Source organism: Hirundo rustica, chromosome 10 (assembly GCF_015227805.2).
Source record: "Hirundo rustica isolate bHirRus1 chromosome 10, bHirRus1.pri.v3, whole genome shotgun sequence".
NCBI classification, from domain to species: Eukaryota; Metazoa; Chordata; class Aves; order Passeriformes; family Hirundinidae; genus Hirundo; species Hirundo rustica.
This window is the reverse complement of record NC_053459.1, coordinates 14,157,575-14,287,930: the sequence shown is the minus strand read 5'-3', so window position 1 is coordinate 14,287,930 and position 130,356 is coordinate 14,157,575. Positions and strand designations below refer to the sequence as shown.

General features: G+C 43.8%; 1 protein-coding gene across 1 annotated transcript; it reads right to left on the bottom strand.

The window, feature by feature from the left end:
• Positions 1-11,810: 11,810 nt before the first annotated feature.
• On the bottom strand, positions 11,811-71,599 carry MB21D2 (Mab-21 domain containing 2). The gene is made up of 2 exons (XM_040074726.2): positions 71,396-71,599; positions 11,811-15,479 (listed from the first exon to the last, which is right to left on the bottom strand). Exons 1-2 carry the CDS (start codon positions 71,400-71,402, stop codon positions 14,215-14,217), a joined length of 1,272 nt encoding a protein of 423 aa, XP_039930660.2. The 5' UTR covers positions 71,403-71,599; the 3' UTR covers positions 11,811-14,214.
• Positions 71,600-130,356: the final 58,757 nt, after the last annotated feature.

Sequence of the window (130,356 nt, the reverse complement as noted above, 5' to 3'; positions counted from 1 at the left end):
AAGAATCTGCTTAGCTACTAGAGCCAAGTTCATTCAGTACATGAAGAAAGCTGCCTGTTTATTTTCCATTTAGCAGTTCTTATTCCCGTGTGCACAAGTTTAGGTGTTTCTCATAATAATTTCTGGTTGGAGGAGCTAAATAAACTGGGTACCAGTTCCTCTGTAGGACCTGGTGCTCCAGGTGTCAGGAAACTAAATCCCTGCCTTTTGGCCCAAATTCAGTAACAAACACACAGCCTCTGTTTTAGGCACTACTACTAACACGTGCCCAGGCAGCTTCTTTCCCAGACCACCGTGGGAGAGCCTTTGCCAGAGATGGGATCAGGACATGGATTGTTTCACTCAGCTCTCCTGTAGCAGTAGGCAAGGAGTCCTGCCTCAGCTGAAACCATCTGTTCCTCTTACTGGACTGGATCATTCCCTTTACCATCCCAGTTCTTTTAAGCTGACATCACATAACAGCTACCTCACATGCACTTTGTGAGAATTCAAAGAAAGCAAATGCATGGATCTCTGTAGCCCCCAAACTATTTGATAACCAACTTCACTTACAAACTGTGAGAAATACTAGGAGACTCCCATTGCCATGCCAGTGATAACAGAGCAGAACCACATTTATTTGTTTAAATGCATCAGGGATATTTCCACAAACAAGGAGTTCCAAGCACTACAGATGCACGAGGGGGCAATAACCCATTATTTCTGCCTGAGCCTGGCCTTGCAATCCCTATCCTGATTAAATTACTGAGGGTAGGATTATCAGCAGGATAATCAGATGCAGTGTCTAATCTGGATAACTCAGTATTACTGGGCCTCACAACACAGGATTTCACTGACCACCCAGCCAGGGCATTCCAGAGCATTACATCTCATTTTCACCACTTAAAGGATTCAAACACCATAGAGAATTGTACAGAGAGGAAAGCTACGGAACATAATCACAATTTCAGTCAAATGCAGTAGTGTTTGCGTAACTGCTGTATTTCCAAGAACTCCCAAAACCAGCACAAGGGGGATTTCAGAGAAATCACTTATCTGAACAACACACTGTGTATTTACGGGCTTCAGAATCTACACCTTTGGGTTTTCAATAAAGCCTCAAGTTCTCAACCCATCTGTTAGAAGCAGCTACGTGAAGCTTCATCTGTCTCAAAGGAATGGCACTGTCCAAATAGCCTTTTTTGGTCTGGATGCCTCCCTCAACCCTCCTCCAAGCTTTCCATTTTCTTGGCTTTAGCTTTGCCAAATAACTTAAGTGCTTGTAGGCAGCCATGAAACTTCCTGAGAGGGAGATCCCGAGGATAGAGACAAGTTCTGGAAATAAGAATTGTCTTATACTTGGAGGATTTCAATATCACAATTGTCAAAATTTCTTGCTTATCACATGCATGTAATTGCTCACCCCCAGTCTGGCTTCCCCTCAGCCAAGACTTTCCTCCCCATGGTTCTACAAGCTTCTCATTCTGAAACAGAAGGTAGGACCTCGGTGATGTTCTGAAGAAAAGACCCAGCTGTGAGAATCTGAACTTGCTTAGCTCTCATAGCACAGCAAGCAGGGTTCAGTAACAAAATGGCCTGGACAGGGCACAAAGACGAAACCGAACCTGATCTTTCACCTAGTCCTCCATTGTTCACAGACAGCATGAGAGGGTATTTTAAAATCTCTTCTGATGATCTGTACAGCCGGAACTCCTGTTCTGTTCAAAAAATGAAACACTTAGAAGCTTTCATCACCGTATCAAAGTCCCTAGTGGCCCCTGCCTGCCCTCCTATGAAGAGTTTGATCTCCTTTTAGGAAGAAGATAAGGCTGTCCTTGAGCAAAACTGCTTTTCAGTGAAGTATTGTGCTGTTTTTGTGAGAACATCAGACACCTCCAGGTGTCTCTCAAATATGCATCCCTCAATAGTTGCAGCTCAGATTTTTTGCCAGGCAGCTCACAGAAAATAGACCGTATGCATCGGACTTGTGTTTGAAGGGCACATTAGAAACGTGCTTCATGGAAGAGATGTCCAGATTACATTTCTGATGCTGCATAACTGTGTGCATCCATCTTATCTCCAGTTACAAGGGCAAATAGGAAAAAGAGGACTGGGAGGGAAGAAGTTGAGCTGAGAACAGATTAAAAGGTTGCTAGCTGCCTTCAGTTCATACTCACTGCCAAAAGCAAGGTCATGAAATACTATCTCCCTGCATTGTTAAAAATCTCAAAGGTAAAAGGATACTATAATTTCAAGAATAAAAATGGCTGCATGAAACAACCTTATCTCCCATAAGGGATGATGACTTTTTACCCAGGGTAACTACATCCTACAGCAAATACAAAAATGCCCAAGATCTAGAGCATCACTGCTGATTTAGCTCATCACCACACAGAAATCAACAGCCCTCATTCACTAAGCATCAGGGATAGGAAACAGGAACAGCAACTGGCTGAGTCAGACACCAAGAAGGGAGCACATTTATGGTGAGAAATTTCATCATGCACTTCTACCCACCAGGTAAAACAAGAGTAGATAAAGAAACATCCTTCCCATTCGGTGTTCACATTCAACCAGAGGCTGGAATACAGAAAAGAGAAACTCCCATCCTACCACCTGTAATGGAAAATGTTGGGAAAAGGCAGTGGTCAGAGGCTCATAGGAGGGAGAGCAGAGGCAAAAGAAGGTGGTGACTTTTTTTTCATACTCTGTGATTACAGTTCTGAAATTGAGAACTCTGACTTCTGCCCACTTCCACTGATGTACTACTACTCAGGCTATGCAAAGAGCAACAATGGACCCACCGCCTGTCTGGGAGACCTGCCTGAAATTCTTACTGCAGGGCCAACAGAATGAGCCTCTCGGGCACTCAGTGGATTTGTTTCTTTGGAGTTTTGTTTGCATTTTTAACAAGTCACCCATTGAGAAATTTCCTTTGGCTCCACACCCTCAAGATAAGTCACATGAGGGTTTCACTAAGAAATAAGACAGCAGCTGCTCTCATCTCCATGTCCAGAATCAGCTGAGACAGTATAACCAGACCCAGAAGTGCTAGAGCAACAGGATAGGAATTGTGGTCTAAACATTTCTACAGAACAGGACTTTGCTTTCCCAGGCAATTCTTTTATTTCTTTAAGAAAAGTAGAGAAATGAGGTAGTTTAGCACATGTGAGGAATCACAGCCTTTAAAATACAAGCCAACATCAGGCTGCATTGCACAGTTTCTGCTTTTAAAAATCTGAAGGCTTCAAGGAGTGATTAAGGTCTCTGATAATACAGCCTGGGACACTTGTGCATTACCATTGAAAAGTACACCTGTGCTCTGCTGAGGACTCTCACATTGGTTGGGTCAATGAAGTCATTCCTGCAAGCATTTCAGGCACAGGTAATCCAAATTCAACCTGCAGGCAGCATACTCCTCAAGTAAGGAAATAACCAAGCTACTGAATTACCTTGATCAAGAAATCTTAGGACCCAGCTGGGCAAAGTCTAGGCTTCACAGCAGATGCCCTGCAAGGCAAGCAGCCCCTCACCCCAAGCACGCATCTCGAGCAGAAACAGGGCTCACAGACACACCTGCACCCAAACTGCACTGAGTGACCTTCTGCAGCACAAACGCAAAGCACATGGACCACAACATTTTGCAGGCTCCCTCAACTCACACTGTCAAAGAATGCATCTTCACAGCAATTTGAAACATAAGCCAAGGGAACACTTCACCTTCTCTCCATGACCTCACAAGGATGTACAACCACTTATAAGCACCTGCTAATGTCCAACTTACTAGTGATAGCAGCAAACAAAGCTGACTCTGCCAGGATATATTCTTTCTTTCCAGACTGACCTCACAATTCCCCACACAGGGAATTCTGCAGGCTGAGCAGTGTTACCACACAGGGAACCAACAACTTCAGACAACTCAAGCCCAGCAGGCTTTTCAAGGCTTCTTGCCTTCAAGATCAAGCAACTCTCTCCTGCTCAGCTCTCCTCAAACCAGACTTCTCCAGAGAGCAGATCTGGAAGGCAGTCACACTAACTTCTTTTGTTTCCTTTATCCTTTCCTAGGGAAAGAGCAGGCAGCAGGACAGTTCTGCTTCAAATTCCCAGAACATCGCCTCAGGCTCTCTAGGCACCCCAGCTCCTGGCATACACAAGCAAACCCTGGCCTTTCATCTCGCTCAGCTCACAAGGTTGCTCACAGCTTTGCTGTAACCTCTAGATAACAGGAAATGCAGAAGTAAGAAAGACAAGCACATACTTCCACCAAAATGAGAGTTCACCTTTTCCACCATTTCACAGCTCAAGATCTATCCCCTTTATGACCACAGGGTCTGCCTGAAGCTCAGGGGCCAGACTCAGGACACAGAGCTGTTTTTTTACATTGTGCACAAATTCACACCACTACTGCATAAAACCTCACTTACTTCTCCTTCCATCACTGACTGCAGCCGCCGGCCAGCCACCTTCACAGCACAGAGACTTCCCCTTAAAGGGCCTTCCTAATGCCCCTCAGGGTTCTTTATAACCTTGCTAATGACTGCTGGTGCCCCTCACCTGGGCTGCTGCTGAGCAATCAGTGCCCTGTGTTGGGACCAGCTCCAGGTGAAGGGTGATCCTTCTCAGGCACAGCCATGGCCAGGTGTGCCAGGAAGGTCAGGGCTGCCCTGCAGAAAGAAATAAGAAAACTAAGGTTTTTTTCTCCTAATCCACTTTTCTGTGTGTGACAGAGGGAGAAGGAGGTCAGTGCCTCAACTGCTCCATCTTACAGATGGAATAAAGTGGTGATCCCAGACCCTCAGGGCCTGCCTGTCATAACAGTGGTCTCCCTCCATGTGTCACTTATGTGTTCAGAGCAGATGAATTGGTTTTCAGCATGAGCACATTCCAGGTCCAGCCACTGGCACTCCTGAGGACTGCAGCTCCAGTTAAGCTGATGTGAGCAGCAGGCTCTTGGCTTCACTAGCAGTCAGGTCCAGCTCCAGGCTGAGGGGCTGGTTAGTGGCTGGCAATTCTGAGTGCAGCATTGAGGAGTGTAGGAGCTACACAGGATTATGTAACAGCCTTGCACTAGTTCTGCCTAGAGCTGAGTCAGGGACATGTACCTTCTTTGGTCAGAACCAAGATAGGAACTGGAAAGCACTAAGCAGATGAGGGGGCAGAACCCTGTGAACTGTGTCCTGATAGGCTTGGAGATAGCCCAGGATAGCTCATCTGTCCTCAAGTGTGTGAGCAACAGACATTTGTCCCAAAAAAAAGAGGTTTTTTTAATTTTCTTAATTTTGGCTGCTACTACCTTCTGCAGATTCAGAAGTTCTCCTTTTTTTCCCCCATAAGATACACAAACCACAAAAAATAGGGGAAATATTTGGGATTATTTAGGAAATAGATGAGTCAGTCCTGTTTCTTTGCTTGTTTGAGCAGGTGGGCTCTCTGGTGAGAGGTAGGGTTTGCATAAGGAACATTAAAGCTGCACTTAACAGTTTCAGTTCCTGCATTTGCACTATCGATTGGCACCATTCAAGCCCAGCTTTAATGCCTGACAGCAGACATAAGCTATGAGACAGCTATGTCCCTACTGGGAGCAATGATATATTATCACTCTCTTTAAATGAACCTGGAGAAGTACTATATATATTTAACAGAAAGTCCTGTCTCTGACTGCAAAGGAATTTCAGGGGTTGCAGAAGTGCAAACCAACATAGCATCTCTGTGACTAGACTGAAAATCAGGTCCTAAAAGTGAGTTATGCATACAGGAGATTATTTTACAAACACATTCATTAATTCATGTTGCTATTCTGTCCTCATGCCCCTCTCTTCATCTTTTGAATTCAAGCTGGCAAATGGGGACCTTTGCTGAAGTGCTGCATGTAAAATTGACAACAGCAGGTATCTGGCCCATCATCATCCTGACCTCAAAATAAAGCCTTTTCCTGCCAGATGTGTGAAGGGACAAGACTATGGGCAGATGAGAAGAGAGGGTTATTTCCAGTAAGAACTGTGAGGCTGCAACTCTGCCATGAGACATTACCTGCCTTTGCTAGCAGAGTGGATGTTTCCCATCTGGCAAATGCCATGCAGCTGAGAGATACCCGAGCTGGCTCTGAAAGAGTTCTTCTCAGAAATGGGAGCTGCTGGTGGTCTCATTAGTGCCATGGAAGGAGAGAGCAGGTCAGTACAGGGCTGCCTTCCCTGGGAGAGCCGGGCTGGTCCCATGTGGGGCTGTGCTGTTCAATGTCCCCAGGAAAAGACCCAGGTGTTGTCTCTAAGCCAAGCACAGAGGGCTGGGAGGGGAGGCAGACACAGCCCATCCCCTCCTGGCCTTCCATGGCCCTTGGCTCCCACACAGAGCTCCTTGGGCTCACAGGGTGCCTTGTCGAGGGAAGTGCTCAGTGAGGGAGCGGTAACTATTGAAGGAGAAACGGCATTTGGATCTTCAGGGCCTTTTTGCAGTCAGACCAGAGGCGTACATGTGGTTACACTGGGCCCTTTTAATTTTAATTTGAGACAAAATTATCAAAGTAAGAAACACTTCACTGTTCAGGAGAACTTTTAAGACATTGATACAGCAAGAAATTGAAAGACTAAGAGTTCAGTGTGCAGCCACACACAAACCACAGCTGTGCTTGGTGCTCAGTGGAGCAGTCACACATGGGTTTGTGTTTGTCTCCAAAACTGCATCTTTCCAAAATTATCACAGCTGTGTTGCCAGACCAAAACCCCTTCCAAGCAGAGCACAACAAAATAAGGTTCCTTGTGAGGTGGCAGCTGGGCAGGAAATCCAAGCCTAACACAATATTAAAACATCATGTGAAGCTCCTTTTCACTCTTGTCTCTGCTCTGTGGAAGGGCTGTGCACAATGTACTGCTTCTTAGGTGTTTGGGGGTTTTTCCTCCCCCTTTTTCTCTTGAGCTATTATTCAGAAGTAGCTTTCAAACTGAAGCACTGACTGTATTCAGTCAGTTTCACAACGAAGCACAGCACTGCAATCACAGGAGCCAGTGCGCAGGGACTGCTCCCACAGCCTGCAGCCTCACTCCACCCCTCCGCACAGCCACACTGCTGAGTTTCCACCTGCTCAACGAGCTGGAAGGTAACAGGCTGGAGGGTTTGCTCAGTTTCCTCCATATTTGGCTTTTCCTTGGGAGAGCGTGATTTCTGTGCGTGCTGGATCAGTATGCCCTGGCAGCTTGGGCAGCCCTGCGTATCAGAACAGCAACCAGTGCCTCTGAATTATTTACTCCAACTCACATGAACTTGCATTTCTCTTCCTTTTCAGCCCAGTCACCGTGGTGTGTGCTGTTCCACGAGTAAGCTGGAGAGACAGATGACACAGACGATGAAGTCGCACGAGGTGATCATAACAGAACATGACAAGGCGTTTATGCAGCTCCATTCAGCACCATTTAAAGCATTTAATTTCATTAGAGTTAATTACTACGTAACAGAACACCTCTGAAGAGTTTATTTAAAGATGGAGAGGGGAATGGGGCAGGCTGGGTGCAGTGACAAGACAGACCAGAGGAAAGGGTTAAGACATTTCTTTCCATATCTCCTGCTGCGCTGGGTTTGATATTCTGCCTTCAGTGGATTTTGATGTGTAAAGAGCCATGCCTTGGGGAAAAAACAACTGAGGAACTTGTGTGCCACTGACCTGGCAACACAGGCATCGGTGGATTTAGTCACAATAGGGTGGTGGGACCCAGAACAGCTGAGTTCCATTTCTAGAATCTCCTTTAACTGGTGGGCTTGTACTCTTTTCTAGAAACCTCTGTAATGACTTCCCACCATTGTTCCATCCATTTTAATCAGTAGCAGAGTTGATGCTAGTGCAACCAACTCAATTGTTCCACAAGATAACATCTGTATGTGCCCACAGCAGTTCAGGGGTTAAGTACAACACTTGCCAACCCCAGTTTTGCCACCACTGATTAACAAAATAATCTAATGAATATAGCCCTGTGCACCTCAAGCAAGATCAGCAAGAACCATTAGCAAATAGAGGACACCTCTTGGAGAAGCTAAATGAAGGTTGCAGCTTGGACTTTTTTCATTACTGCTCTTTTGCCTGCTATTGGGTGTTAAAAAGTGTGGGTCTGGAGGTGGACAAGATGAGCTCTGGAGCCTAAACATCAAAACTCCCAGAGACAGTTCTGGTCTCCATCCCTCATGGTGGCAGGAGGCAGAAGAACCACAGCAGCTGTGGCTGCTACATGACACACTCAAGCTCTGAGACACTAGGGTGCCTCTGTGGTGGCACAAGTCATGGAGACTGCTCCTGGTCGAGTCATGGTGCTGAAAAGGTTAGACTTTGCAGTGGCCTCCCTGCAGGAAGGATTATCATCTCTGTGGTCTTTCAGATCAGACAAGTGGAGTTATCTTTTCATGTGTCGGCTGTAGGGAGCCTGGCCAGCCATCATCGGTGTACACAGACCCAGCCTGTACCCTTCAAACATAACCAAAGTCTGTTCTGAGAGCACAGACTTCAGTCAGGAGCACACTTACTCTGCAAGGGATGCTGAAGGTTGAAGACTGGTTTGCACAGAAGCACCTTGGCATTTATTCTGTGATCAGCTGCAGCCCGCAAAAGTGGCAATTAATATACTGTGTGCGTAAGCCTTGGCACACAGGAGGAAGGAGAAGGACACAATAGGTCACCAGCCCTTCATGAAAAATACCCATTCCTTTCTTTGAACAGTGCTGAACAAATCATAAAACCCTCTCCCATCCTGTCAATGTCATGGTAGGGCATGGGCAATAGAAGCCCTGGAGACAAAGCCATTAATGAGTGCAGAGCCCAATGTCCTAGGCCAAAGCTATGATTTGTAACCTCTGAAGTGGACGAAAGCAGCTCATCTCACTCCACCTCCCCAAAATAAAGCTAAAACAAAGGAGTCAGGGGGGTTGAGAAGCAGGGAGAAAAGTGGCTTTTTGGGCTCAATTTTCACTTTGCACTGGAGCTTGCTTGACTTCAGAATCACGTACTATGTCTTCTGTGTTCTTGGCAAGACCTCAGTCAGGTCTTTCATACTGGTATTCCTAACACACAAAACTGAGGGAAAGACAGGGCTGAGTCAGTTTGAAGAGAGCCTGATGCCCCCGATATGCACCCACATCTCTGCCTGGTGAATCAGGCTGTCTGGAGACTGAATGAGTGTGTTCCTCTACCACAGAAGGCCAATAAGATAAAAATAACCCCCCAAAGCCTACATTCAGCCTGGAAGCACAGTGCTGAGCCAGGGACAATGATAATAGGAAAACACAATAGTTCCTCAGAGCAGTCCTAAAATAATAGATTATAAATGGCAAAAGGGGAGGAGAAGGGAGTTAGGGCTATTTTATCACTATTCCAAAAGCATTTAGAGGAAATAAATTTGGATTCACTTGACAGTTCTTGAAAGCCAAAATGTGCTAAATATAATGCTGAATGTACCTAAACCCAAAACATGTCAGCAAGAGTCCCTTGGCCAGGGTGTTCTTTTCCCTGCCTCTCCCCTGGTTTAGCCTTTGCCCCATGATGGTTATTTGCCTTTCTGGAGAGCTTAATCAGGAGCTATTAGAGACAGAGCTCTCTAAGCTGTATAATGTTGAAAGTCCATTAGCTCACCCCAAGCAAGGCTGGCAGGAGGGAGATGGTGAACTTGCTGAAGTTGAACAAGCTACTTGCATGCTGAATATTTCTAATCACTCAGCAATGCCAGGAGAATGTGAACATTATTACAATCAGCTGCCCAGTGACCTTTTGAACACGCTCACTTTAATACAAGACAAAGTGGCAAAATGCATCCAGCACTGAACCCACAGAAAGGGACAGATGGATGTTTTTAAGCAATCCTAGGCACTCACTATTAACACCTTTAAAAAAAATTTTCATGAGAAATAATCATTAGCAAAGTCTCTCTCCCTTTCCCTCTGCCACAGTCACTTGCATTGTGCATGGCCATGTGTATCATGCATGGGTTAACAAAATATGATAAATGTCTGCTTACTTTTGGTCTGACCACAATCAGCTTTAATCCAGAAAAGTACACATGCTTTGTTTTAAGCATATTTTCAAGTCTCCCAATGGAATTTATTGTGACTGCCACCTTTCAGTGCCTGTTTCAGTCAATTTTTAGCAGACACAAGCCTGTCCCACAGCCCTCCATGAGGAGACCAAGCAGTGGAAGAGCACAGAGCTCACGTGTCCAGCCCAGAACCACTACAGCTGCCAAAAGAAGGTTGCTGTCCACTGCAACGAGGCAATCAGGGAAAGTCCAAGAATCTAGACCAAAATTAGTGCTACTTGTCACAATGACAACAGAGAAGACAGACTACTGTAAACCAGCTCTTTCAGAGGCCTTTGAGAATTGGCTTCTAATTTGGGCAGCGCATGGTTAAAGTCCGCTGGTGTTTTGCTGCAAAGAGTGACTCTGATGCCCAGTTGTAGTTTTCTGGTTAGAGCACCACATGTCTCCAGGCTAAAGTATTGGAATATGTGCAGAAACCCATTTATCACAGCATGACAAGAGTGACTGAGCCTTCACACAGCATGCCTGAAGGAGCAGAGACTGCAGGCTTATACAAAGCTCTTGGTCCCTTGCTCCCTTCTGCCTTGAGTTCTCCCAACACAGCACAGAGAGTAACCTCCATTAGCTGGTGGTTCTATCACCTCTGCAGCAGCTCAGGTATCCCTCTGAAGAAGTAACAGCTCGTTCAGAATCTTCTAGAACTTACAACAACTGGAACCAGTCAAATTAGCTTCTTCTCCCACTGTCACACTGGTGAGAAACTCTATGGAAAGGGCAAAGGCAAAAGCATGTTCCAAAAGTAGGACCAGAGCCAGGATGCCCAAGGAAGATCACAGTGGGAAGTGAAGTGGAGCCTCTTGAGGAGCACTTTTCCTTCCTCCCCACCTTTCTGATGCCTCAAAGCCAGACCCTCTTGCCTGGGACTTCCTCCCCTTTAACCCTGTAGGAGTCAGCAACTCACCGACTCACAAAGGATTCATCCTACATGCCACCAGCCCCTCACAAACTCTCCCAGTCCTTTTGCAACATCACTCAGGACAGGGAGAGGCCAGCAGAAAGGTGGCTAATGGGCAAAAGGAAAAGAAAAAAAGGAATCTTATCTGCCATAGCAGTGGGTGCAGAACTGAAGCTCCCGTGGAGACACTGGCTCACAGCAGTTATTTGTCCCTTCTTGACATCAGCAGGGAAGTTGCCTACATTGCTAATTTAAAGCAAGTTCCCTCTTATTCCAGTGTTTGTCAGATTGGCCAAGTCTCTAACCCCATGGGGCTGAGTGATCTAAAATGCTTGTGTGAATGACTTTCAAGAACTCCCTAATAGGAAAAGCACCACGGTTTCATTGAAACTTACAGAGAGAAATAAAGAGTAAAAGGTCATTGGTATCTAAACCCACTGACTACTCTGAAATCCCACATAGAGACCTCTGCACTTCACAAGTCTGTGCCAGCATATACTCAAAGACAAGAGGGGACAATAGAAAAGGAAGAAAATAGTCCTTTGTGTTCTCTGATACACAAAACACTTGTCACCTCTCTGGGCTGGCAGCCTGCTTCATTAAGTTAACTATAGCACGTGGAGAGGAGCAAATACTAAACAGATACAAATCTACTGCAGATCAGGATTCTGTCGCCCTGGCAGACAGATGATCCAGGTAGAGGACATAACATTCTCACAAACCCACCTGGAAAACTGCTTTTCAGTCCAGTAAAATGTCAAGCCTCCATTCCCCCACCCAAAACAAACAAACAAACAAACAAACAAACAACAAAAAAAAAACCACACCAAAACCCAACACACAGAAGGCAGGAAGAACAAGGTGGATACTTTTCAAAATGTTTTTTTAATTAAAACCAAAAAAAGGAGCACACACCAGAGCTTGACATGGGCTCGTCAAACTGCTGGTCACCAGGACGTTAACTGGCACGAGGAAGGCTGTGTTCTGCATATCTCAGGAGCAGTGGCACAGACACTGGGACTCCTGCGAGAGTGCTCTGCCTGCTAGGCTACTGCTGCTTTGTGCTGAGCAGATTTCTCGTGTAGTGATGGGAAACTTCATCCTGCAGCCCAGACTCTTCTTTCAACAAACAGAAGTCACACAGACTGGGGAAGAAACCATTCAACAAATCTGCATTTTCCAAGCACTTCTGGAGAGGATTCCCCATTGTTTCTCCTGCCTCCCCCATGCAGGTTATAAACAGGTTTATATGGAGACTCATCTTTGGCAATAGCCACACAGGTAGAACCCGGTTCTGCTTCTGCTGAAGTCAATCCATGTCCTTCCCCAGACCAAACTGCAGCTGCACCAGGGCTCATAATCAAGAGCCAATTGTGCTTTAAGGTTAAATCCTCATCCACTCCATCAGGCCAGCAACTTCTGAGAGCTTCTTGTAAGTGTGTACCAGTAAATTCAGGCAAATGTGAACATCTTGGCTATTGCAATGGGGTGAAGTTTTCAATTGTACCCAAGAGATGGAGGAGCTTAAGTTTCGTTTTAAGACATGACTTGGGCACTAGATCAGGTATTGAAACCTCCTTGCCATCTAATAAAGCAGTTGCCAAAGCTGTTGGTGTGCTGCTCCACCAGCCTGGTTTCTTTACCACAAAGGCTGGGCTGAAAAAGTGACACATTTTTCATACACAATTTTCATCAGTTAGAATTTACTAGATATGCACCTCATTTGTCTGTCAAATATTTAAAAAATACTTCAACCTGCTCTAATAATCACATTTTAACACATGCATCAAGTTTGGATCAGAACAGCATCTCTGGGATAATCAGTAAGCCCAAATTGCTGATTTAAGGCCTAAATATCAGTCACTGGCCAGCCAGCCACAATAAGTCACTCTATCCTCGAACTCTTGGAATTATTTTTGGCTCAGACTAACCCTTGTTACCATACATCTTACCCTACACACAGAAGAAAAGTGTATGTGTTTTTCAAGGCTACTGTTGCACCACAAGTTTACATACAAACACAACTTTTGCAAACATGAGACCCAGAGTAAGATCTCCCATATGCCAGGGTGAGTCAGAAAGTTCTCAGGAGTCCAGGGAATGATAACTGCCAGAAAGGATCAGGCCTTATACATGCATTAGAGAAGCAAGGTAGCTCCTTTGCTCGAGGTCTGGCTGATTCACTTTGCACATACCACTGCTTTAGCATTACATCCTTATCTAATGGTAAACCTGTTTCAACAACATGCAATACATATTAATGCAATATGCACTGCAACGCACAATACGCATCCAAAGAAATATGCCAATGCAAAACTCTGACTGCTCACACATAGCTGGGCTAACAAGGAAGTCTTTTACAAAAGACAGTCAAGAAATCACCTGAAACCATGAGACCTGAGGGGTCTCAAGCAATCAGCAATATTGAGACATAATAACAGATGCTAATTCATGAAAGAAACACAAACAGTGGGACTGAGGTAATGGCAGAGATTTCATTAGTGCAATTACATTTAAAATGGTATGTTCTTTAATAGAATTTAAATAAGGCTTTGAATAATTACACACACTAAAACTAACATTCCATAACCTTATTCCGCATGGAAAAGCAGCAGAAACAACCCTCTGGACTGTACAAGGTTCAATTAATGAACAATTACATTCAAAAAGTAGATCAAAACAGAAACAACTCTTCCCCCAAAAAGCTGCATCATCATCATCTTTAAAGTCAGCTTTCTCCCCTAGTATCAGAAATGTGAAGAACAGATGAACTGGGCTTCAGCCCAGTAGATTTGGCCTCGTCAAATTAACAGCAGTGCTTTCCAACCCAGTCTCTCCTCATTTCTTTAGGGTGATGGAAGCTCATGGAAAAAGAAGTGAATTTCTGAAGCAACGGAAGGTGAATTGTCCTTCTTCTGGCCCAATAACGTACATAAACTATGGAAGCCTGGGAAAAAAACCCTACATTACACTGTGGCTTGTGTTTACGATGCATGTCCTCCTTTAGAAACTACTCACAGACAATGGGGCAGGGTGGGTGGAAAAAAAACCCAAAGCAGCATATGAAATAGTAATATACTGTTCTGAAATCTGCACTGTCCTGCAGAACCAGGATTTATAATTTATTTGGATTGTTCTCAACAGATCCAATCTATGCCAGATATGTAAAAACCAAGCGACTAAGTCATCAAGGAAAACCAAATGAAAAAACCTGCACACTGTAAGAGTTTTAAAAAACAAAACAAAATCCCAAGAAACACTGACGAAAGCTCAGAAAAATTTATCATCAATTCTGAAGTGGGGCCTTGTGACATCATCTGGATTAATGAAGACAGAGATGGACTTCCCAGGGTTCTCAGTCACTAGCTGTTGCAACTTTTTGGCTAATCGGTCATCAGGCTGGTTGGGGTCCCCTCCATCCGACTGTGGGGAGGGGATGCTGGTGGTGCTGCCCCGCCGCTGGAGCTCCAGGGTGAGCCTGTTGGCTGCTTTGACGTGTTCGATGGCAGTTCGGAGGTGCTCGGCAGGGTCGGAGCGCACCGAGGACAGCTTCCGCGCGTGGAGCATGACGGTGTCTTCGGAGAGGTGCTCCAGCATATTGCACTGCGGGATGAAGTAGTTTGGGCACATCTTGTTGACCAAGCAGTGCTGGAGATCATCAATGAGACCCAGGAGGAAGTGGGCTGCGTAATCCTCCTGGGCCAGGTAACTGGCTGGCAGCCTGTCACAAGCCCACAGCATCATGCTCCGCAGGTGATACGGACTAATGGCTTTGGGGCGGGACAGCAGTTTGATGATGATGGCTTTGCAGGCCTGGTAGGCTTGCATGAGGCTGCTGGAGATGCACTTTTTCAGCTGCACTTCACTCCTGGCAAACGACAGCCTCCATTCATTGTCCTTCTTCCCCTTGTAGGAACACGCAGGCACTAAATAAAACCCACTTATGACTTCCTCCTCTGTGATCTTCCCATCCCAGAAGTGGTTCTCCATCAGCCAGCTCTGTGCCACAGCTGGCCAGCCTTTGAAGGACACCACAGGGACAATGTCATAGAGCATGCGGCTGCTGCCCACTCCCAAAATAATGGATATGATAGTCCCATTCTTTTCTACCTTCTCCACCTTTGGCATCCCTCGTTGGGGCTTTTTCTGGATCTCAGAGAGGACAATGCTAATGGATTCATAGAACCAGTCTGCCACTTTTGTTGGGGAGAAGAAGTAATTGGTAGCTCCATTGATATGGTCCACGATGGTGCAGCAGTCCTTCCATTTGCTGATGGTTCCTTCGTCGAAGAGGCGCAGGCTCAGCCAGGAGTGGCACAGGGCCGAGTGGCGCATGTCCAGCGTGACCGGCTGGTTGCGGTCGTGCAGCTTCAGCGCGGGCACCAGCAGGGTGAAGTCCATGTCATAGTCTGTGCCCCGGGCATAAACATTCAGCTCATCCAGGTCTATGTCCACCACACCTTCCCGCACGCCGCCTGACAGCAGCAGATACTCGTTGGCTACAGGCAGCTTCTGGTCGAGTTTCTGAACCATGCCTGAAAAAGACAGAAAGAGAAGTCCTTTTAAAGAAGGGAAACAGATCCAGGATTAAAACCCAGTCCATGCCCAGCAAGGGGAAAAAAAAAAGGAAGGGGTATCTTTCACTTTTGGTGTGGCAAAAATATACATCAGGCCCAGCACTCAGACAACCTTTGGTCTCCCCTGACCCAGGGCAGGGCCTTCCCTGCATGCCTGGGAATATGTGAAGTCCATCCTAAAGATCACACTGCAAGCAATGGAAAAAAGCAGAAGCTTCTGGTGAAACACAGCAAAGCTACTCCTGGCACTAAATTTAACTTTTCAAACACCTTCTAAACCAGTTTCTCACCATATTGACATTCATTTCCATGATATCCAAATGTTTCACCAACACTCCATAGAGAAAAGAGAATATTAATTGACTTGCTGTTCTTATTTTCTCTCTGGTGTAGAAAAAAGCTGGACCAGCATCAGGGAGTTGGTTTGTTAATGAGTGAACGAATAGCTACAAATGTTAGTTCGAGCAGGTCTGATTTTACAATCTGCTTTACATTTACTGATGAACAAAGCAACATGAACAAAAGAAATGCATCCTTCTTGTATGGGTGAATGGAGCAGTTTAAATAATCAGGCAATTAGAGAAGCCAGCTCTGAAACTGGTTCTTCAAGCTGCAATGACATAAAATATCTGATCAGCTCCCCAGAACACAGACAGGAAGACAGATTTTTATTTTCAGCACCAAAACCAGACATGACATTCACCCTGCAGTGCTCATACCAATTGTACAAAGCCAGCTTTTCACCAGGAATTCTACATATACACCCCACTATACTGTGTCCACAGAACATGAGCAGCAGACTGAGAAGAGCCTCTACACAGAAGCTGAGGTATTAGCACTTCATTCAGTGTTCAGATTAGGCTTAAAATTGAGCTCTGCACTTCAACTGCTCTGCAGCCTGTTCCTGCTTTCTGGGCTTTTTCACTGCTGGTGTTCCTCTTGTGGTTAAATGCTTTTGGTTGCTTCCCAGCCTCAATTCAGCCACCACACCTCAGCCATGAGGGAACAAAGGCCTGTACAAATTCAGAGATGCTGAAGCTGTTATAAGCACTGCAAAAGGGATAGATATTTACCCCTTACAAGTACAAATGCACTAGCTTCTACTGGAATGCATTATTGACTCCAGCTTCTGAAAGGCAATATGGTTTTTTTACGTCAAGAATGGTCAAATGGACAACTTTCATTAAAAGGAAGACAGTCTTAGAGAGACAGCAGTGGGAATAACTAGCCAGAGGCACAACAGAATGAGCCAGAAAGCTGCCAGTCATTCTGTCAGCCCAGAATTCACAGGCAGACACTGTAAGGAAACATTAGGAATGTTTACTGAAACACAAATGATCAGCACTACAGTCTGAGCACCCATCCTGTCATAGTCCCAGTGACTGCAGAGCCTTTCCTGAGGCAGTGCATCCCTGTAGGATCACAGACACTGCCTGTACTGAATGGGTCACCCTAGCAGAGAGCAGCAGCAGCATCCCAAGGCACTGAGGGCTGCACTAGGCTGAGTGGCACCGCAGTGCTTTCAGAGAGACTCACCTGTCCTTTCCTGCGTGCCAGGACAGCAACAAGGAGATGTTATCTTCATGTATATAGGTAAGCCATGACCAGAACAAAATCTAAAGCTCTGTGGACACTGATTCTTTGGAAAAGCCAAGGAGATTGTAGGAAAAGGCCGCTGTTTGAAGCAGAATGTCTTGGGGCAATATTCAGTCTACCTGAAACCCCCCATGTGAAATTCCTTGTTAAATACACTTTACCTGTTTCATTCCTTCCAGGAGCACTGGACCCAGTCCATTTTGCTGCACTGAGCTGGGATGATTTTCCTGCCAGGCAAGCAAAGACATAACCCCTTCCATTTCATGCAGCTGCAGGGGCTGCAATAGAAGGAAATAGCTCTAAAGGAGTACTAAGAAACTCTTCCTGCTAAATCCTGAGCTAATCCCATTCTGCGATCTTGCCACACGCTGCCCTGTTCATCCTCAAAGGGTAATAACGAAGAAAAGCTTCTGTCAACCTCAAAAACATTTTCTGAGGCTTAGACACACAGTCAGCTGTTACCCTGATCCGTAGAGCAGCAAAGTCTTGCACAGGCCTCTCCATCCCAGAGGCCAAATAAGTAGCAGTCACTCTTTTGCTGTACCCAGAAGGGGTTTTCTAATGGGTACCTGAATTGTTGTGACTTCTGCAGACACTACTGACACACTTCCTCTGAATCCTGTCCCTGAGCCAGTGCAAGCAGCCTGAGTGCTTTACACCTGTCCTGTAAGTTGAGTCTGATACCCACGAAGAAGAGTCTGGATCAATCACATCATAGGGACAGGGAGCAATTATTCTTTTTCCCAAAGATTAAAGTACTACCGGCCCTTACTGTGGGGCAGCACAGCTATTCATGATATGAAGAGTTCTGATGGCCCATCTCGCCTCTACACTCACCCAAAATTTCCCGCTCAGGACGGTGATCTGCAGCATCTGCCATGCAGACCTGCAGATGTTCCTGACACAGGCAGACAGAATGTAACTATCCAACAGATGAAAATCTTCAAACCTACTGGATTCAATAAAAGATGCATTTTTCTAAACATTTTTAAACTTGAAGGAAGAAAAATGCTCTGCAGTGGGCCCTTTGCACCAAAATTTCTATCCCAGAGCCTTTGACTGAAAATCACAATTTTTCTAAAGAGATTCCCCACTATGGAATCTGATGTTGGATGAGTTGTTCTCCTTGGCCTGAAGAGAGCCTTTATCCTTACATGGGAGCAATAGAGTTGATAGTCTAACCCCATTCAACCAGCAAGTGGAACTCAAACCCTGCCTTCTGTACACTGTCAATGAGTTACTTATTTACCTCTCCAGATCCCTAGGCCTATCAACAGAAGAGAAATATTGAAAAATAGTAAGGAAATGGTTACAGGAAGTGATCTAATATATCATCAATATCTCTCTACCTGGATGACTGCAGTTTGATTAAACCCTTGAGCTCTGCTTGGCACAGAATTTCCCCTTCGAGTCCCAAACCAGCAACATCTGCAGCTCTGCCACAGAACAAGAGAAGGAATTTTTGCTAACAGATCACAGCAGCATTGCTGATCCAACTGAAGTGGTGGAGCAGGGAGTTGAGATAAGGTCCCCTTGAGGAAAGTATATTTAGAATAGGCATAGAGTGTTCTATAAATAGTTGAGTTGGCCAAATTCAGGATTACCTAAGGCTTGAGGAGTTTGCAGTGTCTTCAAACTGCCCCCCTTGTTCACAAATCAATTTAAAATGTGAAGGGCTTTCAAGGAATCCCATCAGCTGACAGTGTGTGGCACACACTACCTTGTCACAAAGCTTTCTTCCCAAGTTTCTACAGCCCATGCATGTACAACAGAAGTAGGCACTCCAGTCCAGCAAGTAAGTGCATGTAAGTGCAAATGCAAAGAAAAATACCAAGACTGGTACTCAACCCAAATACTTAGTAGCACAAGTGAGCCATTTGAGCTCTGCTCTTTTCATCTCAGTCCCAGGACCATCTGGGAGGAAGAGGCAACAGGAGTTACAGAAAAACTAGTGAAATTTATAGAACCCTTGTGGAGTTGTCTGTAAAGACCAAACCAGAATTTGAAGGGTCAAACACACAAAAATAATTTTAGCTGAAGGACCAGCTCTCATGGTATCAAAGTAGGTTCACCGCTACTTAAGAATCCTCTTGCTGCTACTATGAAAAACACATGATTCACAGTAGTACCTTGTGTGACACTGAAAAAGTTGTTTGACAAAGCTAAGTGAGAGACTGGTGTACAGTTACCACTTCTTTCTAAAGCACCTCAAAAGAGTCCTGTTTTTATAGACATGTAACTAAATTAAGATCTTCCCAAGCCATTAAATTTGGCATTCTAACAGGTAGGGATGCCTGCAAGCATGAGAAGGCAAGGATTGTAAGAATCAGGAGCACCACCTGTAGGCCAGGCTTGCTGGTTGGTTTACTAAACACGAATCCAGAGGAGCACAGGTGAACAAGTGAGTTCTACCAACAGAACTTCATTCCTTTGTTGTTTCTTCAGTGTCAGGAAAAAGGGGATTTATTTCTACTTCAAGAACTAAGATACCACTAAGATACAAAGAGAATAAAAACAGAGAAAAGAGATTTTATTTTATATAATACCTACATTTGGGACACATCCTTGAATGAACTGTCACTGATGCAGATGACAACAGAGACTATTTTTTCCATTAACAACAACAACAACAAAAAGGCAACACACAAATGGTTTCCATCCATTACAGAATTTCAGATGAATTGATTTCATAACCATTGCAGTGTGTGCTAGGATCCACTGCTATTTCATGACTTGCTTTGTGTAAATAAGGAGGAACACACAGATTTTATCTTTGAAGAAATTGATCACAAGAAAAATATAATGTAAAGACTTCTTTCTAACATATGCATTTCCTAATTTGGGGTTCCTTCTTGAAGTCTTTCTTTCTGATGCTTTAGATGTGCAACCACGGCCGCCAAAAGGAAGCACAGGCAAAACAAGATGCTGTTTGGTTAGTCTGACTTCATCTCATCAAACTGAATGGGGTGATGTTCAGAGCACTGAATTCAGGGAAGCTTCTGCTGCAGGGGAACTAGAGAGAGGTCAAACAGAAAGGTTCCACAGAGGAGAATCAGCAGAGCCTTGCACACAGAAGAAGGCTATCACAGGAATTCTTCTGGGAGCCAAGCCAGACCCAGGCACTAACTGGTGTATGTCCCCCTCGAGTTCCCTGGCAGCCTAGGGAGAAGATAGATAGAAGGGATCTTCCTTATATATGTGATCTGTTCTACAGGGAAAGCTAAGGACCACTCACATGTCCCACTGCCTCCCTCTTTTCTACTGCTTAATCCTTCCTCAGGACCCAACATAATCAAGACTCTTGATTTTTCCTCTCAGGTTCATCCTGTTTGATGCATAACCTTGAGAATGCCTTTTTTCTTCTATATGAAACCAATTGCATCCTGTAAGTCCCAAGACCTAAGGAAGTCTGACTTCCTGGACAATCAGACTGTGGTTGGAATTGCTCAGACAGCACTAACCACGCACTAGATGATATTAGCAGAAAACTAATTTGTAAGCTTAGGATTTCTCATGCTGGCCAGGCAATTCTTACCCTCGACTGCTACAAGAAATACATGAAAGTCCAGGCTAGTCAAAAATACAAAGAGCTTTTGTCATTTTTTGTAACGACACTAGACAGGGACTCTGAGGTTCCTTGACAATTCTGCTGCAAACAGCAGATCCTGCAGTATAGAAATGCTGCTCCAAAGAAAGATTTCTGCAGAGGTCTCCCAGCTATGCCTGAACAATGTGTGTTGAATTTCAGAAGCTTCTTTAAGACAGGATGGGAGGCCACTCCGATGCATCTGGACTGCGCAGATTCTTCTGTTTCCCTTGGTAATTGCAAATCTATTTATGAGCAGCACAAGTTTTTGTTACGCAGGAGAACTGGAAGAGTCAGCTCTTTAGGAGAGTCTTCAGTTACAAAGCACATTTTGAGAGGACTGTTGGCGGAAGCAGGCAGGGGGTGGGAGAAGAGTGGGGAGACTGAACCATGTGATACCAGCTTAGTGAAATATGGGATGCAAGCGAAGGAAGCTGCTCCTTGCAGACTGATACACCAGTGTCCCACTGATTCTGCTCCTTTTAGAAATCTTGTGACACGGTGACAGAACACACTGCAGAGAGACAGCACCCCCTCGTAAAATAAATCAGCTTCTTTCTCCAAAGTCTTCTTTAAAAACAATATTAAAAGTAGCGTCCCAGTTTTTTTCCAGTTTTCATGCGTCCTGGTGGAAGCCACCCACCTCGCTGAAATCCTGTTTGGCAATGGAAAGGGGTGCTTCATGGTGCAAGCAGGAAAAATTAAAAGAACCCAGATTTAAAGGGTGAGCCTGTACAGTGAAGAGTGGTGCTGTCATAAACATCTAAATCCACTCTGGCACCAAAACCAGCAGCAGTGTTTCTGTAGTGATCTGCTTGGCTAAACCAGTTAGGGCTCAGAGACCACAACAGCAGGACCAGGTTTCTCCCAGAGCTGGAACCAGCATTTTCAGAGGAGCCCTTGCATTGCTGTGCACCTCTGCTCTGGACAGGAAAAATTCAAGAGTCAGTTCCAAACTGATGCTGGGCTTCCAGTATGCCAGTCTGCTTATTCAGGAGTCTTATCTCCAGAGTCAGAGTAGCCAAACTAAGATAGGAGTGATGAAAGGTGAAAGCCTACATAGAATATGAAGTGCAAGTCAAAAAGGTGCTCTAGAGTCTGAAAAATGTGGGTGATGAGGTCTGAGAGTAGCTGACAAGCAGAACAGAAGGAAAAGGGGACAGAGAGGATAGCTGTAAGAACAACTTGCTGCTGCACCCCAGTTGACACTGCACGCTGTGTTCATATGGTGTCCATAATTTCAAATGTGCATAAGACATGAAATTCCCTTTGAAAATGGCACAAGATGCCATCTATCCTGGAACTGCAATCCCAGAGAAAAAAACATGCCAGGGGACAGATTGTTTTAACAGTTCCACCCTCTGGGACTGAGAGTGCACATTTGGCAAGAGCTACACAGAGTCTAGATGGGCCATTTCTGCTCACACCCCTATGGGGCACTGCTAAGTATTTGGCAAGATGTCACACAGGGAGAGACTCACCAGAATTCCTCTCTTGGATCTGCTTACAAGGTAACAGCAGTGGGCACAAACCAGGTTGAGCATCTTGAGTGCAAACATGCAGCTTGCAGGAGAGGCTGTTCTGCCCTTGTTTTTCCTAGTCCCTTCACTATTACTGAGATCTTTACAAGAGCACAACCACCTCAGTGTGGCACATAGCATTTCCATCTACTGTAACATCCTGGCACAGGCAACTGCTGCTGAGGGCTTTCAGGGAAAGAGCATTACGAGTGAGGAAAGTACAGCATAATAATTTTCCCTCTGCAATCTCCAAGCATTCTCTGGCTTTGCTATTTCCTAAACAAGAGGCAGTATTTGCAGCTTTGTCTTTAATTGCACTTATCTGCTTGGAATGTCTCTCATTGCTTTGTAAATCAGTTATATTTTTGTTCTAGTCAGTGCCTTGCAGCACTGTGTTCCACAAAGCACATGTGTCAAAAGGATTTCCTTTTGTTAGCTTGCTAGGAAATGAAAAAATCACCTAACCATGGCACCTTCCATAGATCACTGAAGATCTTACATAGCTTCATCAGTCATCTTTCTTCCACATTGAAAAGGACAACTTATTCAAACTTTGTTTAGCTGACTCCTGACGTGCAATTGTGTGGGCCCTGGTATTGCTACACTCAAGTGAAATGAGATGGTCAACACTGCATGACACATGAAAAGGTGAATTCTGGGTGAACGCCTTCACAGTCCTCTGGGAAATACCTCAGCAGCCTTGCTTGTTAAATCAGCCCCACTCCACTGCAGGTTTGCTCAATGTAACCGAGTCCTCCTCCCCAAAATCCAATTTCACCTTCAGGATGTTCCCCTTGCAAAAGCCAACAACAATCCCATCACTTTACAAGGGGTGCTGCTGACATGGCAAAAGAACTGTGGAAGTAGGACAGGGTAAGGTTTTGGACACTGCACAGGAGAACAAAGTCCCCAGCCTCCCTCAGGCTCTCATCCCAATCTGACGAGTCAGCGCCAGGTGCCTCACAGAAAACACGTGGCAGCTCTCCACTGATGAGCAAAGCCATTCCCTTCCAGACCTGGGAACACACTCTCCTCTCACTCCAGTCAGCCACAGGGGCACAAGTCCATATCTGGCAGAACTTGACTCCGAGGTTTCAAAAGCACTTTGGGCTCCTCTGGGATGGTTTTGTGTTCTCAGTCACTGTCTGGTATCGTTTGCCCATCCTGAAAGGGCCAAGTTGCCACACCACTTTATGTTCTGGTGCCAGTGGGCTGTGTACAGAGGAATACCACCACACTCTCACATCCTCTAAATAACCTAAGAGCCTTCACTGTAAATGCACTTTGAGCTGTTCTACCAAGCCTCCTGCTTACAGTTATCCAACACACCAGAAATTCTCCCCCCAGCTGCTAAGTTACCAGCTTGCTTTTTGCTCCTTTAGTAGCTGTTTTCTACCAAGATAAGTCACAGCCAAGACAAATCACAGCACCATTTGTTATGAACTGGGCCTGAGCTAAGACAGCCCATCCTCAGGACCTGCCTTTTCAGTAATAACAGCTCTACCTTGCTGCAGAGCAGCAGATTTGTCCTTGACTCAACAATTCTTCACTAAATCATCCAGAAAAGGTAAGCTTACATGTGGAGCACACACGGTGACTAACAGCCATCAAGGAGTTGATGAATAACCACATCTGTAATTCATGTCCTTGGTTTTTCCTTAAAATCCACCAAATCTGGCTCTGGGGTCAATGACATGATCAGAATGGCATCTCTTTCAATTGCTTTCATTCTCTTAATCTACCAATAACAAAATCTATTTAGGTTTATACAAAGGGAGAGGTCAGAAAAAGAGGGACTGAAGGATGATTCCAGGAAACCAGCCAAGCACCAAAAGAGTGCGGGAAATCCTGAGTTCTCTGAGTACAGAAGGAAAGCACATGTCTTCAGAAGCCTTTATGAGGCACACAGTGGAGAAAATTACATTAACTCAATCATCTCTCCAGCCCTTAGAATTCACTGGACTCCCTCTGTACAGACCTGATCTGGCCCCTTTGACAAATATGGGATCCAAACACTGGGAGAAGACAAGACAGGCCAAATATGGCTGAGACAATGAATGCCAGAAGCACAATATCATTTTTCTCTTCCACGTGAGCATGGATTGGACTAGCAAGATGAGGCAAGGAATGCAGATTCTTGTCAGAGCATGCTGAAACCAAAAAGGCTTAAACAATACAGCTGTGTCTGGGATCAGGAAGCTAAGAGCAAGCTTTCCTGCAGGCTTAACCAACTTCTCACCCACCACTGAGAATATGGCCAAAGCCATGTGCAGCTGGATCAAGTCATCTAGAGAAGATGCTTTTGCCAAAGCCCTATGCATGAAAACTGCTGGTTGGCTTTGACCTTCATGCAAAATTCCTCTTCATTCACATCACCAGGAGAAGTTGATACAGGCCAAATTTGTTGTTAGCAGAAAACAGAGGAGCTCTCCTGAGGTAAACGGAAATTTCTAGAGAAATGCTCTTAAATGGGAGAAATGCTCACTTTCCATGAGAGGAAAGGAGAGGAAAACCTAAGTTCTCCAAACTTGCCTGCCCGTGTCCATTGCTCCGACCATCCTGCTCCATCTTCATCTTGCAGAGGTCATGCTTGACAGCATACAAAAGCCAGCAGAAATTTCTAACCAAAATCTCATATTTTACAGCCATTGTTTTGCAGCTGAGCACTGTCATCTGTCAAAGAGCACAGCAGGAAGTACTGTGTGGAATCAACCTCCATCAAGCACCAAGCCCACAGCCCCAGCAGCTGTCAAGGATCTCTTATCCCTGCCAGGAAGCATGGAACTGAACAATCAGAGTAAAAGAGAAAGGAAAGAGTAATCACTGCTACAGCAGGGTAGAAGCTGGACCACCTTGTTTGAAGGTATGCAGTAAAATGCCTCTGTCATTTTGGCACAGGACAGCAAAGGTGAAATGCAGCCACCTAAAGACAACAGTAAGAAGTCACATTGCCAGGTGGCCCTGAAAGATCCAGGTATTGCAAGTGCCCTCCTTCCAGTGTAAGGTGTGGAATGGCTGGTGGGAAGGAGGAGCTGGTGGAGCTGGCAGTGCTCGCTGGCTGATGCTCTGGAAGCATTTGCAGTGAGATGAGGGCTGTATTGTTGGAGTAACTCTCTATTACCAGGAACAGGGCTTGAAATGCCCTTTGCACAGAACTCCCATCCTGTTTTACCCACTCTGCTCACTCAGGAGAAATTCCAAGAGAACAACCACATCGGTTGCAAAGTCTTTTTGTGCTTACCTGGAATGAAATAAAGCCTCACACACACATTTATTTAAAGAAAGGCCTTGGCTCTCTTGGCTCATCAGGATGAAAGTTACATTACAAGGTGAAGGAGGGAGGAGAAAGCAAAATTGTTGCTGATCAAATATAAAATTTGCAAAGTATGTTCCAGGAAGCTGTCCCTACCAATAGTCTAGTCCCAAAGTAATGTCTCATCTAAAAATCTAATGGAATAACGGCATGAGCAAGATTCAGGTCCATAAACTGTCAGAAACATATGCAAAATACCTCATAAAGTAAAATCTCAGAGTCTTCTTGCAATGAAAAGCTGATGACAATCAAAGCTCATTCTTCAAATATCATCTGAGATCAGGGCTGCTTCACCTCCCTTACTCTGAGAGCTCAGGTGAGCAGAATCCCATTCACCAATGCCCCCATGTTTTAGGAAGCAGCATCCCCAGCCCAAACATACATGAAAAGACAGGCCATTAAATCACAACAGTGTCTTCCCAGTTCCATTTTCCCCAGCCATTTTTGCAAGGAGGACAGAGGAAAGGCAATTACTGCTCAAAATCCAGTAGAAATAGAATTCAATAGAACAGAAAATTCAGTTAGCTCACTTAGCTTTCCCCTGAAAATGTGAGAACTAGAAATGCTTTGTTTACACTCTATTTAACAGAGAACCTCATAAAACTCCAGTAGGATGCCTTAAGGAAAAACCACAGTATAGTGGCATAATTTTCCTACCTGCATTTGGAGTTTCTTTCAAAAATTAAACTACCTTCTTTATTGTCTTACACAGTCATAATCTGGAATTTTAATCCCACAAATTCCCTTATAGATACAATAAAGAAAAATGCTAAAAAGCTTTGCTCACCAATGACGATAAAGAGACTATGCTTAGAAGAGGCAGGTACACGGAGAATACAAATCCTTCAAATGGATTCAGTAACTAGAAATCTCACCTGTATTTTATAGACATTGCTGTGAAAATACTTTGTAAAATTTCCCTGTGGATATTCAGCTTCTGCAAGGCTTGCTATCCCTTGCATGAAAACACTTCCCAGCACAACAGAGATGGATATTGTTTGAATACAGTCCTGCTACACAGACAGCAACGAATAACACAGTGCTTGCTGGTTTCCCACTGACAGCTGGTCCCCACACTGTGATTAACAGACAAAGAAAGAAGATTACAGACCTCCTAAATTTGCTAACACAGTCTTCAGAATTAATTGCATGAGGTAGAAGCAGGAATATGAGCGTGTGAGCTGGTCCTGTAACAAGGATGCTTGTCCCTGAAGTCAAACAGAGCTGGTGTACAGCTCATACCCAGCAGAAATCTGAGCACAATCCTACTTGTTTGTTGCTGGCTGCACTTTAGGAAGGGGCTGGCAGAGACAGAAAAATACTGGTTTGTAGCTGAAGCCAATCATTGCCAAAGCACAAAGCGTACACTGAGCTGCGCTGGAGCTCTGGCTGGTATTGTTCTACTCGTGCCCTGGGAGACACACCTTAGATGATGGGCTGGGCCAAGATGTGAGGCCCCTGAACTGCTCTGTTCTCCTTGGCTCACAGATAACCCACAGGGAGGAATGTCAGAAGAGCTTTCAGATTTCCTTCCTGACTTGATGGGGTTTGGGGCACTTCCTAGGTAAGCTCAGGGATGAGCCTGCTCTTACCACAGACATAGCCCAGAGGAGGGCTAAAGTATGTCAGTTCCCAGCAACTGGCATCCTCTGCCTATAGACAGGGACACCACTAGGAGGCCCCTGCAAAATTTTTGTCGCTAAGACACAACACCCTTCTGCAAATTATATTCTGATAATTCAGAAATTAAGTAAGAAATATTCCACACAACTTTGTGGTTGAGGAAGAAGCAGTACTTTACCCCTTCCCAGAGAGATGGCTCATGAAATCACAATGCTGCTAAAACATCTCTGCTTCATTCTACTTTGCTGCTGATTCTTTAGATCACCAAATTGAGCTTTACATCTGAAAGGAATGAGGGATTTGTCTTTACAAAAAACTGTGGGTGTGCTGCTAAATAAAGTTAGATACTGAGAGATAAAAGAAACAATGGGAAGGATTCCACTAATTGATGAAAGAAGTGAGAGGGATTTGTCTTTACAAACAAACTGTAGGTCTGCTGATAAATAAAGTCAGATACTGAGAAATGGGAGAAACAATGGGAAGAATCCTAAATGCCACAGGAATTCCACCGATTGCCACATGGAAAAGAAAAGGGAGGGTATACATTAGAAGGGGGCCTTAGGTGTCAGGCGTTCGGGGAAGTCTGTACCTCTCAAGTACCTCAGCCAACGGGGAAAGAGAGAGGAACATGCGGCTGGGAAATCGGGATAGAAAGGAGACTGCATCCTCCAAAAATTTGAGAGACCCCAGGGGAATGCCCCGTGGCCTCTCCCTTTATTCAAATAAAGTTACGGGCCTCCTCTGTCTCCTTTGTGGACATAAACCTTTAGTGTTTGTGCATTAATTCTCCCGACAAATCTTCCTTCAAACCTTGCTGGCGGTTGCCCAGGCGCCCCACGGAGAAGGCAGGACACACCCCGCCTGGCTGCGGACACGGTCCGCGCCGCCCGGCGCAGAGGGCCCGCGGCCGCCGTGCGCTGCTGTGTCCCGGCAGCAGATGGCAGGAGCGCACCGGCAGCGGAGCCGGAGCCGCGCCCGCCGGGACAGGGCACCGGGAACGCGCTCCGCCGCCCCGCGACCAGGCACCGACACACACACAGCCCTCCCCGCCACCTGACGGGGCTCACCGCGGAGAGCAAGCCAGCTCGGACACAATCGTAGCTTTGAGACCGGCAGCGGGCCGGCGAGCCGCGTTCGCTCCATCCTTTCCGCGGGGCGTACGCCAGGAGTCCCCCGGCAGCAAACAACGTGCGGGGTGGGAGCGAGAGGAGACTTTAAGAGGGGATAAGGCAGAAGATAGACACCAAACCTGTCCGCAAATCCTGTTTAATGCCAGATTTCCAGCTTGTGACGACCGAAGGGAAAGTCCAGCATTTTGTCTAAGCCATCTGCACACAGCTCCCTTTGTGCCGCTTCTCTTTGAGTATTTACTCCGCTTTGCACAGCAGCGCATCCGAGCAGGCAGTGAGCACCACGGCTTCAAAGGAGAACGACTGCTGTTTATAGAAGCACTGTCAAGAATTTATTGCTAATGCATTTTGATAAGTTATGAAAAGAGAATGAATCATCGCAGGTAAAATTAGTTCAAAAATTGGATTTTCTATTTCTTCATCAAAAACCAAGTAAACTCTCAGCAAGCACAGAGCTGCCCAGGAGCAGCTTTTGTGTTCAGTGGAACCAGGTACTTTAGTTTAAGGACAGAGCCCTCCAGAGAATCGGATTAAAAGTGAAGTCAACATCGAACTAATCAGTTTCTCTTATTTATTTTCCTCCTCAGAACATAGTGAATACAGAAAAATAATCTAGGAGCATTCAAAATTAAATGCAAAGGGGATCATCAAGGAATGCACATACATCCATGTGTATTTGAAGAGCAGGGCTGGGATTTTGGAACTGTTTCAGGGCAATAAATAGAGAGTCTATCTGAAATGGGGGACAAGCAGAAAGCATTAAAAAACCTAATAAAAACAATGTTGTAAAGTTGTGTTTGCATGTTTTAATCCAGTGTATAAAATTTCTGAATGAAATCAATTTAAAATGCACCTAAATAGCAGAGACAAGGAAGCCAAAACCAGCTTCTTAGTCAAGGGAACTGTATTTCTATGCCATTTTTAAAATACAGACCCTCCTCTATGAGAGATGTGCTGCAGAAAAGGTAGGAGGTTACAGCATGACTCCACCTATAGGACCAAGATCCATCAAACTGTCTGTGGGTCAGCTGAGTTGTGGGTCATCGAAGGAACAAATCCAGAGTGGGAAATGGGTACATTTAATGCAGCCTTAAATGTGTGTGCTCTAACAGTGCTGGCAGCTGAACACATCCGGGATGAGGGAACATCACAGGAACAAACCCAAGCATCCTTTGAGTTTACAGAAACAGAGAACTACCACCACAAGAGCTATGTTGGTAATGCTGCCACTGTGTGAACTTCAGCACCGTGCCCAGCATCAGCTCTCAGGGGGGCTGGGGCTCTCCTACAGACCCTTCTGAAGCTGCAGTTCAATAGATATTGTCACACCCACACTGTAGCTGTAGGCCAGCAAATACCTTGACAAGGACACAAACACACATTTCCCTACCCCAGAACACTCTCCAGCCTTTGAACACTGCTCAGTCACTGTCACAGGAGACACTGCTGGGAGACCTCTCCTGCTGGCTCCAGACATGCATGTCCAGAAGCAACCCACCAGCTAGACCATTTCAAGCCCTAGAACTGATTTCCAAGTATTGGATAGTGATGCAGGATGTCTTGTCATGTTCTTTCTCCCTTGCCCCCAACCCCATTTTCAGTCAGGAGTCTGGAAAAAAGGGAAGTGAGTGGATAATTCTAAATCTTCATACCTATTTTCCCATTCCACTCCAGTTAAAAGGCAAGGGCCCAGCCCCAGCAGTCTGTGTGAGGGACAAGGCATTTTTTGCAAGGGGGCTGGGTGAAGGTCCAGTTTAAGAATCATGGAAGGAAATTCCCTCCTGCGGGGAAGTCAGGGTAGGAGGGACAACAGAAGGAACACATCTGGAAAACAGCAGAAGAAGCAGAAAAAGTGAATGAAGTGGCAAACAGAGCTATAAAACTTGCAGATCCCATGAGGAATACTCATTGAATCCCATGGGATGTGGTCTGGGTTTAAAGGAAATTGTGGCAGTTCAGAAGACACACACAGGTTTTAAGCATGGAACAGCAATGCTCCCTAGAGCTCCTTGTGTTTGGTGCTCCCTGGGCCAAGGGTAGATCAGCTGGGCACGGAGCAGAGAGGGGCCAGAGACTCTGCAATTCAGAGTCATCCTTTTGAAAGCCCAGAGTATTTCAGCTCAGAGGCCTGAGACCAGAGTTTGTGTAACAGAAAAAACAAATGTGGAAACAAGTGAAGCAAGGACTGCTTACAGCAGGGAGGAAATGCAGGAATTGGGCTTCGGGGGAGCCTGCATTGCTAAAGAGCAATCGCGTGATTGCACGAAGGATGAATGCTGGTGGATGTCCGAGTCTCCTGCCTGCTTGAGATGCTCAGCACACAAACAACCCTGGCTCAGTGAGCCCCAAACAACAGCTGCATTCCCCACACCAGTGGCTGACGTGAGAGCAGCTTCTCTCACTTATTTCCCTCCTGCACAACTAAGCTGAGCTGAATTTGTGGTCATCACGCAAGCCTTGTATCCCTTGCAGGCCAAAGCACTTCTCCTGCTTTTCCCATCATGTCAGCAAGGATCAGAGGCTGCTCTGCCAGCCCTTGTGTTCAAAACCTGGAACATGGACTTAGCCCATGGAAACATGGAAGGAACACAAGATCCTTTGCTTGAGCCCAAGCTACAAGCTGCCAGGCTGCCTTCCTGACTTCCTTGCCCTGCTCAGAAACAAAACAGGAATTCTCACAGCATCATCTACTGGCTCCAGAAGCTGGACCTTTGATGACAGCTTAAAATTTAACATCACACTTGATTAAAAAGAGAAACAAAAAATGTGATTCTGAGTTGGCACCATTGCAAGGCGCCCAGGTGGTATTTTGACCCCTGCACTGGAGAATGCAGGGCGCAAGTCCAACCACTAGAGACCTGCACAAACACAGCTCAGGTGTAAAACACCCTTGGCCCCTGACTGCTCAGGGCAGAGTTGATGTGTGATGGTGAGAGCCAGCCTCTCTGCTGCCCTGGCAGCAGTGTGACATGCCAGCAGCCTCCAGGTAGCAGGAAGATACTTGTTACCTCTTCTCTATTGCTTCAAATGTGTGTCTCCACAGGACATCCCACTGTCTTCCCTTCAGGGTCACACACGCAGTGCCATTGAGGCAGGGGCTGGGACAGACAACCACACTGCTGGCAGCATGGATGCTCTTCCCATTTCATGTCTTTTAAAAGCTGTTAACTTGAAGCAGAGAGAAAAGGAATCAATAAACAGAGGAGTTGCAATCTCTTTTGGGTATCTTAAGAGCCTGGCTTTTGGCTATTTTCAGCAAATTAATGTGGGGCTCTTACACACATTTCTGCTCCCTGTGAGGTGAAAGCAGGACTGCTGCCAGCTCCGTGACTCATACGAACATAGGGGAGGAAACAGAAAACAAGCTGCCGGCTTGCTCTTTCCCAGGGCTTAATCACACCCTCTGCAACTATTTGATGTGCCTGCTCCAGCGCATCCGAAGCTGCAGCATGAGAACAAGAGGGGCTGGGGCTGGGCTTCGACGGATTTCACACAGAATTGCTGCCAGAGCCCCACCTCAAACTTCCCACTGAACATAGAGAGGAGAACAGAGATCTGTCTGCACTTTTGAGACAGAAGCTCTCAGCAGCACTGCCAGCTAGACAAAAATAACTGTTATGTTTTGTTACAAACCATTTTCAACTAGGACACACAAGAAGATCCATTCTCCATCACCTCCAGGTACCAACCTAACAAATCTCTACAGAGCTGTTCCTCCCTAAGGCTCCAAATCCTGAGCCATACACAAGTACTTGTATTGGATTCAAGTTCAGGAACTCAGCAAAGATGTGCTGGAGGTGCTTGACAAATGTTCAGTATTAGTTATTTGGTTATATTGTCAATTCTTGTCTTCCGTCTTTTTCTGAAGATCCAAGTTTCTGGAGTCCTAAGGCAGGACAAAAGGCTCAGCTTAAATTTAGGAAAAGAAATTAAATAACCAAAAATATCCTGAAGGAGATGAGTCTCACTTAAAAGTAGAAGAAAACAGAAATAAAAATACACCAAGAGCTTTTAATTTTAGAGTCCAACTCAGCTTCTGAATGCCTCAAGTTTAGCAAACCAGCTCACTGCTATTCCCTCTAAGCTTCCCTTTGGATGGCTGGCATCAGTTTTCTGTACAAATTTATAGAGTAAAAAAAATGGCAACGTAAAACCCACTGGGTCTCTTATAGAGGGATGGGGACATGGCACTGAGGAAAGGGACAGAGGGATCCCTGGGACAGTGATGTCCTGGGAAAGACGCTCCAAAAGGAATCTGCCTGCAGCCCTAGGGATAGTAGGGTATATTCTTCCCTGGTCAGAGAGCTTCCTCTTCTGGAGTGCAGGAGTGCAGTGCATCTTCCCCCAGTACCTACTGGTCCCTGTCTTGCTGTGATCTTTTGAGTGCCCACTTCCACATCACAAACTCTGCTGGATTTCTAATATCCCTTCAGAGTCCTTCCACGCAGGCAAACTCCCTTCACACCCAAAGATAAACAGCAGCAATGTACACTTGTACTGGAGGTGTTAGAAACACCACACTGAGCAGGGAAGAAAGGCTCTATTCCAGGGACCAGATCCTGCCAGGTCCTGCAGTGCAGCACAATCTGGGTGCCTCTACCAGAGACAGTAGCAAGAGGCTTCCAGGATCTTAGAGAGCCCTCGCTTGCCGCTTTACTGCTGGGCTCCTCGCTTGCTTCCCTGCTCACCATGAGTTAATTATTCCCACCAGAGCATGGTGCTTGCCCCACTGGGGCATCTGGAAGAAGCTTTCACACTAGGCAGTGCTGTGATGTGGTGCAAAGGGGGACACAAAAGCAAGTTGAGTTCAGCAGTTCTTCTAAGGCAACACACACCAGCATATCCAAAAGCTGGCTCCTGCCTTCCCTTCCAGCTACTGTCATAGCTCTCACAACCCCATACCAGCCCAGGAGAGGCTCTGTCCAGGGCTCTGCACACCTGCAGGCTCCTCCACCTTCAGCTGATGTCCCAGAACATCCCCTGGGACTCTGATCAAAGAAAGGGGACAAGCCTGTCAGCACCTCGCTTCACCCAGCTCTCAGCACTGCCAGACCTCTGCTGATACCCAGAGCCCAGCAGCAGCAAACCTCTGCAATGCCACGCTGTAACACCAACAGCTGCAGCCTCCATCACTGCCTGAGGATTATCCCCCTCTGCCCCCACTGCAGCTCCTCTCTGATCTGCCACCCCACTCCACAGCCTGGCACAGGGCCAGCCTCCCCTGCCTCCAGTCTCCGTTACTCCATCTGTCCAAGTCCTGGCCTTTTTCAGCACCCATCTGACGCTCCAGGGGCGCAGCGGTTCAGCCCCATCAGACACCACCCAAAGGGCTCCTCAGTGACAAAACAAAGTTTTGAAAGCCATTCTCCTTGATACCACTCATTTTAATCTTCCTCCCATCTGTGTGCACACAGGGAGCCAAGAGCCTCACTCCCTTGCTATTTCTGGACATGGGCAGACCCTCCTCTGCCCCTGCTATTGAAGATGTCTGACATAGCAGACAGGCCAGGGCCCAGCATTTGGTTACCTTTCAGGCTCTCTGTTTAGCTTCTATCCAGAGATAACAGATCCCTGCCAAGAAACTTAGTTGTCAAGGAGACCACTTTCAAACAACAGTTTCACAGAAGCTATGTTATTATCTAGGGTAGCACATCTCCAGTGTGGAGCACTGGGGTTAACTGCCTGCTAGCTCTGCCTCAGTTAAAACACAGCCTCAGAGAGAGAGAGAGATCAAAATTAAGTTGGCAGCACAGCCAAGTCCCAGAGTTCATAATTTCACATACATACAGGATTCTCTGGAGGCAATGCAAGGTCGCCAAAGAGAGCTGTGCTCCTCCTAGTGTCATGGCTCAGCCTCCCCCTCACTCTCTTACATTGATTTTATAATCCAAATTCAAGCCAAAATGCAAAGAAACAGATCCTAGCCTTTCACTGACTGTGTCTCCTCTGGGAACTACATATTTCAGGTGGCAATATTTAACCTGGAAACAAATGAAAGCATACAGGGAGAGCACAAGACCAGACAGGTGGGTTGGGATGGTGCTGAGCAGAGGGCTGGCAGGCGCCTAATGAAAGATGTAGCCGAAGGGCATACAGTTTCACTCTATGGATACAGCTTTCTAGCTCCCACTGCATGTTTCCTCCCAGTCCTGGTAGAGGACAGACCTCTGGCAATGAAGTTCCTTTTTTATTTGCCTCTGCCTTCAGCAGTAACAATTCCTATTTTCTCTGTCTCCTTCAGACACTGGGTTAGGTAAGAGGGAGAAATCTGCCACTTCCACCCCTCTTACACTGCAAATAAAGCTCCCTCACAGCAGCATTACGAGCTACCAATAACTTCACCAACACTGAAAAGGCAGCCAGAGAACAGCAGGCACGAACAAAGAGTGCATGTGGGTAATAGGGAAGAGCTACTCTGCACGTAATCTTCCAAACCAGCCAGAAATGAGGCAGTTGCAGGAAAGAAAAGCATTTGCAAAACTACCAGGTGTCAGCTGATCTATTTCTAATTGCCTGAAATGACAGCTCCTGACAGCATAAAGCTAATCTTACATCTCTGGAGGGGAGTTTCAAAGGTAGGAGATATTTCCTGGCATGGGGAAAAAGCTGAGCTGGGAATTCAGGTTATAAGGCACATAAGAGAGTGGGAGCCCTTTAAGGTCTTCAATCACCTGCTACAACACAGAGCTTTATTTGGTGCAGCCTCTTCCGTACAAAACATGTAAAAATAGCAACTGGTGAGACATGAAAATCAGAGATAGTGAGCTTGTGCCAGAGACATTTAAGGGCAATGATTATCTGCTGTTATGGCTTCAAGCAGGGATTTAAGACCCCATAATTAATTCTTTGCTCTACACTGGCTGTGAATGAGGGGGCAAGTACCATGGGTTATAATTCCATCTTCAAGATAAAGCAAGCCTGAAAATGCACTGGATATAAAGGAACAAAATTTAGCAAAGAACTCAGAATATGAGGTTGAGAGTTTCATTCCATACCAAGTTTTTGCTCAGTCTCCTACCATAACAAAGAACTAGACTTTTTAAGCTTCTTATGCGGTTTGTCTAGAGATGAAATTCAGCACCAATTTATCACATGGCAAAGTCTTCTCCGAAGAACCTTCCACTGAAAGAGCAGAAACTATAAGCAGGTAAAGTCTTTTCACTATATATGTTTATTGAAATCTGAATTCAGCCTACAGGGTCAAACTAAAGAATACAATAAAATTTTAAGCACTGAATTTCTTTTCTCCTCTTTTTTTTTTTTTCTTTTTTTTTTTTTTTTTCCCCCAGGAGATTGGTCACTAGATTTTCACACTTTCTTCTCAGTAATATGCATTTGGCATCTCTGTCAGTTTGTATAAACTCTAAAAATTATCACGCTGAGAGTCCCTTTATGCCCTCACCATCATGGTGAATGCATGGTGACTCCCTTAACCTAACAAGTATGTTTTCATCCTGGGAAAACAAGTTCACTGGCCAGCACCAAAAGACCATTTGGTCCCTTACTGGGCCACTGGTGGTCCCTAGAATTAATGCTGTTTGGAGGGAGAGAGTAACCTTAGAGAGGAAACAGCAACACCAGAAATATGTCTCCTGTGAAACAGTGGGTCTTAGAAAAAAATGGGGAAAAAAAAAAATAAGGTAAAATTTGTCATCCTCTGTGCTGAATTCTGTGTTTTCTAAAATATCAAATAAATCCACAGAACAGTACGGAAGACAGAAATCCACTCTGGCCAAGGTTAAAACATTCCGAAATTTGACTTCCTTTGGAGTTGAAACAAAGAACATAAAACCTCTAAAATTATCCACAAGAGGAAAAATCTAAAACTATTTCAGGTACTTAGGTACAGTAACAGCAAACAGAAAATACACAAAACATTTCAACAACTCCAGGTGCTCTGTTCCAGAAAAGAAACATCAAATATCCTTATTTTTCCTTTGCCATGGAAAATGAGGGCAATGCAGTCTTAGTTACCCCACTCAGATGGAAAATGATGAAAGGTTTTTGCTACAGCTCTGCTTGTCAGGTGTTTAAAACAGCTTCACTCATGCCCTTTGCCTTCCAGAGCAGGATGCTCCGGACTGAGAGGCCAAACCGCTGGCCAGGAGCAGCAGAGGTGAACTTTTCCTTTTGGTAACCACAGAGGACACGTGTGTGCCCAAGGGAGAGGAGGTGCCCAGGCAGACGGACAGGAGGCGGATTCCATCGGACAGCAGCGGAACTGCGCGGCCACGCCTGCCCGCCCCAACACGCACGGGACAAAGGAGAACAAGCTGGAACCCGGCCGGGAGCACTCTGCCAAAGCTGTTTGCCAGAGGGAAATCCCAAAAGACTATGGCCTGGAGCCAAGGATGTGAGGACAGAGAATTAAAGAAGTCCGTTGAAAGTTGACTGGATTTCCTTCTCCTCTAGTTGCCCTGCGGCGTCCTCAGGATGGGGTCTTTCTGTGGAAAAGGTGGCAGGATAAGGAGTGGAGCTGCTCTGGAAAAACCCAGGAGAATGGTCAGAAGTATTTGTGAGGGTTTCTCACCCTCAACACAAGCTACTCCTCGCTTTAATGACAAATGACTACACAAACAACTGTTTCCACATGAAACAATGCCAGTGTCTTGTGCACCTAAGTGACCTACGTGAGCAGGAGCACCACGTAAGAACTTAGGAAAGACTTGGTGCCAAGATGGACAACAAGCAGCTAGTTTGGGACCACAAAACAGGACTGTATTTTCCACAGAGTGGGAAAGGACCCAGACAATACAAGTAATTTCTAATCTGGGAAAGTACAAAAAACCCAGAGAATTTGGTATCCACAGTTCACATCAGGACTTGGCCCCCTTTGCTCAAAAAAAAGCCCTAGAGATACTCAAACAGAAAGAAATGAGACAGGGAGATCAACTAAAACCAATTAGCAGACTCCAGCCAGAAGGCAGAATTATCCTTGCCATTACTGGCACGCTGAATTTCAGCTGCAGATGAAGGCTGGAAACTTTGACTGTAGGGAGAAAATCAGCTTCAGGGCTTCCAACAGGCAGGTCCCAAACCACATGGTTAGATTTATTTAACAAACAAAATACACTACAACTAGCATTTCTCTCATCACCATTAAGTGGGGATTTTCCAGTTTGGTTTTCTTTAACTATTTGTAGTTTCCTAAAAAATTCCAGGGTAGACACTGACTTTCTTAGTGAATATATAGCCTCCAGTAAGCTTGTTTCTCCCATGCACCTTTCACAACCCCTGGAGCAGCTGAATATTCTTTTTTAAAGTTAATTGAGTTGGGCTGAATGAGCAATATGTCAGTCAGCAAAGCATCAGCATGTTCTCAGGGCTCAAAGATCCAGAGGGGTGGGGCAGAAATGAAGAGCTGAAAAGGATGTGACACAACCACCCCCAGGACTCAACAGATCACTTTTGTGAGATACTTCCATGGCCAGTTATCCATGCTCATGTACACGTGTGGGCAGACACCAGTCCCCTTTGTCAAGATGCAGAGTAAGTAGTAATCCCAAAACGGCTCCACTGACATCCTGAAGATTTCTCCACGAGTAAAGTACACCTCAGTGAGAGCAAGGACACCAAAGATAGCCTATAGCAAGTCTGTAGCTCTCCTATCCTGGATTGATTTATTAATTTCTTCTGTGCTGGTGATTATAAAGAGGGGGAAGGGGATGAGGTGACAGAGACAAGGCCCTTGTGTGCAATGAAATTAAATGCACAGCAGCAGCCATCATTAATGATGCATTATGGAGTAACAAAGGGAGCCTGGTTGATTGACACTCCCTAACAAGTTGTGTATAATAAACACTTCTCTCTAAACAGAAGGTTCCTGATTATGGGATATGTTCCCCCTCGTGTTAATGATGATGTTTATTGTCATAAACGCACCCCACTTGAAAGGGGAGTGGCACCCAAAATAAAAGGAGGATTGACTGGGAGATGCTTGACTGAAGAAGCCATGAGACCACCTTGCTGAGGTCTGTGCAGAGCAAAATGCAAAAAAAGTAGAAATGCTGAAAAATCATCCAGGAAAATAAATGACTGCAAAACAAGTATGAAGATCAGGGGCATGGATACTCTGGATTTAGCTTCCTCAGAACTGCATCTGGACTAAATTTTTATGGTCTTCTCTGAATAGGTAAGAATTAGTGTAGAACCTTGGTTCTGCAGCACACGAGCTTCTACACAGAGCACAGAAGCTGCATGAGGAACCTGCTTGGGGTACAGGCAGCCCTGCTCACCCACACACTCAGAGGAGCACCCTGACACAGGGTGCTTTCCTTCTTTCAGCACCAGCCTGGTGCAGGGGTTTACAGAGCAGACCTGGAGCATCAGCACTTAACCAGAACTGTCCACTCTGAACTGGTGGGGATCCTGCCAGTCCATGCTGACACATTCCTGTCCCCCAGGATGTCACCTGCCCTCGTCCTTCTCTCCCCTGATAACTCAGTGCAATCACTGTCACCTTCTTCCCTCATCCCTCTACCAGTACACACTTACTCTTTCCATTTAACCCTAATGACGAGAGGCTGCATAGAGCTCATGAGAGTCCATGGGTGACAGACTACAAGCCATCACTGCTTGGGTTCAAGCCACAGCCCCTCAAGCAGGTGGAGTCCAAGCCAAGGGCTGTAGGGCCCTCACAGGACCAGAACACATTCCAGGCCACCCAAGCCATGTAGAACTGCACCAGTTCAGATTTCCCAAACCCTGTCTCACCAACAGAGAATTTATCTCCAACAAAAACAGAGTAGTCTAGTGAGGGACAGAATTCTCTTCAAGGGAGGGTTAGCTTCATTGCAGGGTTTGAACACCTTTTCCTCCTCAGGACAGAATCCAAAATGAAATGGGATGAAAGGACAACCCAAACTCAAGAGAAGCAGAGGGGTTATTCCTAACCAGAAATATTCACATTCAGAAATGCATCTGAGCAAGCATCCCAAACAAGCCCATTTCCAGACAGTTCTACTAGCCAGAGGTTAGGCCCTGGAGCATGTCATGTGGAAGGCTGCTGGCAGACATTGAACAGAGGGTGTAAACTCTGAGTTTCCCAGAGAGCAATTAGAAGAGAAAGGCAGGAAATTTGCAGCTCTGTAATTAATGCCAGTGAGAAGTCAGAACAGAGGGTGACATCACCACAGCTAATTACAACCAGGGGGAAGGGTAGGACTAATCGTTATCCTGACCCTGTGATCCACATCTGACTTGCTTCAATTGTGCTGCTGGCCAGACTTCCCAGGATAACTGTGATTCCCATGGCAAGGTTTTGGCTCTGTTCAAGCCAAGCACGTGTGAGGCCAGACTCCCATATATTTCACACAGTTATTTAAAAAGGAGAGTAGTCTGGAATGAGTTTGGGCAGCCCATGGGTCTTGCAGCAAGACAGTCCCTCAAAGCTTCTGCTGTAAGAAGATCCTGTAAGGCACCGAGGAGCTGCCAGGCCTGACCTCTCTTCCCCTTCCCTCATTTAACTGCCCAAATCCCTTTTTCCACACCCACTCCAGAGCTGGCACTACTCCAGCAGTCAGAAATAAGTAGACATCTGGCACCAAATGCGAGTGAAGCACTTCTGCACTCCTTACGCCAAGACAATTCTCCCCGGGCTGTCACCATCGGCGGCCTGGAAGCTGCTATTTCCACATGCACACAGGGGATGGATGGCAGGGCTCTGTAGCTCATTGCCAGAGATGGGTAGATGGGTCACAGAGCAAGAAAACCCAGAAAAAGCAGGAGTTGCTTAAGGAAGGTCTGCTCTCATCTACCAGCCAGACCTGGGAAGACACTATTGATACATCTTGCTGTCCTGATGCCATCAGTGTTCTGGGATGACCCCATGAAAGGAACTCTGTGTCACCACAGGAAAAAGTCAAAGATATGTCCAGATCTGAAAAAGCAATTGTTGTCGTGCTACGCAAGGTCACTAAAACTTTAGGGCACCAAATTTGCAGCCATGGTCTTCAGCTGCCCCATTCAGCCATTGCAGCTGACCCTCACAATCCATTTAACCCTCTGGCTCAGTAGCATTTAGCTCTCCCACTGCCATGCAAAAGGATACCAGAAGATTGACAAGTGGTCTGCAGAAATGCAACATTACAGCAAAAAATCTCTCTGAAACAGGAACTGAAACAAGGCAGTCAGCATACTGTAGCTCGTGCCCTCCACCACCCTGAAGGGACATGCAACCACTCTGCCATGTAAAGGAAATGATTTCCAAAGTTTTTTGAGTGAAAAGGCATATCTGTAGTGGGAGCTGTCACTTCCAAAGAAAACTAAACAAGGTCAAAAATTCCCCAGACAGAAAAAGAAAAGCTTTATCCAGAGGAAAGGGAAGGGGAAGTTGCAACCTCTTGGTTATATTAAGACTGTTCTTTATAGGAAACATGACGTTAGAATGTGGAGTCATTATTTTGGCATTGCACGAAAGCAACAGGCCCAGTGCAGAAGCAGAGAAAATAGCCAGTTTCTGTGAACTCTTCAGGGTGGATCCAGTGCAGCAAGTTCAACCTGAGAGCATAAAGAAAGGAAACCCACCACACAGGATTTTACTTTGGGTCTTGATACAGGAGGTGTTAATAACACACAAAAAGTATTTTTAAATGCTTTTCTAAATCACTGTGTAAATGAAGCACTCCTGACAAAAATATTTAACTATTATATTGAAATATTGTCAGAGACGGTACATATTACATGTTCGTGAAAATTTATTGGTAGCATTTAGCTACACTTCAATAGTGCTTCAAAGATTCAAAACATGATGGAAATCTACAGCGTGACTTCAAAGTAAGACACCAGTCAGTGTATACAGAAAACTGCAGTAACAGACCTGTAATACATAACTGCTGGTCTGCAAAGGTTCATTACAAATTCCTTTTAAAATCTTTCTCACATCCTTCTCCCCTTTCCCTATTCTTGTTTCCAAAAAGACTGCAGCAATCCCCTGGATTAAGGGAAAACTCAGAGTCCAGTAGCATGCAATATTCAGTAAGTCCTAAGGCTATTACAGCACGCTGCTCCCATGCAGAGATAAGCAGTGGGTTAGAAAAATATCTGAGCAGTTCCAAACATCAAGATGATTTCACACCTCGATGGAAAATATGCAGGCTAATATTGCAGCAGTCATTATGGCATTCAGCACACAGTCATGCTAAAATCCACAGAAGAATATAGCTACATTCCCTCATAGGATTAGAAGACTGATCCATACACCACTGAAACCAATAAGATTTTTTTCCATTAAGTGGGAACTGGGTGGGATCCTATAAAACATTTACTCAGTGAGCTTTCACACAGAAGTGCAGAACAGCTCTACTGTCAATGCTGAGATACACCAGCACAGTGATTTGTAATGCAGACTGCACATGCTTATTTTCTTTCCTAGTAGAAGGGAAGTGCTGATCACAGAATGGAGTGGGTAATGAGGTAACATAGCTGGGCATTGAAAATAATAAATAAACAGGAATTAATACATGAACTCATGACCATCTAAGGAATAAAGCTAAGGTAAAATCAATAGCACCACTTCTGCATATGCCAGAAAGGTCATGCATGCAGCTTTTCAGGACAGCTAATGTGATGTTTTGAGAAGAGAGTTTAGATGATTTATATAAGCAGTACTAGCAGACTGCAACAGTTCTTAGAGAGATTTAAGAGAGATTTTTGTAGTGTATAGACTAGTATTTTATGACCTGTGAACACACAGGTTTCTAAAGTCACAGAAACACACTATGGCAACCTAACACATATGTATGGCCTTGAAAATCAACCCAGCCATCTGTGTCACCTGCTGTTGGAGGTGAAGAAGCTGACCCAGAGTGTCTTTGAAAGTCTCACTCAAAGCCCCGTGGTGGGTGCTAAGGAACAGGGGCAGAGTGAGGGCTGGGGCATCAGAAATAGCACTAGAATAAAAACCCAGCAATGTGTGTGTGTGTTTGTGTGTGTGTGTGTGTGTGTGTGTGTGTGTGTGAAGAGTTGAGTGGGAGGAAAAAAGCCAGCACTGAACATTGTCAGGAGGCCTTTGCCTAACAATCCTGGCCAAAAGATATCCAACTGCAGCAGATTTCCAGTGTGGGAAGCTTATTTCCACCCTGAGGTTTTACAGAATGGACACCAGAGCCTGAAATTCCTGCCATGGAAAAAAGCCATTGCAACAGAAATCTAATGAATGGCTGACAATATTCCTGTATACTAGTAAGTATTAGATAAAGCTGGTGAAAAGCAATTAGCAGAGAGGATAGTGGGTGGAGGAGGGGGAAGGTAGAGAAATACACAAGCAATCAGGCCCACAAACTAAGAGCTGTTAATGACTGGTTATAATGTTCGTTCCAGCAAAACAAGCTTTGTGAATTGCATGTTTTGGATCAAAATCCTTAAGAAAGACTGTGCCCCACAGTCTGCTACAGAGCGCATCCCTGGCTGGTCTCAGAGAGAGGGATCTGTGTTATACAAGCCACCCATTCAGACGCTGGTCAAACAGCAGTATTACCACCCTGTTAGAGTTCCATACCCAAACCCCTTAAAAAGAGGGTCTGAAAAGGGGGTGGATAATATACTTTAAATTCCACTGCTATGAGTAAGGGTTGTTTAAGAAGCCAGAAAACATGCATTTATCTCTTTAACATACTGGAGATTCTTTTAGTCAAAGTGCTGGCAACAAGGGCACAGCAAATGAAGAAGGAATGAGAAGGTATCAAGCTCCAAAATACAATACAAGCTGCAGCCACATCAAAGCTCGCACGCATGAAAAAAGCCAAGCAGCTGATCTGTGTGCACAACTGAACGGCTGTGCCTTTTATTTTTAAACAGTTATTGCTCATGATACTTGCATCTACTTCTCCTCTCTCACCTACATTGGAGCAGCTGCCCTGCTTGTGTGAAAAAGGAACTTGTGAGCTCCAGCACTCATTAGGGTGATGCCTCACACAAGCAGGCTCTGACTGGGACGCCAGTGCAACAAGTCTGTGCGAAAGGCAAAAATGACAGAGTGGGAGAGACATCGTGGGAAAGAAACAGTCAGTGTTCAACAACACTAGAAAAACAATCCTGGGTCTTTTCATTGACCATGGACTGTCTGACAGTGACAAGGACTAGAAACTTCAGGCGCAAGTGTGAAAAGGCAGAGTGGCCTACAGCAATACCTCCTCTGACATACCTTCCCCTTTAGCACTTCATGGCTTTGAGGTTTCTACATGCAGCTTTGTAAATGCTAAATAGCCACCTTAGCAGGCAAATTGTTCACGAATTTGCACAACTCCATTTAAACTCACTTGTATTTTAACCTTCATGTGTCGTGGAGCAAGCTCGTGTTGCAACTATGGGTTCATGAGAAATGCTTGCATTTCAGTGGCCACCTGCTGAGTTTATTGGTGCCTGTAATTCTTGTGCAGCACGGAAGGTGATCAAAGTTCATATCACATCACCCTTTCCACCCAATTCACTGTCATTCCTTTCAGGGGAAAAAGGAGTAAAGCGCATAGGGGAGACTCCTTCTAGTTTGTCACGAATGCCATGAGTCAGTTCATTATTCTAAGCTGTTTCTTTCCTAAAGGAGTATTTTAACAGTTTGGGCTGCTCTATGGCTGTTTTACAAGGAGGAGAAAGATCATGTTCTGATCCAGGCCTGAGGATCAGAAAAAAATCTTCACTACCAGGTAATGACAAGTCTGGGCAGAGCGCTTCTGTAAATGGCGTGAGTCTTATCAGTCCAGACAAGTCCCACTGCAGAACAGAGACTGAGGGAAAGGGAGGAAGGCACCAGGGCACACACACTCCTCCTGGCACTGCTGGCTAACAAACCCTGCGCCAGGGGAAAGAACTGACAAACTATGTCTGGCTTGTGCATTGCTAAATTAAAGTTGATGTATGGGAGATTCATAAGAAAAGCTGTAATAGAAGAATGTTGCCAGGATTAAAGGGAAGATATGGGAATTTGACAGTAAAACCCACTTTCCCTGTCCACCTCACCCTGCTGTGTATCAGTCAGACTAGAGCTACAATCACCTCCGAGAAGAAGCAACTGCCTACTGAGCCCACCCTTCTGCCTGTAAAGCCAACTGGCTCATTGTTTCAGGAGAGGATGAAAGACTCTCAGGTTTCTCCTAACTGTGCTACCACAAGACAGCAGAAGAGGGTTATTCCCCACAGCCTGCGGGGTGGCACTCCCCAGAACCTGCTTCCGTGGTGGATCCCAGGCAGCCTGACAGCAGGAGCGAGCACCAGTGTCCCCCAAAGCAGTGCCCAACAACTCTGTGCTTCCCTACGTGGTGGCTGGGACCTTACGCTTTGTGGAGGAGAGCAGCTCCTCGCATTGCTGAGGAGCCATCTGACAGGGGTCTCACAGGGAATCCGGTGCAAGCTCCCAAGGCTAGACTCCACCCCTGCCTAGACAGGTCTGTGGGGCAGGCAGCAGATTCCAGGACCCTACTGCAACCCTTTGCTCTTCCTAGAAGCACCATGGCACCACGTGGATCTGCACCAAACTCTGTCTTGAAATGCAACCAGAAAGGAGAGCAGTGTTGCACAGAGATTTAACTTCCATGAAGTCAGCAGCATTATGAGTTATTCAAAGCAATTTTTCCATCCAGGACATTTCAGGCCCAAGGCTAGCACTTCACCAAACAACAAAGGAGAACAATACTTCACACGTTCTGTTTTCCAGCCTTTTCTTTCAAGAGTTCTCCAAGTCCCAGCACACATTAGAGTCCAAACTTACTAGTGTTGCATACAAATATTAACTATTAACTCGGTACTGTTCAGAGACTGACAGAAGAAAGAAGGAATAAGCCTGGCCTATTCCAAGACAAACTCTCAGTACAGGTTGCATTCCCCACAGAATCACAGAATAATTTAGGTTTAAAAAGACCTTTAAGGTCATCAAGTACAACTGTTAACCTGCCACTACCCAGTCTGTCACTAAACTGTGCTTCCAAGGACCACATGTACAATCTTTTAATTACGTCCAGGTATGGTGACTCAACCGCTTTCCTGGGTAGCCTGTTCCAATGCTTGACAAACCTTCCTATGACGAAATTCTCCCTAATATCCAATATAAACCTTCCCTCATGCAACCTGAGGCCACTTCCTCTTGGACTATTGCTTGTTCCCAGGGAGAAGAGGCTGACCTCCACCTGGCTACAACCTTTCAGCAGCTATAGAGAGCAATAGCCACCCCTCAGCCTCCCTGTCTCCAGTTAAACAACCACAATTCCATCAGCCGCTCCTCATACAACTTCTGCTCCAGACCCTTCCCCAGCTCCACAGCCCTTCTCTGGACACGCTCCAGGACCTCCATGTGTTCCAAGGACAAGGAGAGCTTCTGAAGTTTGCACATAGGATCCAACCTTCCCCAGACAGCCCAGTAAAGCCTATCGGCCTGAATTCCTACTCATTGGGTAAACAGAGTATCCCTTTTAATCCAACCTGTTCTTTGCTCTGCTCTGTTTTCTATCTCTGCTGAAACTAAAACCAACCCAGCCTAGGGAATGTGCTGTAACTTATTACTGAAAATCTGCCACTCCCTTTTAACCACCATAATGTATTTATTATAAAGGAACTCACTTTGACCTTAATTTCCTTACTTCCATCCTGCTTGCCTCTGCTTTTCCTTTCAAGCTAAGCAAACGTAGTGCTACAGTGTCCATCTGCATAACCACACCAGCTGGTGGTGCTGCCAGGTATTTAATGACAGAGCAGCTCCATCCCCAGCCTCAGGAAGTTTCCTTGAAGCAACATTCTCCCACTCTGCTGCTCACTTCACCTACAGACAAGTACACACATGATGTTTTCGAGGGCTGTCTCCCTTCAATTACATCCTTCTCTATGAGTACCTCTCCCTCGATAAGCTCTTGCATGCATCACATGCTTTTGTGCAGGCATCAAGCAGTCTTTAATTGTTTAGAGGCACTTGCCTCCTTCTCTGGAGCTTAGTGATGTTGGAGTGCTGGGTTTTCCCACCTAATCTTCTTGCAAAGGGTGAGTCTGTCTCCAAAGGCTCTTTGCATCACCTCAAGATGCTGCATGGCATAAGTGACAGAAGGCAGATCAAAACACTGCCTGGAGAAACATGGGGCTCTTTCTGGTCGTTATTTCTTCCAGTCCTGCAGTCAGGGGGTACCTGGGGTGTGGGACAACTGTGCCTATCAAGAACACTGCATTTAGCACCTTGGTCTCCATTGCTTAGTATTTCAAATGATAACTCTGAAACAAACTCCTATTTAGCTCACAAGATTAATTCAGTACCAGCCTCTGCTCTTGCCTGTTGCTTTACCAGCCTCACTTGCCTCTCTTCTGTCAATGTTTGGCTCATTCTTTTTCAAGCCCCTGCAGCAGCCTAGCCCTGCTACTTTGCTCAACCTCACACTCTATGCACTGCTCTGATGCGCTGCTCTCTCTTGCCTTAATGTTATGTCACCAATTACAGTTTAGGGAGGTATTTGGGGGGCTCCTGCAGCCCTTTCTCCTCTCTATTACATATGTTCCTACGGTTTATAGCCACAGATTAGAGAATCCCACAAGTTTAAATCACATCATCATGCTCCAGTGCCGCCTACAGTAATAAAGTCCCTATTTCTCCTCCACTGTGTTGGTTTGGCAAACTCACTCCTTGCATCACCATGCAAAGCCATCTTTCTTCTCTTTAGCAGCTGCCTGCTTGTAACCTTTGGTTAAGGCAGAACCATTCCCACTCTAAACAAACATTCCAGGCTTTTACACTTTACACAGCTCCCAGATAACCCTTCTCTGAGACCTCCTTGCTACCTAAGGGAGAATTTCATGGAAGAATACATACAAAACTCAAAATCCACAGCTGAACTCTGTCCCTCATCAACCTTACCAGTGCCAGTGTGTGCCACAACCACTGGTTTATGCCATAAGACACTTTTAAGGGCCTGGAAAGGCTCATAAGGAACCATCTGCCCCTGCCTTATGTGGTTGAGTCCATAGAAGCATTCTCAGCCACATTTTATTAGTTTGAGAATACTGTATCACCCCCTTGGCATTTTTTAGCGGGCTTTTGTTTCCAGATATAACTCTTAGAGGGAAACCTAAACTTCACGCAGGCACCTGCGGACACTCAGAAGGACTTGGAGGCAGTAGATGTGTGCAGCCTCATCTCCTACTTACACACCCTGTCCCAGGCTGGGCAGAAAGCACAGCACAGCCAGCCAGGAGCAGGACCACTTAAACCCATTAGAGGGGTCTTTGCTGTGACTAAGCAGCACAATGAGATTAGGCAGGAGTGGGGGGATGGGGAGGATCCTGCAGCTCTGTTACAGACACAAGATTTTACGCACTACACAAAACAAGAGCGAAGTGTGGATGGGAGGCAGGGCATGCTTTGAGTCCAGGGCACAGGATAATTTTTTTATCTGCAGGACTCCCGTTTAGTTTGCTGCAGCCCTGATGATGGTGATACACAGGGAGTGAAGGGCTCATCCAGGAGACCAGAGCACAATATCTGGGTCAGTACAGCTGAGGTGCCTACCCTGAGGCAAGGGGAGAGCGTGGCTGCCACGGAGATTTGTCTCCCCTTTGAAAGGGGCACAAAGGGATTCTGAGTCTCCTGGATTTAAATCCTGGCAGAGGTCAGTGCCAGCTTCTTTTCAATATCTCCTAAGAAGGTCAACATGATAAAAGCTCACCCCCTCAGTACTCAAAGCGATTAGCAACCACTTGAACAGCACCAATATCTTCTCCTCTCCCCTAGTTTTATTACCAAGCAAGTCTGTGAGTGGGTTCAAAGGAACAGATGTCTTCATTGTGCCTTCCCCCTCCTTTTGCTCACAGGAAGAGGTGGAGCAGAGAGGAATTAGTTTCCTGCAAATAATATTTTTTGCTTACTCTATCCTCTCCACTATTCAATGGTTACAGAGCTAGGGAGAAAACTGCAAACTTCTGATATTTAGTGTGACTAAAAACTTTCACACTTGGAATACATGAAACAGCCTCTTTATCCAAATAGCACCCATGTTTTAATCCTGAATCTTTGGCATAAAAGTAACAAAAACCTGGTAAATATATTTTACTTCATCTTTATATCCATCTGGGATTGGGTTTGTGGTTACTGGGTGGTTTTTCACCTATCAAGGCACACCTCAGTCTGCAATATGCAGAATTTACTGCTTAGGACCAAAGCATGATGTATTTCTGAGTGAAATTCCAGGGGCTGCAAAGTAGTCTGTCATTAAAGAGAACTTGGTAACAACACAAAAGCACTATTAACCCAGCCCCTACTACAAGCTCGTCCATCAGCATCACCAAAAAATGCAACAGATGCAACTGAATTGCCATTAAAGCCCTGCAGCATGAGCCCAGTCTCTTTGCCACTTGGTGCCGCCTTTTGCTCAGACACAGGAAAAGGTAGGAAAGAGCCTTCCTGGGAAAAAAAGTGAAAGAACCTTGGCAAGATTTTGCTGACAGTGCCTGCCCTTACTAACCTGAAAGGACATCAAGCCTCCTGCTTTGAAAGCACCAGCCCCTACACTTCGAGCTGCATGAAAATCTCCTGTGCCTGGATAGAGAACAGATATTTTAAGCACAAAAGAAGCCAGAGTCCAGCTGGGAACCCAACTGCCTTATTGAATAATGACATCGAAAGAGGCATGGCAGAGTATGCAAACACCGTTCCCTCCCCAGGCAGCTACAGAGCGTGGGGAGCACACCCACTGTCCGAAGGACACCATCTCCCATGGAATACCAAGGTTACCTACAAGAGTGTGCACTAGCCCCAGCCTGCCACACTTGACCTCTTCCAAATTACCGGGAGCTGTAGCAGTGGCATTGGGCAGAGACTGTTTTTTTGAAAGGAGATCTGGTTTATAGACAACAGTCAAGAACCAAACAGAAATAAGGAGGCATCCTAATTTCTAATGGAAGGTAGATAGGGTTGCTAAACCATAGAGTGAGCTCCCAGAGGACAGATACTGAGAGCAACTCTTGTGCCAAGCCATGAACTGCTTTCCCATGGGACTGAGTTTCTCATCTACACCCCCTCCTGACTCAGCAGTTGCAGAAAAAAAACCCACTGCTCTTCCTCTAGTTCTCTTTATTAAGGCAGAATGTAGCATACATTTCAGCAGAAGACTGACAGAGCTAATGTTTTTTCTGGCAACATGGAGAGGAGACAATTCCCACCATCCCCTGCAGGCATTTCCTTCCTTCGACACATCCATGAGTGAGGCCATTAGTACCCCATGTTCTGGCAGGTGGAGGCTGCTGGTACCCTGCAAACATTTTGCATGAATGTCTTCTCTGACAGTCACAGACACAAGAATACAGACTCCGCATTCCACAGTGCCAAGACTTGCTACGCTGTACTCCCCATAAATGCCCTGTGTGCAGTAAAAGCATGGCACGTTCAGCTGTTCTGTTCAAGACTTCCCTATTATGGGTTACAAAATAACCAGTTTCTCCTCCTCGGGCCGAACTCCCCAGGCACCACCATCAGAACATTCCACTTGGACTTCAGCCATGCATAAACGTTTAACCAGGTTTAGGGTTAAAGTGCTCCCATTTACAACGTTAGCAGTAAAGTCCAAAGAGCCATGCTGGTAAGACATACGGACTGAATTTGATCAAGCACCTCTGCTAATTCTCTGCACTCCTCAGTCTACATATAAGTAAGTTTTAAACAAATGTGCGCCTACTGTGCCAGATTTTCAGGCAACTGCCCAGTCCTATCTCTGGCATGATTCTATGTATACATACAGCCTTAGAAAAGCTCATTCCAGTGACTTTCTGGGGGACTGCCAAGTGTGACTGCAAAGGGAAAAATAGGTGAGCTAATCACATTCCTATTCATGAGAACAGAATTGTCTCCATCTCAGCAGAAGGTGGAAGGAAATACATTTGGCCAAGAGGACCCCAGTGATCTCTGTGCTGATGGTATGTGACTATAAAGGAACACTTGTAGTGGGAGAAGCACACACGGGCTGTGTGTAAGCACCTCCACACATTAACCAAGCCTACCACAAATGCACTTCTGTATTCCTCTCAGACTCCCAGGCTGGCAGCACCCAGTTCAGGACACACATCTCCCGTGCCTCCCTGGCCTCATGGCACAACACCCCTCATCCCATCACTCTGTTAGACCCTTGCTACATCAAAGGGAACTGTCCTGACGTGGCTGCAGTTACAGACATGGAGGGCAGAGCCTGCCCAGCACTTCTATCAAGCTATTCCTCCTCTCAGCCCAACTACCAGCTGAGAGTTCTGGAAAATGTTTTGGCACCAGTCTTAGCTGAATCATCTAGCAATATAAGCCACATCTGTTCCACACGCATGATCTGGAAAACATCTTTTCTTTAGCAATTTCACAGGAGGAGAAGGTAAAATTGATAGCAGCTTGGCTTATGGCCTTGATCATGCTGCACACCAAGGCAATCAGCTTTTCTAGTCCCGATTGCAAAAGGGAAATCAATCCAGCTTATTCTTCATAACTCACTCAACCACCTCAATTACTACTAGAGACAGTGAGCAAACACCTGCCAAACCCCTCAGGAGAGGAACCTCCAGAAACAAGTAAGACAAACCCCGAGAGACTGTCAGCAGGGATTTTTGCTGAGATGTAAAGAGAGAAAAATCGAAACACCGAGCAACTGCAAACAGGCCAGTCAATGGTTAATACAACCCAATAAAAGTGAAAATGAACAAAGCCGCAGAAGGCACAGGACTACTTAAAATGCTTCTGCTACTTATTTCCTGAAAACATCTTCAAAGCAAAGATTGCAGTTTTCAACTGATCTTTACAGAGACTTGTGCACAAAGGGGCTCTGTCCCCAACCAAGAAGTCCTAGAGGTACTGGCAATATAAACCAAAAATCTGTATTTCAGCATGAAAAACTGGTTTAAGCACTCCTGCCTACTATTAACCTAACCATTGTGGGATGCCTCTGCTGGATGTGTAGCAGGTGAAACAGTACTGCTGGTTCAATCCCTGCCGAGACATCCTCAGACAGCATGGGTGCCTCACTGGCCACAGCACCAGGAGCCACATGAAGATGTCTGTCAGCAGGATCCTCTTCTGGGACAGAAATCTTGAGTAGCAAAGCCAGCTATTATGCTGCCTTTTTTCTGAAGTCTGACGTGTGCCAGTGTGGCAAGTACAACCTTGTCTGTGGTAATCGTAATGTGTGTGCATCCTCCGGCGTCCAGAGGAAAAACCTGAAGAGATGGAGGAACCCAAACTCCTTGCAAAGGGTCCAGCACCACCAGGCACAGTACACCAATCTAGATCAGTGACTGAACTCCCAGCTCTTTAAAAGAAAGATTAAAACTACTTGCTGCATTGGGACAGAAAAAAAAATTAAAAAAAAAAAAAAAACAAATAAGGATATAATGGCTCTGCTCACTCACAGTCCTTGAAAAAATGCTGCAAAGAGTTAAGGCAGAAGTTAAGGTAAAGCTTGAGTTTTGCCCTCATCAACCTTGGCTGCATGTTTTCAGTGCCAATGAAGACACTGTAAAAGCTGGAAGAAAAATAAAGTGAGAACAGGCAGATAAGGGGATTTCACAGTGATCCAAGCCAAGCACTGCTGTCTTGTACTGTCCTTGAAAAGAGAAGTGAGAGATCTTTTTGGAGAGGGCACTAGAAGTACAAAATCAATGTCTAGGAGCATTTTAGTTTGCAAAGGCCACATTATTACCTGAATAATAAAAAAATAATAATAAAAAAAAGCATCTCTCCTTTTTCTCTTGGGCACTAAAAAACAACTAACCTTTCATGCACTTTCCTTCTCTCTCCTCAAACCCCATTTCAGTATCTCCTATATCTAGTCTTCCCTCATGGCAAGACAGCACAAAGAAGGGATTGAGATTTTTACTTATTTGGTGCTTAAGTATCAAGAAAACTAAATCAGTCTGAACTGGAAACAAAATGTGTTACGAACTGCTGTGAGTGATTACAATTACTTTGGGAATGGTCTTAAAAATATTAACAGGATATACAACAACTGGTTTCAAAGTTAGTCTGCAAATGAGAATCCCTAGCACCATTTTCAAGCTCACTTCAAGGTGATGAGATTCCAAGACTGTGGTGACATGGTCAGGCCCTCCATTGTGTGCATCTGTCTTTTCAACTCTTCACTGTCATGTGTGGAGACTTCGGTTTGTCTCACTGTTTGGAGAAATACACTTCACAAAGCTAAAAGCCTGTCAAGAAATGCAGGAACCATTGCTCCATTTATTGTGGATCTTTCCATAGGGAGAACCTTGTGTAAATCAAGATGCTGGGGATAGGAAAGGCTGAATGAATCAAATATTGAAGAAACACCATACATTATACTCATTTAGAAGAGGAAAAAGTTCAATCCCAACCTTAAATACCTTACAGTGGCAAGAATTGCATCGGAACGTGTGAAAGGAGACAAACCCCTTTCTGTTACAAATTGGAGCTAAACCTAAAGCACTGGAAAAAACAGAACTTCCTCCTTGTTTCCAAATAAATTTTCCTCTTTTGAAATCCTACTGTCGTTTGTTCAAGATTCTTTATATAATGGGAGAAGCTAGAAGCTAATATAATTTTTTCTTTAAGGGTAGAACTAAACCTCCACAAAACCCTCCTGAGCTTATCTATTCTCCAGAAATTAGGAATTTGTATGAAGTGTCCTTGACCTGATAAAATCACAGTTTAGGAGAAGGCTGCACAGCACCAAAGGAAAGGTGGACAAAAAAGAGTCTCTATGTATTATGATACAGTGCCATGTGCATGTCATGAATCACAGTCAGCCAATTGTTTTCATAATTAAACTTATTTATTTGTGTTCAACAATTACCTACCTTTTCCCAGTAGCCAAAAACAATGATTATTTATGCCTCAAGAAATTTTGTTTCAAAATAGCCAGATGCAAATTTTGCAACATTGAAGAAAAGCAACAAGATACTAGTTTGCAAGTTCGCCTGCTGGTCGAGGAGATCAACATTCTTGAATTACTATCATTTTATTACTGGAAAGAAAAGAGCTTTGCCTTTACAGAAAACAATCCTCATGCAGTCTGGACAGAAAGCAAACACACCTCTAGATGGACAGAGAAAAAGAAGGAGGGAGGATGGGAGAGGGTGAAGCTTGTGTGCAACTCTACCCTGCCTATGAAATGGAAACAAGTGGTGTCTTCCCTGTAGGCTGAGGCTGGATAAGTAAATATTCACTTCCCTGGTCTGTGCAGACAGGTGCCACCAGGGAAGATGGACCTATTATCCCTGTGTGGCAGAACACGCTTGTGGTGTGACAGAGTAAATGCACTTCAGGTGTTTGGAGATCTGCACCTCCAAAGCAGACTCTAGTTGGGGTCAGGACTGCACATGCACCTCATTTAGGAGTGCTTCTGGCAATTTATGGGTAAGGAAAATATGTGTGCTGGGAATAGCAGCTCATAAAAAACCAAGACTATTTAAATATAAAATAAAATGCCAGCAAAGTGCACTTTGTGACCACAGTAAGGAATCCTGAGACACTTCCTGACAGATCGCTGGTAAGCATAGACTATTTCTCCCTCTCTCCGACAGCAAACAGGATCCAGCCTTTCCCACCACTTAAAATTCAATATTGCAAGAGACTGCCGACTCCTCTGTACATCGGAAGCAATGGGGGAAGCGAACAAAGCTGCTTTACTTTCTCTAATCTTTCTCCCTTGTGTGCCTGCACCAGATGGTGCTGAGCTGCAGGTTGGAGAGAGATAATAAACCCAGAGGGGAAAAAAAATTATAATATTAGATTATAAAACAGTTGACCTTCAAATATGACGTCAGCTCCTGTTTAATTGATGGGACAGGTCCAGACAGACAGACGCATACACCCTGGGATGCCCATATTCAGCAACTTCCTTTCTAATATGGGAAGAAGTCATATGGCAGCACTGTTAAAATGGACTGCTCAGCCTTTGGAGGTGTGAGAAGGAGCAGAGGAAAAGTCAGAGTCTCCTTTTAACTTCAGACAGGCAGAACCGCTTGTGGAAAGCATTCTTGCTGGAAGTGGTTTTGCTTAAACTCTGGTCCAGCATTACCAGTCACTACTGATGATAGCCTGCCTTTCCCACCATAAGGGAAGCAAAATAACCCCTGAGTTAGACAGCACAGATCTTCCAGAAGAAAATTATCAAATATTAGATGTTTTTAAGTTTTTGGCTACTCTGGTCCAGAAGATTGCTTCCAACTGTCATCACTGCAGGCACTGCTATGAACAGTGGTTTTAAACACCATATTAGGGACAGGAGATATCCTACTTCAGTCAAGCACAAGCTCTGGAAAGCTCTGCCACAGCATACTGTAAACTTTTGCAACCTTTTCTGATACGCTGATGTCAAAGAACTCCTAGCCTAGTCTTGGATGACTGTTCTCTATGATGTCCAGCTTTGGGTTAAAGCAAAACACGCTAAATGGCATTCCTGCTGATGAAATGGAAAGCGAGGTTGCCGTGAGGAAGATGGAGCAGTGTAAAGTGCATCGGCCTGAGAGTGGGAAGCCCTGGGTGGCTCTCTGCCTCCCCTGCAAATGCTGCATAGAAGGCATCTCCCCCTCCTTGGCAAGGAAGACATCACCTGCCCACCTGCCACAGCTGTCTTTGCATGTTCATGAAAAGGGCTTGAAGACTATTAATTGATTTGAAAAACATTAGGTTTTGTTTTAGTGCTGCCAGTGCTCTCTAGGCAAAGGTGACAAACAACAGCCTCAGCTAGAACAGTGTGCATCTCATGCCATCCTGGGGGAAACATTTCCCCAGTCTCAGGGGAAATCTATGCAGACTCCCAGCAGCGAGGGACAAAGCCACATTGAGTGACAACGCTGAACAGTCCAGTATTTATTAGACACGTACAAAAATAAAATAGCTTGTTGTAAGCAGCTCAGTGCTGAAACACTGAATTCCAGTTTTCTTGCTGTGTCAAAGATACTTCAATCAGGGAGAAACAAAGCCAAGAGCAGGGACACTCAGTCCCTGTGTCCCAGCAGAGTGTCTACACCCAGACACCAATACAAGCATCCCTCAGTCACATCACAGCCGTACCAGGTCTGCCTGGCTCTGCTCTCTGGGGCCAGACAGATGCCTGGACATCGGCCAGGACACAGGTCCCTCAGCAAACTAGTGCTTCATCATCCTGTGAACAGCCCTGCAACTTGCCTCTGTTCTGAGAAACCAAAGGTTACTGGCAGGGAAAATGCCTTCCTAGGAACTCAGAAATTCTGCAGACAGATTGGAATTGGGGCAGCAGTGATTTAGCATCTACCATTAACAGCACTTTAAAATTTTATGGTCAGAGACAATAAATCCTATCCGTACATTTGCAGGTTGCAAGCCAGGCCATAGTCAGAACACAAATAGCTTTGCTGCAAGATGACCAGGAATGAATTTAAGCACATTTTATATAGAACACAAGCCCTGCATTGCTTCAAACCCCTGCTTTGTCCAGCATCTTTATGAGTAGATACCGGGTCACAAAAGCAGGTGCTCAAGCAACGAGTATTTGCCAGTTAAAAGTGATGGGGCCAAGAAATGAGGAATAAGGCAGAACAACGCTGAACCATAGTGCAAAGCTGGAGCATTATCTTCCTTGGTGCACAACAGAATAGCAACAGCCCTAAAAATAACCTTACATTGTCCTCCAGAATCACCCTGGATTTTCATTTTGGTCCAGGTTCCTTCTCACACTGCATGCAGGATTTCAAATAGCTTGAATCACTTCCTATTTATCAAGTGTGGCACTGAATGCTTGCATGTGTAGGAATTCTGCAGTAGCAGCTTGGACGAGACTCCAAGATGCACTGTTGAGATCTTTCAGAGGTGCTGGTCACACGATTATTCTGCCCTGCTGAGGGCACAAATTGCTCTGCCTTCCTTTGTCAGCTGCTTTTCAAAGCAAATAGAAGGACCTTCAACTATCCATCAGAAACAGAGACAGGGATTGACTTAAGGAGGGTCCTTGTTACCATATCTGCTACAAAACAAACCCATAGACTCCTGCTGCCTTGCTGTGAGACGCACATGCAGCAAGAAGCACACAACTCACAGAGCTGTGCACAAAGCCAAGCAGATGGTGGGGTCTATATGACCAGTTTCCTAACTTCTTCCCATATGGGTCAAGAGATCTCCCACATCCTCCGACAGGAACAATGTAAGTGGCTGGAGGCTAAAGATGGAGTTGCATCAGCACGGCGGGGACATCGAAAGACAGAGGTTTGCATCAGTGACACCAGCTCCACCCTCCCACGGGCTTCCTCCTCTCACCTCCTTGGATCAATTGCACCTGTAAGTGTGAGCAATATAACAGTAACTACAATCCCTTCAACATTCCAGTCGTTGTAATGCCTTAAAAACAAAGGAATTGGGAGAGGGGATAGTGAAGGGAGATGGCTGAAGCTGTGCTGTGTCAGGGAAAGGGGAGAGGCCTTTCTCCAGCTCTTTGATGTTGACTCCTGCTGTTCTAAATGGAACCTTACACAGGGAAATAAATCTTTAGTTAAAGAATACTGCAAACCACAATGGGGTTTTATCCTGGCAATACCAACCCCACACCAGCTTCTAAAGCTCTTAGTTGAACAGAGGGTGAGCAGCAGCAACACTGTGCTGAAATCCGCATTCCTAAAATTCCCCAGCGAATGCAGGCACGCTCAGAGAAGGCAGCTTAGGGGTTATTAGCTGAGAATTCAGGTTCAGATGTGCCATGGGACAGAGGTCAGGGGAGGGCAACAACCCCCTGTCTCTCCTGCACATTCATTTGAAAATCTTCAAGTGTTGTCAGCGCTCTCTGTGCCCTCACTACCCACCATTGCACAAAGCGTATTTTGCTCCTGTTCCTCCAGCCTGTGCTGTCTCTGGGGCTGGAAGATGCACACGGCAGCAGCCCCCTGGAGATCTCATGAAAACAGCAGCCAGCAGCTCCCACCCTGCCCCTGATAACCACTACATCTCTGTGAGGGAGGAGAGTAACAATGCAGCAGAAATCAACAAGCCTGCTTGTCTCTTATTCCAAAGCAAAGACCAAAGTGGGGTTTGTTCAGCTGAGCAGAAGGGGCAAGCCTTGCAAGGAGGGCAGGAAAAAATGTGGCTATTTTGGTTTGAACCAAGTACCTTGAAACAGGATGGGCATAGGAATATTTTCAGAAAAAGAGTTTAAAATATGAAATGCAGAAGAAAAAATCCTAAATGCTCTACACCTGTTCAGTAACCCTGTTTCTCTGGAGACAAAGGGCACAGGGAGCAGGGGATAACACAGGGAAAAGAATCCAATGCTTCAAGCTTTTATTATCCTAACTTTAGAACTGAACAGTCACTAAACCTTTCTGAGCTTTAGAGCAGAAGGAAAATGAAAACAAACATTTGATTTTTGGGGTATATTTTAGAAAAAAATATGGCACGCTAATACTTAAAAAGCAAAGCTGAAAGGTAGCAGGGATATAGAACAACAAAATATGAGCGTAAAAGAGGGTCCCTAAATTCCACATATAGCAACTGGAGGAAAAGAACTGTGAAAGGAGGGAATTAAATCCTATTATTTGGTAGAAATTTTTTGATAAATCACTTTGCTCATCAAATAACACAATCCCTTTTTTACCAAGTTATTCATTTGCAGTGTTTAATAGGTACATTTTCAGCCTTAGACTCTGAGCTGCATTTGGCAGCTACAGTGCTAATAATTAACTGTTAAAATATCTAGCTCCTTTAGCTCACCAGCTCCCTTAAAATGTCTTGTAGCAGAAGGCAATGGGCTGTTTGACCAGGAAATCAGTTGTCTTGGAGACATCTTCACGTGCTACAGCAGCTCAGTCACTTTGAGTGACACCACCCAGCAATCTGCACATTACCTTCAAACACAAAATGAGGATATCAAAGCCACTGAAAGAGAAATCATCACCTGCAAGAAACATGCTGTTCTTCTCTCATGTACTGTTTGCTGAAGGAAGAGCTGTAGCAAGGTGAGAGTTCTGATCTCAAAATGCATAATCAGGTCACTAAAAGGCTAATGGTGTTCCTTTTCAGTTTCAGGTCAAACCTGCAGGTACCACTTCTAAACCAGAAGGTTACTAAAAGATTAGACAGAGAGGTAATCCAGAAGTGTGTCCACCAGCTATAACTGAGCCAGTCAGATCAGAAAAAGAGTTACAACTATAAAGCCATTCTGAAGTACCAGGCATCCACTTACAAAGACTACAAAACAGTTATTTCCAAGGTAAACCATTAATCCCACATGATATGACCTGATTAAATAAGATGCTTATCTTCTAGTCACCCTAATGGAATGCTAAAATGGTGCTGCTCTTGAAAGGAAATGTGGAACCAATCCTGCCCAGCTAGAAGATGCAGACAGGGATGCATCAAACTCCCTCTCACCAGCTCTATACACATATGCAAAATGCCAAGGCAGAAAATGAGTCAAGTGCCAGACAGATTTGATTCAAGCCAGTGCATGTCTGAGACCCCAGACAACATGTTTGGGATTCAGGTTTATAAATAATAGGGCATACTGTTTTTAATTGCCTGCAAAACACCTCTGACATGGCAAGAGGCTTCTGCTGAGCCTTCTCCTGCCCCAAAAGACAGGCTGGTGGCCCAGAATCCATGCCAGATCTGGTGTGTTTATTTATATACATCAATTGGTATAGTGACAATGTCAGTCATAGTGCCTTGTGTACTTCACTGTGCACAGCAAACGATGAACAAGGCCATCAAAGAAGTCTTTTCCGTTCAAGAGAGAGGGGGAAATGTGGGGAATGGATTTGTAGAGAATTCTCAAAGCCTGACAGAAGGGTCACATAGTATGCATCTGTATGCAAACTTTGAGATAAGAAATGCTGAGTTAGAAATGCCATGGAATAGGACGGACATTGTTGAGAGAGAAATGAAACAAGTTTCAAAGGATGGCCTTGCAAATAAGACTAGATACTTTAGAGAAATAGAACTATGAAAGGTGTATTGTAGTGGGACCCACAAGGGGTAATTTTAGGTGACTGGCTTTAAGGCATTAAAAGAATTGTGTGGCAAAAGCTGATAGGCCAAAAAACCATTATAATGTATTGTAATTAGGAAATAGTTGGCTTCTGACTGTAATGGCGTGAATTATAACACCTATATTGTCTCACCCTTCACACGAGATTGAAAATAGAATAAAAGTTTTAAAACAACTTTTTAAACCCCATCTCTGGGTCAGAAAAAGGCAGAATCCAGCACTAGTGCACCAAAACCACCAAGTATCCTCAATTCTCTTCAGCACATGGTGTGAGGATCCAACATAGTCAAAACTGACAGAGACTTATTCCCTTCCTGAACCCCAAGGACCACTGGAGATGCTGTTTCCTGAAGGCTTTATGAAAGCCCAGAAGAAGGCACTAAATGTAGCCACATCTTTGCTAACTCAATGATTCCTGAAACCACAAACCCTGGGTCTGCATATTTGCGGCACAAAATATAAAAACAAGTCTCCTGCATATCTTTTTCATAGTATCACATATGACTTGGGAGTAGTCCAATTCCTGTGCAAATAGGGGTACATGCAAATGCTTAAAACCCTCAGAAAGACAGACACAGGCCTGCCTACAACATTCCTGCCAACAGCTCCAGTTAAGGGTAAAAAGAAAAGCCTTGTCCCAGCTGTAAAAAAGGTCCCCCTGGGCAGCAAGAAGAGTAGTTTACTCACAGAGTATATGCATCTCAGCTGAATTAGTTAATGTGTGTTGAACACACTGAAAATTGAGGTACATAAATGCTAAGGATTGTTATTTATTATTGTCTTGGTGCACAACAGCGGAAACCAGGGCCATTTACAGGCACGAATTAAGAACAACAGGAGGTCTATCAACATGCTGTGGGTCTGAGGATTTTCTTCATTTGTCTCCCTAGCTCCTGTCTCCCTCAGACAGAAATCTCTTCCACAGGACTCCTACAGTCCTCGCCAAGCAGTGCTGGCCTTGGCCCAGTGATGCCTGTCACACTGGAACAGTTCTTTTGGGAGGGGTGAGACCTCCACATAGAATAAAACAAAGGCATTTACATCATTTTAAGGTAAAGAAAGAGTTACTTAAAAGAAGTTGAGAATTCAGTGACATAGACAGAACAATAGAGTGATTCATATATATACAGGCAATGTTCTACAAGACTGCTCTCACCATAAGAGAAGATTTTTAAACACTCATTTCTTTACTTGAATTTTTAAGAAGCAGCTTAGATAAAAAGATGATTCCAGATCTCCTGTATGAGATTTGGGTGAAGGAGTGAGAGGGTTTGTCTGATTTTTAAAGTAAGTCACCAGTGCCCTAGTTCAGAGACAGAATTTAGGTTTAAGAGGTTCAAAATAATTTTTAAATTTTAATTTTCCAGACTAGCTTGTAACTTAACTCTGCAGCTCTGATAACATGAAAATAGTTTTGCTAAGTGCTTATATAGCACATATGAACGTGTCCCCAAGACAATTAAAATAAATGCACAGAAACAGTCTTTCTTTGATGTTACAAGCCTGTGTCAAAGGGGTTATTTTCACTCTAACATCGTTGCCTCAATTGTAAATTTTGCACATCCACAAAAATTCACTGGAGAAAAAAAAATGCAGGTTCAGGGTCAAACTTTCACAGACAACTTATAACATAATGCAAGCCTCTGAGAGATGCTCAATCAAATTGTAATGGTTCCTTTTTCTCAATAATGCACTTAGATGTGCATTACAGCTTGCTCATTGGAAAAAAAAAAACCATGGGAATTTAATTCAGCTTGTCAGAGACATGCTGTGCTGGCAGAGAGACTTGTATTCCTCTTATTTTCCTCAAGTTACTGATTGCTTAGTACATGGTTACCCTACTGTCTACAAAATACAGATACTTCAGCAACTCAAGCTTTAAGGGCCTTATATCAAGGGGCCAATACCAATACCTGATCTGCTATTCAGCACACTGTATTGAAACTGCAAAAGATGAATTTCAGAGGCCCTGAAGTGTTATTACAGTGACATTCCCTTCTCTATTTGCAGAGCTGCACATTTTTTGTTTAATACCATTAAACCAAAAGTTTATTTTAAACAGCAACTCACAGTCCATGCCAGAACAGAAGCAAGCTTTGCTGGTTGTATCTCTACAAGGACCAACTACTGCAGAGCAGTTTCTCAGCTACCCCTGCATACAGATTTGCTTCCACACCCAGGATTCAGAATCACACAGAATGAAGAGGAGTGGGTTTCACAGAATCACAGAATCTGCTGAGTTGGAATGGAGCACAAGCATCATCAGCTCCAGCTCCTGGTCCTGCTCAGCACCATCCCAAGAGTCACACCATGTGCCTGAGAGCATTGTCCCAGCGCTTCCTGAGCTCTGCCAGGCTTGGTGCTGTGACCACTTCCCTGGGGAGCCTGTTCCAGTGCCCAAACACCCTCTGGGGGCAGAACCTTTTCCTAATATCCAACCTAAACCTCCCCTACACAAGCTCGGCCGCTCCCTGAGGCGCTGTCGCTGCTCGGCACAGAGCAGAGATCAGCGCCTGCCCCTCCTCTTCCCCTCCGCAGGGAGCCGGCGCTGCACTGAGCTCTCCCCTCAGCCTCCTCCAGGCTGAACGCACCGAGAGCCTCAGCCGCTCCTCACACGGTTTCCCCTCAGGGCCCTTCACCATTCACAGCCCTCTTTGGATGCTCTCTCGTGGTTTGGTGTCTTTCTTACACTGCGGTGCCCGGAACTGCCCCCAGCACTGGAGGTGAGGCCGCCCCAGAGCAGAGCAGAGCAGAGGGGACAATCCTCTCCCTTACCCAGCTGGTGATGCTGTGCCTGATGGAAAAGTAATAAGGCTGTTAGCTTATCATAAAGAGAAATCAGATTCAACAAGCAAGACTTCCCTCTCACAAAGCTGTGCTGGCTGTGATCAATGACTGTGTTGTCTCCAAAGTGTTTTTCAATACCTCCCAGAATAATCTTCTCCATAACTTTACCAAGCACTGAAGTGAGACTGACAGTCTGTAGTTCTGGGGTCCTCCTTCTTGCCCTTCTTGAAAATCAGGAATGTCTGCCAGCTTCCAGACTGCTGGGACTTCTCTGGATTCCCAAAACCACTCAAAAATCATTAAGAGAGGTTTTGTGATAACATCAATAGGTCTTCAAAAATTGTGGTATGAATCCCATCAGGCCACACAGATTTGTAAGGATCCAGCTGGAGCAGCAGATCCCACACAATTTCATGGTTGACCAAGAGCTGATCATTCTCTCAGTCATGGTGCTGCAGCTCAGGGCATTGAGACCCCCTCAGTCCATCATTCCCCCTTCAAAACTAGTTTAAAGCTCTGGCAAGGAACCCCTCTGGATCAACAGAACCATGCCTTGCTCTGAATGCTGGTAAAGGAAAAGGTGTATTTAGAAGGAAATGGGGGCATTTCCCTGCTGCTCACAGGACAACCTGTATTTATTTTGAAGCAGACAAATGTTATTTGACAGGACAACCCTTATTTCATTTGAAGCAGACTCCTTTGTTTGCTCTCAACTCCAGATTCCTCAGTGTGCCAGACAATCCTGTACAATCACGCTCAAGAGTGGCAATGTGCAAAAAGCATTTACATGAATTGGCCACAAAGTACCTACAAGAGCTTGCAAGATCATGCAAAATGCCCTCCAGAACAGGGTCCTGTTGCTCTGAGCTAGGGACAGAGATTAGAATTATCAGCTTTGACACTCAGCAGGAATGTGTCACAAAGGATTAAATCATTATTTCATGAAGTGTCAGCAAACGCAGCTTTCCTGCTGTTCTACCACTAACTTATACATTAATTAGTGAGGCACAAAACAAACACGAAATATCTCCAAGCACGTGCCTGTGGATCAGACACAGCCAGAGCTATTGGCACGGGATTCATTTCCAAGAGGAGTCACCCAAAGCATCACAAAGACATAGCTCTTCAGACTATTAAAATGCAAAGAGTAGAAATGCTGAAGGGACATGCACAGAAGCTAATTGCAATGTTTGTCTCAGCATTTTTGATAGGTGTTTAATATCACTCCCTCACAACCTCAGTGCCTGATTTTCTAAACCAGATCAAATGCACATCACTGAATAAAAACATCCATCCTTGAGAGAGGGTTGTGGAGCAGTGCCAAAAGATCCCACCAACAGGAACAGGAGAGTTAAGACATTTTAGAACAAAAAAAAGCACACTGCCTAGCAGATTATGTAGTAAAGCAAGAACTGACTTCATTATTACCAGATGAAACTCAAAGTGTTTTCTAGCTGTTCAGCAGTTCTGGACCAAATCATTTATGAACTCTCACTCCATCAGAGGGTGGAAGAAATTCTGTATGGTCTGACTGCAAGCCATGTAAAGAAGTTCTTGGCAGATCAATGACATCCCACACATAAACCTCTACTTTTCTCTTAAATTATGACCTTATAAGTGTGTCATGAGACAAAAGAAAAAGAAAGAAAAAAATCACTGCTAATGACTATCCAAACAGGATTTCTAGTTTTGGCCATATCTCCTATTTCTGCCTTCTGTCCCAAACTGCTGCCTTCTACTGAGAGACATTGCCTGACACTGCCAAATTGCATCAGTATGCACACTATGGACAGGATGTATTCTTTAAACTAATTTGTCCCAGTTTTGCTTTGGGATCCGTCCAGAACAAAATAAGATTACTTGCTAGAACTGGGTCAGGTTGTAATCTCTCTCATAGAGGTTGAATTGTACTTGACCTCAAAGCCACTGGATCAACATCCTATGACAGGGCAACTATTTGCCTTCATTATTTAAATACTTTTCATGGTGAGACTCTCAGAACCAGACTTCACTTTACACGGGAGAGCTGCATGATTAAACCATCCTGTCACGAAGAACTGCAGCACCACAATGTTCCACTCTTCCAGTACCACCCCACTTCTCACAGACTGCTGAAGCACGGGAGACAAGGAAGGCTTCTCATAGTACCAAGGCCCTACTACACATCATTATACTCAGAAACTTGCAGAGATCTGTAAAAATTTGGGGGCAGTTCAGAACAGAGGTCTCGGGTGTCCTTACTCTGACTCAGTGTTTCACCCACAGAATGATCTTCTTAGGTTGAAATAGATGCCACCCACCTCCTGTTCTACCAGCTGAAGGCACCCAACGCTGTGAAAATGCCTGCCCACAGCCCTAAATATGAGTGGGTGGCAGTAGCTACCATTGCTGTGTCAAAGATATGGATATTATGAACCTCAGAGCAACCAATCACCTCCACTCCACGGTATTTGTACTTTTGACACCAGCATGCTCGTAACAAAACACCTTAACAGCCTTTTCATTAAATGCTTTAAATTGGGTTAAAATCAGACTGACAGTTTAAACACAATGCATTAATAAGATTGTTGCAACTTTCTTAGCATCAAGTGTTTATTAGAAGCTCAAACGTCAAATATGTTGGGGAGCAGCGAATCTCTCTTCAAATTGAATGATTTCTACAACCACATAGTCACTGAAATAGTGCTTTGAAAGAAATGCAGCAAGATTATCTGATGCAGAAGTACAGAATTCAGAGACCTGTCTGTTTGGCTGAAGTACTAAGGCACAGATTAATCCACTCAGTCCAGGCCAATTGCTATTTACAGTAAAAGGGAATGCAATGGAATGCTAGAAAGGAAAGCAAACAGTGGAGTTCTCATAATGAAACACAGCAAAATCCATAGCTGCATCTGTCAACTGGACATCAATTGGAACATCAGCTGCTGCTGAAAGATTTATTTTTAATGTCTCATAAGCTGCCTTCCGGTTCTATTAGCAAAACAAACAAACAAACCCAAAACAAACAAACCAAAAACAAACAAACAAACAAAAAAAAACCACACAAGAAAAGCCAACTCCTATATTTTTGTTAGTCAGACAGTAAGAGAGGTTTGTGTTAACAGAAGTCATAAAACTTCACAGAATATAAGATCCATAGTTAAGATGGGGAACCCATGAAATATGGTTGTAAATTCCAATAAAGCTACTGTTCAGCTTGTGAATTCACACCACTCTAGGAGTCATCAGGACAAGACTGAGACCAATAACTTGAGACACGCAGCTAGAGGTTATTTTTCTCCTCTCTCACCCTTGCTCCCATGCAAGCTCACTGCTTTTTTTCCCAATAAAGGACATTCTGTGAATTCAACCTCCAAAGCTGCTTTCTGCTTTGCTCCTATGATAGGTCTTCTGCTTTTCCAAAGGAAAAAACAGGACAGATCCTCCCCTTTGCTTCCCCAGAACTCCACCTATTCTACTGCTTGTTTCGTACCCCAAAGACAAACAAATTAGTTTAAATGTAACACAGCATGTTGTACACACGAAGGGATTGTCACTCTCATAGAATTTTCTCCTGGTTCAGATGATAGCAGGCCAAGGTCCCAATGGGCAGAATTAATGGTTTTCTTTTAGCACATGGAACTTAACCCACCCAGCTCTTGCTGGGAAAACCCAGGAGATATGTCCCTTACGTAATGCACTCAACTCCTAAACCTCTTTTTTCACAACAGAAGATCTACAGCTCTTGCTTCTCAAGTGAACTTCATACATCAGCATCACCCAGACAAAGGTGATGGACCCACTGGCAGCTCGTTTTTCTTAGACTCACAGAAACCTGACAGGCCTATTCCAGAGCCTTTACCTGCAGCTGCCACCACAGGGTTTCACACAGGTATGCTTGGGAGTGCAATTTGCCATCCCAATCACTGTTCACAGTGTCATGCTGAGGCAGCCCTTGCAAATGAAGACCCCTTGACTGGAGGTGAAAGGCAATCTTGGCTTTAAACACATCTCTCCCCAGCACTTTCTCACCTAATGGATCCTGCAGAGTACAAACAGGGTCTGACATGGGCAGAAGATCCCAGAGGTGTACCTGGGAAAACCATCTTTGCATTAAAAGGACTGGGACATGCACCTAAAGGAGCACCTAAATGAAAAAGTGCACATGTCAAGGCCCAAGTAAAGATGCAAAAGTTTCAGCTGTGCAAGAGACAAAGCAGGAACCTGGCATTTATCAAACAAATTACAACAGACAATCCCAACTGTCCATAAAAATTGACCAGCTTGAAGGTTCTCTTTAAGAAGTCCAGACAGGACTTTTACCCTCTGAGTTTCCTCTAGACTGGACATTGTCCATGGGCTATTCTAGGTCTCTGAGAACATATCCAACATGCAGAGTACCAAAGCTATACTAAAATATGTCCTCCAGCCTTCCTGAGCAATGTTGGAGTTATCTTTAATTTAGCTTCACCTATAAAAGCCAGCTGTTTAAAAGAAAGTTGAGCAACTGGTTTCTAACTAGAATTGCCCCGAATATTTTAGCATTCACACAAAGTCACATAGGAATAAAAAAAGGAAAAGTCAAAACCTCAACAACTCCTGTATCCTGGTTACCATCCTCCACTGTAATTATAAAATTGCCCTTAAAACATAATTGCATAATTGGGCTTGGCAAGTATTCACCCAAACCTTTTACAAATATTTCCACAGACTGAAGGAACAGGCGGTGGGCAGTCTGACAAGCCTGCCGTGAGAATTTGTGCCCTTAGGACATGTTCCTGGCTATTAAACTAAATACTCTGCATCACAGACTAATGTTTCAAAACAGTAGTTGAGCAAGTAAAATACCAGCATCTTAAAACAAAATGAGGCAAAGATTTTCAATCTGTTTTCACTGATGACACATATATGGACCAGCAACCTCTTTAAACAAAGAGACAGAGGAGGCTACCAAACTTTTCTTACCTAATCCCCAGTGAGATGGAATTGGTTGATTCCTGACAGGTACAACCAAATAGAAGCTACCAATGCTTAAACCTTACCAGTTTAAGTACACTGCCCCCTAATTAAGAAAAGCAAAATCCCCAAGGAACCCCCACAGCCTCAAATGCAAATACAGAAGCATGCAGTCTGCAGGGAGAGGAAACACAAGTGAAGCCAGAAATGAATTCTGCGATAGAGTAAGGTTGTTTTTAACAGCTGTGCATTATGCATTCAGCAGCACAGGGAATGCCAGCAGAGAGCCTTTATTAACACAGGCCTCAGAGTACAGTGTGCTCCTGTCATGATTGGCTTCTCTTGAGAGAAGGCGCACACACACAAAAGACTTAACCCTAGAGAGATCACTCCAATCCTGTTGCTATTTCATCAGCTCCCACACTACAACAGGAACCAGAGAATTTCCATGATGCATCCTAGACAAACAGGTAACACTTCAAACGATGCCTGAAATCTAATCTACAATAGATTTTATCAGCAAGTTATGGCAGGTAGGGAAGGGGAGAAAAAAAAAAAGCCACACAAACCCACACAAGAGCCACACTGCCAATGCTGTTCTGCTACACAGACCTCAGGTACAGGGAGAGAATGGAAAATTCTTTCCTTGTAGCAGCTGCTGATAAAAGCAAGCTATTGTGGGGACACCTGTGTTGTCAGCACAGCAATCTGCACCTCCACAGCACATATTTTAGGGGCCTATCAGTCCAAGAAGCAGCTGGAAGCCTTGCTACAGATGCAGGGACTCAGCAGGGTAGCTCACTCCATTTGGGAAGCTGGTATTGGCAGCAGAAATTATCTGCTAATGCCAGCCCTGCTTCCACTCTGAGACTTGTCTCTATCACAAACACTTGCTAGCACACCCAGCACAGCACCAGGCAGACACCAGAGAATCAGGAAATGATCTCAGAATAGGATCACCACCTCTCCTGTATCAGGTGCTGAGACAAGCTCTCTAGAGGTCTTGTCAACAGCTCTAAGTTGCAGCTGGCTGCAGATGCTCAAAGTATGGCCTGCCCTGGTGGGCACTTCCCACAGAAGTAACCACTGAAGTGACAAAAAGATACACTAGAGGCCTTAAAACCTCAAAAGGCCATTTTAGCCCCAACTTAAACTAGTCCTTTCTCTGATTTGATTTCTCAGGAAGGAGAATGGCATGAAATGTCCTAAGTATTCATCTTCTGGCTCTGCTGAGTCAGAAGTCTCATAGTAGGAAATAGAAACAAAACACCAACCCAAGAGCCTGAAAACTGGTTTGGATGACTGACCCCTGATGTGTACCTGGAGTGCAGAATATAGCTCTCTATAGTTTGTACTTATTTGTATATCTTTGCTTCTTTCTCTTGTTACTGTATAAAATTCTGGAATCAGTATTCCAAATAACATGAGCTGGTTTGAGGCAGCAACAGCACTAGAAATTTCAAGGAATTATTTTATATGCAATGTTCTTCCCAAGAGCATAATGTATGGGATTTTTAAGCCTACCATATCTGTGCATTAAAGCACTTTTTACTTAGGTGCTAAACAGAAAGAGACAGGTAGTGTTTATTAAAGAATTTCCTGAAAGTCCTTGTACTGCAAGAACAATACTCTCTAGGTCAGGTACCCTCAAAATGTCTTTAATAAGACTGCTATGCACCTCCCATCACAATGGCAGCAAGTGCTTTAAAAAGCAAAATATCATTGACTGTAATATCATCATTTCATAAAAATACTCCTTTATCCCTCTTTAAGCACAAAACTGAGTCACCAGGGGAATAAGTAATTAGCTCCTGCCATGACTACCAGGCAGAGACTTGGTCTCTCAGCCTCTCTTAGCCAGCCCTCTGCCCAGCACACAAGGTTGTCTTTTCCCCACTCTTTTTCTTGTTTCCTACAGCCATTCCCTCCTTGGAGGCTAATTATAGCTGAATCAAAGAGACAAGCATTTATCAGGCATGGCTCAGTGTGTGTACAGGAATTTACCCAACAAAGGCACCAAAATACACCTGCTGTTTTGGTGTAGGGTGTTGGCAAGACCATATGGTCTTGGTGACTGTGAAAGGGACTGTGAATGTCCAGGAACTACACACATTCAGAAAATACTCACTGTCCCCACCAGACAGGTAAGTAATTTGCAGTCCGCTTCTAAAGCTTGGGGCACAAGGTTTTGGACAAACACACCACAGGTAGTACCTCGTCCTAATTTTCTAACAGTCCAACTCTAGATCTCCCAGAGTTCAGTTGCTTATTGCCAGGGTAAGACAACACAGATGAAAAAGAGTTAATACAAATTAAAAGCAAAGTCTGACCCAGAGGGCAAGCCATGCAGAGTACAAACATCTGAGAATCTTCACAAGGTCTCCTCACCTATCATTCATCCACCAATTACACACCAGTGTAATTAAATCAGGAAAGCTATGTTTAATTTTCCTATCATCACCCGACGAGATAAGAGCAGTACGTATGGGAGGGATCAGGCACAGGGGAAAGAGCTATTTATTAATAAGTTAAATCCTTTTAGATTTAAGAGCCTCTCTTGGTAAGAAGGATCTGATCCACGAATACAACTTCTCGGTCTAATGCAGACAAATCAGACATCCCATCTCCATTTCTGTCCTGGGCTCAGTCCTCAAGTCTCTTCTTTTATTCAGAAACAAGACTTACTGAAAATTATCAGGTACAACTTAGACAGAAATATAGCTTTCATTGAAACCAAGGGTTTAGCTATACATTTAAAACTGAAGAATGCTCATCTCCCAGTCATTATATTAAAGACAACCACATTAATTTACATTACTTCTAAACAGCCTAAGGCTCCCTGTTTCACAAACAGCAAGGCATTAGGGTGCATTTGCAGGAATACAAGGCATGCTCCAGTTCATTCTTCTGTCTTTCTTCTACTGCCTTTTCCCACATGAGGCAGGAAGAAATTATGTGATCTCTGTACCCTGCAAAGACTATTAATGCTTAAACAGGGTCATACAAAGCTTTCTCTACTTTCTAGCCACACAGCAGCTATAGCTGTTTTCTCTCCACTCTGCTCCATCCCATTCAGCCATGCTTCCTCAGCCAGTTATTTAAAGCCCTGATTGAAAAATGTATCAGATCATAATACTGGATGACACCAGATCAGGTTTCCAAGAACAAAAATCCTACAGGCTTTCATGCAATCATGGCTTCACTGCATCTTTTCTGTTGTTGTTTAAATGGGAAGGGAAAAATATTTATAACTGCGACTATAAATATACACACTACTGACTTTTCAACTTGTTGTCCTTGTTCTCAGGCTAAATTTAGTCTGCTATATCCTGTCCAGCCCTTGGTGAAAAAGCAATGCACACATAAAATTGTGCAAATCCCATACAGCGGGCAGTCATACTCATGCAGGTACCTTACAAGATCACCAGCGGGACAGGGCGTAGGTGTGTTCATGGCTATAGAGGAAGTGGTCTGTTAGAGTGACAATCCTTCGAGATGGAAAATAATAATTATTGCAATAGGAGCGCTCTGTGTTTCTGGATGAGAAAACTGATGTAGGCTATTCAGAGTGCACATGCAGACCATACATTTGGTTTGTGCCAAGTGCGCTTTAACGGTGTATGTGCACCTCTGAGCTACAAAGAACCATTCACTGGCCACAGCAGCTGTTAACACAAGAATGTTTGAGAGAATGTTTAAGACAACCATTGAAACTTGGGTGACTGATTTCAAGGTCTAATCTGCATGTTAAAGAGCATCCTTTTGTATCCTGAAGGCTCTTATTCGTCTGAATGATTTCTCAGTTATTTCAAGGTACATATTTATCAGAAACTGACTACCTGGAGAATCAGAGCTGTTAGTCATTCTACTGTTACTCTTAAGAAACCTTAGTCATGCTAGAGCCCAGGTGATTTCCGCAAGGGCCAACACATGCTTCACCCTGGTTTAAGGATCCCTGCCCGCGATTCAAAGTTTCATCCGGATGAAGATTCCCCCCGCCACAATCTGACAAGAAAGGCAGTTCGGGAGATGGTCCTGTAAAAGCATCCGCCGGTCTAATAACCAAAATAAACGGTCCAGAAAAACAAACAGACAAACAACAAAACCTCCCAAAAAACCCTGTGTTTCCTATGCCTCGATAGTTGGGGGGAAAAAACAATAAAGGGTCGGGCTAGCCTCTCCTGCAGCCCTGCTGGCTCGGCGTGTTTTTCGGGCACCGGTCAGCCCTGCGACCCAGCCTTTCCTCTGCCCTTATAAATACATCGCTGGCAAAGGCTAGCTGGATAGGACAGGAAAATTAGTTTCCTGGGGGTGAGAGCCGCCCTGCGACCGGGGACCCCCCAGCCCAGCGCGCCCGCGGCGCGGGGAAAGGCTCCGCTGGTGCCGCACCGCCGGGAGCTCTGCCCGGGGGTCCCCGGCCGGCATCGCCCCCGCCCCCGCCCCGCACGGTCCCTGCCCTACCCAGCATGGAGAAGATGAAGTCCTTCGCCGTGTGGATCTCCAGGGCCCGCTGGTCGTCGTACTCCCTCTGATCGTGCTTGGTGAATTCCTGGATGAGTTTATTTAATTCCTCCACCCTGGCTCCCGATCGGAAATCCAGCTCCGGGAAGGGAGGCTTGCTGGTGGTGCCGGCGGACCCTGCCTTGCTGGCGAGAGGCGCCGCCATCTTCCAAGAAGAAAAAAAAAAAAAAAAAAAAAAAAAAAAAAAGGGATAGAGGGGAAAAAAGCGGGGGGGGGGGGGGCGGGAAAAGGAGGGGTTCGCACTGTTGCAATGGAAGAATGCGAGAGGCGTAGCGGCAAGCCCGGGCGCGGGGCTGGCCGGCGGCGCGGAGCCCGGAGCCCGGAGCGGCGCCGGCCGCCGCGATCAACAAGCGGCCGCGCGGGCTCAGCCCCCGCCCGCGCCGCGCCCGCGGCACCGCGGAGCCGCCCGCCCGCCGCCGCGCCGGGGGGAGCGCAGCCAGCGGAGCGGGGCCGTCCGCGCCGCGCCCGGGCCGCGGGGGGGCCGCTGCCGCCGGCGTCACGGCGGGCGGGTGCTGAGAGGCTGGAGCCAGACCGCTGGCTCGGGAGAAAAATCCTTTTCTTTATCTTTCTTTCTTTTATTTTTTTCATTACTTTTTACATTTAAATTGAATTTTAAACTTTAGCAAGAGCCTTGTCCTGAAAGCGGATTAATAACTGGCTGCGAACTCTGCTCCTCCCACATTTTCCCAAGGCATTCTGTGTTTATTCCTTTTTAGCTTCTTAGGCTATATCGAAGGTTTCTTTATATACACATATGTGTGTGTATATATCTATATATCTATAGATCTATATATATAAATAAGAAGTGATTTTATTGTGTGACTTAGGAGAAATGACCAAGATAAAGTACAGTTACTCCTGAGCTTGAGACCAACCCTGCCTCAAAGCTCCTGGGAGCCACATAGACAAAGGGTAGGAAGGGAAATGGGATCTCAGAAGACGTGCCTGAGGTCAAGTAGCCTGTGGCAAGGAGCCCAGACCTCCGATCTTCATCTATTTCTCCCATCGACAAGACGTACATCATTTTCTTCTGTCTGTAATTGTAATGCCTTATAACTTTTCAACTTGTGGTTTTCTCCCTTTAGCCTGATCTGTGCCTTGACCCATCATTGAACATATACAGCACGATCCATTACGTACCTTAGTGCATCCACTGGAAGAACTGTCTGTCTTCCTGCCCAGGGAACATACAAATATATTGTGCTTGCCCTCTGTAGGGCATTTAGACACTATGCCACTGATGCAAAACGCTTGGATATGTATTACCCTCTCAAGATTCTTGGCAGAAAATAGTGGTTTCGGCTCAGTCTCAGATTATGGTAAAATGTGTCTACCAAAATCGGGCATAAGCATTCAGATAAATAATTGGAAGATGAAACTAAGCTCAGTGTGAAGAGGTTACAGGTTGTTTTGCCTGATACATTGTAAATACAGATGCCTGTCTTTAAACCTGAGCTAAGGGATATTGCTTTGTTCTTTAGACCCATTATCTTGATTGGAAGATCAAGCAGAAGAGTAGGGTTTGGACCCTGTAACAGAAACCACCAACCATTCAGGCAGAGCCCCTGAGGCCTCTGGCTGTGTCCTGTAGCCCCTTGCACCGTTTCGGGCACTGATATGCTCATTATCTAAGAAATTATGTCCCAGAGGTAAAAGCAGGTGTGTATGTGTGTGTGTGGGTGTGTGTGTGTGTGTGTGTGCACATGCCCTCTGCTGGGTACACGGGCACAGTCGTGTTCAGACGCTGCTCACAGCCGACTGACACGCATCGACTTCATTCACTGTCGGAGCCTTGGTGATCAGCTGCCTTGTCACATGAACCTTTGACTAGCACCTTGCCTGACTTTGACCAAGCATTCTCCTTTTTCCTTCTCCCCAGTAAAGCCTACAGAAAAAGGGGAAAAAAAAAAAATAAAATAAAGAAACGAAACCCAAACCAAACAATTAACTGATAGCACTAGGGCAGTGCAGGATCTGACTGGCAGAAGAGCAGTTAGCAGTGTGCAGTGTTGGTGGCCTGCCCTGGGGGCTTAGTTCTGCTCGCCCGGCTCAGCCCGTGCCCTCCCGTGCCAGGCTGCTGCGGTCACTGCCCCTCTGAGCACTCGGGACCTCTTGCCCCCTGCCCCTGCCAGGGTCTGAGGAGCGCCTGCAGTGTTTCTGCCCGGGGTGACAATCTCGTACAGGCGCACAGCTCCCTCTTGTGATAATGCTGCTTTCACAGAAGTTAGAGAGGCTCCTGAACCCCAACCCGCTTCAAGACCTGCCCTGTCCATCTCTGAACACCTCTCAGTCTCTTGTGTGCCTGTCATAACCATTTTTAACTGTGTGGAGATCCTTGTTTCCCTTTCATGCGGTGCCAACCACCAGCCGCTCTGCCGCATGCATCACTGGCACCACCTAGGCAAAGCAGGCAAATCTTTTTATACCAGTTAGTTTTCATCCCCAATTCTCTTGCCTCATCTTTTTCAAGCTGATGAACTCCACAAATTTCATGGACCAGATAGCTTTCTTTCCTAACTGTATCTTATTTTCTGCTTCGTATTTCAGTACTGGAACTTCCAGTCGTTTCTTTATGAGCATTTTGTCTCAGATTCAGTCTTTCAGTGGACCTCCAATGGTCCCATCAATTCCCCACCCACATCAACCATAGACTTAACATTATCATTTTCCTCTCTCTTCATTTAACGGGTTTAAATACCATTCAGTGCCAACTTCATAGCTAGCTTTTGTTGCCTGAATTCACTAAGCACCTATTAGAAACATGAAGTACTTCAGAAACAACTAACACCACAAGCAATGGCAATTTCAGTTTGTCTCTTTTAATGGCACTTCTGCTTGAATTTATAATCACCTTCATATTTAGAGAAAATTTCATTAGATCAGGGTCATAACTACTCCATGCTTCTTGCTCACCCGAATTTATTTTATTCCTGGTACCATTCATTATTCAGAAATTGCTCAGATCCAAAAATTAGCTTCATTCGGTGTCTGAGCTCAAACCAAGACTGTTCACCAAGAGCAGCATCAAGCAAGCAGCTTTAATTTTCTTCAAAAGTCTCTGACAGGTACTGTACCTCTCTACCTCACCTCAGTGTTAAGAGAAATTTTGCTTCATGAAAAGCAGTTGTACTTGTAAAAGATCCTTCTTACCACCTTCTCTAGAAACCTTTGAATGGGCTTGGATTCCTCAGTGGCAAGTGGGATCTGCCTCACTGTCATGTGCTTGTTAATACCCTTGAAACTGCATCAGCTTGCAATTTTTCCTCATCACATCAGTGTAATTTAAGATCTCTGAATAAATACACAGTTAATTCAAGTCTTACGTAAATCAAGCACTGGGGATTACTTGAGCAAATAAATGAGAATGAGATTGCAAATAGGCTTGGCCCAGAGTTTTCTACCAAATCTTTATTCTTTCTGAAACTGAGCTCTTTCTGGGAAAAATGCAGCATCCTCAAAGCTCCTCTTGTGAGCATTATTTGGTACCTGGAAGGAACCTATGGCCTCTGCTGTGCTAGCCCTAAGACTTGCCAGTGAGGACATTCACCTTGTTCTAGATATGGGTTGAAAAGCTGGATTACTAAACTGCTTCTCACCTGCACTAGAATCTGTACTCTCCCTCTCACATTCACCCTTCCTTTCTCCCGTGTGTTCTCTCTTTCCTTCAGCCTTCCTCTTTTCCTCATTCAAAACAGCCTTCCTCTTCCTTTTTTTCTTGCAGAACAGATACCCTCTTTTCAGTGCCACTTCCAGCATTCAGAAATAGAACAGGCCACAGAGAAATGATGTGAGAGAGAAGAAATCACTGTTCTCACTTCTGTAGTGTGACCTGGGACCTCAAAAAGCTTTTCACACTTGCATAGGCTGTCTCAAAAAATGCTGGATAGCAAGTGAGCATTAATACCATCATCTTAAGACTGGCAAAAGAGTACTGCAGTAGCTATGAAGAGCAAATGGCTCAGGGTACCAAGGGAGAAAGACCAGGCAACTCATGGCCTGATGCTCAGTGCATTTCATGTAGATGATGTAAACTTGTAGAGGGTATTAATTGGAGCAAGATCCAGAAATAAGATGGAGCCTGAGATACATCATCTTAGACTATTTCACTGCAGTTGGTAATTAGAGCATGATGCAAAATGAGCTAAATTCATCCCTCATTTCATGGAAATTGTACCCAGTTTTTAAAATTTAAAAGTAGATTCCAGAAAGACCTCCCTTTTCTGTACTTAGCACTGCAGCAGCTGTAGCTCAAAGCTTCATGTGGCATGGGACTTCACCAGGAACAAAATTGCTGACTGGAAGTGCTCTATTTTCTCCATCTGGTGGCTGCAATTTCTGCTTTGTATTATTGCAGTACCTTCTAAGCTGATCAAGGATCCTTTGTGCCTTGTGTTGCAGAAACCTGGTCTTGGCCTGTAGAACAGGCTGTCTGTGCAGATAAGAAGAGTGACAGAGCAGGGAAATGAGCTGCTCACATGGAGAGAGTTGCTCAGTGGCAGAACAAGGATCCTGCTGTGCCTGTCCTCCTCTCTCCTTCACTGGCTTTGCACTCAACTCTGCTCTTCCCATTGATACCTGAATCCTTGCCAAGATTTCTCCCCCTTCTTCTGCCTGTACACTTTCTCTGTGGGACCTCAATTTCCAGGTCTGCACCAGTCCCAGCAGGAAGGAGCCCAGAGAAGCACCAAACCTAGCTTCACATTAATCAGGATCTCACTTTCATTGGGACCTCGCTTTCATTGGGCTGGTGATATCCTAGTGTACTTCTGCTGCTTCACTGCTCTTCAGATCTTTCCCTCCACTCGCAGTCCCTAGTCTGGTTCAGTAGCAAGGCATTTTGGGATTCCTGGACAGAACTGGAATGTCACAGAATGCCATGATGTCACCAAAGCAGTCTTTGCGCTTCTTTGCATCAGGTCTTCCCTTCCTTCTGATGCCAGAAACCTTGCCTGTATTTCATACACCCCAAAAATATCTTCAAAACAGCACTTACAGGTAGCAGTCTTCAGGTTCCACAAGGCTGGGATCTGCAAAGGCTGGGTTTAGTGCAGACTCGGGGCACACAGAGTATTTCAGATGAAGTCTGGACTCATGATGTTTCTCTGGCTCTGCTAGTCAAGTTACATGCTTCAAAGGGGCAAGACTTGGAAGCACCACAGTCACAGAGCCCCATCACAGCACTTCCAGACTCTGGAGATGAGGAACTGGCAAGGAATTTGGCTTCTGTTTTGTATTTATGGTTGCTTCTTGATTTCCCCCATTTTTAGGGTAAAATCAGAATCATGAACTCCATTAGTTTCACCACCTGGAGCTGTCTCCATATGGGGCATGTGTGGTCACAACTATTAAATCTGCCAGCTAAAGCAGCATCGATTATACTCAACTGTGTCCCTCTCCAAACACTGTGTACCCCAGGTGTCTCCCAGAGATAATGAGAAGCTCTGCTCCCTCCTTATTCCCGCTCCAGGCACCACAAATTTTGTGTCTGTGCCTAAACATCTGGATGATTTACAGGCACAATCTCAATATACCAAGGATTGTGTCAGACCAATAGCATCCAGCACATACCACAAACTTCAGACAGGTTTAAAAAGGTGTGTATTGCTTCCTAGACTTAAACTTCTTCTCCAGATTTTAAAAAAAAAAAAAAAGCCTTCTCCTGTGAAGAGTTGTGATCTGCATCCTGTCAGTAGAACACAGCATCGAGCCATCCACATGGCAGTGGAGCTGTGCTCATTAAAATTTTTTGAAACAATAACATTGCATCTGTCATAGCCAGCCTCAAAGTACCCATACTCAAGATGCTTAAAACATTTTCTAAAAGAAGAGCAGATGCTTTTAAGTAAGGAAGCAAATTCCTGATTCTCAACCAGCTTCAGAAAACAACTATTTAAAGCCTCCAGGTGGATCATTTACTATTCTATTTTTTTCCTTTTTTTATTTTTTTGGGGGACAATGTACTGGTGATGTGTTCATCTCATTATTGTAAAGTGTCATTAGGTTGTACTCAGGCACCTTTGAAGTTGATCTGATAAACTTCATAGTCTCTCAGTGGGCTGGCTCAGGCCTCTGTAAGCAATGTTTGTATAGATTTCTGCTGCTTATTTCCTGGGTTTATGTTAATTTTCTGTCATTAAATTTATTTTAAAATTGGGAGTTTCTCAAGCAATAAAATCTGGATTCATATCTGAGCAGTGTTGAGCATTGCAGTGCTGCACTGGAGCTAATGCTTTGGTACAGGGATATGACCAGAATATTATATCCCTCCTCCATGTGCAAATTTCTCCTGCATGGAGAGGATACAGATTTGGTGTTGGGGTTTGATTCCATATGTAATAAATAAATTTTAGTGGGGCAGTTTGGGGAACACAAACAGTTTGACATGCTCCCTTACACATCTATATGCATTATGTATAGCTTGTCTACTCATTGCTGTTGTTCATTTATAGCTAATTGCTTGTATTACAATAATATCAAAAGCCACAAATTATAATCAAGGCCCTATTGTACTGGAAACCAGATATAAACACAATGAAGAAGTGATCATTAGCACTTCTGTTTCATTTCCTTGTATGCTCAGAGACCTCACCCAGCGACTCTCTTCCCATCCAGGAGCTTAAAAACGTTACCAGTGGTTCTGTGCCTGCAGTGATGTACAGACCCAAAAGAGCCAATTACACCATTTTTTGAGCCACCCCTCTGCTCACAACTGACTGCCAGCAGCAGTTTAACTTTCACATCGTATTCTGCAGCTCCTGAGCAGATTTCAATACAGCACTTTACATGCAAACTCAGTAAAATAGCAATTGTGATTTAGATATACCTGCTACCTCTTTGGATCCTTGTAATGTAGCAGTCTCAGCAACACTTCTTACTTCAATTCCCACATTGAGTTCACAGGTGGCTCAGTTCTCCAGGCCATTGTGTAGTGACAACCGTTGTAAAATGGCTGTAGCTGTAAAAAGTGGATATTTTTCAGAGTTTGAAAACAAGAAACACCCCAACACCCAGACTCTTCCCCATGAAGGACACACTTCTTACTAGCTGTCATAAAGATGTGGGAAAATGGAGGTTTTCAGGAAACGCTACAATTCCCTGTGGCAGCATCTACACAAAGAGGGAACTGTCCCTTGGTCTCATGTTTGAAGCAAATAGTTCCTTTTTTCTGCCTTTCCCAACATTATGCTTCCTTTTAGAAGACCCCAGTCTGTAAATGATTGTCAAACCACACTGACTTGTATATCAATTTTCTTTTCATTACTATGGAGATCTAAGAGATTTCTTTGTGTCTTTCTATTAAAATACATTAACATAAAATGAAATCCAGAAGGCCTGACCTCTGTACTGTATTTAACTGCCCTGCTTTACTAAAAAATCTCTCTGCATCTGGCCACTGTGGACAGATTTTTAAGAGCTCATTTTTTGTATTGCTGAGAAGCAGCTTTCAGCACAGCTTTGGCTGGTGCATAGGTTCATATCTGAGAAAGGGAAAATCTGAGATGGATAAACAAAAAGCAGGAACAATGTTTTGTTATCTTTAACAACAAAAAAAATCTCCTGTAATTCTTGTGACAGCCTGAAAATGTGTTAGATAAAACATTTTAGAGATCTATAATAATGAGTAGGAGTTTGTGTCCTGAACACAGGACTTGTCTGTCTGCCAAGACAGACAATTGCAAATGAAAAATAATGAAAGAATGGGAGGGGAGGGGATGGGAGGGAAGGGAAGGAAGGAAAGATATGGAAAATCAAGGTAATTGTGCTTTTCATGAAAGGCATTAGTGAGCCAGGACTTGGTCAGGACTACAACACACATTAATGGTTTTTCTATCTTTAGTTCAACTTATAAATCTAATAACTAACATAATCTGCTTTCCAGTTCCAGTACCGAGCATGCTGTTTTCTGCTTTCTGGAATGATCTCTATCTACTCTTACGTGTTTTGTGTTAGAAGCTGGCATATGAATATCTGTAATATAAATGGCTCCCTGGAAAATGAAGAGCACCTTTTAGTCTGAGATTATCAAACCTGTTTTGTCATGCGGACTTTCAATTCATGGGTGTGCAGTGTTGGGATACATTTGTAACATTTTCCTAATTTCTCTCAAAAAAAACCCCTTCAATATCCTTCAGTGCTAAAATCCCTCTGTGACTACTATGTGAAAGCTTGCCATGTTGTCACCTGGTAAGCCACACAAAGTCACTCTCTTTTCTCTTCTATCCTCACCTCTTTTGCAGAAATAGGCAAATTATGAAGTGGCTGTTGACATCCTTTGTCCATTTTCCCTGCTGGGCACTTTTAAGGGGCAATTGAGGATAGGTGCTAAGACTTTTTCTGTGACTTCTTTCATTCCCAGATCTGCAAACACTTGCATGTGGCAGCCTTAGCTGTACTGCTTAAACCCAGGGTGACTCTGGCAGCACACGTTGGAGTCAAGCACCATTCAGTGTGTTCCCCATCAGGTGGTGAAATAACAAATCCGTTGAAAAGCACACAGCTACACTCAGCAAGGTCTTTTCCTTCAAGGTTATATAAGAAGAGAGCAAAAGCAGTTAGCATAAACCAAAAAAGGAACAGAAATGCCCATCAGAAATTGAAAACTCGCAAAGCAGATATTGTGTAACTCTTACTGCTGCCCAGGGAGATGGATGAGGAGCTTGGAATCACCCCTAAATGCACAAAGCACCTGACAGTGCCCCACCACACTGCCACTGTAAGCATTCCTCCAACACTTAAGCATGTTAACAGTGAGACCAGACCTGTGTAGCAAACCACTGCACAATAAGACCCAGTTTTCCCTACTGATGTCTGTGAGGTGGAAGTGAGGGTGCAGAGCAAGGTTCAGGGAGTCCTTTTCTGTCAGTGCAACAAGTACTAAGGGAGGAAGAAACAGGCTATGTACAGCAGTCTGTTCAGGAGGGAGCTGTGATTGCAGCTGAAAGACCCAGCTGCTGCTCAGCTGAAGGAAGTAAACAAGGAATTGATCAATTATTGCTATATTACACATGCAGTCATGGATTCTTGCATGCAAGCTTCCAGGGTACGATCAAATTCCACTATCAACTTACCGTGTTAGTTTATGGAGCTGTAATCCAAAGCAAAGCTCTTTGCAGCTCCCTGAAGCTGCAGAGTTCATGTGGGAACAAGGGTCTGCCAGCAGTAGCTCCGTGCAGGACGAAAACCTTAGCTTTTTTCTGCCTTCCTTTGCGATGTGCTGCATTTTCACATTGGTCTTCTGGTCTTTCTGTGATTTCATGCTGTCCTTTTTCCCAGAAACCACATCACTGGTGTCTTCTGTCTATTTTTGCTTTTCTTACTCTAATGAGTGTGCATTGTAAACAAAGGTGAACAGCATAATAGACCCCCCTGGAAACATTTTTAAATAAAAGGCTTTTAGAAACCTTTTTATAGGGAAGCCCTATAGACATTAATAGATAGTGAACACTTTTCTAGAGGCATTGTTATTCCACTAGTCTATACAATTCAATAGCGAATTATATTCCTGCTATCAAATCCCAAAGGATGATTCAGAAAACCATTACAAAGGATCTAATTCTCTGTAATTTTCTGCAGTAATTAAGATAAAAGCCTTTCAGGGTCTCCTCTATTACAGTGCATGGGATTTTTCCACGGGAAAACAAATGATCAGTTTAAATTCCCCCTGGTTACTTAAGCAAAGTAAAACCAGTAAGTACAGAAGGTTTATTAAGATAGAATTTCCTTGCATTTCTGCAGGAAATTCACTTAATTTTGGGAGACAATGAGGGCCAAGGATTAGGCTCCCTGCATGTGATTTTATAACAGGACATCAAACTCCACCTTTTGCTAGAGCCAACGAGTTTCAGTGATTTTGCCACAGGTTACCTTTGGGTTGGCAGGGAAGGTGTGCTCTGTAGAGGCTTTGCACTCAGCAGCAGCTGCCATTCCACTCGCACCGAGAGGCTCAGGGTAGCAGGGAACTCAGCTCTGAGAACCCTGGCACATCTGTGGAGCTGCGGAGTGCTAGCTGAAACGCCACTCGTGTTTTCCCCATCGTGTGCTTGGAAAGCTATCTGAGAACAGAGAGAGTGTTTCTAGAATATACTACTGAGTTCCTGTGAAATCCATGTGGTTTTTTAGCCCTTGCCTCCACATTTGCTCCCCCAGGAGAGGCACTAATGACCTCTGCAGGGAACTCAATGCAGAGCCTTAGGAAGAGGTCACACATAGGAGAGAAGAATGAGACATAAAAGCCATGGTGACATATTGAAGAGCTTAAAAGCAAAAACCACTCCAGTGCCATGCTTTGTTGGGGCTCCCTTTGTGAGGCTGTGACCTATACTTTGGTCTGCATAAAGCTGAGGTCAGACCTCTATGAAATCCTGACCTTGATGACAACAATAAGAGCCTTCTCACTGAGTTTTCTGGGTTTCTAGTGTGGGAGATTTGTCCATAATTCTGTTGTAAGTCTGCTCCAGGAAGTGTCCTCTCTGCCCATCCTAATGGCTTTTGTTCCAGCCTCCTCCACTCCACCCTTCTCTTCCACCACTCTTTGAGGCTGACAGTGAACTGCCCAGAGTAAAATGATAACAGTAATAGCTTCTACTCTGAGGCATTTCTCATTCCCAGATCCTTTCAGAGCCAGGTACTTTAATAACCCTGGTCTCTTACATGCAGCTTATAGCTAGCCCTTCCTTGGAGAAAGCAGAGCCAAAGCTGGGTACAGAATACAGCACTCTGGATTTTTATAGCACTGTCTTCACTAAGTCTTGTACCTGTATCTTTCCCTATCTCATTACCTGCCTCCCAGACACAGTGTGAAAGGAAGATATTCCTGTATCCAGGAGCGATGGCAGGCCCCAGCTGATAATACAAAAAGGTCATTAGGGGCTAGCAGGTCTGTGAGAAACCATCCCTTACCTTAGCAAAGAATGAAAGCCTGCAGAAAATGGCTTATCAAAGACGTTCATCACCTCTGCTTCCCAGCAGGCATTCCGAGGTGTTGGATGCACTCATCAGTTACAAGACTTCCTGCTGGAATTGCTGCATCAATTAGCCACAGAAAAATTGTCATCCTGCTCTCTCCACTTCAAACAGATCTTTCCTTTCAATATGTGATGCTCTCTCACAGAGCCAAGGGTTGGATATTAGCAAAAAGGTTTTTATGGAAAGAGTGATAAAGTACTGGAATAGTCTTCCTGGGAAGTCAGCATCCCCGGATGTGTTTAAAAAAAGACTGGATGTGGCACTCGGTGCCATGGCTTAGTTGAGGTGTTAGGTCATGGGTTGGACTCAATGAACTTGAAAGTCTCTTCCAAGTGAATCCTAGTGATTCTGTGATTCTGTGATCAGTGCCAGTAATGTACAAGCAAGTAAACCATAAATCTTCAGAGCATCACTACAGAATGTCACTGTACTACTCCAGAGACCAAAGGAAATAGACCACTCTCTGAATTAGCTGATTCTGCTTTTGATAAATTTAATGGCTTTTGCTTGATATTTTATAAATTACTGTAATTCATGAATGGTGTTTCCTCTTCATTTGTTACTGTAAGAGTGGGGAAAAGGACATGACTGAAGGGATTTTCATTTCCTCCAGACTAAGTGGGTCTCTGACCTTAAACAAGCCCCTACACTGTGGGGCCTGATCCCCCACTTGTCAAGCAGGAACATTTGCAATGAAGCTGAGTTAAGAGTCACTGACCTTCATCCATAAAGTCCCTTAATAGTCTTCTTACCTTTTGAGTTCTTGTGAAAGTCTTCGGGGGAATCTTGATGTGGCTTTTGACCACAGTGGACTTAAGGGTGCTCTGAACCTCCGTGCTAAACTGGAGGATTCAAACCATCAGAAAATTCAGTGTGGCCAAACCCCACCCCTAGTAATTTCTTCTCTGCATTAATTTTGGTTAGGAGTTTGCACAAGGCTACAAAGTCCTTATTTCACAATTTATATTTTTCCATGTTCAGAGTGACAGAAGTCAAACTACACCAACGTCTTTTTTTTTCCAGAGTTTTCTGGGAACTTGTTTTATCTAGCTTTACAGATACCCATTCAGCTGTAGCCAAACCGTCATAAAAAATTTCCTGCTATTTTTACAGACATGTATTTTGTTCCAATGTGACAGTGAGTCCCCACATTTTCAAAAGCCTTCTGCCCATAAGTGATGTTTGCCTTAGTGTACAGTGAAAGCATACAAGAGCTCCCTCAGTACTTTTTGATGAGATTTTTGCTGCACAAGTCTTTTAGCAGCCCCTTTGTATGAATGAATTTTATACAAACAAAAGAGTTTTAAGATTCTGAGCTGAAAAGCACTGTGTAAGTGCCTAGGGTTATTTTCAATTAACAATATCTAATTCCAAGCACTCCATGAATCACATTTTTCTTCTCTCTTTAGAGCCAGCATGTTAATCCTTTGAAACAAAAATGGCTGCATTTTAATGAGAGTTTAAAGGGGTGAAAGTTCTGCTCTAGTACACTGAGTATAATAGAATATTTTCGTGATGTATATCTTCCATCCACTCACTTTAATTTTCAGAATAATATCTAGAGCAGCCTGTTTTATCTCTGGGCTCTCCTCATTCACTCCACTTAGCTTTCACTGTGTGTATCATAGTTAATTGGAAATTGATATTTGCTTTTACTTATGGGCACTAGGTTACAATATCACTAAAAAGATTATGGTGTTGTCCTCTTCATGTGAGTTTGCACAGCATATCTCAGAGAAGTACTAATTATAGTTGTGGTTTCACACTCTATTTCCTGGTATTAGAACATAAGAATTCCTTGTTGGATTAAGTCCTGAGCTGAAGACGTGGGATATTAGCACACAAAAGCATTCCAGTGTCTGGCACAGACCCCATGTGGGTCTGTAGTGGGTTGGCTCATGTCTGTCCTTAAGTGGCATCTCAAGTCATATGACGTAGTTTGGAGAGGAAAGGATAACCTTGTCCACCTGTGAAGCACTGTAAAGCAGCAGGCAAGACTACCAGTAAAGGTAGGAGAGAAGTTGCAAGTCAAGAAGAAAATTTCCTATCCCATTCATGCAAGGCCAATACCTTGTCCACAACTCCTGTCTAGTGTGATTTTGTAGCTTTCATCACCTGGTTCTCTGTTACTTTAGCCAGTATTCAAGCCAAGAGTGTGGAGGAAAATGAGGTGTCTAAAAATACCTCTGTGTATCCTTTTTCCCCTTTGTGCTCAGCTCTAGAGCTGAGAAGTCCAGGTAGGTGCTTATGGTGCAAATGGGGAGAGGTGGAAGTGCTCATGCAGAAGGTTTTTCCAAAGACTTATTTCTTATCCCCAGAGCTCTGAAGTATGTGAAGCAGGTGGATGACACCAGACACTGGCTGTGAGCCCAGTGTGATCAATTCAGTGCAGAGGGTTTTGTTTCCCACTGATGTATAGACAGCTACAATCTGACTTCAAAGAGCATTTCGAGCTGGCTTCTTCATTTTATGGGGAAAAGATTTGAGCAAGCCTGTATAACATTACTTCAAGGCTTCAAGAAAAAGCCTACCTTTAGGCAGAAAGTCAAACTGCATGAATCGCTCATCTTGCAACTTCCTTTGATTACTCTGATCAGGGCATGTAAACAACACGCTGCTAGAGGAGAAGAAAATAAAGACTTTAAGTAGGAAGAAGAAAGGCTCTAACAGCTTCTCAGGAATAAGTAAAATGGACACAAAAAACCCAGCAAAATATTATGGGTAAAACTACAAGAAATCATCCTTTCAGCCAACCCAGCCCAGGTACTGAGTACCCACTGCATTGTCTGTAAGAGACAAGCAGAGTTGGGCAGATGCATAATGCAGAGGTGTTTTGGCACTGGATAGACGGCTGGCTGACCGTGTTTTGGCTGCAATGCACAGTGGCTGGTGTCTCTACTTATCCAGTAAGTAGGTAATTTAGCTCCTGCAGGTAATTTAGCTCCTAACTCCTCAAACTATCCATTCTCAGTTACTGTCAATGAACTGCAACTTTTTAGTTTGCTTTGTTTAATGTATATTTACTCAACTTCCAGCAGGAAAAGTGTAATAGAAGCTGTGTCTGCAGCATGCCAGGAACCTGACACCATACACTGTGTATTAAAGTCAAAAGGTTGGTCAGCCAGTCAGTCAGCTTCTGTTCATCTCCAGCACATTTTACTGTAGAATTTGGAGAGTTGTCACCAGTTCTCCCCATATAGATACCTACAATGAAAATGTCATGGGTAAGTTAAATTTCATTTTCTTGCTAGCAGATTTCCCTAACTACATCACTTTGCCTTTTCTAACCAGCCTACAATATGTTGGGGCATTCCATGCAGTGTGGCTTCCTCGAGTAGATCTATGAGAGCCTGCAAGAGTAAAGAAGTTTTAAAGTTGTTTATCTGTCTGTTTGGAGGGTCCTCCATCCCAGAGGGGAACAGTCCGTAACTATGCATTCTTCAGAGAAAACAGAGGGTGAAAAGAGGCTTCTAAATTTAAAACACAATTTTGTGTGTGCAAACCCTTTCAGATGCAAGAATTTTTACCTGCATAGTTACCAAAATTAGGGATAGGATGAACTGTAGCTATAATGATGAAGTAGACCATGACAACACAGGAGCATCTGCTAGTCTTATTCATACCCAGGAGCCATCAGATATTCTGTAGTTAAATGTGATATATAAGCAAGGGATAAGTGGACATATCCTCCATTAACATGATACTTTTAGTCCATTTTGGATTATAGAAGAATTTACAGCCTCTTGAATTGCAAACGAAACCATGAACTCACATCTTCTCTAGATTTACAGATGGGCACGGTTGTCCCCTGGACTGTCCATGGCAGTATCTCCCTGCTTCACTGCTGGGTCAGTACCTCTGCAATTTCCTTCCTCTGCCACATCCACTTACCCTGGCTGCAATCCCTCCGGATGTGACTGATGTCACTTCTGTCCAAATCAACTCAGGACAGGAGAGAAGCAGTAGACAGAAAAGGACAATGTTACCAGTGTTAGTATGCTGATTTGTAATGGTGGCTGGATTCTCATGGCTCATTTAGACAAAAGCAAAAGAAAATTAATTTGCTAATGGAAATTATAGGCATAACAGAGAGCTCACAAGACCTGATCCTGTTATCACTGAGGATTTTCAGATGCAATTTTCACTGAGTTCAATAAAATTTCCCTGGTTTTAGCAAGGAAGGTCAGGCCTTACTTTCAACATGCTATTTAAAATATACACGAGAATTGTCCTCTCCATTGTGGCAGAACAAAAACCATTCTCACAACTCTAGCTGGAGAGGCTTTGGGCCAAAATGCATGTTAGCATGTTACCTCAACTGACTGATTTCTTTGCTGCACAGATGAGCAAATGGAGTCATCAGCTTCAGCACATCACAGGAATCAGAGCACCTGTCTCCTTGCACTCTGTGCTTTGCATGAGATGAAAGAAAAAGCAAGCAGATCAGTGCTTGTGAAGCAGAGCAGCTAAGTGAGCACTGGAACAGCCTTGCAACACTCCTGGCCTGGCCTAGCCTGGTCTGCTCTGACCTGGATTCTGGACCCAGATTCACACCTCTGACAATTCAGATATTGAACATCAGTTCAGAGCTTCTACTCTCTCCTAACCAACATCTTCCCTAACAGCAGAGACAGCTTGCTCTTAATAAGCAGGCAGGAGATTTTATTACTTTGATGGAGTGAAAGAGAAACTGGAAGGAAGACAAGAGTACAGAGCATCGCTTCCAGACCATGTTTCAACCTATTAAGTGTTTAACAGCCATACTGGCTCCCATATTCCACTAATACTACTGCTCATAATGTTTAATGCTAGTTCACAAGAGCTGGTCATGAATTCAAACTTTACCATGTCAGATGCTGTGCCAAAAAAAAAAAAGAAAAACAAAAGGTGGGACCTCTGCCTCAGAGAGCTCTCACACAGGCATGAGGCTGTGAAGAAACATGGAAACAAGATATTACTGTCCAGCATGACAGACGGAGAGTTCTGCAGCCACATTCACCCAGCATGACATTCCTGGTTTTGCAGGAAAGGAGACATTCAAAAAAGTGAAAATTACAGGTTTATTTTATTTTTCTCCTTTAATGTGAAAATCTATAGAAATATGACTTTTATATCATCCATCCAGGCTCACTGGCATGGTTTCAGTGACATTCAACATTTCCAAACATTTTGTTGTGAAACTCAAGGCATCAGGGACATACTAGATATTGTCATACAGCCTCACCATATTTGAGTCTGATTACCTTTGACCAAGCTGGGTAATTCTGCAGACATTTTCCTCGTCTCTTCTCAGTGACAAGTGCTGAAAAGTACAGAAACAGAGCCAGGCTTCGTCCACAGACACTGAAAACACACACATACACACAGTGAAAGCCCTAGGAAGTTTTCCAGAGCCACAAAAGGTCGATACTCACATTGCCATATTTCTGTCATTAAATGCTTCAATTATATTGCAGAGCAGAAATAATTGTTGAGATTATGGATATTAAGGATGCATTTATTCACAGGTCTATAACCCATAAATAAATACATTTCCTTGCATTACAGTCAACAAACCTTATAGCCAAACTTCTGTTCCTGCTGCAAAAACAAATTTGGACTGACAGTTTCCTACTCCAATCAAAATGTGTATTTTGAAACTTGGAAACTTGGAAACTTGGAAACGTGGCTGCAGTGCCACTAATGTCAATCAGCTAAAGGTCTCAGAAAGCTCTGGTACTTCACTCACATGCCAAAAAGAGGGTTTAGAAGACTAACTCTAACCAGAGACACTTGGAAAATTTGCCTGTCAAAGCTGACACATGTTATTTAGGAGGAGCCACCAGTACATTGTGGAGCTGATCCAATACTGACTGAAGTTCTCAAAGTAAATTTATTTATTGACTGCACTCTCCCATGGATGGATTCTCATCATAAAGAGACCAGGATGAAGTAACAGAGTGCTATGATTAACAGAAGGGAATTCACAGGACTCCTGGAAATCACTGCAGGCAGGATAATCTTGAGCAATGGAGCAACCATTTCCTTCAGCTTCGTGGCAAAGTTTCATAGGACTCTTTCCCTGCTCTGGGTCTTTGTCCTTATTGCGGCAGTGATGTAGTGTGAAACCTCAGAGCTTGCTGGTCAGTGAAATTTGGAAAGGCAGCCTGCAACACAGTAAGTTGCAGAATGAAAAGGGAAAAGCCACTCTTGATTCACTCAGTGAGGAAGTGCTAGTAATCGAAAAGCAGAATGTGTCCTTCTGAGCAACCCTGAACTGTATTATGAAACCAAATCAAAAGATCTTCATACTTTGATATCTACTTAAATCACCTGAATTTTGAAAGGTAGAATTCCCATGAACAGTCAAAGATTAATCGATTTGAGAAGGTAAATGTCAGTACATTTTGGATGAACAGAACTGCCCAGAATCAGACACAGGCAATGGAGAAGTGTGAATTCAGCATTCAATCAATATTTCAGTTTTTTAACCATCAAGACAGCCCCTGCTTCTCTTTCTGACTGATTAGGCAATGAGGTGAAATGCTGGTATCAAGAGTAGCTGTTATTCACAGCTATATCTTGTGTGACTTTGCATTCAGAAGCAATTTTATTCATCTGTCAAGAGAAACAGGTCAAGATAAATTTCCAAGTTGTGTGGGAGGATGGAGCCACGAAGTTCACAGCAACAAGGCCCCAGCAGAACAGCCTTGTGCTGGCATAAGCAGATGGCAAATGGGGAGTTGTGAACTGGGGACTGGCTGGATGGGAGCTCCACTTTTTTCCCTGCACCAATATCTATAACAGTCATGCTGCAACACTGGCTGCAGAAGGTTAATTTTGAGAATTTCCCCTACAAGTCTGACCTAATGAGATGTAGAAGTGTCTGTGTACAGTTCTGCAGCTGCCTTGTCATTAGAGGTGCTCATTTCCTAGGTGGGCATGTGATTTCCCATTTCCCTGGGTTAGGAAAATAACTTAATTATACTCTGAATTAAAATCCGCTCTGGTTTAGAGAGAAGCAGGGCCTAATATGCATAATTTTTGAACAGATGTCACAATTGCCACTGCACAGGAAACAGTATCAATTTCTCTTCTGTGTGAATTTTTATTTCAACATGTCAAGAGTCAGTTTCATTTATACTTAAAATCCAGAATTAATCAGTGTTAGCACAAACTTAAAAAAAAATAAAAATAAAGGCATCCCTAGTAGAAATTAATAGATAGGTGACCATCTATCTTCCTAACTTCTGTTCAAGGAGTCAGACTAGTTGCACTGGTGACCACAGGAACACAGCTGTAAACTGTCAATAGAATTTTACTTTTGTGCAGTTTTTTGGGTTTTTTTTTCTTTTCATTTCTTCATTTACTCACTTTGTACTTGACTGTAATTTTGCACTGTGGATATCTCATATTTAAAACATAAGTCTGTTATTTTACTGTAAAACCATGCAGAACTCTCTTCTTTCTACAACTCCCCCATTAAAATTTCACAGATGAGAAATTCAAGCACTAGACTCATGCAGACCTGAGCCATAAACAAATCCTCTGGATTGTAAAGGCCCTAATTTTCACAGACACTTTACTCAGAAAGGCTTTGGGCTTAAAATGCCCATAGTTGAGAAATGGAAATTAGGTTGTAAGTTGTTGGTTAGAGATTTGCCAGCTTTGTTCTGCTTTGCTTCCCATTTGCTTGGCTAGAGGATCATTTACCCAGCGTGGCCTTGAATTTGGACTGAGAGCTCTCTTCAGCACTTCACTGTGTCCTTCTCTTCATGTGAAAGGGCACCATGTTTTAGGGATGTGTAGAAGTCCATAGCCCAGGCAAAGTTGAGGATAACCCACTTTTTAGGGACCAGACCCCATATGAGATGGCCGGGGGAGCTTCACAACTCACACTTCTCTCCACATTCTGCTTATATCCCAGCCAAGCGGTTGTGCTCCCTACTCCCTCAGAGCAGGACTCACTGCTTCTCCTATCTCCAGAAAGCAGAGAGTGTTCTCTTTGCAGCAGCACCCCACACTCCTGCCCCATATGCATGTGCAAGGACTGCCTCCTTCACTAGGAAGAAGTGAAAGTCTCCTCTCTGTGCCCTTGAAATAATGAGTCCCTGATGGCCTTACAGACTGCCAGGGTACTGAGTGCCATCAGTCCTGCTGCTTCTGTGGGTGACAGAGTTCCGCAGACATTCCCTCAGGCTGTCCTCTCCATGCTAATATGTTATCTGGACTTCTCTAGCTCTAAGTGGATCATTTCCTCTCTCATTTGTCTCATCTCATAGAACCCTGGAGGTTTGCTCACATTTATTTTTGGCTCTGGTTTGCCTGTTTTAGTTTGATTTACCTTCACTCACAGACATTTATATTTTCTCCTTCTTAGAGAGGCCAGTATTAAACCAACATGTTCTTACTGGTAGTACTTTGATTATCAGCATTTTGCTCCTTACTCACAGGGAAGATGGATATCCTGTCTCCATCAGTAACCTACAAGTGGCTGGAAAAGTACCCAAACCATGAAGACACCTGTGATGTGAGGACAGTTCCCTGTGCACCTCTGGTCTGGATTTTAGGTTCCTACAAAGCTAAAGCTGGAGGATGGGTTTCAAGCATCAACAAAACCAACACTTCAGCCTTCAAGTAGACAGCAGACAGTGTGGCCAAGGGCTCTTTGCCTTGGCACAGAAGGAGTGCCTGGAGAACCACTGAGGGTTGTTCCCCTGTGAGTAAAGGCTGGTAGTGAGGCACACTTCACATAGCACAATTTGAGCTTTCCTGCAACTTGGTCAGACACAGACATTATACCTCACCCCCGAGATACATCTGGGGGATCCATGGGCTGGGCTGATAAGGATGCTGCAAGTTCCTTTTACTGGAACACTGCAGTCGTAACACTGCTCCTACAGCTGGAAGGCACAGCTCGGGCCCTGTAGGCAGAAATACTGAGCTGAATATTATTCCCCATACCCAGCTGTACCTTAAAAAGCAAGGGAGAGCTGCTCCCTCCCCCAGCCCATGCTTCAGTACAGGGATTATGGTGTCTAAGGAACCATGAAGGAGAAACTCTCACAACAGTATTTCTAGTCTTTTCTGCAGCCTATTCTAGCCACTGTCCTGACAAGTGTAAATCATGTCTCAGTGTAAATATACCCAGTACATCTGCCACATCCAGGTGGCAATGTTGGCTACGCAGTTTGTAAATCCACTGAGAATAATGTATTTGTGCTGTGGGATGACATCCCATAATGAGATTGTGATATTCCATAGCCCAAGATTTGCTATTTGTGACAAAGATGGATTTCATGAAAAGAAAGGCTGCCGGGAGATCCCCTAGACTTAAGGGACATTCATAAGCTGGGGATCCTTCTAACCTACTCAGCTATAACTCAAATATAAGGGAGATTCTTTCTCTTGCTTTTGAAACCAGAAAATAAACACCTCTAGCTGCATATCTACCATATATTTCCCTTCAAAGCACGACAAAGTACAAAATAACTAAATATAAAAAAAGCACAGTCAAGAACTGCATATATTTACAAGCCAGCCTATAATAGTAAAAAATTACACTAATGTAGCAAGTATAATAGTAAAAAATAATCATTTCCATGTCTAGAACAATTTTTTTTTTCTTTAGCAATTTAAAAAATCAATCCTTTTAATAATGAATTTCTGATTTTTTTTTCTTTGCTTTCAGGTGTAGTTTATTTATGGAAAGTTTAAACAAAAGTCTTCATCCTTTTTCATGAAAAATGCTTGTATGCCACATCCTCCCCTCCTGTGTTGAGAGCAGAAGTTGTATATAGGTGTATTTATGCATACGTAGAAATCTGCAAGTAAATTCATGCTTCTCTAAGCCTCTTAGCAGCAAAACAACTCACACTTAAGTTGTTTCCTCTATGTCATTGGGAATTAATCATCCTGAACTTAGTAGAGTAGGTGAATTAATATATTTATTAATAGATTTTATAAAAACAGCCTTGGAAATGCTGGATTGTTCAAGGCCAGACAGTAAGAGAAAAATTGTTAAAAACACAGCCCCTGTATAGAGCTCATCAGAATTAGGAACTCAGCCTAAGCTTCTTGAGTCACAATCTTGTTTCTGTGTCGCTGAGACCAGCTGTCCTGTCTTTATTTAAATTATTAGTCCTTTAAAATTACTATTTTATGCTACTGAATTTCTTGTGCTTTACTTACATCATCACATGTACAAATATGGAATAGAGTTTCATGTAAGTTAATAAAATAAAAGAGAGGCCAGGGTATAATGCGAACTCCAAAGCCCCTATCCATGCAGAGCCCAAGGCAAGGGAAATGCATGTAGCAATGGAATTCCTGGAAGCTGAAGTCCTTACTCAAACTGGTGCGAAGCTAATGCTGCCAACTTTATGGGGAGCTATTCCCAGTGACTCAGGGAATGCTCTTAGCCCTAATTTCCCACAGCTGGATCACCCCATTTTATAGGTGGGCAAAAATATGAAAAAGCAAAGCAAAGCAATCTGTCTGTGGCCATACAACATGTCTGTGACCATGCAGAACAGGTCTCAGTGTCCAACAAGCCTGTCCTATCACTCCCTACTGGAACTGCATGGATTCCTCCCATGCTGAGCACAGTATACTCAGATGTATAAGAAAATGTATTTCTGTTGGCTCTTTGCTTTGCTTCCCCCACCTCCACATGTCCCTTAGTATAACAGCTGATCAGGGCTGCAGAAGGGCAAGACAGATGCTTACAGATGAATTAGCACATATTTGAAAGCTGCCACTTCCCAGGACTGATCTGGACGTTTGGGGCCAAAACCAGCACTGGGGGGAGTGGACAGGGTTTCCCTTACATCATCAGTGTTGTGTCTCCTGAGTCACAGTGCATGCTTGGCTTGCTCTCTACAGCCTCAATCAGGCAAAGGGCTTGTAAAGTGGCGTAAAAGAAGCATTGATGGGATTTAACATAAAAGGTAAAATCAGGCCGCTGAAACTGACCATTTAAATCCAGCAGGTCACTGATTCTTTTGTGTTGATCTGAACTGGAATAATCAAAACTTGGCTGGGTTCCCCTTGCAGTCTTTCCATTACTCCATCTGAATTTCCCTGCATTCAGAGAACACTCGCACCCCCTCTATCCCGCTCTTTGAAGGAACAGTAAGCTTGAATTATAGGTTCCCTTTTAAACAACACTCTTTCAGAAATCCCAAATGCCAAAGACTGCACATCAGCCTGTACAATCTCAGCCATTCACATGCACACATCAATGATTTTTTCCCATCTCTGATATATCAATGCTGTTTACAAAGTAATACTTAAATATATATTTCTTCCCTTTAAAAAACTGTAGTAGTGTGACTGCAGTGACAGCCCCACATAACTGTGAGGTCTTATCCTAGAGATACTGCCACCAAGGGGTGAACTTGCTGGTAAACAAGAGGTTTGTGCAGCCCATGGGTATAGTTTCTAGCTCATATTTGCATGAGAAGTCCCATAGGTTTTGTAAAGCAGGTAATGGAAGGGTATTTTTCCATGTTTTGTGAGCCATATTTCTGGTTTATAATTATCAAAGGACAGACCGACCCCCCCCCCCCCCCCCTTGCATTACTAATTTTCAGGAAAATGTCATGGCCATGACCACTGAAGGTACTAAAAACAAATTTGTCACTGGAATCTGGAAAACTGCCATTCCAATGATATCCCCATCTCTACCATGCCTGTCATTTTTACAATTTGCCTGAAGCTGGTTCCCGCTGCCCCAGGAGAGGCAGTGCAGTGGTGTGGGTGTACATCAGTCAACAGAGATCCTGCATCAAGGCTGGTTCTGCAGAACTGGCCTCAGCCGGTGTTTTGCAAAAGAGAAGAAAACCAAGGGATGACGCTGAGGAGCTCATGGAGTACTTTGAGCATCTATTTTGCTCAGTTCCTCTGATTTCTACATCTTATCAATGTATCAGCCTGGAAGCTTAGTAGCAGATATCTAGAGGTTTCTCCTCTATAACGTATCACCACAAAGGATGTTTGGAAAAGTCCTTTGACAAGACAAGCGGAAATGACCTCATGTCACACCAGGAGAGGTTCAGATTCAGGCTGGACATCCAGAAGAATTTCTTCACTAAAGAGTATTTATTTATTTATTTATTTACTTACTTACTTACTTACTTACTTATTTACTTACTTACTTACTTACTTATATTTCACTAGACTCTACCCCATATATTCAGCTTCATTTGCTCTGATCTCCATGCTGGTAGCTCAGCGTGGGACCGCAGAAGCTGTTCCAGTTGGAGGCAGTGGGAACAGTGGGAAGGGAAAGACAATGCATACTAGCCAGGCAGCTGCAAAATCTGGCAATTTGGGATGAAATAAGTAAATAAGCTGGATGGTTCTGTAATGTGATCAGTGGCAAAATGGACTGCTGTGGCAGTAACCGTAGTAACTTGGTTGGGATAAATGCATGTGGATGTATCAAAACTGGTTTCTCACAGTGTTTGTCATATCAGGAAAGTCATTTTTTTATCAGTGACATGTTTCTGAAGTTTTCCCTGCAGCTAGGAGCACTTGTGATACCTGTACTTAACAGTATCTCTCCCTGCAGAGGAATGTCACATAGCAAGAAACACCGAAGGATTTTGCTGGTCCTAGAGCACAGCAGCATTGAATAGACAGGCCTGAGTCTCTCAGAAGACTGCTGCCAACTCCAGTGGGACTGGTGCCTGATTGCATCAGCATTTGATTCACCCAGAAAAAAGGCCGAGTGATGGGCTGGATTTGTTCTTAGTACAACTCTCTTGACTTCAGTGGAGTTTCCCTTGCAGTGAACTTGTTCTGACACACTCACATTGTGCAGTCTAGCAAAGCAGCAGAGGCTCTGGCTGGCATGCCATATGCAAATTCCACTTCAAATAACCCAGGCAGCCTGCTGCCGGGGGTTTGGGGCAAGAAGAGAGACAGTGTGCCGAAACCATCTCCTACAGAACCGTGTTCTTCCCTATTATTTAGTTCTACTGATACTTACAAATGTATTTAAACATAATAGTAGAAAGACTCGGGTTGGAAGGAGTTCCGGCAGGCAGTGGTCAGAGTGCCACGACCTTCCTGGAGACGTGTCCTTAGAATGACACCTCAGAGGCACAGGCACTTCCGCTGCCTGCTGAGTGATTTCAGGCTCTTCAGTGAAATCAGCTCTTGGGGGCAACGCTGAAGGAAGAGACGGAGCCTTCGTATGGCATTCCACATGAGGCATTATTCAGATTCTCCTTCTTTGGAGTCCAGTGACAAAAAGCCGAAGACCTCCCGGAAGCAGGGTTTTTATAGGGAAGGCAGGGGGTGGGGTAAAACATCTGAGACAATCGGCTGAGGGATTCCGGGGAGAACCAATCAACTGAGGGATCAAGAGAAGAACCAATCAACTGAGGGATCAAGAGAAGAACCAATCAACGGAGGGATCAAGAGAAGAACCAATCAACTGAGGGATTAGGGGGGAAGCAAAGGGAAAGGGCCAATGGGGTACAAAGGATTTACATAGCAAAGCCTCTCGGGAGTAACGTATTTCCTGACCATAGCAGGGAGAGCTGCCTGCCAGGGTTTCTCCCTTAGCGGGTTGTGTTTATATACTGGCTGCTTTAACTGCTCTCTTTCCAGGGGAGTGTGTTTCTGTTACTGTCTGGCTCAACAGCCTCCACAGTAAGGGTCCTTAAAGATTATCTAGTTCCAATCCCTCTGCTATGGGCAGGGAAATCAGTCCCTAGACCAAACTATTCAGACCCATCAAACCTGGCCTTGAGCACTGCCAGGGGTGGGGCATCAGCAGCTTCTCTGGGCAGTCTGCGCCAGCACCTCGCCGCCCGATGACTAAAGAATTTTGATCTAACAGCTAATCTAGATATCTTCTCTTTTATTTTAAAAACATTTCCCATCCCTAACAGTATCTGCCTGTGTAAAAAGACACTCTTCCTCTTTTTAAAAGCCCTCTTTAAGTACTGGAAGGTTGCAGTAAAGTCTCCCTGGAGCCTTTTCATCTCCAGGCAGAACTACCCCAGCTCTCTTAGCTTGTTTTCATAGGAGAGGTGCTGAAGCCCTACGTTTTGTACTTTTTGTGGCTACCTCATCAGTGTTCAAAGCTTCTGATGAAGTAGCCAAACCACCATCCATAGAGCTCAGCATCCAGTCTCCTGCAGTGTTTGCTGTGGTCACAAGCAGAACCAGGACTGTGAAGGAATTTGTGCTCCTCTTCAGATGCTGTTTGCACCTCTGGCTTTGGGAGGCACTCTTGCTCTCCTCTGCAGACACACTCTTGCTGTCGTCTCCTCTCCTCACTTCTCCTGCGGCTGAGTGTGTTAGTGCCTGCTTGAGTAATAGGAGGACAAGAGGAGTCTGTTCCAGGTTGCCAAGGAGATGCTGAGTAAGATATGCAAAGTCAATTACTTCACCAGAAAATATCAGCATGAGGAAAAAACATAAAATTAGGCTCTTCTGAGATGATGATGCTTATTTCTCAGAGCATGGGACAAGAATGCTAGAATGACTAGACTCATTAGCCATTTGTACCTCAAATTCCAGTAGGGTATTGTTGAGAAGAAATAAATGTACACTGTATTATGCCCTGTGACAGGAAATTTTGTGTAGAAAGTGTTTGGAATGGATAAGCACAAAGCTACTGCAGGTCTAGTATGAACTACTCTATTTCTTTTAAAATTCTGGAAGAAATCACCTCACTGTGATTTGTAGGAGCTGAGGAATAAGAGCACTTCCCTTCACACACTTTCACACAGAAATTCTCTTCAGAATTTCCCATGAATAAGGTTCCTCCTTTCCTCTGACAATTTGTGATCAGCTCTCTCCATAAGAAGGGGAAGTTGGCTGTTGCCAAAGTGCTAAATGACGGGCTTCACTTCTGGATTTCAATAAAAATAAAAGGAATATTTTTCATGAGAAGATAAAGACTTACATACACAAAAAATATTTGTGGGAGGTTTTACCTTCCTCTGGCCAAGGAAGAAGCCGTCCCTTGTTGCTTCCCCCTCCCTTGTCCCAATTAGTTCCAATCACAGAACTTAATAACAAACTACCATGGCATTCTCTTAACAGACTGAATGGTGCCCACGTCAGAGGAGGCTGACTTAGTTGAGTGAGATTCCTCTTTGATGAAAAAGTGATTTCTTTTTTTCTCTGTTTCCTAGCATCGATGGATGCAGACACCGGTATCTCAATGGTTGCTTAGTTCCTGTGATTGCAGAGACCTGGGTTTGGTCACTTTGGGGCTCTGTCCATACCAGTGTTTCTTTTTCTGTTGCTGAGAAAAAATGAGATTTGGAAAACTGAACCTAAACTTCCATAATTGTAGCAGTGGGTGTCCAAAACCTACTCCTGCATTCTTGGCAACATTCTTCAAATACTGCATCTTGTGTGAACCACAAGTCTTGACTGAGACACCATTCAATCTGCTCTGCTATATTTGATTTACATTCAGATTTTTTGTGCTCTGTTTGTTGCTTATGAATGCACCAGAGTAGTCAGTGTGCATCCCAGGGTGGTAAACTGGAAGCTGTATCTTGGAGCCTGTGACTTAGAAAAAGCCAGCAAAATACATTTTTTTCCACTGGGCTGAGCTCAGAATCCATTCTGCTCTATAAAAAGGTCTATAATTTTTTGAGCATTTTCATTCTCTTTATTATTTAAAATTAAATTTAGCTGTGGCTGGATAGACTGACTTTATAGCTGGTGAAAATGTCACTCTCCAGTATTGCAGGTGCAAAGGTGAAGCTATATAGTAGCTTAGTAATAGTTATCTTCCAGATAAGTGCAATTGTGATTTACAAGCTTGTAAAGATTGAAAGTTCTTACAAACGAGGATTGTTAGTGAGCCTGTTGTTGTGGGAGTGGCCTTTCAGAGGATATGAACTGCAGGGCTGCTATTTCTCACGGCAGCCCCATGGTCCCTGGTTGACAGTCCCTGCCCAGTATGGGAATTACACACTGTCACCTCCCAGTGCAATTGAGCAGGGGCCATGATTTGATTGCTCTTGGGAGTCTGGGGAAAAGGCTTCAGTCCATCTTAAATTAAAATCATAGATAGTGGAGGCAAACAAGTATGCACCAGAACATTAAAATCATCTTGGCTAAATGCCCTTCATTGGAAAGATCTTTTATTTGTCTAAAATTAAAATCAGAAGGCAATATGGCAACAGTTTTCTAGGATGATAAATGTGCTTTATTCAGCCTGAGATAAATGAAAATTATGATTACATCTGTCACAATCATTATCACAGAATGGTTGAGGTTGGAAGGACCCACAGGAGGTCATCTAGTTCAACCTCCCTGCTCAAGTAGGGTCTCCTGGAACATATTACTCAGAGGTATATCGAGACAGTTTTTTAATATCTCCAGAGAGTGAGACTCCTCAACCTCACTGTGAAACCTGTGAGCAATCTGTCTGGTGAAGGGTCTCCCATAACTAGTCTCTGAGCATTATTGCAGGAAAATGTGCTGGCCTCCTACAGTCTGGAAACAGTTTGGACTCCTCTTTTTCACCATGCCTCCATCAGCATTTTCAGGAGAGATTCCCACTGGGCCAGTTCAGGATATGGGGAGACCAGAGCCTAGATGGAAGCGGGCTGAATCCCTTTCACATCATTATTATTATGAGACTTCATCTTACTTTCTCCTTCTACTCTGAGACTATTCATCTCTACCGACTCAGAGGAGATTGCTGGTGCAGGGCATCCCCACTTCTTTGTGAGTGAATGAATCCCACTGCCCCATCCTCTACAGAGTGACACAGGGAGTGCTATCCAACATCATACAGCTTTACTGCAGCATCAGCAGGCGCAGCTGAGGCTGGGATAGTCATATGCCTTGTCTACGTAGTGGTGTGCTTTTGTTGCCATGTTGTTACATAACAGTCATTAACTGGAAGGTTGTAGAATAGAGGATATTTGAGAGGGCTGATGTCTCCCACCAGGACCCATGAGAGAGAAGATTTCCTGACTACACAAATGTCTGTAAAATACCTGTCTCTGTTAAAGGCTTATACAGCCTGCACCTTCTTATGGCTACAAATTTCTTTTAGAGAAATATATATTCTAAGAAGCAGGTCTTAATCCTTGAACTACTGCTACAAAGAAGCCTTAGAATAAGAGTTCCTGCAGTATACCACTTTGGAAATGTATGTGCCAGCAGTGATAAAAAAACTCCTGTACTTGGAAAACAAATCTGTTTCAGTTGCATGCACTTAGATGTTACTTCTGTTTTGTTTAACATGCATCTTCTGTCCAGTCCATCTGAAAAAAGACCAACTTAACAAAGCCCAAAGATGTAAGGCTTTTATATCTTTTCATTATATTGTGGATGAAGGAAGAACTGTGGGGTGGTGAGCATCAGACAACAGAAATAACATTGATATGTGTCTTGATTTATTGTAAAGCAACCATACGGCAAAGTTTTTTGTTTCTGAATAGACAGCAGAATTCTTTCAGAAGTTGCCACACAGGAAATCCCTGAGGAATCCTTACATCAAAGAGACAGGTGGTCACAAGCTGTCCCACCACACATGCTGCTGTCAGAATGGAAATACAGCCATAACAGAGCTACAGTTCTCTGCCCCACAGTAGCAATAAATTCCTGCCTGCCTCATCTGGAATTGCTGTCTTTAGGAAGGAACTGCTCTTTCTGCTCTTCATTCCAGCTCTCTGGTTTGGTTTGGTTCCAGGGTACAGAGGAATCTGTGGAAGCTGACAGCACCTTCAGCTGCAATCACTGAGTACCTTCCTCATCTTTAGCCAATGAATATTGTCATGTCCTCCTTTCCTGTTGGCATCATTTCTTGATAGACAGTGATAATATCAGTCATCTTGTGGGTAGAACATTTTCCTGTTCATGAGACAAGCTAAACCCAATTAAATATTAACATTTATTTGGCTGCAAAAATAAGCTCCCCACACCCAATGACCTGTTCTCTATCCCACCCACAGACAGAAGTCTCACCCAAAATATAATTCATTTTCATTGTCCTGTGAATGTAGAGAGTCTTGTTCGATCAAGGGAGAATTTGACAGTCAAAGGCAGGGCTCTCGGTAAAATTCTTTTGGCTCCCAAATGGGTGGGTCTACAGGAGACACTCTGCTTGATCTCTGTTATGATGGTACACTGCCAGATAGGCACTCTGTAAGGCAGAATGTGTCTGGACCTAAATGTTTCTGAGATCAAAGTCAGTGGCTAAACTGCTGGTGCATTTCACTGAGTCATGACAGGATACAGGAAAATTACATTAATTAGACAAGGTTTTACTGCCTCCCACAGATTGCATGTCCCTGTTAACATCAGGCTTCACGTCAGAAATGGGCTAGTACAAAAGTACATTGATAGACAGGCAGGGCCTGAAAGACCTTGAGTCCTGACAGGTGAAGATGAGAGAAAGAAAGGATTTTTGTCTCTCTGCTATAGGCAGACAATGGAGGGTCTCCAAAGTGCACACTGCTGCTCAGGGCCCTGAACCAGCTGATAACACTTGGTGTTACTAAAAATCATCATTTGGACCAGCAGAGGCAGCACCCTTTTACATTACCTTGAGTTGGCACACCTCTTATCCCATTTTCACAGAATCATGGAACAGTCTGGGCTGGGAGGGACCATAAAGATCATCAAGTTCCAACCCTCCTGCCATGGGCAGGGACATCTTTCACTAGACCAGGTTGCTCAAAGCCCCATACAGCCTAGCCTTGAACACTTCCAGGGATGGGGAGTCAACAACTTCTCTGGGCAAGCTGCTCCAGTGCCTTACCACCCTCAGAGTAAAGAATTTGTTTTTAATATCTAATCTCAATCTACTCTCTGTCACTTTGAATCCATTCCCTCTTGTCCTGTTACTTGTAAAAGGTCTCTCTTCACCTTTGTTGTAGTCTTCCTTCAGGTACTGGAACAGCACAATTAGGTCACCTCTAAGCCTTATCTTTTCCACATGAAGCAGACTTACCAGATCTGTACTCTGTGAGGGCAGTTAGATTGTTTCCAGACTAGATTGATGATTGCACAGCCACTAAGTCTCTCCAACCCCCAGGTTTTGTTAATTTCTTGGTATCAGATTTAGTATGGCCAAATCAACATCTGGAGGTACACTGGAACATCCACCCTTCTCTATGTGAACAGGCTTCAAGGAGCAGGATTTAATCATGGGTCTTCTGTCCAGTGCCTAACTGAAAAGACACTTTCAAGTTGGCCTTCAGTAAAGGGCATGCATTTCAAAGGTGAAGAGTTGGCAGAGGGTACTTAGTTGCACACATTTCACCATCCACTTGTTTCAGTTCGAGGAAGATTAAGGGTTCCTGTTGGCAGTAGCTGGGCAATAAAACTGTGGTATTTCTTTAATAACCACTGCAGTAAGAATAGATAAATAGATTTCATTGTTCAGTGTCCTTCACCAAGGTGTAAATCACTCATAGAATTCTGATATAGAGAGATGATGAATCAACCTTGAAGAAAAAGTTAGTTTTCTGTGAAGTTTAAAATCCTTTCAGAAATTTGAGGGAATTTCCTAAATGGCATTTTATAGACTCCTTTTATATTCCTACAGAGTATTTTAGGTACCATCTTTCCTCTGTATGTACCTCAGAGTATGTCTCTTCTGTATTGAGACTAGTTTTTACTCACAGGTTTCGGGAAGGGTTTGTGATTTGTGATGCTCCTATCTAAGGTCTCTACCTTGTTATACCTGGAAATGTTGAAAATGTTAAGCTAAGATGCACCATCCATCTCTTTCAGATGGGAATGACTATAGGCCACTGTTCAGCTTCTACTCTCCACCATTAAGCTGCGAACCTGACAACTCCTAACATTTTGTTTACAGGACTCTCTCAGTCCTGTCAATGACAGGGCAATGGCAATGTCAGAGAGCACTGGAGTATTCCACTCATCTTTGTACTTTCTACAGCTACAGTCTGAGGCAATTAAAGAACATGACTCAAGACCTGTCTACAAAATGTAGTGCAATGCAGAGATTTTCAGCTACCACTGATTCATCCCATAGTGGAAGTTCCTCTGACTCACAGAAGTCATTAAAAGCAATGAGATTACATACAGCTTCCTGAGATGAAACTTCTGTTACAAGAGTTCAGATCTTTCAGTGTCTTCAAAGTCCCAGAGATTATGTTAGTTAACTGTGCAGAGTTAAAATATTTTTATGTGTGGACAAACATTTAAAAGATGTATTTGTAGTTTCTAGTAAAAGGTAGCCTAAAAGACCAACAGAAATTCACAATTGGTAGAAATTGACAATCTTCTGTTTTACCGTGTCACGTCTTCAGGATATTTCACTTCTCCTGCCTATCTTAATAATACCCTGAAGAAGCTTGATTTTCAGAGACCATCAGCAATTCAGCAGCTGAAAGTTCTGAAATGAAGCAGTCAGAACAAACACTAACTTTTGAGAATTCGAGCACTTAAAAGTAGAACCCTTCTGCTGTCTTTATAAGCGATATAGACAAACTGAACAGCTTGGGAGAACATAAGCCTAAGGTTTGGCTTTTCCGGGGTACTCCAAGCAGAACACCTGTCATCTAAAATCACCTCCCCCAAAATAAGTCAAAAATTCTATTTGGTTTGTGCTTTAAAATTCTAGTGACCTTTTACTTTTTAGAGGCTAGTATGTCCTCTCTTTAAAAAGTAATACAAATTTTCTTGTAGAGAAGTGTATTTAACAGAACCGTGCTTTTTAACACCACATCTGTTCAACTTCACTACAGTTTTGTCAGATTCCTGCAATTGAATTTCCTCTTCTGGCTGCATTAAGTGCATTTAGCAAGCTCCAGACCAGCTGTATGTGAGCAAAGCCTCATTTACCCAGCATCAAAGTGCTGCTAAGGTTTAAATGGGTAAATTATTAGGAACCAGATCTGATATCCTGCTTCCTCTTCACTACCAAGCTGCTACCTCAATACTGCTGGACACAGACACATAAGAGAATGCCAGTGGCCTGGTCAGAATCACAGGAACAGCAGATCAGCTCTGGCACATGGAAGGTGGAACAAAGTGCTGTGCTCTGCTCCTAGAAAGCACTGGCCAAAGCAGTGGCAGATGAAAAAAGATCATCTGTAAGTACTGAAACAGCTGAAGTGTGAAGAACTAATAAAAGCCACTGTTAATGCCATGAGGCAGCAGAGCCAGTGAATCTCATGTTTGCTGATAACTTTAAGATATCATTACAAAGCTGATGAAATACTTCTCTTTTTAGCATGTTTTAACAAGAGAGGAAATTATGACACACAACAAAATTCTTTCACCACATGCAAAACAATGTAAAAAAATCAAAAACAAACCAAGGAAAATGCCTTTATACAACCTATAAAATCCAAGATTAAGTAATTTTGTAATGACAGAATTTAAAACTACCCAGGCTGCTTTCTTCACTGTACTCTCATTCTCTGTAGGCATTATGCCATTTAAGAACATTTTTGAATATTATTTATCCAACAGTATAATGTTTTTCAATATTTTTATCTTCTACCTGCTCTCTTCCGAATTATTTTAGTATTTTCAGCAGGTTTCTTGAACCTTTGACTCCAGATTAAAATAACATGCTTCAAATGAGCAAAAACATTTAGTTAATTACAGCTGCCACAGATGACTCAGTAATTCCAGCCACAAATCAGATCATCCCTTCTGTTCATGATATTGAATTCTGCTGATTTACGTGAATATCCAGTCCATTGGAAAACTTCTTTAGCCCTGTTAACTTCCTTGAATTATAGCCTGTATTTTGGTAACAGAGCTGTATATTTCCCTTCAGTGAACATCCATGTATATTACAAGCACTACGGATCTCTCTACCATCGTTCTATAGGTTGCCTTATCTAATATATCCATAAATGTTTCATCTGAACAACCCATCAGTCATCATTTTATGGTTTCTTCCACATCATTGCTCAGACTATGAAACAGCATACACCCAAGAAATGAGCCTAAGCTCCACACCCAACAACTATAATCCCTTGTTTATAGTTACCTACTGGGGGTTAGCAAATAATTCAGCTGGGAAAGGAACTCCTCAAGAATTAAAACATTTTCACAAAAACATTTAGGACAGTGCATAGGATGTGGCTTTTCTAAATAATGGCATTGACTTCCAATTGTACTGGCTGCCAGCTAGAGACCATGTAAAATATTTTTACTTACAAAGTTTAGTCAGGTATTCACAGCATGTGAATGGCCACACACAAGTATTTAGATGTAGGTTCTACAGAAGCACAGCATCTCTTTGAAAACATCCTCAGACATCTCTACAGCCTAAGGCATCTGCAAGTCTTTAGTTAAAGGACCACAGCACAGTTTGACCACAGCCATCATGCGCAGCACTGGGATTATTCAAGCATTAGTGCAAACTGGCCTTAATGGTTGCCCCCTCCTTGCACTTTTAACTTTGCTTAATTTTAGGCAGCCTTCTCAGTGTCTGGTGGCCTCTGGAGTTAGTAGGGGTGACAAAAATGAGCAGGAATAGGTAGCATCAAACAAGATTAGAGAAATTACTGTCTTTCTTCTGTTACTGCTCACAATTTTAATGCCAGTTTAACTCCATGAGTTTAGCTTCAGTCTAGTGCACAGAGAGAATTATTTGTGAAATTCAGCCTTAAAGTTTGGAGGAATAGGAAGGACTGTACCTAAATATATATGCAAGCACAGAAAAAAAAAATTGTTTGCCAAACAATGAGGAGGTTTAGCCTGTTTCATAGAATTCCAAGTCTGGAGTCTGCAAAATGTCCAGGAAAAGCTCAAAAGCATCTGAGGCTTTGGCTAGGCTTACTAAGATCAATAGACAAAACATAGGCCTGCCAGAAGACGTTCTTAAAACTCTTATTGAGCTGCCCTTAAAGATGAATATGATCTTATCCAATCTTAGGAAACGAATCAAAAGTCATAGGCCATGGTAGCTGGATATTTGACTTAACAAAAAAGCCCAAGATTTTCATGCCTGTGCAAATCTAATACCAACATTAAAATCTCCAGGGGAAACTGAAACAATTCTTTTCTCATTCTCCTCATTGTGTCTGCAGACATTAAATCAGTTGACAGCTTTGTACAGCCATAAAGAGGAAGTGGCTTGCAATGAAGAAGTAATTCCACGGGTCCACAAACAGGAACAGATGCTGGACCCCAGCCAGTTACATGCCAGGCCGTGCTGTCACGGTGCACTTCAAAGCTCATTCAACACCTGGTATTGTAAAAATGAAGTTTGGTCTCAAGGAAGAAACCAATGCCATCAGTTAACAACTGAATTTCCCGTTGTGGTGGTTTCAGGCAGATTTTGGGAGAAACCCTCCCATGGGGCCCCCCTCCCCCAACCAGTTCAGGAAAAGACTTCCTCAGAGAGAAGTGGAAAAAACCTGTTTATTAAACAGGCAAAGCACTCCCAGCACAATACCCGATGACAAGAGCTTCGTGCCGCTTACGGAGGGATAACAAACTTAAAGAGAGTCTCCTCTTGAAGATAGTCACTGTGCTCCGCCGCTCCAGCTCTGCTGGCATTGGGAGAAAAGGAGATGTGCAGGGCTGGTCTTGGTGGGGTGGGTCCCCTGTGGAGGCCCCCGGTGCTTCCCCAGGTCCTTAGTCCGGAGAGGTTGGAATAGTTCCGAGGAGAGGGCAAAAAAGAAAAAAAGGAAGGAAAAAAGAAAGGGGGAGAAAAAAAAAAAAAAAGGCAAAAAAAGCAAAAAAGCTTCAGCTATTCTACCTAACTACATAGCACCTAACTATGCTAGCACTAAACTAACTAACTGCTGGGGAAAAAAACAACAGAGCTTCTTTCTTCTTGCAGCGTTCCAACTCCCCCTCTTCAAGGTCACTCCGAGGAGCAGGGTTTTCCTGGGGAAAAACAAACGGCGCTTCCCCTCCCCTTTGCACCCAATAGACGATTGGGGGATACACAGTCACCCTAGGACACCCATTTATCAAAATCAGACCACACATGAGAAACCAAATTAAAGAGCAACTATGGCACAAACAGAAAATTGCTATGGCATTACTGCAGGCTGCCCTGGATGTGTAAGCCCCACAGGGGACTGTGTAAAAGGTGAAACCATCTCAGCCTGAAGAATCTCTTCCTATGAGGAGACGGGTAGTGTGACACGCTGGGGACCTGCCCACCATGGCTTCCATCCATGTACCAGCCTCTTGCTTTCCCCTGTCAGTGGAGGTACCACACCACAGCCCCAGGCGGCTGCACAGGCCCCTCATGCACCTGCTGTGACTCCCGGGCCCAGAGAGGGGAGCCAGGCCCAGGGATGGAAGCAGGGCCCAGGGTTGGAAGCTAGACCAAGGGATGGAAGCTTGGCCCAGGGATGGAAGCTGGACCAAGGGATGGAAGCTTGGCCCAGGGTTGGAAGCTGGACCAAGGGATGGAAGCTTGGCCCAGGGTTGGAAGCTGGACCAAGGGATGGAAGCCGGACCCAGGGTTGGAAGCTGGACCAAGGGATGGAAGCTTGGCCCAGGGATGGAAGCTGGACCAAGGGATGGAAGCTTGGCCCAGGGATGGAAGCTGGACCAAGGGATGGAAGCTTGGCCCAGGGATGGAAGCTGGACCAAGGGATGGAAGCTTGGCCCAGGGTTGGAAGCTGGGCCCAGAGAGCAGAGCCGGTCCAGGACTCAGCAGAGACTCTGTGGGCAGCCAGGACTCATCCTATAGCCAGGCAGGGCTGAGCTGCTGCAAGGCCAGAGAGTGGCCCCAGGCTGACTGCTTTTTAGTTCAGGTTTTGAGTACCAAAATCAGCTCCTTGTTTCTGATGCCACCTGTAAATGCCAGCTTCTGTTACGGCATCTCTGGCTCATGCCTCAGCCCACTGGCAGGCAGAGGGAATGTCCTGAGCAAGGCCAGCTGTTGCAGCAGCTGGTCTCAGAGTGATGGACCATTCTGTCTCCCAAAGCACATCATCCCCTACCAGAACCAGGGAAGCCTGGCAGTGCCTCAGCCACTTGCCTTAAGGAGAGAAGCCTCATCCTTCACTGCACTTTCTACTGCACAGGTTTTCATTTCCTCCACGAATATCACAATGCAATTTGGTTGCTTTCATGCCTTAAGGTCTGTAATCTCCTCAGGTGCCCACAGGCTCCATCACTGCCTCTGTTTCACTTTGGTAAAACCTAGATGTTATATAAATCATCTGAGTGCTCCAATCCCTGGAAATTTCACTCACATTTTTCCTATATAGACTTGCTCATTTCCTGTGAAGAATTAAATATCCCCAGTCCAGAAATCTAGGCTGACTCACATGGGATGCTGGAGACCAAGGTACAAGAACTCACCTTGCAGACCAGACATTTGAGATAAAGGAAAGACCAGGTTTCCTTTCCAGTCTGTGACGTCTGGCAAGCCCTATCATCTCATAGTGTTCCACCCTGAAAAACAGGAACAAAGCAGCAGCTCTGAAACTTAAGCTTGAGATAAAAAAAAAATCAGAAATTAGGAGAAATCCTATGTGGTTTCACTGAGTAAAACCAACTGCAGTAATTTATTACACCTAGTCCCTTGAGCACAGTGATTTAGAGACCTGTTTCTGTATGTCAGCATGAAAAGATAGACCAGAGCAGCATTTTACAGACCATGGTTTCTTAAAAGATTTTTCTAAGTATATTATCATATTATTTTTTTCATTTTATTTCTCTTCTGGATTTACATGTTAACATGAAGCACAGAAGAACTTTGGGATAAAATGAAAGCCATTTTCCGTAGTAAAATCTTAACTGATTTGTATGCTTAATTTTTATTTAGGGGTTTGGGGGTTTTTTGTTTTTGTGGGTTTTTTTTTTCATAAAGCTTTTCGCACAGCTTATCCTCTGCTATGCTTCTATAGCAGACCTGAAATAAAGAGAACCTGCCAGGACTTGGGGATGTAATGCACTCCATCTCTAAAAGGTTTATTAAAAAGTACAAGGAAGATTTATGAGTTTGCTTTTCTTCGAAGCTGTGTACTACCAACATTATCAGTGAGACGGAAATTTTCTTCTCTGCTTCTGTTTTCCAGCTTTACTTGGATGTTTCTCTAACCTTGATAATTCTCTCATTTTGATCATAGTCTTAAGAAATTATTTTCATAAAGTGAAAATCATGGAACGAAGTGAGTGTTTTTTATTTACAGGTGGTATTTTGCTTACAAACAAACAAACCAAAAACCAAACCAACAAACAAACAAACAAAAAAACCAAAACAAAACAAAACAAAGGAAAAAAAAAACCAGCCAGAGAGAGAACAATTGTACTTCTTTGAAAATCTGATAACGTAACCCAATGGGGACCTGGAAGCTCAGAGTTTAGGGCACTAAAGAAAAAGCAAAGTTGTGAGCTTTGTGATTATTAAGCCATCACATGATTAATTCTGAAGCCCAACACAAAATCTCGGCACTTACAGTTATAGCACTATGTACTATCCAGGTACATCCCATTTCTTCTTTGTCCGATTCAGCTATCAGAGAAAGGTCTGTCTGCTCTGTAATTTGTAATTCCTGACTAGAGCATATTAATAGACACTTCTGCACGCATTGATGAATGCAGGTGTGAAGAAAAGCTCATTTCAAGATGGATATCTACTCCTAATTATATTTTTAAATCTTCATAATGGGGATGGTCAAACACTGGAATCAGAGAAGGACCCAGATATGTTATGGTGTTTCCTTCTTGATTGGACAAGGGCCAGACCAACCTGAGATAATTTTAGCATTACTTAGACTTTAAGCAGGGTGTGAACCATCAGAGCTTCCTTATTTTTTTTATAATTTTGCAATTTATGTGCATTGCCATGGGCCTGCCCAACTGGGGAATCTTGACTGATATAAAACCAGATGAATCAAGACATTGCTGTCATTTTACTCATACAATTACACACATGGGCATACTACCCTGAAATAAGTGTTGAATATTCTGATACTATTGATCTGCTTTGCAAACTGTAGTATTATGGTTCAATTTTCTTATGCACAAGAAAAGAAAGAAAGAAGATTGTATGTGGTAGATATATATGTTCTCAAAGAGGCATTGCTACAGGTGTCTAATGAAAGAGTTTTCCAGCTCTACATTTTAAAACATGTGGAATTTGCTTATTTCCATAGAAACTTCTAGATTTCTGAGATCATATGTGATTTTGTTGTAAGGACAATTTATTTTATCTTTCAGAATTATGTTAATAGCTCTTATAACACAGTGATGCTTAGCAAGAGTTAAGTGTGTAATAAATCACTGGCTTGATTGCCATGACTTTGACATCCTTGTTTCCAAGAACTATTTGTTTCCTTGATTTGACATTCATTTCCCAACCCACATCCTCCATTCAGGATCTTTCTTTCAGCAGCCAGAGGCTCCTTTGCCAACCCCTTCTATCTACTAAATGCCGAAATAACATATCCATCAGCTTTTCTCTTGGATCCACATCCATTGCTGTAGGCACTCTTTCTCCACAGATTATATCATATTTAAAGGTTGAAAGATAATTTCTTTATCTTGTTCTTAAAAGCAATTTATATGCATATGTTTGGGGGTTTTTTTATAATTAACATTTCAATATACAGCATCATGGTAATTGATATTCTTAGTCTTTTATCTACGTGTTTGATTCTAAGATTCAGTGGCAAACAGAGAAGCTTAGAAGAAATGTGTAAAGTTTGAATTTTGACCAACTTGAAACATTTTATCTTTATCAAAATACAGCTACATTGTCTAGAACCTCACACTTTGAGTGGACTCAATATGTTAGAAAATGCAATCCAGCTGTCTTTGGTTTCTGCAGATGGAAATCACAATCATTCACTTTAAAATAAAAATAGATTCCTGAGGTCAGCTATATGTCCTAAACTTTGTTCACACAAGTTTTTTGTGCATGTAAACACACCCAGATGTCACCTGGAGTACTAAATGCCATGCTGATAAGAAACCTTGTGTACTTCAAGAGACATGAGCATTCTTTTCCCACATAGCTCAAATCTCAAGAATTCTTGTGTACATACAGTTCCCTCCAAAGCAAACAGAATCACTCTGCTCTGAACCCATCAATGACACAAGTGAGTTCCATTTCAATTTTGTTTATTTCAGGTGTAGAACTTGCAGAGCAAATACAAGTATCAATGCATTTCAGAACCTTCATACTTCGCTGGCCTCCAGAGTGGGTTTGATCTATGGACAGGCTGAGCGACAGGTTAACTTTCCTGTTTCTCTGATTGTAAAAGTGGCAGGAGCTGCTGGACTAAGACTTCTCTTAGTTGAACTCAGTCACCTCTCAGTGTGTTTTTCTGTAGAGTGGGCAAGGAGCTGTCTGTGATCTAGGTAATGGAGAGTACTGAATAGCTCCAGTAGTCATGGGAAGTGTAGGATTAGATCAGAAAAGGCCATAGAATAGATTTTGACAAGTTTCTTAATTTTTAAGTAATTTATAATTTTACAACTCTAAAAATTTACATAAAACTGAAATTGTACTAGAATTTTTTGTGAAGCAACCATAGTAACAAGTTATAATAGCTTAATTGCAGGAACCATATTCACAGGGCTGTCTTACAGAAGGGGCTGTAAGGAGTCACCATACCTAAGGACTTTAACTTGAGAGGAAGCAGATTTATCCAGAAGACAAGAGATGGGAGAAATCATCCTTTGTGGAATGACCAAGAAGAGCTAAGAGGCTTGCAGGATTACTCAGTTCATGAGGAGCTGGGTTGGAAGGAAAAGATCCCAATTCATTTGGGACCTGTAGCAAAAATAATCAAATAGACACAAACAGCTGTTTAGAATCATGTTCAAGTAAGTGAAAGGCTTGCAGAAGCCAGAGTGCTGATGACAGAAGAAATAAATGCAGGCTTCATCAGCACCAAAGGAGTATGCAGTGGTGAGCTAAAAATTCAGACCTCAGCATTCATTAAGCCAAGCCTGAGACTGCTAATTTTAGACACAGCTGCTGCTGTAATACAAGTTATATTTAAAGAACGAGCCAGGAGCCCCATTTCTTTAGATCACAATGAGCTAGGACCAGCACCACCAGCTTTAACAGTAGAATACTGAAATTGAAAGAGTGCAGTAGTGGAATCAGACCTCTGTCTCTGCAGGTAACTTGGATTTAAAAACCCATGGACAGAAATAAAAAGCAGCACTCTGCCTCTGAAAGTGTTATTAGGATATGGTGTCTGTTAACCATGGGTTTGTTGTGTGCTGTAGATGCAATAATAAATGTAAAATGTAGAAAGGAGCAGATATGAAATTACTGAACTCCAGTGAACCAGAGACAGATTACCATTGAACCAAAAAAACCCAACCCTATACAAAGAAGGCAGTCAAAGAGATAGATATCATTTATTTCCTCCTGCCAGAGATCTACTCCCAAAACACGCATTCAGAATTGTCTTTTATATGTTACCTATTATTAAGAGACAGACTCAGAGAATTTCTGGGCTTTTAAGAACTGATTTAGTAATCTTATGATTGTAAGTGTACCCCCCCCAAAATTGAGAAAAGTTTTACCTATTATAGTCTTTTTTTTCTTCCAATATCCACTGGAATGCCGGCAAACTCTCTGTATTGCATTAATTGGGAGGAATGTTATGGTCTTTACCTCAGTACACTGGAAATAAAATATATTGAGATGTATTTCAGCCGAAAGATAAGAAATGTCATAATAGCTACAGATTTAACTATACATTATCTATATTGTACATATTTGTAAACACTGAATAAACTCATGAATATTACCTTGAAAACGTATTTCTTTTAGATCACAGTATAAGAGCACTATTTGTCCTCAGGAATTTTGGCCCTAGGCAACTTACAACAGAAAATCCTGGCCAAAAATCTGCTATCTTTTTATTTCTATTATCTCTGCATTGTTCAAACCATAAGAAAGAGGATGAAATTTGAATCCAGCATCTATACTCTACTAAGAATGCTACATTTCATTTTCAAAATTATTACAGATCTCAAACCAGGAAAGAGACAGCTTGAATTTCAAATCAAAGCTTCAGTTAGGAGAGCCAGCAGTTAAAAAACAGCCTCAGCTTGTGCTCAACAGAACACAAACACTTTACTCATCAAGCAAACATTCAGTTATAACCCACATTTTTTGTCCTCTCAGCTTATCACCATATGTTACTTAACAGTACAAAAGTGAGATTAGTTACACTTCTGTATATCCTGAATTTATCTCTTTATAGATTTATGGGTGCTGATTGCTTGCTTTATAATTCCTTCATGAACCTTTTTCAGCACAGTGACTTGAGTGTAGCTCCAACAGGAGTCCAGCATAGAGAGATCTCTAAAGGAATGGGACATCTATCAATGCCTTCTCACCCACAACGTCAGTAAAGGCAGAATGCACCCAGAGGTCAGTGAGAATTCCAGAAACAGTGACAGAGGCAATACAGGCTCTAAAAACTGACTCAGTCATTTGTGAGGACAGAGGAAGAAATTTTTAGTTGAATAGAAACAATAGGAGAATCATTTTATTTACACAAATTGTATCAATTAAACTGAAATTGATGTAATAAAACCACTGTGGTTGAGTCTGTTCAAAGCCCAAGGAGATAAAATTACACTGTCTGAAAATCAGATAAATATCCTTAGTTTTTATGTCCAAATTTACAGAACCTAATGTATTCTAAATTGAGAGAATTTGCACAGAATTCTGCCAATTAAGAGCAGCCATTTAGTCAATTAATTTAAAAGTTTTTCTAGATATAGCTTCAGAAAGAATAAGCCTTGAGATACACATGCTGCAAGTGCATCCCAACAAGACACATTTCACATCAGGCAGTCACCTTTCTGCTTTGTGCTAGGTAGCAGTGTAGCAGCCTCTCAGTGTCACTTCGAGGCTCAACTGGCCTCAAACTAATGCCTTAGGAGAAAGACGTTTTGTGTCATTTCACCCATTCTTTAAGCTTTTCAAGCTTCCTAGCTTTCAACTGATTACAACACCATGGACTGGGTATTCACTACACAGTGAATTGCAATTGCTATTCATCAGAGAACACTTGGATTCAAGAAAATGGGAGGAGCCAGAATTAGGTACTTGAGGACAATTACATGTATTGGAGTAACTGTGCAGCAAAAGCTGCACTAGACAACACTCACTAGAATGGGTGAACTGCTGAGTTCACTTCTTTTATTATTTGATTTATCTTGCTTGGGCTTTTTTGTTTGTTTGTTTGTTTTTGTATGTTGTTTTGTTTTGTTGGGTTTTTTTGTTATTATCTTCATTGTGCTGTCCCCCTGCTTGCATATCAAGCTAATTCTGTCTCCTGGGAAACATAAATTCTTGCTGCAAAAAATAGGAGAGTCCCTTGAAGAGCCCCTTTCTGAACCCCAGCCAGAAATAAAGTTATATGCAGTATTGTCTGTCCTTTTCACGATATTGCATGTCACACTGATCATTGACAAACCCTATTATTGGCATCTTCTGCTGCAGATTTTATGTGGGAAATGTCTTGTATCACCTAAAGGCAAATAGTCCCCATGAGCAGCCCCAGTATGCCTTGTCAACAGGCAGCAGGTGAGGTATCTAATGCCGGCTACAGATGGAGTGAAATCTGCTCTCAGAATGAAACACAGCAGTACAAAGCACTAGCAAGCCATTCACAGGCATTAGCAACCAGGTGTGCATCACTCGTATCCTGGATTTAAGGCAGAAGTAAAGCATAAACTGTTGGTGATATTGCCTGCAAATGCCCTTCTTTAGAAAGAATTTTAACTTCACTGTATTAGCAATTAAGAACTGATGTCACTTTTCTTCCTCAGGTTGCTGGGCAGCCCAGCCCAGAATTTTTATACAAATGGCAGTGTCTCCCAGGCACCTTTCAGAATACAAAGCGTGCAAGTAGAAGAGAGAAATAGTAGGCCTGCAAAGTGATCATTTTGACTGTCAGGAATGTGGGATACTTTCACATCCCACTGGAATAAAATGACAAGTCATTTCCTTGTCATCTTTTCCACATGGAAAAGAGGTTATTAACATTTGTACCTCACTGAAAAGCCTTAATCCGTACTTTAGTTCACCTTTCATAGAATACTTGAGATGGCAGTAAGTTGGGGTGACAGAAAAGTCACAGGAAAAGTCACATAGCAGGGCTGGGAGGATGTTCATGGTGCTGCAGGGCCTCACACTTGCTGTGGGTGAGGAGGGGCAAAAGAATGTGTGAATGAATGGATGGGTTTATCAGAGGGCTGCTTTCTTCCCAAGATGGATTCACATCTTGTCAGAATTGTACAGAGCAGCACCAGATTCAGGGCAAACCCCTGGTCTGCAGAAGGAAAGCATGTGAGTACACGGAGAGCACCCTGCTCCCCAGCGCAGGGCTAAGAACATCTATTGCCCACATTTCCATCTGCTGGACCAGCACCTCAGGTGGTAAAGGGATTCATTCAGCCCTGCTGAAAACATAGTGTGCACAATGCATCTGTATCTGCTGGTCACTTGTGTTCTCACTGAGCTCTCCTGATCTCAACTAGAAAGTGTGGTCAAGGGTTTTGTGCAGAAAATGAGTCTCTTTTGTCTCTAAATCACAGAAATTCTCTTCCCTCTTTACTGGCTGGAAAAAGTACACACATTTTCCTAGGAAAATATTTACCCTTGAGAGGGGTTATTATCAGTCAAATGAGCATCTTCCCTCTTGCTTGGGAGGGGCTTGTGCAGGACATGACACTGTGGCAGAATGCAGGTCCAGGACCATTGTCAACACATCCGTTAATATCTAACTTGAAATACTTGTATGTTTCTCCTTAGCCTCCCTTGATCTGCCCCTGTTTCTCTTGTTTCTGTAAGTTGCCTCCTTAGTTACTTGTTAATGAGCAAGGCAAAAAGGAGTTGAAAAAATTCCAAACTGAATTTATGAAGGCTTAACTATCTTAATCATCAGAACATAATAGAAAAGAGAAAGTGGTTACATTTAAGAGGCCACTTTTACAGAAAGGCCCACTCCCAGACACATCCTCCTTTTAGATAAAAATAAAGAGCCATGGTCTGGGATTTCCTGACAGTGCAAGGAAACACTGTACACTTTATGATACTCCTTTGACTCTCATCACTCATGAAATCCAAGGGGCATAGGAATTTGTCTGCCTTTCAGCTATTTGTTGCAGACTCCAGTGTAAAAAATGCTGTAAAAGAACAGAACAGTAAAGGCCCAAGCATCAGTGGGAATGATCCACCTGCTTTTTCTGAACTGCCAGCAACCATTTCTGGAAGCCCAGAAAATGAGCCTTTACTTTTAAACAAGACCGATATGGTATCAGTAATATTTCAGCAAGTTCCTGAATTATGCCCATGACACCTTGACTGTTGTGAGTAAATTAAAATGTTATCTGCTCTGCTGACTGCTAGTTTCAGAAAGGGAGAAAATTCAGTCAGAATGAGAAATCTCACATAGATTAGCAGTAAAAGCTGGGCAGGAGTTTTAAAATGGAAAAAAGTTGTCTTGCTAACTAGGTTAGAAAAAAAATCCTTTAAATTTCCAGACTCCATTGATATACAAGAGCAGCAAGAAAAAATTCCAAAATCACATCAATTTCTCTAGCGAACAGCTAAGGGTGTCAAAGACAGTGACACAGAGTATGAGTATTCAGTTCATACGTGCTTTTTTCAAGGTAGACAGCCCAGGGAACCTGATACATGGTTAGACAGATTTTTATAATCGCCTCCACCCTCTTGTCAATATATTCACCTGCTTCACCGTAGGTCATACCTTTTTCTCCTTGCTCAGTCCAGCCGGTGGATTACTATGTAAACTGTACTACACAGAAGATTTTTCTCTGTCTTCTAGCATGGGGACCCCCTGGCACCTACAGTACACTTTAATTTTACTCTGTATTTCGGTGCTGAATACCACAGGGTAAGTAGCACACTACTGAATGTAGCTCAGTTCAGGAGGCTGAACTGTTAAATGATACATATCTGTTCTTCACTTTTAAAGTGTGGAATGTTTCTTCTCTTTTTAAATGTGGAATGTTGTACAATTGATCCATGTAATTTTTTTAAAGAAATAATTTAAATTTGTGGTTACCTAATTCTGCTCTGTCTTCTGTCTAAGAGAGAAACCTGTAACATGTGGATTTCTAATGGCTCATCTGAAGAGATCTGGACAAATAACCACAATACGTATAAAACTCATGACTCTGAGTATACCTACAGTAGCCTTTGTTTTAGGATTTGCCTGATGTATAACTGTTTAAAGATAGCACTGAATAGAGACTGAGTGGCAACTAGTCATGGCTTTCCTTTCTCATGGAAGAAGAAAAGAAGAAATCCAAGAAAAATGAAGAAACCTTTCTCTACTTTATCTGTCTTTATATATTCTTTTTCCTCCTTAGCCTGAGCTCAGTCTGTTTTCCAGTTGCTTGCTGAATTTCAGTACATCACTTCACAATAAATTAATTGTGATATTTGCTCCTAATCTCCCTAGTTTTCTGAATGTCACTGCTTGGATTTTGAGCAGTGCAGACATTTCTTGTGCTGCATTCCCTTAAGGACAGATTCTCTATACTGTGTCAAGTACAATAAGGATAACTAAGGAGGGAGCACCACAGAATTTGGAACAGAACTCTGCCTCCAGAAACTGGGGATCATCCCTTCCCTATGCAAAACCCCCAAAGAGCAGAGCCATTTGCGTTGTGATCTGAGGTGGGATTTTGGTCTTTTGTCAACTCATCTCTGCAGGACTTTGTAGCACACAAGGACTGTGCATTTGTAACATCTTTTGTTTTGCAGCTTTTTCAGGGTAAATTAGAAGAGCTGAATGAAATGAAACCTTTGTGTCATGAGAGATTTTCAGGAGTTAAAGGAAATATGTAGCTTTCCAACAAGTAACCAAGTTACTCAGATACTCAGGCTTACTGGTATTGACACACTTTACTTAGCAACAATGGGGATAATAGCATCATGAGCAAGTTCCTAGAAAGTCTTTGCTATTATCCTGGTGCTGTCTGACCTGAGATGTATCCATCCATCCGTCTGCAGCTCTCTGTGCCCAGTAGAGCTCCTCTCATTCCTGTTCAGTGGGATACAGAGCAGAGGATCCTTCTCACCTTTGACTCACTCTCAGACCTTTGCCATGAATAACTTCCACATGGGAAGAGAAATTCAGACATAGGTGAAACCCTGGGTCTGTTCAGTTATTCAGTGAAACACCCAGAGGTGTAGACAGAGGTCCCAACATTCTTTCTTAAACAGTTTTTTAGTCACAAGAACTTCACTCTGTTTTGTTTTTCTTTTTTTTCTTATCAGGATCAAACAAAGACCGAGAGGTGGCTTGAGGACGTGGGATCCTGAAACAGGTAACTGCATGGGATTAGTGCTGATAACCATCCAAGGTAGACTTTGGATATGCTGGCTCCCCTTCCTCACTTAAATATGTTGTATTTCAGCTTACCTCACCAGATGTGACTTTAACAATAACTCAAGGCCGTTCTGTGACTGGACCCAGCCTTGCAATGTCAACCAGGGAGTGTGGATACGAACCAAGCATGACACTCCAACTGATGGAACAGGTCCTGATGGAGACTATCCTGATGGAAGTAAGTGCTCATTTGTGGCCTTGTTGATTTTCCTTTTTTGAAGCTTGACTACCTTTATTCTTCTTCCTTTGAAAGAAAAAAGAGGTTCATTAAGCCCTTTGAAATGTGTCTGGTTTGTTACATGCTGACACCTGTCTTTGACTTTTCATCATATCAGACAGGAGTAAATTAAACTGGCTTGCCCATCATAGATTGTATATCTTTATCAGTGCATGGAAGTAAAAGAAAGTTAATTGTATTGTACTTAAGTCCTCATAGAGAATATAGTGACGTGGAACAGATCGTTTTTCAAGAGATGGCTTCTGGCCAAATTCCACTTATACCAGATTATGGCAACAAATGTAATGATTACTGCACTGGCACGAGATAAAGTTCACAACAGCTAGTTATCAAGTCTGAAATTGAAGAATATTTTTTTAAAAACCCTGATACCTGTGATTTAAAAACTGGAGCCTAATGTGGTCACTGTATCAAACAATCCATGGCTCCATCTCTGTGTGTTTGAACCACTATGCTTGCCCCAGCAGTTCCATTTAGAGGGATCAGTCTGCAGTCAGATGGCTTCCTGTAATTATCCCAAGACAGAAAGGTCAGCTACTGTCAGAGTCAGCAAGCGGATTAGAACAGTATTAGTTGGAATTGTTGCCAAATAATTTTCTACATTTTTACTATTTTGATAATAACAATTATAATTGCCTGTTGGAAGAAGAAATGAAACTTTTTTTTTAATTTGGATAAACATAAATAATAATGTTTTCTTTTGGAATTGACATAGACCGTATCACTTTAATTGTGACTTAGATTTTCTTGCCAGTTTAAATCTATGATTGAATGTTAGATGCTATGTGTGGAGCCATACTTTACCATACAGAAATGGTAATTTATTTATTTTTAATTTTTTTCCATAGTCAGATGGGAGAGACTTGACTTTAGCTGCAGTGGGGAAAGGTAACTTTGATCTTAGCCCACGTGAAGTAAAAAACTTCAGCCCTAGTAAAGCAAAATCTGATTTCATATTGAACCCATCAGAGTAAAGCATTTCAAATCCTAAAGAAGCACTACAAGTCTCTGAATTTTGAAAAATTTCCTTCCTTTTCATAATGTGAAATATAAATATTTTCAAGGAAACATCAACATTGCTTTCTATTGCTTCTATTTTGAGACAAAAAAAATGCTGACAGTTTAGAATTTTCCTTGTGGCAGGAATTTACTCATCTCAACACCAAAATATTTATGAAAAAAATATATCCCACAAAAGAAAATGTGTAGAAGATTGCCTTATTTTCCTTTGAGAAAAGGGGAAACTGTACATAGATCAGTGAGGTAATGTATGGAGGTGCTGTCTCTTGAAAGAGCCCTACGTCTTTAATTGTGATCCCAAAATAACTGTTCTTGTGAGATGAATTATATTTGCTTTGCTCTCAGGCTCACATTCTACTTGGTATAACTACACAGGTTAACCATTGCAATGTGAATTCAAACACACTTTGCTTTTCTTCTCTGTACTGATAAAGATGCCTGAATTTCTTCCAGATTTGGATTGTACTTTAGTTTTACATGACACCTAATAAGTTATTAGAAGCTTCAACCATATTTTAATGTTTTTTCACTCTGCAGAAGGTTATTTCATCTACCAAGAAGCGAGTAATCTGATCCCCTTCGACACTAACAGGCTGGAGAGCCCAGATACTGTAGTTTCTGGAAAAATATGCATAGACTTCTGGTACTACATGTTTGGATCAGAAGAGATGAATGAGCTAAGAGTGCTTGTCCAAGATGGCACAGGGGAGTCTGTGGTGTGGCATCGAAAGGGAAATCAGAGTTCCTTGTGGAAATATGGTGCCATCACTCACACTTTCCCAACGCAGAGGAAGATAAAGGTAATATATTTGCGGAATATATTTCTTTGTAAAGTCTCAGCATTTGTTCTCCCCTGGCAGGCTGCAAAATATTGTGCACGTAAGCTAGAAAATATGACCAAGATTTGCTTGATTTATATTTTGTAAATAGCATGGCCTTATGATTTCTGTCAATGAACTGAGAGAAGAAACCACCAATCTCCTAGTTTCACTAGTGCTGTTAGTTAAGAGATAAAATTCAGTTTCGTTTTCTCTCTTCTTCCTTCCTTTCTTCCTTAATTTTACCATGAAGTCAAGGACTTAAGATGTCGTAAATAAATGCAAGTTTGTCTGCCATGAGTTTCAAGGTTTGAACTTTGGAACACCACCTGCATTGGACTCCTCTGTAGAATCCAGGCCACTAATTCTCATAAATCATTTAGAAGTCAGTAAAATAGTGGATGATGTTTCCTGCAGTCCTCACTTTATTACAAGTGTTCCTTTAGCTGAAGGAAGCTAAGAAAACTGTTATAATCTCATCTTGCTGATTGCTATTTTTAGCAAAAAAGCAGAGATTCGTTTGAAAACATGCTAAGAGAAATGGTCTTGTGTTTGCCTAAACACCTCTGATGCAGGGATCACTTTGTGTCCTGCCTAGGTAATTTTTGAGGCTGTCCGAGGACTGACAGAATATGGGGACACAGCACTGGACAATGTGAGAGTAAGGGATGGACCCTGCGGTAAGTCTGTGTTTGCAACCAAGTCTGTGCTATTTCCTTCTTTCTGTTCAAGCTGACCACAAATTTTCGTTACTCTGCTCCCTGCACATTATAGCAAGCCTTCAAAACTTTGAACCCCAAAAGAGAAATGGCAAAAGCTTTATACCTCACTTCATGTCAGCGTTATGTGTTTTGCTGTAATTTCTTCCTAAATCTTTCCTCATCACCTCCAACATCCAAGACAAGGTACCTCTTTCTCTGCAAATGTGACTTTTGTCACCAGATCCAGCAAAATTTATCTTCATTTCGAAGTCTGAAGTTCACCTCTAAACCTAGACAAGGCTATCCACATTGATCTTGGATTCCAGATTAAATGGTCTAGTTGGCATTTTACAGCAAATATCAGTTAATGTAAGCTCATTAAATACACAGTGCAACCATATGTCACAAAAAGAAATAACAATGAGTCAATAACACTGAGTTGCACCACCAGCTTTGAGTACGAATCAACAATTTGAGCTTGACCTCTGACCCTGTAACAGATCAGCCAACACTAGAACAAGCTGTGCATGGCTGGGATCCATTTCTACTGACAAGCATGAAATATATACAGAATATAAACTGACCAAGAAATTTGCCGAAAAACTTATAGAAAGTTTCATTAGGTCTTAATAGGCATCATTCTCTATGAAATACTACCAAGGTAATGACATAATGTTTCAAATTTACACTACCTGAGACAAAGATTTCCTTTCAGATCCACATCCTCTGATAATATGATTTTATCATGAAAAGGAGTCGGGGCCTTATTTTATTGAGGGTTAGGGAGAGCCAGTTCTTCATTTTTCTAGTTGTATTAGCACATGATTCAGCCACCGGATGGTGCACAAAGGTTACTCCGAGAGACAAGAGTTTCTCTGTTCATCTCACTCTCATACCTGCCAACATTCAATGACAGTAAGACCTTCATGTGTCTTAACACACGCCAGAGGGAGTCACACACCCAACTGTAACTACACTTCCAGCTCCCAAGAGGAGCCCAAGCTCAGTCACTGTGATATAACTAAAAAGCTAATGAGATTTCTGAAGAGCAAAAAAGACCCACACATCCCCAATTTTAAACACAGGCAGTTCTACTTGCTTCACTGAAGGGCTTCTAACTTTGTGCTGGTGAAGAGTAAGTGAAAATCCCTGTATGTTGGTGTGTAAATAGTGTTCACCCTTTAATGTTAAAATTAATTGTATTGCTTTGTCTTTTCCACTAACAGAAGCTGTCCCTACGCCTGTACCAACAATACCTACACCAACAGAACCTACACCACTTCCAGTGACAGGTAATTTTAGCCAATCACATATGCCACTCAAGGGGTTGTAGGACACTTAGGTTTTTTACTGGCTGTAGTGCTTCTTTGCTTCAGGTAATTTCTATGGGTATTTGCTTTATGCCATACAAATCAGCCTTTTCTGTTTCAGTTCTTCTAGGTTTAATCTACAAAATGAGGGTGACTGTGCAGGGACAGGGGAAAATAAGATGGGCTTTTGGGATGCATCTGTATGTTAATGAGAACATATTCCTTCTTCCTGTCTCCAGAAGCTATTTGCAGTATACAAGGGGATCCCCACTACAACACCTTTGACAAACAACGTCATGACTTCATGGGCACCTGCACCTACACCCTGTCCAAGCTGTGTGAGAGCAACAGCTCCCTGCCCTACTTCAACGTGGAGGCGGCCAATGAGCACAGGGGAGGCAACACCCGTGTGTCTTATGTTCAGTATGTGGATATTGATGTCTATGGCTACAGGATCAACCTTGGTCAAAAAAGAGCTGTTAAGGTATGGTTGGAAGCCACTGTCTGTCATTCATAACTCATAGCATGAATGAAGATATTGTTGTACAGTGGCTACAAATTTCCAGCATTCATACAATAATTTTTAGAGAGCAGTCAGATATTTAGGAGCAGGAGTAACGTGGAGTTCTTAAACATGGGAATTTCAAAACTGAAAGCATAGGCTCAAATTCTGTGCTGTGTTGTTGAAATGTGGGCTTGGAGCTGACACTCTGGATGGTGTTGGTGAGCTGGACTACCTTTCTAACCTGCTCCCCATGCTCTAGTTTAGCATGTAACAGGGAGCACAGAAGCTCTGAATTAGATGAGTTCAAGCTGGTAGTCATTTCCCAATCCTGTGTGATAGCCTGTAATGCTGAACACTTCTCCCTGATTTCTACTTATTCTACTTCACTGTTAACTTCACACCAGGCCTTTGCCATAAAGCAGGGTCAGGTTGCAATCCTGGAGTGACAATCTGATGACTCCCCTTACACTGATTGTGCACTTGGTCAGCTATTGCAGCCTAGGACTTCTTTGTGGATCCTTTTTATAAATGGCCAAGACAGTAGAAATGATTGAGCCAAACCCCCAGGATACGAACAGGTCACCTTGCTTCATTATCATCCTTATAAGAAAATACAAAAGTGATTTAAAAGAGGCGGTGGTTTGAAGGTACACTGAAACCTTCCCCATCTGATCTTAATGACAATAGAGAACTGATAGGCCCTAATTTCTCCAACAGCCTCTCTCTTATACCTTTCCCCTCTGTTTGCTGGTTTTACTATAAAAGAGTAGGTCTGTGGACAGTTGCTACAGCTGTCTGGCTCACCGAGACCACGCTTGTAAGCTATGTTGTAGCCACACTGTTATGGCCTCAAGCCCTAGATTATGCAAACTGTTGGAGTATTTTGTAACAAGAACTGGGACTGCATCAGCCATATACACATATATGTACATATACTAGCACGAAGTGAGCTCTCACTGCTCGCTGTGTCAATATAGGATTCTGAGGGTCACCATTAAAAATACTTCATGTCAAGTGCTTAAAATACTTGTCCTTCTCTGTGCCTGCAGGTCAATGGAGACAGCCAGGTGGTCCCTGTGACCTTGGTCCCAGGTGTAAATATTTCCCTCAGCGGACAGTATGTTGTGGTTACAACTGACTTTGGGCTGCAAGTCAAGTTTGATGGAAATCACAGAGCAGAAATCACTCTTCCCAGCACCTATATGTCTAAAGTCTGTGGAATATGTGGAAATTACAATGGGCAAAAAGCAGATGACTTTCTCAACCCAGATGGAGAGATGGAAGCAAACTCAACCAGCCTTGGCAACAGTTGGCAAGTTTACAACGACTCCAGGTAGGACTCCTGCCAGGATGTAAGGTCTACCTGTTGGCTATGCAATGACCAGTTTTATGCAACTCTTCTCTGGAGGCCAAAAATGTCTGACATGTGGGATAAAATCTATTCTTGTCAGTGTTCTTACTTTATGCATCTGGGTAAACTTTCACAGAAAATTTAACTGTGCTTAAAAAGAGAAAATTTCTTAGGCTCTTAGAACTGTTTAGGCTGGAAAAGACCTTTAATGTGATTGAGTCCAACAGTTAACCCAGCACTATATCCACCAAAAAAACATATCCCGAAATACCACACTTAGGCATCTTCTCAAATCTTCCAGGGATTGTGACTCTGCCACTTCCCTGGACTACCTGTTCAAATGTTCAACAACCCTTTTGGAGAAGAAATTTTTCCTAATATCTGATCTAAACCTCCCCTGGTGCAACTTGAGGCTACTTTCTCTCACCCTGTCACCTGGAAAAGAGGCTGTCCCTCACTACAAACTCCTTTCAGGGAGCTGCCGAGAGTGAGGAGGTGTCCCCTGAGCCTTTTACCTCCCAAGGCCTAACAGCCTCAATTTCCTCAGCCACTCTCATAAGACTTGTGCTCCAGACCCTTCACCAGCTCCACTACCCTTCTAGATACAGCCCAGCACCTCAATGTCTTTCTGGTAGTGAGAGGCCCAAAACTGAACATGGGAATCAAGGTCTGGCCTCAACAGTGCCAAGGACAGGGAAGTGATCCATTCCTTCTTTCCCCTTCAAATCTTACTCCACATAGGCTTTGTGACCAAAGAGAGTCAAGCTGGGGTGGGGAGGGAGCAAGTGTTTTTGTTCCCTCACATCATGGTGATTCCTCAGGAAAAGCTCAGGTTTCTGCTGGACTCAGGGAGCCAGTACCATCCCTGCATCCTCACCATGGGGAAGGGCTTTGTCCCTGTTGTTCAGGGCTGGATCCTGCCAGGTGCTGGGCACTGCACACACAGCACCCATATCTTCATATCACATACCCCTGGAGGGACCCCTGGACCTGAGTTTTAGGGTTACTTACATATTGGGTTTTCAGGAACAACCGCTAAATAAATCAGAAAAAACATGTATTTTGTAACGTCACTGTAAGTGGTCTCTTTAGGCACCCTGGTGCAACCCAGGCACACAGCTGTAAGCAAACAACACTCCCATAAAAGAGGCACTGCCTTTCTCATTTGCTTTGCCTTGCTGATAGGAGAGAAAGGCCACAGGGTCTTCTTTTGTCCCCTAGTGCTGTTTGAGCAAACACAGAGTATGTTAAATACAAACACAGGCCAGATAGGGAGAATGATCTGAGTTTTAGCACTGACTTGGCTAAATTCCTTCTGTACATTTAAATGTACATTTTAGCATTTGAATAAAACACTGAAGGTTCCCACTAAGATTTCAGTTATAGTTTTGGTTTATGAATGCTAATAATTAAAGACATTATTTCAACTCTTCTGAGATACTTGACTTGTTTTTAATTATTTCATAGTATGTTATTTAATGGGAGTAGTTGATCTTTGAATGCTTTCACTTTCTAACTCCCCTTCCATGTAAACAGACTGACTTAACAGAAAGCCAAAAATAAACATCTGGGTTTCATCCAAGCCTCTCAAATATTATCAGGTTGAAATAATTTTAAAATCTGAATTTCTATCCTAAGAGTTTGAAATAGAAGGATTTGAAATACATCACATTTAGTCTGGGAAGAGACCTGTAGTTTTGGTAGATGTGATTTTAAAAGCATTTCAGGTGGTAGTGAATCCAAAGTTGATCCATTAATTTTTCCACATCTTTTTTCTTTTTTTCCACATTAGGTGCTCACCAGATGATGGCCATACTCCAGTCTGCACTGATGATGAAAAACACATGATCCAAAGCAATGCTTACTGTGGTCTGATCACAGATCCAAATGGTCCATTCCAGAACTGCCATGCAGTAGTGGATCCACTGAGCTATTTTGAAGATTGCCAGTATGATCTCTGTGAACTTCATTTGAACGATGCAGCCCTCTGTGAAAGCCTACAGGCTTATGCAGATGTGTGCCAAGCTGCAGGAGTCCAGCTGAAACCATGGAGAAATGCAACTTTTTGCCGTATGTATCAAAGATTGCTAAAAATTACCATTTGTCAGGAGGATATAATGAGGATTTCCTGAAGACAGAGCCTTACAACCCTGTTTGAATTCATGTAACACTAAGAATCTGGACTGATCAGGCTAACGATTTCAGGGTTATATGTAGTTCCTCGGTTCGATTCCTTTGGGAAAGTAATAGTGAAAATAGTTCAGCTGTTTTGAATGAAAGGAAAAAAATTCCATCTCATCCATCTTAAAATAGAATTGGAGGCCTTTCCTTTGAATTCCTCTCTGCAAAGAGAGCAGGATGAAGGAGGAACTCTTCTGACAAGTTGAGCAGGGGATCTGGGATAAAGGGAGGAGAGTGTTGTAAACACTATCAGTGGTACTGACTCCAATATGTATAAGAGAGTAGGGCGTGTTGACCATTCTTTCCTACAGGATGTGGAGGAAAGCATCAGAGTGTCCCATACAGGCATAGTCATTCACGGTTTCAGATGGGAGAGGAGCCAACACGGATCCGCAGCCTGGACTTAAAGACCAGGACTGAAGCCAAAAGTAATTGGAGATTGTAACAATGGAGGTTGTAACAATGGAGATTGTAACAATGCTACAGAGTGGACAAGACAGGGGGAGTAGGAGAGGGATGGAAGACACAGAAACACGTAGAGGCACAAGACAAAAGGTGTCAAGTATTGAAGTAAGAGATGTCTGCGTTAGGGAATAAGTAAGAATAATGACATTTTTTGTTTGAGTATTGGTAAAGAGTAAATAAAGAACATTTCCCAAGCATTTGGGCATATATTGTAGGAAAAAAAATGCATTATTTTTAGAACAGAATTTAAATACAAATTTAATGTCTGAAATGCCTGAACAGATCTGTTCACACTAGAAACAATAAAAGGAACAGGAAATAGTAACTCAGTGACCCATGTGCCTTCTGGGCTGAAGGAGATGGGGAGACTAAAAACCTTGTCTTGAAACTTTGGAGTTACTGAAGCCTGATTTCTTTTCTGATTTCTGTTTCCCATTTGACTTCAGTCTCCATCTGGAGCATTTTCTATGCTGGGGATGTTACGGAAGCTTTCTTTCCTAGAGGTTCTATGGTTTTTCAGCAGGACTGAGCTGTCTCTGGATTTCTTCTTTCTGCTAAAAGAGCTTGCAGCAACTGTCCTCCTTGCCTTGTCCTTTTATGAACCCATATATATTTTTGTCCTCTGCCAACCTCACCAGCTTGTTTCCTGTAGATCACCTGGGTCAAATTAAGTGGGAGGAGGGGCAGAGAAACATACAAGATCACTGTATTATCTCTGTCACCTTAGAAAAGTAGGCTAAAGATAGAGTGAGAAAATATGTCATTAGAAATTGTCTCATATCAGATAAATATCTGGAAGCCAAAAAAAGATTGCTCAGAAAGCTCCAGATCTCAGACCTTCTCACCAGATTATGACAGTGTTTAAAACATCTATTTACAAAGGTTAGTTCCATGTCATGGGTGTAACATAAATATAAATAACATAACTAAAATAGGGTGAGTCTACATCCTGACTACTTAACAAACCATGAAGATCTTCGTTAAGTGAAAAAATAAGAATTAAAACATTACAACATGTCTGGAATTAAATATAAGAACTATAGACTAAATATAACAGGTCTAGGACAAATAAGTTACATGTCATTGATATCCTCTGTCTAATGAAGAATTCAAGAAATAATCTTTGCATCCCAGAAAATGCTCTCTCTGAGTGGAAGTTTAGAGAGGCTAACCTCGAAAGAAATTCAAGTGTGGTAAGACAGCAAAGGAATGCAGGAAAATGCTGTTAATTTCAAGATGTTCACAAATATTTCAAAAGAAATCAGAATATGATATTAAACAAACCACAATACTTGAATAATTGAAAAATATTAATATATATAATTATCTTTTCTTATACAGCATTGGCCTGTCCAGCCAACAGCCACTACGAGCCCTGTGGCGCAGCCTGCCCTGCCACCTGTGTTGACCCGATGGCTCCTGTTACCTGCAGCCTGCCGTGTGTGGAGGGCTGCGTGTGCGACAGCGGGTACCTGCTCTACAACGACCGCTGCGTGCCCAGCCAGCAGTGCGGGTGCTGGCACAACGGGCAGCACTACCCCGTGGGCTCCGAGTTCTGGACGGACAACACCTGCTCCTCCAAGTGCACGTGTCCCGCACGGGGAAGCAAAGTGCAGTGCTTCAACGCCTCCTGCCCTGCGGGCCAGTACTGCGGGGTGCAGAACGGGACACCGGTGTGCCTCGAACACTCCTACGGCATCTGCCACGTCCACGGGGACCCCCACTACCAAACCTTTGACAAGGTGACGCACAACTTCATGGGCAACTGCACCTACACCCTGGCCAAAGTGTGCTCCAACACCACCTCCCTGCCCTACTTCAACATGGAGGCCAAGAACGAGCACCGTGGCAGCAGCCGAGTGTCCTACGTGCGCGAAGTCGTGGTTGAGGTGTACGGGCAACGCATTGTCATCCTCAAGCAGCAGAAGAGCCACGTGCTGGTAGGCAGTGGGGCCGGAATGAGAGCGGGGTGTGGCTGCAAGGCAGGGCTGGCTGCGGCTCGTGGGGCCTGGCACATACCTAGGTGGGGGACGGTTCTCCTGAAGGCACTGGGTCACTTTGTTTTCCCTTCCTGGAGGGGCTGGAGGAGGAAGAGGCAAATGGGGAACAAGGGCCATGTTGAGCGCAGCACAGAACACAGCAGGCAGCTCTGTGAGCCCCAGGGGTGTTGGGGTGTGAGGACATGCCAGGCAGCTGTGTGTGGTGCCTGGGCTGGCAGCTGCTTTCCCTGGGCAGCAGCAGCCAGGGAGGGTGGGCTCAGGCCCGGGGCCCACTGTGGCGTGTGTGCCGTAGGTGAACAGCCTGCGCCAGACGCTGCCGGTGAGCGCAGCGGGAGGGGCCATCACGGTGGGCAAGAGTGGTCGCTACATTGTCCTGGAGACAGACTTCAAGCTCAGAGTGTCCTACGACGCTGACCACTCGGTGGAGGTGAAGGTGCCCACCACCTACTTCAACCTGACCTGTGGCATGTGCGGCAACTTCAACAACCGCAGGGACGACGAATACACGATGCCCAACGGGCAGCAAGCCGCAGACTCCAACGCGCTGGGCGACAGCTGGCAGGTCGCAGACAGTGACCCCTCCTGCGGTGTCCCTGTCCCCTCCCCACCATGCAGTGCAGAAGAAGAGAACCTCTACCGGTCCGACCAGTTCTGCGGCATACTGACCACCAGGCCTAGCTCTTTTGAGAGGTGCCACGGCGTGATCAACCCCCAGGACTACTTTGACACCTGCTTGTATGACCTGTGTGCCCTGAATGGTGGCCAGGAGTTCCTGTGTGCTGCACTGGAGGCCTATGCTGATGCGTGCCAGGCAGCTGGTGTGACTCTTCTTCCCTGGAGGAATGCTACCTTCTGCCGTGAGTACCTGCCTTGCCATTGCCAGAGAGGGAAATGGGCCACGCCTTTCTGCTCTGAACCTCTGGCCATAGCGGGTCTTTGGTCTTTCCCTTCCCACAAGGCTGTCCATGCTTGAAGTCTTGCTGGTCCTAATTTTCCCCTTCCCGTTGCAGCCCTGTCCTGTCCCTCCAACAGCTATTATGACCCCTGCATGACCGGCTGTCCTGCCACCTGTGCTGATCGACAAGCGCCACAGAACTGCTCCAAGCCTTGTGTGGAGGGCTGTGCATGTAGCTCTGGCTTCCTCCTGAGTGGAGACACCTGTGTGCCCGAGGCCAACTGCGGCTGCCTCTTTGAGGGCAACTACTATGCTGTGAGTGAAAACCCTGCCCTGGTTTGCATCCCTGCCAGCCCATCCTCCGCCGGTACTTTCCTGCCTCATACACTGAGCTTTGGTGTTTCCCTGCGTGCAGGAAGGAGAATCCTCCGTGGATGAGAACTGCACTCGCCGGTGCCGCTGTGAAGCCAACGGCCAGATGGTTTGCTCTGCCCTGTCCTGTGGCGAGGATGAGGTCTGCAAGATCCAGGATGGCCAGAGGGGCTGTTACCCAGCCAGCACGGCCATCTGCCACATCTACGGTGACCCACACTACAGCACCTTTGATGGGAAGCTCCACCACTTCCAGGGCTCCTGCAACTACACAGTGGTGACGGGCTGTGGCAACTCCTCCCTTGGGTTCAGTGTCACCACCCGCAACAAACATCGCGGCAGCCAGAGCTGGACAGCTCTGAACTCTGTGGCACTGTTCCTCGACGGCCTCCACATCGCCCTGCGCGAGCGCAAGGCAGTCTACGTAAGCCCCTCATTCTTCTACCTGGGAACAACAGACAGGCTGGACACCCTGAAAACACCCGTCTGTCCCCAGGGAGAGCTTGCTGTTCCCTGAGCCTGCTGCATGCTCACAGAAGAGCGTGGCAGGGCTCTGAAAGGGGCCATATATGGCTGCTCACGCAGACTTGGTCACTTCAGATTCTTGGTCACTTTCCTGAGCTTTCAGTGTGCCATTGGTGCAGTTGCTGCTGCCCTCAGAGGCCTGGGCAGGGCTTCTCAAGCCAGCAGTGCTTCTGTCTGACTGGCACTGGCACTGCCCCAGTGAGGAACAGTGACCTGTCAGTGGAGGGCACCTCTTCATGCTTGTGTGTCCCTGTGTTCCCCTTCTCCAGA